This window comes from Lissotriton helveticus, chromosome 5_1, assembly GCF_964261635.1.
Source record: "Lissotriton helveticus chromosome 5_1, aLisHel1.1, whole genome shotgun sequence".
Classification (NCBI taxonomy): Eukaryota; Metazoa; Chordata; class Amphibia; order Caudata; family Salamandridae; genus Lissotriton; species Lissotriton helveticus.
Window position 1 is genome coordinate 1,921,735,322 of NC_136065.1, and position 115,708 is coordinate 1,921,851,029.

Consider the following 115,708-nt stretch of genomic DNA (forward strand, 5'->3'; position numbering starts at 1 on the left):
ATGTTGTGGTGTCTTGGCTTTCCTTTACATGAGTCATGTTGTGTTTTCTTGATCTTCCTTTTACACAATTCATGTTGTGGTGTCTTGGCTTTCGTTTAAACAATTCATGTTGTGGTGTCTTGGCTTTCTTTTACACAATTCATGTTGTGGTGCCTTGGGCTTTCCTTTACACAAGTCATGTTGCGATGTCTTGGCTTTCCTTTACTCAAGTCATGTTGTGGTGTTTTGGCTTTCCTTTACACAAGTCATGTAGTGGTGTCTTGGCTTTCCTTTGCTCAAGTCATATTGTAGTGTTTTGGCTTTCCTTTACACAAGTCATGTAGTGGTGTCTTGGCTTTCCTTTGCTCAAGTCATATTGTAGTGTTTTGGCTTTCCTTTACACAAGTCATGTTGTGGTGTCTTGGCTTTCCTTTACTCAAGTCATGTTGTGGTGTTTTGGCTTTCCTTTACACAAGTCATGTTGCGATGTCTTGGCTTTCCTTTACTCAAGTCATGTTGTGGGGTTTTGGCTTTCCTTTACACAATCATGTTGTGGTGTCTTGCTCTTTCCGTTCAAGGAGTCAGAGAGAGTGAGAGAACAGAGTAAGGCTTTAAGAATGTCTGTTTATTCTGTGTTCTGTAAACTCAAATCAGCACGGCCTTTCCTCTTCTATTGTGGTTAACGCTGACATTACCAATGATTTATCTGAACTTTGTCCATATTATAAGAAAGTCTCGTTTACCCAGAAAGCCTGTCTCTGTTTTGCATACAATCAAAGGTTCATATTCTGAACTTTTGACTAAAACAGTGCATGAAAATAAAGACAAATCAAAAAAAGAGCTGAGCCCAGAACTTCAATAAATAGTGAACATTGATAGCTAAGCGGATTACAAATTTTGGCTCACACCCTACCTGTAAAAGAGTATGTATTCTTGTGATTTATATACCTGTTTTGCTACACTGTTTCTTTGCCCGGATGAACCTCAGTGGTCTGGGGTGCAGGCTTCAAACCTGTAGCTGTCTAGCGACAGAGTGGTTCAATTCCACCTTCTGGGCGAGGCAGCTTTTGTGATGGGCTGCCCATTGTCAGGGTAACTAATACATGTATTTTTGTCAATTCTGTTCATGTTCACAACTTGTAGCAGACAATATTTGGTAACTACATTTTCAGCAGCCCTGCCGACACGTGTTTTCTTCTGTGTTTTCAAGGCCACGTCACCATTTAAGATCAAAGAGTAACCGAGAGAATTACTTGTTAAATAGTAGCCAGCGCTCTGAGGGGCGATTCATCTGGGCACCCCAGCAAGTCATGAAAGGAAGGGTATGCATTAAACACAGTGTAGATTGGAGAATCTGACATTAATAATCTGAGAGATTGGGAAGAGATAGTGTCCGATACTAATGAAATGAAGGCAGTGATGTTCTTCAATGGAATGAGGGTATCACATTTGACAATATCAAAGTAAATGGTCATCTATCTGCTCCCGTAGATGCCCCCGGTACTGAGGAAGGACCACTGAACCCCATCCTCGGTCCACGGAGTAGGCTTTTTGTGGGTACTTTACTTCTTTGTTGCAGACTTTGCTCACAGATCTTGGAGTCTAACAGTCTTTCTGTGCACCCAATATAAACAAATGAATAAATAAATACATGAATGCATATGTATAATGAAGCATGCAAAATGAGTTTGCCTCTAGGCTATCCATTTTTGGGGCCAGATAATGGACCCTGAGGCACAACGACATAAAGCGATATCCTCAGGGTTATACCATTCCATCACATTTGGAAACTAGGATTAAAAAGTCCTTTTGTACAACAAAAAATCGAACATCCTTACCTCGTCCTCTCATCTGGAGTGATCCAGCAGAGCAAAAAATATGTTGCAGCATAACCTGATTAATAGAGTGTTTTAAATCTTCTGACCGCCTCTGCCCTCCTCCACTGCTGGGGTGCCACCCTTTTCCCCTTTCCCCCCGAGTTCAATCAGAGGTCACAGAGCCCGGCTGTCACTGCATAGAGGCGCTCTGCTCAGCATCCTCAACCTTGTTCCCACATCAGCACGTGGCCTGTTCCTAGTCCGTTGCACCTGCACCCCCCAGTTCACACCACTGCCGAGTGACTGACAGTTTTATCAGAGTAATCCAAGTCACCAAGAATGCAGTGTTTAAGTCCCACACTTTTCATTTACAAAGCACTAGTGTTCGCAGGTGTCTTACTACAATTGAAGTGACTCGGAACTACAATTCCCAGAATGTATTAGGTTATTCAAATAAAATACAGGACAAGAGTGTTGCATGTTTGATACCATGAAATCACCAGGTAACTCTTCCTTACATAGCTGACCATTTACATAAAGGTCAGCCTATGGTCTCTGCAAGTAATTCTGCCTAGGACGAGAAGGCTTCGAGAGGCACAGCCAAGAGGAACGGTTACCAGGAGGAACTACTACAAATCCTGCAAGAAAAGGCAAATACAGCAAACCTAAAACTGATGACTGATGTAGAAACGGGTATATCAAGAAACGTTTAGATTTATTAATAAATACACCTACACCTCAGCTTCACTTGTCCTTACAATTAGCACATGTCGAGGTTGTGGTGTCTTGGACTTTCCTTTACACAAGTCATGTTGTGGTGTCTTGCGCTTTTCTTTCCACAAGTCTTTTTGAGGTGTCTTGGAATTTCCTTTCCATGAGTCATGTTGTGGTGTCTTGGACTTTCCTTTCCATGAGTCATGTTGTGGTGTCATGGCTTTCCTTTACACAAGTCATGTTGTGGTGTCTTCTACTTTCCTTTACACAAGACATTTTGTGGTTTCTTGGCTTTCCTTTACACGAGTCATGTTGTGGTGCCATGGCTTTCCTTTACACAAGTCATGTTGTGGTGCCTTGGCTTTCCTTTTTATGAGTCACGTTGTGGTGTCTTGTCTTGGCTTTCCTTTACACTAGTCATATTGTGGTGTCTTGACTTTCCTTTACACAAGTCATGTTGTGGTGTCTTGGCTTTCCTTTATACAAGTCATGTTGTGGTGTCTTGGGCTTTTCTTTCCACAAGTCGTTTTGAGGTGTCTTGAAATTTCCTTTCCATGAGTCATGTTGTGGTGTCTTGGACTTTCCTTTCCATGAGTCATGTTGTGGTGTCTTGGCTTTCCTTTACACAAGTCATGTTGTGGTGTCTTCTATTTTCCTTTACACAAGACATTTTGTGGTTTCTTGGCTTTCCTTTACACGAGTCATGTTGTGGTGCCATGGCTTTCCTTTACAAAAGTCATGTTGTGGTGCCTTGGCTTGCCTTTTCATGAGTCACGTTGTGGTGTCTTGGCTTTCCTTTACACTAGTCATGTTGTGGTGTCTTGACTTTCCTTTACACAAGTCATGTTGTGGTGTCTTGGCTTTCCTTTACACAAGTCATGTTGTCTTGTCTTGAAATATCCTTTACACAAGTCATGTTATGGGGTCTTGATCTTTCCTTTACAGCATTCATGTTGTGTTGTCTTGGACTTTCCTTACCACATGTCATGGTGTGGTGTCTTGGCCTTTCCTTTACACGAGTCATGTTTTGTTGTCTTGGACTTTTCATTTACTCGAGCCATGTTGTGGTCTCTTCAGCTTTCCATGAGTTATGTTGTGGTATCTTGGACTTTCCATTTACACAATTCATGTTGTGGTGTCTTGGCTTTCCTTTACGTGAGTCATGTTGTGTTTTCTTGATCTTCCTTTTACACAATTCATGTTGTGGTGCCTTGGCTTCCTTTTACACAATTCATGTTGTGGTGTCTTGGCTTTCTTTTACACAATTCATGTTGTGGTGCCTTGGGCTTTCCTTTACACAAGTCATGTTGCGATGTCTTGGCTTTCCTTTACTCAAGTCATGTTGTGGTGTTTTGGCTTTCCTTTACACAAGTCATGTAGTGGTGTCTTGGCTTTCCTTTACTCAAGTCATATTGTAGTGTTTTGGCTTTCCTTTACACAAGTCATGTAGTGGTGTCTTGGCTTTCCTTTACTCAAGTCATATTGTAGTGTTTTGGCTTTCCTTTACACAAGTCATGTTGTGATGTCTTGGCTTTCCTTTACTCAAGTCATGTTGTGGTGTTTTGGCTTTCCTTTACACAAGTCATGTTGTGGTGTCTTGGCTTTCCTTTACTCAAGTCATATTGTGGTGTTTTGGCTTTCCTTTACACAATCATGTTGTGGTGTCTTGCTCTTTCCGTTCAAGGAGTCAGAGAGAGTGAGAGAACATAGTAAGGCTTTAAGAATGTCTGTTTATTCTGTGTTCTGTAAACTCAAATCAGCACGGCCTTTCCTCTTCTATTGTGGTTAACGCTGACATTACCAATGATTTATCTGAACTTTGTCCATATTATAAGAAAGTCTCGTTTACCCAGAAAGCCTGTCTCTGTTTTGCATACTATCAAAGGTTCATATTCTGAACTTTTGACTAAAACAGTGCATGAAAATAAAGACAAATCAAAAAAAGAACTGAGCCCAGAACTTCAATAAATAGTGAACATTGATAGCTAAGCGGATTACAAATTTTGGCTCACACCCTACCTGTAAAAGAGTATGTATTCTTGTGATTTATATACCTGTTTTGCTACACTGTTTCTTTACCCGGAGGAACCTCAGTTGTCTGGGGTGCAGGCTTCAAACCTGTAGCTGTCTAGCGACAGAGTGGTTCAATTCCACCTTCTGGGCGAGGCAGCTTTTGTGATGGGCTTCCCATTGTCAGGGTAACTAATACATGTATTTTTGTCAATTCTGTTCATGTTCACAACTTGTAGCAGACAATATTTGGTAACTACATTTTCAGCAGCCCTGCCGACACGTGTTTTCTTCTGTGTTTTCAAGGCCACGTCACCATTTAAGATCAAAGAGTAACTGAGAGAATTACTTGTTAAATAGTAGCCAGCGCTCTGAGGGGCGATTCATCTGGGCACCCCAGCAAGTCATGAAAGGAAGGGTATGCATTAAACACAGTGTAGATTGGAGAATCTGACATTAATAATCTGAGAGATTGGTAAGAGATAGTGTCCGATACTAATGAAATGAAGGCAGTGATGTTCATCAATGGAATGAGGGTATCACATTTGACAATATCAAAGTAAATGGTCATCTATCTGCTCCCGTAGATGCCCCCGATACTGAGGAAGGACCACTGAACCCCATCCTCGGTCCACGGAGTAGGCTTTTTGTGGGTACTTTACTTCTTTGTTGCAGACTTTGCTCACAGATCTTGCAGTCTAACAGTCTTTCTGTGCACCAAATATAAACAAATGAATAAATAAATACATGAATGCATATGTATAATGAAGCATGCAAAATGAGTTTGCCTCTAGGCTATCCATTTTTGGGGCCAGATAATGGACCCTGAGGCACAACGACATAAAGCGATATCCTCAGGATTATACCATTCCATCACATTTGGAAACTAGGATTTAAAAGTCCTTTTGTACAACAAAAAATCTAACATCCTTACCTCGTCCTCTCATCTGGAGTGATCCAGCAGAGCAAAAAATATGTTGCAGCATAACCTGATTAATAGAGTGTTTTAAATCTTCTGACCGCCTCTGCCCTCCTCCACTGCTGGGGTGCCACCCTTTTCCCCTTTCCCCCCGAGTTCAATCAGAGGTCACAGAGCCCGGCTGTCACTGCATAGAGGCGCTCTGCTCAGCATCCTCAACCTTGTTCCCACATCAGCACGTGGCCTGCCTAGTCCGTTGCACCTGCACCCCCCCAGTTCACACCACTGCGGAGTGACTGACAGTTTTATCAGAGTAATCCAAGTCACCAAGAATGCAATGTTTAAGTCCCACACTTTTCATTTACAAAGCACTAGTGTTCGCAGGTGTCTTACTACAATTGAAGTGACTCGGAACTACAATTCCCAGAATATATTAGGTTATTCAAATAAAATACAGGACAAGAGTGTTGCATGTTTGATACCATGAAATCACCAGGTAACTCTTCCTTACATAGCTGACCATTTACATAAAGGTCAGCCTATGGTCTCTGCAAGTAATTCTGCCTAGGGCGAGAAGGCTTCGAGAGGCACAGCCAAGAGGAACAGTTACCAGGAGGAACTACTACAAATCCTGCAAGAAAAGGCAAATACAGCAAACCTAAAACTGATGACTGATGTAGAAACGGGTATGTCAAGGAATGTTTAGATTTATTAATAAATACACCTACACCTCAGCTTCACTTGTCTTTACAATTAGCACATGTCGAGGTTGTGGTGTCTTGGACTTTCCTTTACACAAGTCATGTTGTGGTGTCTTGCGCTTTTCTTTCCACAAGTCTTTTTGAGGTGTCTTGGAATTTCCTTTCCATGAGTCATGTTGTGGTGTCTTGGACTTTCCTTTCCATGAGTCATGTTGTGGTGTCTTGGCTTTCCTTTACACAAGTCATGTTGTGGTGTCTTCTACTTTCCTTTACACAAGACATTTTGCGGTTTCTTGGCTTTCCTTTACACAAGTCATGTTGTGGTGCCATGGCTTTCCTTTACACAAGTCATGTTGTGGTGCCTTGGCTTGCCTTTTCATGAGTCACGTTGTGGTGTCTTGGCTTTCCATTACACTAGTCATGTTGTGGTGTCTTGACTTTCCTTTACACAAGTCATGTTGTGGTGTCTTGGCTTTCCTTTATACAAGTCATGTTGTGGTGTCTTGGGCTTTTCTTTCCACAAGTCGTTTTGAGGTGTCTTGAAATTTCCTTTCCATGAGTCATGTTGTGGTGTCTTGGACTTTCCTTTCCATGAGTCATGTTGTGGTGTCTTGGCTTTCCTTTACACAAGTCATGTTGTGGTGTCTTCTATTTTCCTTTACACAAGACATTTTGTGGTTTCTTGGCTTTCCTTTACACGAGTCATGTTGTGGTGCCATGGCTTTCCTTTACAAAAGTCATGTTGTGGTGCCTTGGCTTGCCTTTTCATGAGTCACGTTGTGGTGTCTTGTCTTTCCTTTACACTAGTCATGTTGTGGTGTCTTGACTTTCCTTTACACAAGTCATGTTGTGGTGTCTTGGCTTTCCTTTATACAAGTGATGTTGTCTTGTCTTGAAATATCCTTTACACAAGTCATGTTATGGGGTCTTGATCTTTCCTTTACAGCATTCATGTTGTGTTGTCTTGGACTTTCCTTACCACAAGTCATGGTGTGGTGTCTTGGCCTTTCCTTTACACGAGTCATGTTTTGTTGTCTTGGACTTTTAATTTACACGAGCCATGTTGTGGTGTCTTCAGCTTTCCATGAGTTATGTTGTGGTATCTTGGACTTTCCATTTACACAATTCATGTTGTGGTGTCTTGGCTTTCCTTTACATGAGTCATGTTGTGTTTTATTGATCTTCCTTTTACACAATTCATGTTGTGGTGTCTTGGCTTTCGTCTACACAATTCATGTTGTGGTGTCTTGGCTTTCGTCTACACAATTCATGTTGTGGTGCCTTGGGCTTTCCTTTACACAAGTCATGTTGCGATGTCTTGGCTTTCCTTTACTCAAGTCATGTTGTGGTGTTTTGGCTTTCCTTTACACAAGTCATGTAGTGGTGTCTTGGCTTTCCTTTACTCAAGTCATATTGTAGTGTTTTGGCTTTCCTTTACACAAGTCATGTTGTGGTGTCTTGGCTTTCCTTTACTCAAGTCATGTTGTGGTGTTTTGGCTTTCCTTTACACAAGTCATGTTGTGGTGTCTTGGCTTTCCTTTACTCAAGTCATATTGTGGTGTTTTGGCTTTCCTTTACACAATCATGTTGTGGTGTCTTGCTCTTTCCGTTCAAGGAGTCAGAGAGAATGAGAGAACAGAGTAAGGCTTTAAGAATGTCTGTTTATTCTGTGTTCTGTAAACTCAAATCAGCACGGCCTTTCCTCTTCTATTGTGGTTAACGCTGACATTACCAATGATTTATCTGAACTTTGTCCATATTATAAGAAAGTCTCCTTTACCCAGAAAGCCTGTCTGTGTTTTGCATACAATCAAAGGTTCATATTCTGAACTTTTGACTAAAACAGTGCGTGAAAATAAAGACAAATCAAAAAAAGAGCTGAGCCCAGAACTTCAATAAATAGTGAACATTGATAGCTAAGCGGATTACAAATTTTGGCTCACACCCTACCTGTAAAAGAGTATGTATTCTTGTGATATATATACCTGTTTTGCTACACTGTTTCTTTGCTCGGATGAACCTCAGTGGTCTGGGGTGCAGGCTTCAAACCTGTAGCTGTCTAGCGACAGAGTGGTTCAATTCCACCTTCTGGGCGAGGCAGCTTTTGTGATGGGCTGCCCATTGTCGGGGTAACTAATACATGTTTTTTTGTCAATTCTGTTCATGTTCACAACTGGTAGCACACAATATTTGGTAACTACATTTTCAGCAGCCCTGCCAACACGTGTTTTCTTCTGTGTTTTCAAGGCCACGTCACCATTTAAGATCAAAGAGTAACCGAGAGAATTACTTGTTAAATAGTAGCCAGCGCTCTGAGGGGCGATTCATCTGGGCACCCCAGCAAGTCATGAAAGGAAGGGTATGCATTAAAAACAGTGTAGATTGGAGAATCTGACATTAATAATCTGAGAGATTGGAAAGAGATAGTGTCCGATACTAATGAAATGAAGGAAGTGATGTTCATCAATGGAATGAGGGTATCACATTTGACAATATCAAAGTAAATGGTCATCTATCTGCTCCCGTAGATGCCCCCGGTACTGAGGAAGGACCGCTGAACCTCATCCTCGGTCCACGGAGTAGGCTTTTTGTGGGCACTTTACTTCTTTGTTGCAGACTTTGCTCACAGATCTTGTAGTCTCACAGTCTTTCTGTGCACCCAATATAAACAAATGAATAAATAAATACATGAATGCATATGTATAATGAAGCATGCAAAATGAGTTTGCCTCTAGGCTATCCATTTTTGGGGCCAGATAATGGACCCTGAGGCACAACGACATAAAGCGATATCCTCAGGGTTATACCATTCCATCACATTTGGAAACTAGGATTAAAAAGTCCTTTTGTACAACAAAAAATCTAACATCCTTACCTCGTCCTCTCATCTGGAGTGATCCTGCAGTGCAAAAAATATGTTGCAGCATAACATGATTAATAGAGTGTTTTAAATCTTTTGACCGCCTCTGCCCTCCTCCACTGCTGGGGTGCCACCCGTTTCCCCTTTCCCCCCGAGTTCAATCAGAGGTCACAGAGCCCGGCTGTCACTGCATAGAGGCGCTCTGCTCAGCATCCTCAACCTTGTTCCCACATCAGCACGTGGCCTGTTCCTAGTCCGTTGCACCTGCACCCCCCAGTTCACACCACTGCCGAGTGACTGACAGTTTTATCAGAGTAATCCAGGTCACCAAGAATGCAATGTTTAAGTCCCACACTTTTCATTTACAAAGCACTAGTGTTCGCATGTGTCTTACTACAATTGAAGTGACTCGGAACTACAATTCCCAGAATGTATTAGGTTATTCAAATAAAATACAGGACAAGAGTGTTGCATGTTTGATACCATGAAATCACCAGGTAACTCTTCGTTACATAGCTGACCATTTACATAAAGGTCAGCCTATGGTCTCTGCAAGTAATTCTGCCTAGGGCGAGAAGGCTTCGAGAGGCACAGCCAAGAGGAACGGTTACCAGGAGGAACTACTACAAATCCTCCAAGAAAAGGCAAATACAGCAAACCTAAAACTCATGACTGATGTAGAAACGGGTATGTCAAGAAACATTTAGATGTATTAATAAATACACCTACACCTCAGCTTCACTTGTCTTTACAATTAGCACATGTCGGGGTTGTGGTGTCTTGGACTTTCCTTTACACAAGTCATGTTGTGGTGTCTTGGGCTTTTCTTTCCACAAGTCGTTTTGAGGTGTCTTGGAATTTCCTTTCCATGAGTCATGTTGTGGTGTCTTGGACTTTCCTTTCCATGAGTCATGTTGTGGTGTCTTGGCTTTCCTTTACACAAGTCATGTTGTGGTGTCTTCTACTTTCCTTTACACAAGACATTTTGTGGTTTCTTGGCTTTCCTTTACATGAGTCATATTGTGGTGCCATGGCTTTCCTTTACACAAGTCATGTTGTGGTGCCTTGGCTTTCATTTTCATGAGTCACGTTGTGGTGTCTTGGCTTTCCTTTACACTAGTCATGTTGTGGTGTCTTGACTTTCCTTTACACAAGTCATGTTGTGGTGCCTTGGCTTTCCTTTTTATGAGTCACGTTGTGGTGTCTTGGCTTTCCTTTACACTAGTCATATTGTGGTGTCTTGACTTTCCTTTACACAAGTCATGTTGTGGTGTCTTGGCTTTCCTTTATACAAGTCATGTTGTGGTGTCTTGGGCTTTTCTTTCCACAAGTCGTTTTGAGGTGTCTTGAAATTTCCTTTCCATGAGTCATGTTGTGGTGTCTTGGACTTTCCTTTCCATGAGTCATGTTGTGGTGTCTTGGCTTTCCTTTACACAAGTCATGTTGTGGTGTCTTCTATTTTCCTTTACACAAGACATTTTGTGGTTTCTTGGCTTTCCTTTACACGAGTCATGTTGTGGTGCCATGGCTTTCCTTTACAAAAGTCATGTTGTGGTGCCTTGGCTTGCCTTTTCATGAGTCACGTTGTGGTGTCTTGGCTTTCCTTTACACTAGTCATGTTGTGGTGTCTTGACTTTCCTTTACACAAGTCATGTTGTGGTGTCTTGGCTTTCCTTTACACAAGTCATGTTGTCTTGTCTTGAAATATCCTTTACACAAGTCATGTTATGGGGTCTTGATCTTTCCTTTACAGCATTCATGTTGTGTTGTCTTGGACTTTCCTTACCACATGTCATGGTGTGGTGTCTTGGCCTTTCCTTTACACGAGTCATGTTTTGTTGTCTTGGACTTTTCATTTACTCGAGCCATGTTGTGGTCTCTTCAGCTTTCCATGAGTTATGTTGTGGTATCTTGGACTTTCCATTTACACAATTCATGTTGTGGTGTCTTGGCTTTCCTTTACGTGAGTCATGTTGTGTTTTCTTGATCTTCCTTTTACACAATTCATGTTGTGGTGCCTTGGCTTCCTTTTACACAATTCATGTTGTGGTGTCTTGGCTTTCTTTTACACAATTCATGTTGTGGTGCCTTGGGCTTTCCTTTACACAAGTCATGTTGCGATGTCTTGGCTTTCCTTTACTCAAGTCATGTTGTGGTGTTTTGGCTTTCCTTTACACAAGTCATGTAGTGGTGTCTTGGCTTTCCTTTACTCAAGTCATATTGTAGTGTTTTGGCTTTCCTTTACACAAGTCATGTAGTGGTGTCTTGGCTTTCCTTTACTCAAGTCATATTGTAGTGTTTTGGCTTTCCTTTACACAAGTCATGTTGTGATGTCTTGGCTTTCCTTTACTCAAGTCATGTTGTGGTGTTTTGGCTTTCCTTTACACAAGTCATGTTGTGGTGTCTTGGCTTTCCTTTACTCAAGTCATATTGTGGTGTTTTGGCTTTCCTTTACACAATCATGTTGTGGTGTCTTGCTCTTTCCGTTCAAGGAGTCAGAGAGAGTGAGAGAACATAGTAAGGCTTTAAGAATGTCTGTTTATTCTGTGTTCTGTAAACTCAAATCAGCACGGCCTTTCCTCTTCTATTGTGGTTAACGCTGACATTACCAATGATTTATCTGAACTTTGTCCATATTATAAGAAAGTCTCGTTTACCCAGAAAGCCTGTCTCTGTTTTGCATACTATCAAAGGTTCATATTCTGAACTTTTGACTAAAACAGTGCATGAAAATAAAGACAAATCAAAAAAAGAACTGAGCCCAGAACTTCAATAAATAGTGAACATTGATAGCTAAGCGGATTACAAATTTTGGCTCACACCCTACCTGTAAAAGAGTATGTATTCTTGTGATTTATATACCTGTTTTGCTACACTGTTTCTTTACCCGGAGGAACCTCAGTTGTCTGGGGTGCAGGCTTCAAACCTGTAGCTGTCTAGCGACAGAGTGGTTCAATTCCACCTTCTGGGCGAGGCAGCTTTTGTGATGGGCTTCCCATTGTCAGGGTAACTAATACATGTATTTTTGTCAATTCTGTTCATGTTCACAACTTGTAGCAGACAATATTTGGTAACTACATTTTCAGCAGCCCTGCCGACACGTGTTTTCTTCTGTGTTTTCAAGGCCACGTCACCATTTAAGATCAAAGAGTAACTGAGAGAATTACTTGTTAAATAGTAGCCAGCGCTCTGAGGGGCGATTCATCTGGGCACCCCAGCAAGTCATGAAAGGAAGGGTATGCATTAAACACAGTGTAGATTGGAGAATCTGACATTAATAATCTGAGAGATTGGTAAGAGATAGTGTCCGATACTAATGAAATGAAGGCAGTGATGTTCATCAATGGAATGAGGGTATCACATTTGACAATATCAAAGTAAATGGTCATCTATCTGCTCCCGTAGATGCCCCCGATACTGAGGAAGGACCACTGAACCCCATCCTCGGTCCACGGAGTAGGCTTTTTGTGGGTACTTTACTTCTTTGTTGCAGACTTTGCTCACAGATCTTGCAGTCTAACAGTCTTTCTGTGCACCAAATATAAACAAATGAATAAATAAATACATGAATGCATATGTATAATGAAGCATGCAAAATGAGTTTGCCTCTAGGCTATCCATTTTTGGGGCCAGATAATGGACCCTGAGGCACAACGACATAAAGCGATATCCTCAGGATTATACCATTCCATCACATTTGGAAACTAGGATTTAAAAGTCCTTTTGTACAACAAAAAATCTAACATCCTTACCTCGTCCTCTCATCTGGAGTGATCCAGCAGAGCAAAAAATATGTTGCAGCATAACCTGATTAATAGAGTGTTTTAAATCTTCTGACCGCCTCTGCCCTCCTCCACTGCTGGGGTGCCACCCTTTTCCCCTTTCCCCCCGAGTTCAATCAGAGGTCACAGAGCCCGGCTGTCACTGCATAGAGGCGCTCTGCTCAGCATCCTCAACCTTGTTCCCACATCAGCACGTGGCCTGCCTAGTCCGTTGCACCTGCACCCCCCCAGTTCACACCACTGCGGAGTGACTGACAGTTTTATCAGAGTAATCCAAGTCACCAAGAATGCAATGTTTAAGTCCCACACTTTTCATTTACAAAGCACTAGTGTTCGCAGGTGTCTTACTACAATTGAAGTGACTCGGAACTACAATTCCCAGAATATATTAGGTTATTCAAATAAAATACAGGACAAGAGTGTTGCATGTTTGATACCATGAAATCACCAGGTAACTCTTCCTTACATAGCTGACCATTTACATAAAGGTCAGCCTATGGTCTCTGCAAGTAATTCTGCCTAGGGCGAGAAGGCTTCGAGAGGCACAGCCAAGAGGAACAGTTACCAGGAGGAACTACTACAAATCCTGCAAGAAAAGGCAAATACAGCAAACCTAAAACTGATGACTGATGTAGAAACGGGTATGTCAAGGAATGTTTAGATTTATTAATAAATACACCTACACCTCAGCTTCACTTGTCTTTACAATTAGCACATGTCGAGGTTGTGGTGTCTTGGACTTTCCTTTACACAAGTCATGTTGTGGTGTCTTGCGCTTTTCTTTCCACAAGTCTTTTTGAGGTGTCTTGGAATTTCCTTTCCATGAGTCATGTTGTGGTGTCTTGGACTTTCCTTTCCATGAGTCATGTTGTGGTGTCTTGGCTTTCCTTTACACAAGTCATGTTGTGGTGTCTTCTACTTTCCTTTACACAAGACATTTTGCGGTTTCTTGGCTTTCCTTTACACAAGTCATGTTGTGGTGCCATGGCTTTCCTTTACACAAGTCATGTTGTGGTGCCTTGGCTTGCCTTTTCATGAGTCACGTTGTGGTGTCTTGGCTTTCCATTACACTAGTCATGTTGTGGTGTCTTGACTTTCCTTTACACAAGTCATGTTGTGGTGTCTTGGCTTTCCTTTATACAAGTCATGTTGTGGTGTCTTGGGCTTTTCTTTCCACAAGTCGTTTTGAGGTGTCTTGAAATTTCCTTTCCATGAGTCATGTTGTGGTGTCTTGGACTTTCCTTTCCATGAGTCATGTTGTGGTGTCTTGGCTTTCCTTTACACAAGTCATGTTGTGGTGTCTTCTATTTTCCTTTACACAAGACATTTTGTGGTTTCTTGGCTTTCCTTTACACGAGTCATGTTGTGGTGCCATGGCTTTCCTTTACAAAAGTCATGTTGTGGTGCCTTGGCTTGCCTTTTCATGAGTCACGTTGTGGTGTCTTGTCTTTCCTTTACACTAGTCATGTTGTGGTGTCTTGACTTTCCTTTACACAAGTCATGTTGTGGTGTCTTGGCTTTCCTTTACACAAGTGATGTTGTCTTGTCTTGAAATATCCTTTACACAAGTCATGTTATGGGGTCTTGATCTTTCCTTTACAGCATTCATGTTGTGTTGTCTTGGACTTTCCTTACCACAAGTCATGGTGTGGTGTCTTGGCCTTTCCTTTACACGAGTCATGTTTTGTTGTCTTGGACTTTTAATTTACACGAGCCATGTTGTGGTGTCTTCAGCTTTCCATGAGTTATGTTGTGGTATCTTGGACTTTCCATTTACACAATTCATGTTGTGGTGTCTTGGCTTTCCTTTACATGAGTCATGTTGTGTTTTATTGATCTTCCTTTTACACAATTCATGTTGTGGTGTCTTGGCTTTCGTCTACACAATTCATGTTGTGGTGTCTTGGCTTTCGTCTACACAATTCATGTTGTGGTGCCTTGGGCTTTCCTTTACACAAGTCATGTTGCGATGTCTTGGCTTTCCTTTACTCAAGTCATGTTGTGGTGTTTTGGCTTTCCTTTACACAAGTCATGTAGTGGTGTCTTGGCTTTCCTTTACTCAAGTCATATTGTAGTGTTTTGGCTTTCCTTTACACAAGTCATGTTGTGGTGTCTTGGCTTTCCTTTACTCAAGTCATGTTGTGGTGTTTTGGCTTTCCTTTACACAAGTCATGTTGTGGTGTCTTGGCTTTCCTTTACTCAAGTCATATTGTGGTGTTTTGGCTTTCCTTTACACAATCATGTTGTGGTGTCTTGCTCTTTCCGTTCAAGGAGTCAGAGAGAATGAGAGAACAGAGTAAGGCTTTAAGAATGTCTGTTTATTCTGTGTTCTGTAAACTCAAATCAGCACGGCCTTTCCTCTTCTATTGTGGTTAACGCTGACATTACCAATGATTTATCTGAACTTTGTCCATATTATAAGAAAGTCTCCTTTACCCAGAAAGCCTGTCTGTGTTTTGCATACAATCAAAGGTTCATATTCTGAACTTTTGACTAAAACAGTGCGTGAAAATAAAGACAAATCAAAAAAAGAGCTGAGCCCAGAACTTCAATAAATAGTGAACATTGATAGCTAAGCGGATTACAAATTTTGGCTCACACCCTACCTGTAAAAGAGTATGTATTCTTGTGATTTATATACCTGTTTTGCTACACTGTTTCTTTGCTCGGATGAACCTCAGTGGTCTGGGGTGCAGGCTTCAAACCTGTAGCTGTCTAGCGACAGAGTGGTTCAATTCCACCTTCTGGGCGAGGCAGCTTTTGTGATGGGCTGCCCATTGTCGGGGTAACTAATACATGTTTTTTTGTCAATTCTGTTCATGTTCACAACTGGTAGCACACAATATTTGGTAACTACATTTTCAGCAGCCCTGCCAACACGTGTTTTCTTCTGTGTTTTCAAGGCCACGTCACCATTTAAGATCAAAGAGTAACCGAGAGAATTACTTGTTAAATAGTAGCCAGCGCTCTGAGGGGCGATTCATCTGGGCACCCCAGCAAGTCATGAAAGGAAGGGTATGCATTAAAAACAGTGTAGATTGGAGAATCTGACATTAATAATCTGAGAGATTGGAAAGAGATAGTGTCCGATACTAATGAAATGAAGGAAGTGATGTTCATCAATGGAATGAGGGTATCACATTTGACAATATCAAAGTAAATGGTCATCTATCTGCTCCCGTAGATGCCCCCGGTACTGAGGAAGGACCGCTGAACCTCATCCTCGGTCCACGGAGTAGGCTTTTTGTGGGCACTTTACTTCTTTGTTGCAGACTTTGCTCACAGATCTTGTAGTCTCACAGTCTTTCTGTGCACCCAATATAAACAAATGAATAAATAAATACATGAATGCATATGTATAATGAAGCATGCAAAATGAGTTTGCCTCTAGGCTATCCATTTTTGGGGCCAGATAATGGACCCTGAGGCACAACGACATAAAGCGATATCCTCAGGGTTATACCATTCCATCACATTTGGAAACTAGGATTAAAAAGTCCTTTTGTACAACAAAAAATCTAACATCCTTACCTCGTCCTCTCATCTGGAGTGATCCTGCAGTGCAAAAAATATGTTGCAGCATAACATGATTAATAGAGTGTTTTAAATCTTTTGACCGCCTCTGCCCTCCTCCACTGCTGGGGTGCCACCCGTTTCCCCTTTCCCCCCGAGTTCAATCAGAGGTCACAGAGCCCGGCTGTCACTGCATAGAGGCGCTCTGCTCAGCATCCTCAACCTTGTTCCCACATCAGCACGTGGCCTGTTCCTAGTCCGTTGCACCTGCACCCCCCAGTTCACACCACTGCCGAGTGACTGACAGTTTTATCAGAGTAATCCAGGTCACCAAGAATGCAATGTTTAAGTCCCACACTTTTCATTTACAAAGCACTAGTGTTCGCATGTGTCTTACTACAATTGAAGTGACTCGGAACTACAATTCCCAGAATGTATTAGGTTATTCAAATAAAATACAGGACAAGAGTGTTGCATGTTTGATACCATGAAATCACCAGGTAACTCTTCGTTACATAGCTGACCATTTACATAAAGGTCAGCCTATGGTCTCTGCAAGTAATTCTGCCTAGGGCGAGAAGGCTTCGAGAGGCACAGCCAAGAGGAACGGTTACCAGGAGGAACTACTACAAATCCTCCAAGAAAAGGCAAATACAGCAAACCTAAAACTCATGACTGATGTAGAAACGGGTATGTCAAGAAACATTTAGATGTATTAATAAATACACCTACACCTCAGCTTCACTTGTCTTTACAATTAGCACATGTCGGGGTTGTGGTGTCTTGGACTTTCCTTTACACAAGTCATGTTGTGGTGTCTTGGGCTTTTCTTTCCACAAGTCGTTTTGAGGTGTCTTGGAATTTCCTTTCCATGAGTCATGTTGTGGTGTCTTGGACTTTCCTTTCCATGAGTCATGTTGTGGTGTCTTGGCTTTCCTTTACACAAGTCATGTTGTGGTGTCTTCTACTTTCCTTTACACAAGACATTTTGTGGTTTCTTGGCTTTCCTTTACATGAGTCATATTGTGGTGCCATGGCTTTCCTTTACACAAGTCATGTTGTGGTGCCTTGGCTTTCATTTTCATGAGTCACGTTGTGGTGTCTTGGCTTTCCTTTACACTAGTCATGTTGTGGTGTCTTGACTTTCCTTTACACAAGTCATGTTGTGGTGTCTTGGCTTTCCTTTATACAAGTCATGTTGTCTTGTCTTGAAATATCCTTTACACAAGTCATGTTATGGGGTCTTGATCTTTCCTTTACAGCATTCATGTTGTGTTGTCTTGGACTTTCCTTACCACAAGTCATGGTGTGGTGTCTTGGCCTTTCCTTTACACGAGTCATGTTTTGTTGTCTTGGACTTTTCATTTACACGAGCCATGTTGTGGTGTCTTCAGCTTTCCATGAGTTATGTTGTGGTATCTTGGACTTTCCATTTACACATGACTGTTTGAACTAAATCATTATTTGCTGACTTAAGTGCTGTCAGAGAGCGAGAGCAGCGAGTCGGACCAGAGAGTCAGAGAGCCACGAAGCGGACGTCTGCGGCTGCGGTGGCATGGTGTGGGGCTGCGCTGTTCTGATCCACAAACCAAAGCCGTGCAGGACCAGATCTGACCCCGAAAAACCACAGAGACCCGCAGACCTGCAGATCCGCAGACCCGCAGTAATTCCGCAGAGAGCCGGCTTTCGTGCGGCTCTCGTGTTACAGGACCCGCGGGAGTCTGCGGAAAACCCAGGCTTTGCAGCGCCTAGTGACACTGCTGCGGCGGTTCTGCACCCGAGTCGCCCTCTGCCCACAGGCATCCACCTGGCGTCTAGGCGCCCAGGCGTCTGGGCGTCCATTCCTTTGCAGGGCACTAGGGCAGGCTTGGTGCCTAGGAACCAGGCGGCGTCGTGGGTGCGCCCGTGTTTATCTGACCCCCCTAATCGCCCAACTCACGGCAGCTGTATCAGTTCCCCGCTGGGGACGAGTTAGCCGGCAGCACCCCACTCCAATAAGCATTGCTGGGTGGTCGGGAACTACGACCAGCTGACTTCCTGACTTCTTGACTCAGCAGGGGCTTGTGCTGCCTGCCTTGCTGCAGCTTGCTGTGCTGTGCTGTGGACTTGTGTACTGAGAGGAGGTCTATTGTACCAAGGCTGCTGTTACTGCTGTTACAAGGCGAATACTGATCCAAGGCGATTGAATCATCTGAATCCTTTGATAGTACTGTGGACCTACTGTGGACCTACAGAGTAATTAAAGAGGTGTGTTGGTGCAGGTGAATGCTAGTGAATAAGTCTAATAGCACACGAGGACACTGGGCACTAGGTAAGGACCCTTGCTTTGCTGCCTTATTGTTTTAACTGCTGCTGCTTAGCCATCCTCCCTGCCCTGGACCCTGTTCCTTCCTCACGGCAGCTGTCCCTTATCGATAGGGCAGACGGGCTTGGGAGGGCGCTCCCACAAGGTGTGGGGGGGAAGGCATAGAAGTGCAGCAATGCAAAGCAGTCATTAGGAGGAGGTATCCTTACAACCCGGCCCCATTCAAACTCATACAAACTCACTTCCTTGCGATAATCTCTAATACCGGGGGCAAGCCCACCCAGAGAGAGGACGAAAAGATCAAGAAATTGTGAGTTTGAGGGCTAGTGTATTTAATTGTTGTATTTGGACGTGAGTGTGCGAGAGTGGAGACACGCAGAGATCCACGCCGGGAAAACAACTCCACTGCAAAAAAAGATATAACTCCCCGGAACTCTATACCATCCAAGTGGGAATCTTGCTGGAAGTGGGTCTAATGCAAGCGTGAGAAGCACTGTGTCAATAAACGCTGTGGGTGCAGTGCACAGGCTGCACGTTTGCAATAACGAAAAAAAATAATAATAATTGGAAGTGTGTTATCCCTGAGTTTGAGGACCCGAAAAAAGGAAATAAATAGTGCGCAGTAAGGATTACACAGGATAAAACACAAGGTAAGAATGCGCTCCGGCAAAGTGAGAACAGTGGGGACAACTGCCAGACGTACAAGGAAACTACAGCAGCCAAATGTGAAAGCCAGTACTCTAAGACAAAATCAAACCTTAATCTCACCAATAGCTAGAATGTTTGCAAAATCAGGAAAAATACCGGATGAGTTTGAGTTCCTGAAAGATCCGGCTGGTGCTCTTATTATTATGCATAAGGATATGGAAAAGGACAATCTACAAACGCCAATAAACCCAATAAACCCAATGTCAACTGAAAAACACAAGAGGCTAATCAGTGAAAGCACCCCCCTCAAAGGAGATTGTGTTTTACAAATGAAGGACTATGAGTTCCAAATTAATGATCACGATATCCTAAATGTAACCATCACTCCGGACTCAAATAATGTCGACCTAGCTAACCTAAAGGATCCAGAAATGCAAGGGAAACAAAATCTACTAGCTGCCAGCAGCAAGATGGAATCAAAACTGACAGCAATACTATTGGAAGTAAATGTAGAAATTAGGAAGAAACCTCAGTTATACAATGATGATACTCATACCGGACCAATTAATACACTGGTTAATACACTGGTTCACAATAATGATTATAGAAACCAAGAAAAACTGAAAATATGGAAAAATAACACCACAAGAGAGAATGTGCCCTCAAAGGCAAATTTCATCCATAAGACAGACTTTGCGTCTCTATCAGATCCTACAAATGAAGCTCCTCTCGAAAACAACCCAATTGGAACAGACATGCCAACTGTTGGAATAAAATGGGACCTATTCTATCAAACATCAACGCTAACCCTAGAGGCATTAAATTATCAATCGAACAAGATGGACATTCAGATTGATCTCCTCACAATGATGGCAACAGCAGTTGCGGGGATAGATAACAAACTCGCGCAGCTTAACAATCTGATAACCAGAGTCCAAAAGGATAAACAAAAAACAAACATGAAATGTATCTGCTCCCCCCTATTGGAGAAACTTGCAGCAATACCGGAGGTCTTGCATACTATAATAGAGGACACAAAAAATGCTCTAAAGAAAGAAACTGGACAGGAAGTGGGTACAAGGAAATATAAAGATAGGGATATAGTCAATATGGAGGATGATACAACCACCTCTAAAACGAACAAAGAATAAAAAGTAATAGTGAGGTTATCAGAGGACAATGAAGAAACACAAGATGTAAGTGACCTTTTTTCTGAAATCAACCAAAGGAATGCAATGCACGAAGAAGATATAAATACAGTAGGAATAGGAGAAAATGATTGTAAGACACAAGATTCATACGGTTATACTATGTCAAAAAGGCAAAAGAAAAAACTACGCAAAGCAAGGAAAAATCAAAAATCTAGCCAACAGAAAAACAAGGAAACAATAAAGTCTAGTCAGCAGGAACATGAGGAAACAATAAAATCTAATGGTATAACAAAAAATAAAGTATGGCAACAAGAAGAACCAAGTAAGGAAAGAAAAAGTTCTCCTCTGTCCATCAAGGAGCCTAAGAAATTATTCTCAATTTTCACACAAAAACCATTGCAGGAACAACTGTTACATAATGTGGATAAAAATGGACAAAATGAAATAAAATTAAATGAGATGGCTAGAACGAACCCTCCAGTTAAAAAACAAAATAGAATGGAGAAAGTTGAAGCCCAGGTGAACTATTCTAAACAGGGTCATAGGAATGGAATGCCTCAGTCACTAAAAACAATGAGTAAATCCAGCGATCAACAAGACGGGCTTTTCAATGGAAACACAGAGCTATGTCCGAGGGAAATCAAGAACAAAGTACCTAGATGGAACTCAGAAGCTATAGTAGAGCATAAAATTAAATCTCCGCATTGGGATCAATTAGTAATTGAGAAACGAGAAGGAGAAAAAACAATTAGATATAAAAAAAATCAAATAACGGAAAAACCATGTAAAGAAAATCAAGTAGTTGCTGAGAATATTCAACTGATATTCAACCCTGAATATGAATCCAGAGGCAGATACGATATATTGAATAGAGGGAACATCCTCAGATTATTCAAATCAATCCCAGCATTAATCAATATCAAGAACGATGACATCAATTCCATCGAATTTATTGCTGATAAAAACAGCTCCCAAGAAATGACACTGGTCACGGTTAATTCAATGCCAATAGTGGAGCAAATCTTAAAAGAAATTCCGACATTTAAGGCCTGGGGGATAGTTATTACAAAGCAGGCCCCGAAAGTGTACCCAATTCCATTCATTAAATAGGCAAATCTGGTTCAAACAGAGCAAATTTCCAAACAAAAAGGAACTGTACTTAGGAATGCTCGGGGGAGATCCATTAGTTCATCAGGAGTGGCACCGCCACCTTCCACAAATGAAATTACATCAGGAATAAACGAAAAATGGATTGTGCAGGCTCTGCATAACAATAATGAACAATGAAGGATTAAAAATCCCATCTCCGAACCAAAAGCAAATGAGTTCAGAATGTGTTCATGGAACATAAATGGAGTAGGGCCCAAACTATCCAACGCACATATAAGGTGTATACCCATACCATATCAAATATTATTTCTACAAGAAACTTGGGAACCCCAACCGTTTGCACTGAATGGTTATGTAGGTTACTATGAAAATGCAAGCAAAAATCACAGATACGGTCGACCAAGAGGGGGGTTAGCAACTTTTGTCTCCTGCAGTCTGCAAGCAGAACATGAAAAAATTGCAACAAATAGTAAAAACATTCTCATAGTAAAATTGAAATACAAAAATACTGAGCAAAAGGATAGGACAATAATTCTGATCAATGTATACATCCAGCCAACAAAAGCAAGCAGAACTGATATATGTGCTTCCATTAATACTATACTGTTGGAACGAATGCTAAATAATCCTTTAGTTGACTACGTGATGACTGGGGATTTTAATCTGAACCTATTAATACCATTTATAAGGGATGATGTATCACAATCCCAGGACCAACAATGGTCTATACCGCAGCAAGAGCTTCAAGGAGTTACAAGCAACAAGGGGCGAAACCAAATAGGTACGACATTCATCAAGGATATGGAAGTGCTCGGTTTGCGAGTCCTTAATGGACGATTTAAAGATGATAGACCGCCTGTATACACATATATAGCCCATAATGCAAGCTCCAGGATTGATTATACAATGGTCTCATTGAATATATTTCAAAACATAATCACTTATAAGTTGGTTAAAGTCGAAGACAGTGACCATTGTCAGCAGATAATAACCACCAATATTCCAAACAATATTAATCAACAATATTATACTGTGCCAGGATACACTGGAACGATAAACTACAAAAAATTAATTTGGACTAATTTCAATAAGGACAGCATGAACGAAACGGTCAAAAATATTATAAGGAGCTGCTTCATTGAAAATAGGAAGGAGTCAGTAGTTGACCAGTGGGTGGAATTTACTAAAAAACTAGTGAAACCCCAATCCTCGAGTAACCCAAGCAATATGAGGTTGAAGCGTGAAGCAGAGGAAAAAGACTCATATATGAATCTTCCATATACAATAACAAAGCTAAAAAGAGCAAGGAATAGGATAAGAAGACAACTAAATTCCACAACGACAAGTGAAGAGACCCTGACTAACTTAAAAACATTGAACCAGCACCTAAAAAAACTTATACGGAATGAGAAATATCATGCAAAACAGGAATTATGGTCCAAACTATTGCATGCAAGTAAGCAGGCTAATGCGAGAGAATTCTGGAAAATTATAAACAAACTAGTACGGGCAAACAAATTGGTTGTTTCAACAACATTAACAGAACAAGAATGGGTAATGTTCCTAGAAAAACATCTAAACAACAACGGTGCAGCAAAAATCACTGTGAGCATGCAAAACAGTTGTACAGCTAGCGACGAGATGCAAGAACAATTTGTAATTTCTAAAGTGCACTTAATAAAATTAATTAAGAAGCAGAAAGATGGGGCGCCAGGCCCTAATGGGATACCATTTGCCCTATACAAAGAAAATCCTGACTTTTGGTCGATGTACTTGGTAAAAGTGTTCAAAGAAGTGATAGAGACGGGAAAAATCCCTGATTCCTGGCGAGGATCTCTAATCTCACCTATATATATAAAAGGTAATTGGTCTCTTGCTGAGAACTATAGACTTATTACCTTACAAGACAAAGATGCCAAACTGTTTGCTGGAGTACTCTTAAACAAACTAAATGAATGGGTAACAGAAAATAATATTTTGCCAATGAATCAAACTGGCTTCATTAAAGGGCTTGGAACAACGACAAACATCATGGCATTAGCACTAACGATTGAAAAATCACTGAGGATAAAACTGCCATTATATTTATGTTTCGTTGATTTTAAGTCTGCTTTTGACTATGTGCAAAGAAACTTATTGTGGAAAAAACTTCTGGAAAAAGGCATCCCAGCTGTGCTATTAAATCTTATACAATTGCTCCACAACAAAACCTGGGTAAGAGTAAGGATGGGGGATGGTCAATCATTAACAAAGGAAATTCCTGCTCTTGAAGGGCTGAAACAGGGATGTGTACTGGCCCCCCTCCTTTTTAATCTATTTTTAGGAGACTTATCAGTCAACCTGGATGACCTCAATGCACATCCTCCTAAGCTGGGGGATAAGCTGATATCCAACTTGATGTATGCGGACGATGTGATCTTACTAAGTCACACTAAAATAGGTCTCCAGCGCTTAATCAACAGAACACTTTTGTATGCAAATGAAAATGGAATGGTTATTAATGAAACGAAAACAAAAATCATGGTGGTGTCCAGGAACAAAAATGTGAGACAAAAAAATAAATGGTTCATGGGAAACAATCAACTTGAACAAATAGAGGTGTACAAGTACCTGGGAGTACTGTTTGACCAGAAGGGAACTTATCTCCTTCAGAAACAGGACATCCAAAGGAAAGCCAACCAACTAACAGCAGCATTTAAGATAGCACAAAAATCCCTTGGGAATTTAACTTATGGGCCACTGTTGAAAATCATAGGAGCTAAATTGCTCCCAACTATTAAGGTACTTTCTAGAGTATATAGATCTCTCTTCCACCTCCCAAACAATGCTTCGCCAGCACAAACGAGACTGGAATTTGGTTTGAACAATCAAGAGTTAGCAAGAAAAGGTCAGTTTATTAAAATGTGGACAGGTTTTAGAATGACCATGACAATCAAATTTCACAAATACTCTGGCAAGAAGTAAAAAACAACAAAAAATCACTTGCTTGGGGATATCTTCACGAGGCATTAGAAGAGTTCTCGCTGATGCCTATATGGAACAATACGATAAACAATGGATCATTTAAAAAAATAGTGAATCGAACAACCAACTACCTATCACTTTTACATGACAAAAACGTGCTAGCAAAAAGAAAACACTTGTGGACAGTAATAAATGGATATGAAAAAATAAAGTACAAGAATACCTGGAGATACCATGGACCGAAAGAAGTAAACAATGGTTTATGAACGCAAGATTTGGAATTCTGCCAGGCCTTAGTCATGCTCTGCCATGGAAAAAAACGAACTCCAGTCTATTGTGCAGACTTTGCAAAGGTGGAGAAGAAAATATTGTCCACCTCCTATGTATCTGTCCTGGACTACGTAGGGAAAGATGTGCATTACTCAAACCTCACCGCAATCTCCGGGGTATAAGAACATGCAGGCAGGCACTGAAAATTTGTCTTCATCCAAATGATATAGTCATGAACGTTGCCTTTGTAAAAATTTTAAAGATAATAACTACTGAACTAGAAAAATAGATGAGGAAATTTTTTTTAAATATAAAATAAATACATAAATAAACAAATAAATAATTTTTACATTTTAATAATGTTTTTAAGATCTAAGCATCTCTACTTTAAGGACAAAATCGTCTATTTTTTTGTTTGTTTTTTGTTTTTACTGTATTGTACTATTTAAATTGAAAATGATTGTGTATTGGAAATATTGTAAGATTTTAAATAATCAAACAATAAAGAATTTACTTACAATTCATGTTGTGGTGTCTTGGCTTTCCTTTACATGAGTCATGTTGTGTTTTCTTGATCTTCCTTTTACACAATTCATGTTGTGGTGTCTTGGCTTTCCTTTACACAATTCATGTTGTGGTGTCTTGGCTTTCTTTTACACAATTCATGTTGTGGTGCCTTGGGCTTTCCTTTACACAAGTCATGTTGCGATGTCTTGGCTTTCCTTTACTCAAGTCATGTTGTGGTGTTTTGGCTTTCCTTTACACAAGTCATGTAGTGGTGTCTTGGCTTTCCTTTACTCAAGTCATATTGTAGTTTTTTGGCTTTCCTTTACACAAGTCATGTTGTGGTGTCTTGGCTTTCCTTTACTCAAGTCATGTTGTGGTGTTTTGGCTTTCCTTTACAGAAGTCATGTTGCGATGTCTTGGCTTTCCTTTACTCAAGTCATGTTGTGGTGTTTTGGCTTTCCTTTACACAAGTCATGTTGTGGTGTCTTGGCTTTCCTTTACTCAAGTCATATTGTGGTGTTTTGGCTTTCCTTTACACAATCATGTTGTGGTGTCTTGATCTTTCCGTTCAAGGAGTCAAAGAGAGTGAGAGAACAGAGTAAGGCTTTAAGAATGTCTGTTTATTCTGTGTTCTGTAAACTCAAATCAGCACGGCCTTTCCTCTTCTATTGTAGTTAACGCTGACATTACCAATGATTTATCTGAACTTTGTCCATATTATAAGAAAGTTGCGTTTACCCAGAAAGCCTGTCTCTGTTTTGCATACAATCAAAGGTTCATATTCTGAACTTTTGACTAAAACCGTGCATGAAAATAAAGACAAATCAAAAATAGAGCTGAGCCCAGAACTTCAATAAATAGTGGACATTGATAGCTAAGCGGATTACACATTTTGGCTCACACCCTACCTGTAAAAGAGTATGTATTCTTGTGATATATATACCTGTTTTGCTACACTGTTTCTTTGCCCGGGTGAACCTCAGTGGTCCGGGGTGCAGGCTTCAAACCTGTAGCTGTCTAGCGACAGAGTGGTTAAATTCCACCTTCTGGGCGAGGCAGCTTTTGTGATGGGCTGCCCATTGTCAGGGTAACTAATACATGTTTTTTGTCAATTCTGTTCATGTTCACAACTTGTAGCAGACAATATTTGGTAACTACATTTTCAGCAGCCCTGCCGACACGTGTTTTCTTCTGTGTTTTCAAGGCCACGTCACCATTTAAGATCAAAGAATAACCGAGAGAATTACTTGTTAAATAGTAGCCAGCGCTCTGAGGGGCGATTCATCTGGGCACCCCAGCAAGTCATAAAAGGAAGAGTATGCATTAAACACAGTGTAGATTGGAGAATCTGACATTAAAAATCTGAGAGATTGGGAAGAGATAGTGTCCGATACTAATGAAATGAAGGCAGTGATGTTCATCAATGGAATGAGGGTATCACATTTGACAATATCAAAGTAAATGGTCATCTATCTGCTCCCGTAGATTCCCCCGGTACTGAGGAAGGACCACTGAACCCCATCCTCGGTCCACGGAGTAGGCTTTTTGTGGGCACTTTACTTCTTTGTTGCAGACTTTGCTCACAGATCTTGGAGTCTCACAGTCTTTCTGTGCACCCAATATAAACAAATGAATAAATAAATACATGAATGCATATGTATAATGAAGCATGCAAAATGAGTTTGCCTCTAGGCTATCCATTTTTGAGGCCAGATAATGGACCCTGAGTCACAACGACATAAAGCGATATCCTCATGGTTATACCATTCCATCACATTTGGAAACTAGGATTAAAAATTCCTTTTGTACAACAAAAAATCTAACATCCTTACCTCGTCCTCTCATCTGGAGTGATCCAGCAGAGCAAAAAATATGTTGCAGCATAACCTGATTAATAGAGTGTTTTAAATCTTCTGACCGCCTCTGCCCTCCTCCACGGCTGGGGTGCCACCCTTTTCCCCTTTCCCCCAAGTTCAATCAGAGGTCACAGAGCCCGGCTGTCACTGCATAGAGGCGCTCTGCTCAGCATCCTCAACCTTGTTCCCACATCAGCACGTGGCCTGTTCCTAGGCCGTTGCACCTGCACCCCCCAGTTCACACCACTGCCGAGTGACTGACAGTTTTATCAGAGTAATCCAGGTCACCAAGAATGCAATGTTTAAGTCCCACACTTTTCATTTACAAAGCACTAGTGTTCGCAGGTGTCTTACTACAATTGAAGTGACTCGGAACTACAATTCCCAGAATGTATTAGGTTATTCAAATAAAATACAAAATAAGAGTGTTGCATGTTTGATACCATGAAATCACCAGTTAACTCTTCCTTACATAGCTGACCATTTACATAAAGGTCAGCCTATGGTCTCTGCAAGTAATTCTGCCTAGAGCGAGAAGGCTTCGAGAGGCACAGCCAAGAGGAACGGTTACCAGGAGGAACTACTACAAATCCTCCAAGAAAAGGCAAATACAGCAAACATAAAACTGATGACTGATGTAGAAACGGGTATGTCAAGAAACGTTTAGATTTATTAATAAATACACCTACACCTCAGCTTCACTTGTCTTTACAATTAGCACATGTCGGGGTTGTGGTGTCTTGGACTTTCCTTTACACAAGTCATGTTGTGGTGTCTTGGGCTTTTCTTTCCACAAGTCGTTTTGAGGTGTCTTGAAATTTCCTTTCCATGAGTCATGTTGTGGTGTCTTGGACTTTCCTGTCCATGAGTCATGTTGTGGTGTCTTGGCTTTCCTTTACACAAGTCATGTTGTGGTGTCTTCTACTTTCCTTTACACAAGACATTTTGTGGTTTCTTGGCTTTCCTTTACACGAGTCATGTTGTGGTGCCATGGCTTTCCTTTACACAAGTCATGTTGTGGTGCCTTGGCTTGCCTTTTCATGAGTCACGTTGTGGTGTCTTGGCTTTCCTTTACACTAGTCATGTTGTGGTGTCTTGACTTTCCTTTACACAAGTCATGTTGTGGTGTCTTGGCTTTCCTTTATACAAGTCATGTTGTGGTGTCTTGGGCTTTTCTTTCCACAAGTCGTTTTGAGGTGTCTTGAAATTTCCTTTCCATGAGTCATGTTGTGGTGTCTTGGACTTTCCTTTCCATGAGTCATGTTGTGGTGTCTTGGCTTTCCTTTACACAAGTGATGTTGTGGTGTCTTCTACTTTCCTTTACACAAGACATTTTGTGGTGTCTTGGCTTTCCTTTACACTAGTCATGTTGTGGTGTCTTGACTTTCCTTTACACAAGACATGTTGTGGTGTCTTGACTTTCCTTTACACAAGTCATGTTGTCTTGTCTTGAAATATCCTTTATACAAGTCATGTTATGGGGTCTTGATCTTTCCTTTACAGCATTCATGTTGTGTTGTCTTGGACTTTCCTTACCACAAGTCATGGTGTGGTGTCTTGGCCTTTCCTTTACACGAGTCATGTTTTGTTGTCTTGGACTTTTTATTTACACGAGCCATGTTGTGGTGTCTTCAGCTTTCCATGAGTTATGTTGTGGTATCTTGGACTTTCCATTTACACAATTCAAGTTGTGGTGTCTTGGCTTTTGTTTACACAATTCATGTTGTGGTGTCTTGGCTTTCTTTTACACAATTCATGTTGTGGTGCCTTGGGCTTTCCTTTACACAAGTCATGTTGCGATGTCTTGGCTTTCCTTTACTCAAGTAATGTTGTGGTGTTTTGGCTTTCCTTTACAGAAGTCATGTTGTGATGTCTTGGATTTCCTTTACTCAAGTCATGTTGTGGTGTTTTGGCTTTCCTTTACACAATTCATGTTGTGGTGTCTTGGCTTTCCTTTACTCAAGTCATATTGTGGTGTTTTGGCTTTCCTTTACACAATCATGTTGTGGTGTCTTGATCTTTCTGTTCAAGGAGTCAGAGAGAGTGAGAGAACAGAGTAAGGCTTTAAGAATGTCTGTTTATTCTGTGTTTTGTAAACTCAAATCAGCACGGCCTTTCCTCTTCTATTGTAGTTAACGCTGACATTACCAATGATTTATCTGAACTTTGTCCATATTATAAGAAAGTTACGTTTACCCAGAAAGCCTGTCTCTGTTTTGCATACAATCAAAGGTTAATATTCTGAACTTTTGACTAAAACAGTGCATGAAAATTAAGACAAATCAAAAATAGAGCAGAGCCCAGAACTTCAATAAATAGTGGACATTGATAGCTAAGCAGATTACACATTTTGGCTCACACCCTACCTGTAAAAGAGTATGTATTCTTGTGATATATATACCTGTTTTGCTACACTGTTTCTTTGCCCGGATGAACCTCAGTGGTCTGGGGTGCAGGCTTCAAACCTGTAGCTGTCTAGCGACAGAGTGGTTCAATTCCACCTTCTGGGCGAGGCAGCTTTTGTGATGGGCTGCCCATTGTCAGGGTAACTAATACATGTTTTTTTGTCAATTCTGTTCATGTTCACAACTTGTAGCAGACAATATTTGGTAACTACATTTTCAGCAGCCCTGCCGACACGTGTTTTCTTCTGTGTTTTCAAGGCCACGTCACCATTTAAGATCAAAGAGTAACCGAGAGAATTACTAGTTAAATAGTAGCCAGCGCTCTGAGGGACGATTCATCTGGGCACCCCAGCAAGTCATGAAAGGAAGGGTATGCATTAAACACAGTGTAGATTGGAGAATCTGACATTAATAATCTGAGAGATTGGGAAGAGATAGTGTCCGATACTAATGAAATGAAGGCAGTGATGTTCATCAATGGAATGAGGGTATCACATTTGACAATATCAAAGTAAATGGTCATCTATCTGCTCCCGTAGATGCCCCCGGTACTGAGGAAGGACCACTGAACCCCCATCCTCGGTCCACGGAGTAGGCTTTTTGTGGGCACTTTACTTCTTTTTTGCAGACTTTGCTCACAGATCTTGGAGTCCCACAGTCTTTCTGTGCACCCAATATAAACAAATGAATAAATAAATACATGAATGCATATGTAAAATGAAGCATGCAAAATGAGTTTTCCTCTAGGCTATCCATTTTTGGGGCCAGATAATGGACCCTGAGGCACAACGACATAAAGCGATATCCTCAGTGTTATACTATTCCATCACATTTGGAAACTAGGATTAAAAAGTCCTTTTGTACAACAAAAAATCTAACATCCTTACCTCGTCCTCTCATCTTGAGTGATCCAGCAGAGCAAAAAATATGTTGCAGCATAACCTGATTAATAGAGTGTTTTAAATCTCCTGACCGCCTCTGCCCTCCTCCACTGCTGGGGTGCCACCCTTTTCCCCTTTCCCCCCCGAGTTCAATCAGAGGTCACAGAGCCCGGCTGTCACTGCATAGAGGCGCTCTGCTCAGCATCCTCAACCTTGTTCCCACATCAGCACGTGGCCTGTTCCTAGTCCGTTGCACCTGCACCCCCCAGTTCACACCACTGCCGAGTGACTGACAGTTTTATCAGAGTAATCCAGGTCACCAAGAATGCAATGTTTAAGTCCCACACTTTTCATTTACAAAGCACTAGTGTTCGCAGGTGTCTTACTACAATTGAAGTGACTCGGAACTACAATTCCCAGAATGTATTAGGTTATTCAAATAAAATACAGGACAAGAGTGTTGCATGTTTGATACCATGAAATCACCAGGTAACTCTTCCTTACATAGCTGACCATTTACATAAAGGTCAGCCTATGGTCTCTGCAAGTAATTCTGCCTAGGGCGAGAAGGCTTCGAGAGGCACAGCCAAGAGGAACGGTTACCAGGAGGAACTACTACAAATCCTCCAAGAAAAGGCAAATACAGCAAACCTAAAACTGATGACTGATGTAGAAACGGGTATGTCAAGAAACGTTTAGATTTATTAATAAATACACCTACACCTCAGCTTCACTTGTCTTTACAATTAGCACATGTCGGGGTTGTGGTGTCTTGGACTTTCCTTTACACAAGTCATGTTGTGGTGTCTTGGGCTTTTCTTTCCACAAGTCGTTTTGAGGTGTCTTGGAATTTCCTTTCCATGAGTCATGTTGTGGTGTCTTGGACTTTCCTTTCCATGAGTCATGTTGTGGTGTCTTGGCTTTCCTTTACACAAGTCATGTTGTGGTGTCTTCTACTTTCCTTTACACAAGACATTTTGTGGTTTCTTGGCTTTCCTTTACACGAGTCATGTTGGGGTGCCATGGCTTTCCTTTACACAAGTCATGTTGTGGTGCCTTGGCTTGCCTTTTCATGAGTCACGTTATGGTGTCTTGGCTTTCCTTTACACTAGTCATACTGTGGTGTCTTGACTTTCCTTTACACAAGTCATGTTGTGGTGTCTTGGCTTTCCTTTATACAAGTCATGTTGTGGTGTCTTGGGCTTTTCTTTCCACAAGTCGTTTTGAGGTGTCTTGGAATTTCCTTTCCATGAGTCATGTTGTGGTGTCTTGGACTTTCCTTTCCATGAGTCATGTTGTGGTGTCTTGGCTTTCCTTTACACAAGTCATGTTGTGGTGTCTTCTACTTTCCTTTACATAAGACATTTTGTGGTTTCTTGGCTTTCCTTTACACGAGTCATGTTGTGGTGCCATGGCTTTCCTTTACACAAGTCATGTTGTGGTGCCTTGGCTTGCCTTTTCATGAGTCACGTTGTGGTGTCTTGGCTTTCCTTTACACTAGTGATGTTGTGGTGTCTTGACTTTCCTTTACACAAGTCATGTTGTGGTGTCTTGGCTTTCCTTTACAGCATTCATGTTGTGTTGTCTTGGACTTTCCTTACCACAAGTCATGGTATGGTGTCTTGGCCTTTCCTTTACATGAGTAATGTTTTGTTGTCTTGGACTTTTCATTTACACGAGCCATGTTGTGGTGTCTTCCGCTTTCCAGGAGTTATGTTGTGGTATCTTGGACTTTCCATTTACACAATTCATGTTGTGGTGTCTTGGCTTTCCTTTACATGAGTCATGTTGTGTTTTCTTGATCTTCCTTTTACACAATTCATGTTGTGGTGTCTTGGCTTTCGTTTACACCATTCGTGTTGTGGTGTCTTGGCTTTCTTTTACACAATTCATGTTGTGGTGCCTTGGGCTTTCCTTTACACAAGTCATGTTGCGATGTCTTGGCTTTCCTTTACACAAGTCATGTAGTGGTGTCTTGGCTTTCCTTTACTCAAGTCATATTGTAGTGTTTTGGCTTTCCTTTGCACAAGTCATGTTGTGGTGTCTTGGTTTTCCTTTACTCAAGTCATGTTGTGGTGATTTGGCTTTCCTTTACACAAGTCATGCTGCGATGTCTTGGCTTTCCTTTACTCAAGTCATGTTGTGGTGTCTTGGCTTTCCTTTACTCAATTCATATTGTGGTGTTTTGGCTTTCCTTTACACAATCATGTTGTGGTGTCTTGCTTTTTCCGTTCAAGGAGTCAGAGAGAGTGAGAGAACAGAGTAAGGCTTTAAGAATGTCTGTTTATTCTGTGTTCTGTAAACTCAAATCAGCACGGCCTTTCCTCTTCTATTGTGGTTAACGCTGACATTACCAATGATTTATCTGAACTTTGTCCATATTATAAGAAAGTCTTGTTTACCCAGAAAGCCTGTCTCTGTTTTGCATACAATCAAAGGTTCATATTCTGAACTTTTGACTAAAACAGTGCATGAAAATAAAGACAAATCAAAAAAAGAGCTGAGCCCAGAACTTCAATAAATGGTGAACATTGATAGCTAAGCGGATTACACATTTTGGCTCACACCCTACCTGTAAAAGAGTATGTATTCTTGTGATATATATACCTGTTTTGCTACACTGTTTCTTTGCCCGGATGAACCTCAGTGGTCTGGGGTGCAGGCTTCAAACCTCTAGCTGTTTAGCGACAGAGTGGTTCAATTCCACCTTCCCGACGAGGCAGCTTTTCTGATGGGCTGCCCATTGTCAGGGTAACTAATACATGTTTTTTTGTCAATTCTGTTCATGTTCACAACTTGTAGCAGACAATATTTGGTAACTACATTTTCAGCAGCCCTGCCGACACGTGTTTTCTTCTGTGTTTTCAAGGCCACGTCACCATTTAAGATCAAAGAGTAACCGAGAGAATTACTTGTTAAATAGTAGCCAGCGCTCTGAGGGGCGATTCATCTGGGCACCCCAGCAAGTCATGAAAGGAAGGGTATGCATTAAACACAGTGTAGATTGGAGAATCTGACATTAATAATCTGAGAGATTGGGAAGAGATAGTGTCCGATACTAATGAAATGAAGGCAGTGATGTTCATCAATGGAATGAGGGTATCACATTTGACAATATCAAAGTAAATGGTCATCTATCTGCTCCCGTAGATGCCCCCGGTACTGACGAAGGACCACTGAACCCCATCCTCAGTCCACGGAGTAGGCTCTTTGTGGGCACTTTACTTCTTTGTTGCAGACTTTGCTCACAGATCTTGGAGTCTCACAGTCTTTCTGTGCACCCAATATAAACAAATGAATAAATAAATACATGAATGCATATGTATAATGAAGCATGCAAAATGAGTTTGCCTCTAGGCTATCCCATTTTTGGGGCCAGATAATGGACCCTGAGGCACAACGACATAAAGCGATATCCTCAGGGTTATACCATTCCATCACATTTGGAAACTAGGATTAAAAAGTCCTTTTGTACAACAAAAAATCTAACATCCTTACCTCGTCCTCTCATCTGGAGTGATCCAGCAGAGCAAAAAATATGTTGCAGCATAACCTGATTAATAGAGTGTTTTAAATCTTCTGACCGCCTCTGCCCTCCTCCACTGCTGGGGTGCCACCCGTTTCCCCTTTCCCCCCGAGTTCAATCAGAGGTCACAGAGCCCGGCTGTCACTGCATAGAGGCGCTCTGCTCAGCATCCTCAACCTTGTTCCCACATCAGCACGTGGCCTGTTCCTAGTCCGTTGCACCTGCACCCCCCAGTTCACACCACTGCCGAGTGACTGACAGTTTTATCAGAGTAATCCAGGTCACCAAGAATGCAATGTTTAAGTCCCACACTTTTCATTTACAAAGCACTAGTGTTCGCAGGTGTCTTACTACAATTGAAGTGACTCGGAACTACAATTCCCAGAATGTATTAGGTTATTCAAATAAAATACAGGACAAGAGTGTTGCATGTTTGATACCATGAAATCACCAGGTAACTCTTCCTTACATAGCTGACCATTTACATAAAGGTCAGCCTATGGTCTCTGCAAGTAATTCTGCCTAGGGCGAGAAGGCTTCGAGAGGCACAGCCAAGAGGAATGGTTACCAGGAGGAACTACTACAAATCCTCCAAGAAAAGGCAAATACAGTAAACCTAAAACTGATGACTGATGTAGAAACGGGTATGTCAAGAAACGTTTAGATGTATTAATAAATACACCTACACCTCAGCTTCACTTGTCTTTACAATTAGCACATGTCGGGGTTGTGGTGTCTTGGACTTTCCTTTACACAAGTCATGTTGTGGTGTCTTGGGCTTTTCTTTCCACAAGTCATTTTTTTTTTTTTTTTGTGAGACGTTTATTAGTGCTTTAAAGAGCAGTACATATAGCAGAACCTACAACCCATCGGGCCGGCTGCATCAATACGGTGCATCATGAGGGTAAGGGAGCATGGGGATAAGTGCACCGTTCTCACGATTGTGCCCCCAGTGAGTGGGGTTAAAGTTCCCTTTTCATATCAAACTTGCTCATTAGACAGTGACATCCGTAAGTGACGTCTCATTTTTCCATTTTTTCTTCAACTTTTAGAAATAAACAATGTAACTCTGCAAAACATAACAGTTCAGTTCTCATTGGTGTGTCCCTAACTTCGGCTGCGTTGTCTCGCATCTGACCAGTGTCCACAACACTGAACCCCATAGAGTGAAGCGTCAGGCCTTGGGGGCGCGGCATTGGAATGGGGCTATCAGTGCGTGTGCGCGGCTTATCGTGGTCGTAGCACATAACAGCCATCGAGAGCAGTGAGGCCCCACAGGCTGTCGAAAGAGTACGTGACGCGCCTGACTGGGAAGTGGTGTAGCCATGTTGTGAGTTCGGGAGATGGCGCCCCAGTCCAGACCTATGGGCGGTCATGGGGCCTGTTGCATCTTCCAAGTGCGGTTTGTAATGGAGTCATAGCTGCATTCGGGAAACATGAGTCCAAAAACAGTGACCATGGGGATGTATGTGGGGTGGGGGCAGGAAGGGAGAGTGTGCCTGCGGGAGCGATGCCTAGGAGAGGGGCCAGGAGTATGTTCCAGTCCATCACGGATGCGTCCGAGGGGGGAGGGGGGCTGCTACTTACGGGCCGTGTGCGCTTCGCCTCCAATGCACTCGGTGGGCGGGGGTCGTGTGAGAGAAGGGGGGGGAGACGGCCTGCGTGTCTCCGCCACTGCTACCCTAGCATCGCTATCTCATTCGTGGCGGCCCCTATGCGAGCCCTCTGGCCGTGCCCTCCCCCTGGAGGGACCTCAGGATGTCATCCCAGAGTTGTGCTATTGGGAACTGCCGTAAGCCCGCTATCTCCTCCCGGTGTAGTGCTGTGCTTTCTGCTCGAGCCCAGTTGGTGAAGGATGCATACCAGTGTTTGGGGTGCGGCGGCTCACTCCGTTTCCAATGTTTGGTGAGCAGCCGTTTTGCTGTGATGAGGCCTAGATCCCAGAACCTAGCCTGTGTCCTGTTGAGTTTGTTTCTCTTGTATAGCTCAAGTATACAAGCCTCCCACGTGTTTGGTAGCCCCGGGCCCGTGCTGTGTGTCAGGAGAGATGTCACCTCCCCCCAGTAAATGGCAAGTGAGGGACACTGCCAGAGCATGTGCAAGATGTCTGCGTCCAGCAGGTCACATCTAGGACAGGCGGCAGTGGTAAGCGCGAAGTACCGGTTGATTCTATCTGGCGATAGATATGCCTGGTGCAGGATGTACAGCTGAATGGTGCGGAAGCGGGAGTTACGAGGGATGTTCACGGGGCTGGCCAGAACCAGTGTCCATTCCTTGTCCGTCTAGTCCCTCCCTCGGTGGGTCGCCCATTTGTCTCTAAGTGATTGTGTGGGTTTTTGTGTGTGCATGAGGAGGGCCTGTGCCAGCCAGCGAATTATGTGGGAGCCGTTGCCCATGACGTGTAGGTATTGCATGAGATGGTGAATCGGTGGCTCCTCCTGGATGTCTCCCCAGTACTCCGTGTATTCCCGCAGTATGGACGCGTGGAGCAGGAATTGCCCCGCCGGCAGGCCCGAGCTCTCCGACAGCTCAGCAAATGTGAGCATGGCCCCGTCTGCATAGAGGTCACCCATGGTTTCCACCCCAGCCGCGGTCCAGCTCTCCAGAACCCGGGATGTCACTGTCCCACCCCTCCGGGGGGTGCCCATCAGGGGGAGTGCGGGGGCGTATGGCCTGACCGCCTGGGTCAGTTTTAGGCTGCGGATGAAGCACTTACGGCTCACGGCCATATGCAGGGGCAGAGGGCGGGGCCCCTTGGTCAAAGGATGAAACAGGGCGCAGACCTGCGCGTGGGTCCATTGGTAGTCGGCAGTAGCCGTGTCGTCAAGATGTGACCCACTGAGCCAGTGTGTCACCCACTGCAGCTGCGCAGCCAGGTAATACAGCTCCATATTAGGGACGGCCAGCCCCCCCTCCACAGTCGGCGAGTACAGCTTTGCCAGGGCCACACGGGGGCGCCCAGTGTTCCAGATCAGGCTGCGGAGCATTGATTCTAGGTCGCGGAATATCTTGACGGGAACATACAGTGGGAGGTTTGCGAAGTGATACAGGAGCCTGGGCAGAGCTATCATTTTGGATAAAGCGACCCTGCTGGGTACGTTCAGTGGCAGAGTTTTCCAGAAGGTCATCTGAGCCCGGAGTGAGGAGACAGCACGCACAAGATTGCCCTCCAGTATGTTTTGTGGGTCCCTATATATATATACATCCCGAGGTACTTGAAGGCAGTGGGGTACCATGTGAGTCGAGCGCCTCCGAGGTGCACACTACACTCCCGCAGGTCCGGACTAAACGAGTATACCCTGGACTTGGTCCAATTGACCCTAAGACCCGATGCTTCTTCAAATGTCCGGAAGATGTCTGACAGTGTGTCCGGTACCGCGGTAAGATCCCGGACATACAGCAGCAGGTCGTCTGCGTAGAGTGAAACTGTGTGGACCCCGTCAGCCAGTGGAATCCCCCATCCTACTCCCCTGTCCCGCAACAATGCCGCCAGGGGCTCTATGGCCAGGGAGAAAAGAAGGGGTGACAGGGGGCAGCCCTGCCGGGTGCCTCTGCGCACCCTCACCGCCTCCGATAACAGCCCGCCCGTCCTCACTCGGACACTGGGCCTCCGGTAGAGTAATCCGACCATGTCCGCGAAGGCATCGCCCACGCCAAATCTGTCCAGCACCGCCCCCAGATAGGGCCACTCCACAGAGTCGAAGGCCTTCTCTAGGTCCAAAACTAGGCACCCCGATCTCGGCCAGTGCAACGTGGCAGCTTCCTGAACTCGGAAGAGACGGCGTATGTTACGGGAGGTGCTTCTCGCTGGCATGAATCCATTCTGGTCTTCATGCACCAGATTCGGGACCTCCAGGGCTAGGCGTCGGGCCAGCAGGGAGGTGAAAATTTTGTAGTCGGTGTTCAACATGGCTAATGGCCTGTATGACCCCATGTATGTGCCATCTCTGCCCGGCTTCAGCAGTGAGACAAGATTGGCTTCATTAAGCGTGTCCGGGAGCGCCGATTCCTCAATAGCAACGTTATAAACCTTAAGCAGTTCCGGGATCAGTGTGTCCGAGCATGCCTTGAAAAATTGGGCGGGCAAGCCATCTGGGCCAGGGGATTTGCCATTGGATAAGGCGAAAATGGCCTCTCGCATCTCCTCCTGTGTGAACGGCGCTCCCAGGTCCCCCTGTTGTGCGTCCGTGAGGGAAGGCAGTTGTATCTCCGCAAGGTAATCTGCAATGTGCGCCGAGGGGACCCTCAACTGGGACTTATAAAGGGCTTGGTAGTGTTTCACAAAGGCTTGGTGTATCTTATTCTGTGTGTATACTGTCTCTCCCTCGGTGTTTCGGATGGCTGACACCGGATCCGTGCGGCTCTCTTGCCTGACTAGCCAGGCCAGCAGCCTTCCGGGCTTGTCACTGTGTTGGTGTACGCGCGCCGAGTGTGCCGCATAGTTGATATGTTTCAGTCGTTCTAGTAATGTCGCGTGTTCCGATCGGGCCTCGTTTAATCTGTCACCTGGCCCGGCCACCGCTTCCTGTTCCCAGCGGAGCAGATCTGCCTCCACCCTGTGTAAGTCAGCTTCTAGCTTTTTCTGCATGCTCCCCTGTGTGCCCAGACAGTGTCCCCGTATCACCGCCTTAAAGGCGTCCCATTCAACCCGTGGGGAGGACGCTGTGCCCGAGTTGTCTATGAAGTATTGTGTTACGCAGGCCTGCAGGGAGTCTCGGAATGGGGCGTCCAGTAGTAGGGCAGGTTGCAAGCGCCATGTGGGGATGGGCGGGTGTGGGCGTTCCCATGCTATGCTCAGCGTATGTGGGTTATGATCCGAGTGTGTTCGGCCAAGGTAGTGAGAATCTGTAATGTGTGGAAGCAGTTCTGATGACACCATTTACCGGTCTTAGCGGACGTGTAGCGTGTGGGCCCCTGAGTAATAAGAATATATTCTGGAGTTAGGGTTGTGCGCGCGCCATGCATCTTTCAAGTCCCACTGCGCCGCCCATTGTGTGAGTGCTCTCGTGGCCCCCAGAGACGCTGCGTCCGGCCTGGGTGGGGCCGAGCTGTCCAACGTGGGATCCAGTACTGTGTTGTAATCCCCCCCCCAGTATCCAGGGGACACCGTGCCAGGGCGCCAACTTCTCCGAAATACGCGCCAGAAAGCCCCCTTGGTCTGTGTTTGGTGAGTAAACGGACGCCAGAACTACTGGTTGTCCATCCAGGCGGCCTCTCACCAGCACGTATCTCCCCTCCGGGTCTGTGAGGACATCTGTCATTGTGAAGGGAGTGCCCGGTTTCACCCACAGTAGCGCCCCACGGGCAAACGAGGAGTATTCTGTGGCATATAGCTGACCCCTCCATCTACGGCGCAGCGCTGTCACCTCCGCCCCGCTCAAATGCGTTTCCTGCAGGAGTGCAATGTGCACCCGTTGCCTTTTCAAGTAGGAATGTATCTGGTAACGGTGTGAGGGTGTGTGCATGCCTCTGATGTTCCAGGTGCATATCGTTATCGCAGCCATTTGAGCAATGTAAACTCCCCCCCATCACATTCACGAACAGCAACCCCCCGAGGGCCCAATGCATCCTCTGTCCCAGCTCTCCCGCAACCACCCCCCTCAGCACACTCTGCAATGTTCAGGAAGACATTAGGGAAGGGGAAAACAAATAACAACAAAAACCAGCTGTGGGTAGGTCCCACTTAAATACCAAAAGGGCAGTGGCGAAACGGGCCACCGTCCATACTCTCGAGCGAGAGGGACAACTCTTCTAATCTATGGGGTAACGTGTACTAAGCACAGTCTCGGCAGTTCAAATGTGCGGTCAAGGAGAGAGATCAAGTTTCTTCCCTGAGCCATATGAGACAGGCGACTGGCAGCCAATGTCAAAGTTCCGGAGCGTGGCACAATCCGTTCCATGAGGGGCCTCACTCATGCCGGTCCCGGCAAGGGGGGAGTACGAGGCGGCCCAACGCGCCTCCCGGGCCCCCAGCAGGAATGTTTCCCCATTGACCGTGGCCAGCGGCCAGCGGCGGCACGTGTTGTGTACAGGTCATGAGACAGCCCCACCGCCCCCACACCCCCGGTCATCAGCGCCATTGGGAGCAGTACTCACTGTTCTGGCTATCCTCAGCCCAGGCGACAGGCAGGGGGGGGCGCAGGCGTCTCCAGCGGTGTCTGGCAGCAGCCTCGCCTCAGTGTCCTGGCAGTTCCTGCCACCACCTCTGCCGCCACAGCAAGCATTGCACAGATGACTCCCACCGGGTCAATGAAACAGGTCAGCAGTTTGCGGTGTAACGTTCGGTAGGACCACTGATATCTGTGAGTTCGGAATCCCATATACGGCTTCATCCTCATCACTAGGAATTGTCTGTTGACCGTCTTCCAGGGCCGCTTCCTGGGATGGCGAGGCACTCAGCTGGGTGACCCTCAGGAGCGCGTCCCGTTGTTCCTGGAGCATTTGGTCCATTGGAGGAGAATGTCGTGACCCCTCTTCATGGCGCTGAGGTTGCTGCGCCCTATTCCTGCGGAGGCGCCGCGGCCCGCGCGGCCTCCGCCTTTCCTCTCCCCCCCGTGCCTGTCTGGGTGTCGTGTCCGTGCCCCCATCCAGCCATTCGCCGACCTCCTCGGGGGTGCTGAAGAAGTGAGTCTTGTCCCCCCTCACCACTCTCAGTTTTGCCAGGAATAGGAAGGAGTATTTGAGGCCCGCGGTGCGGAGTCGCCGCTTCACCTCCATAAAGTTGTGTCTTTGGCGCTGCACTTGGATGGTGTAGTCAGGGAAGAACATTGTTGTGGCATTGTCTATCCGGATTTCACCCAGGCGTCTAGCTTCCCTCAGCACCGTGTCCCGGTCCCTGTAATTCAGTATCCGGAAGAGCAGCGGTTGTGGATTGAGCCGGTGGTGTGGGGTCTCGTTGGCACTCGGTGCGCCCGCTCCACCACGAAGTGGGGCGAGAGCGTGTCCTCGGGCAGCAGGGCCCTGAGCCAGTCCTCGACATGCTGGGCAGGGTGGTTTCCTTCCCAATTTTCCGGGACCCCTACGAGCCTAATGTTGTTGCGTCTCGCCCTCCCTTCCGCGTCCTCGGCCCGATCCTCCAGGAACTCCACTCTGTTTAGGAGGTCCTGCACTTGCCTGTCCGTCTGGGTGACTTTGGGTTCAATGTCCTTCACCGCGCCCTCCAGAGTTCTGGTCCGATCGGACAGCTTTCTGTGATCATCTCTGAGGTGGGTGAGGTCCACGGCCACGCCGTCGATCTTGGACTCCAAGGAAGTTCTAGTCAGTTGGAGCGACTGTTCCATGCGCTCCATGGCCGCCAGCACGCTGTCCAGCCTCGCGGTAAGTTGGTCGGTGGCCATTTTGTTTGGCAGCTTGTCCGTTTTTCCCTTCGGTGGGGCACCTCCGGTCCCAGTGCGGGTTCGCACCCCTCCGGACATGGGCAGGGTCACCCGATCTGCAGCACCTCTGCCCGGGCTGCCCCGGTAGTGCCCCGGGGATCACTCCGCCGTCAGGTGTGGGGTCCGTTAACAAGTGGCCCCCTCTCCGGTCGGAACCCTCCTCGTCTTGCCAGGGGGGAGGGTCCGCCAAGCGGGTCCCCGTTCTCATCCGGCGTGGGTTCGCCGCCCCAATCCAGTTATTGTTGGGGAGAAGGCCGCCAAGGCAGTTAGGGCGGCCCGCTGGTCCACAGTGTGCGGGTGCGGCAGGCAGAACCGGCCTCCAGGTCTGGGCCTAGGACGTGGCCCTTCACGTGCCTCCCCGTCCCCCAGGCAGCCGCTGTCCCCATGCGGGGTCCTCAGGGGAGTCCGCTGCGGAGTGTGCTGATAAGGGCCTCCTGCACGGGGGGGCCGGGCGGCTTCTGGACTGGCAGCGGGTGCGCAACGCAAGTCCCAGGCGGTTGCTCCGCACAGTTTCCGTCACCCCTGCAGCCGCGGGAGGGACTCACCGGGTGGCTCCGGTTCTCTGATCTGTGTCCCGAAGTGGAGCCCTCGTCAGCTGGATCCGCCTCCCCACCGGTGTCTCGCCGGTGGTGGCCCCCGTATCGCGCCTGTCCCGGGCGCAACTCCAGGAAGTCAGGCAAGGCAGCGCCTCTCACGGGGCCTCTGGTGCACGATGGCCGCGGCGCGAGGGCCGGGCGGCCGCTCCTCTCGCTGTTCAGTCCCCCCACAGGCGTCCAACATCAAGGGGGGGTAGTCTCAGGGCTGCCGGAGGGTGAGTGCAGCCTGGCGGCAGTGGGCTAGGGGGCCGCAGTCCGCGTAGCAGGGATCGCTGGCCGGGGCCTGTGTGCTGGGCCCGGGCCGCGACCTGACGTGAATGTCCTGCCGGCCAGGAGGCAGCAGGTCCCGCAGGAGGGCCGTGGGAAAGGACGGGGTCGGCCTCGTCGGAGCCCCAAGATGAAAATCGGCCAGGATGCCGAGAAGTGACCCGGGAGGGTCCGCCCGCAGTTTCGGGCGGCTGCAATGCAATTTGGCGGAGAATCGGCTCAGGGAAGGGGAGCTTCGCACGGAGCTCTACCCTAGTGTGACTTTCGCCATTGCGTGCTTAGCCACGCCCCCCTTTCCACAAGTCATTTTGAGGTGTCTTGGAATTTCCTTTCCATGAGTCATGTTGTGGTGTCTTGGACTTTACTTTCCATGAGTCATGTTGTGGTGTCTTGGCTTTCCTTTACACAAGTCATGTTGTGGTGTCTTCTACTTTCCTTTACAGAACACATTTTGTGGTTTCTTGGCTTTCCTTTACACGAGTCATGTTGTGGTGCCATGGCTTTCCTTTACACAAGTCATGTTGTGGTGCCTTGGCTTGCCTTTTCATGAGTCACGTTGTGGTGTCTTGGCTTTCCTTTACACTAGTCATGTTGTGGTGCCTTGACTTTCCTTTACACAAGTCATGTTGTGGTGTCTTGGCTTTCCTTTATACAAGTCATGTTGTCTTGTCTTGAAATATCCTTTACACAAGTCATGTTATGGGGTCTTGATCTTTCCTTTACAGCATTCATGTTGTGTTGTCTTGGACTTTCCTTACCACAAGTCATGGTGTGGTGTCTTGGCCTTTCCTTTACACGAGTCATGTTTTGTTGTCTTGGACTTTTCATTTACACGAGCCATGTTGTGGTGTCTTCAGATTTCCATGAGTTATGTTGTGGTATCTTGGACTTTCCATTTACACAATTCATGTTGTGGTGTCTTGGCTTTCCTTTACATGAGTCATGTTGTGTTTTCTTGATCTTCCTTTTACACAATTCATGTTGTGGTGTCTTGGCTTTCGTTTACACAATTCATGTTGTGGTGTCTTGGCTTTCTTTTACACAATTCATGTTGTGGTGCCTTGGGCTTTCCTTTACACAAGTCATGTTGCGATGTCTTGGCTTTCCTTTACTCAAGTCATGTTGTGGTGTTTTGGCTTTCCTTTACACAAGTCATGTAGTGGTGTCTTGGCTTTCCTTTACTCAAGTCATATTGTAGTGTTTTGGCTTTCCTTTACACAAGTCATGTTGTGGTGTCTTGGCTTTCCTTTACTCAAGTCATGGTGTGGTGTTTTGGCTTTCCTTTACAGAAGTCATGTTGCGATGTCTTGGCTTTCCTTTACTCAAGGCATGTTGTGGTGTTTTGGCTTTCCTTTACACAAGTCATGTTGTGGTGTCTTGGCTTTCCTTTACTCAAGTCATATTGTGGTGTTTTGGCTTTCCTTTACACAATCATGTTGTGGTGTCTTGATCTTTCCGTTCAAGGAGTCAGAGAGAGTGAGAGAACAGAGTAAGGCTTTAAGAATGTCTGTTTATTCTGTGTTCTGTAAACTCAAATAAGCAAGGCCTTTCCTCTTCTATTGTATTTAACGCTGACATTACCAAAGATTTATCTGAACTTTGTCCATATTATAAGAAAGTTACGTTTACCCAGAAAGCCTGTCTCTGTTTTGCATACAATCAAAGGTTCATATTCTGAACTTTTGACTAAAACAGTGCATGAAAATAAAGACAAATCAAAAATAGAGCTGAGCCCAGAACTTCAATAAATAGTGGACATTGATAGCTAAGCAGATTACACATTTTGGCTCACACCCTACCTGTAAAAAAGTATTTATTCATGTGATATATATACCTGTTTTGCTACACTGTTTCTTTGCCCGGATGAACCTCAGTGGTCTGGGGTGTAGGCTTCAAACCTCTAGCTGTTTAGCGACAGAGTGGTTCAATTACACCTTCCTGACGAGGCAGCTTTTGTGATGGGCTGCCCATTGTCAGGGTAACTAATACATGTGTTTTTGTCAATTCTGTTCATGTTCACAACTTGTAGCAGACAATATTTGGTAATTACATTTTCAGCACCCCTGCCGACACGTGTTTTCTTCTGTGTTTTCAAGGCCACGTCACCATTTAAGATTAAAGAGTAACCGAGAGAATTACTTGTTAAATAGTAGCCAGCGCTCTGAGGGGCTATTCATCTGGGCACCCCAGCAAGTCATGAAAGGAAGGGTATGCATTAAACACAGTGTAGATTGGAGAATCTGACATTAATAATCTGAGAGATTGGGAAGAGATAGTGTCCGATACTAATGAAATAAAGGCAGTGATGTTCATCAATGGAATGAGGGTATCACATTTGACAATATCAAAGTAAATGGTCATCTATCTGCTCCCGTAGATGCCCCCGGTACTGAGGAAGGACCACTGAACCCCATCCTCAGTCCACGGAGTAGGCTTTTTGTGGGCACTTTACTTCTTTGTTGCAGACTTTGCTCACAGATCTTGGAGTCTCAAAGTCTTTCTGTGCACCCAATATAAACAAATGAATAAATAAATACATGAATGCATATGTATAATGAAGCATGCAAAATGAGTTTGCCTCTAGGCTATCCCATTTTTGGGGCCAGTTAATGCACCCTGAGGCACAACGACATAAAGCGATATCCTCAGGGTTATACCATTCCATCACATTTGGAAACTAGGATTAAAAAGTCCTTTTGTACAACAAAAAATCTAACATCCTTACCTCGTCCTCTCATCTGGAGTGATCTAGCAGAGCAAAAAATATGTTGCAGCATAACCTGATTAATAGAGTGTTTTAAATCTTCTGACCGCCTCTGCCCTCCTCCACTGCTGGGGCTCCACCCGTTTCCCCTTTCCCCCCGAGTTCAATCAGAGGTCACAGAGCCCGGCTGTCACTGCATAGAGGCGCTTTGCTCAGCATCCTCAACCTTGTTCCCACATCAGCACGTGGCCTGTTCCTAGTCCGTTGCACCTGCACCCCCCAGTTCACACCACTGCCGAGTGACTGACAGTTTTATCAGAGTAATCCAGGTCACCAAGAATGCAATGTTTAAGTCCCACACTTTTCATTTACAAAGCACTAGTGTTCGCAGGTGTCTTACTACAATTGAAGTGACTCGGAACTACAATTCCCAGAATGTATTAGGTTATTCAAATAAAATACAGGACAAGAGTGTTGCATGTTTGATACCATGAAATCACCAGGTAACTCTTCCTTACATAGCTGACCATTTACATAAAGGTCAGCCTATGGTCTCTGCAAGTAATTCTGCCTAGGGCGAGAAGGCTTCGAGAGGCACAGCCAAGAGGAACGGTTACCAGGAGGAACTACTAAAAATCCTCCAAGAAAAGGCAAATACAGCAAACCTAAAACTGATGACTGATGTAGAAACGGGTATGTCAAGAAACGTTTAGATGTATTAATAAATACACCTACACCTCAGCTTCACTTGTCTTTACAATTAGCACATGTCGGGGTTGTGGTGTCTTGGACTTTCCTTTACACAAGTCATGTTGTGGTGTCTTGGGCTTTTCTTTCCACAAGTCATTTTGAGGTGTCTTGGAATTTCCTTTCCATGACTCATGTTGTGGTTCTTGGACTTTCCTTTCCATGAGTCATGTTGTGGTGTCTTGGCTTTCCTTTACACAAGTCATGTTGTGGTGTCTTCTACTTTCTTTACACAAGACATTTTATGGTTTCTTGGCTTTCCTTTACACGAGTCATGTTGTGGTGCCATGGCTTTCCTTTACACAAGTCATGTTGTGGTGCCTTGGCTTGCCTTTTCATGAGTCACGTTGTGGTGTCTTGGCTTTCCTTTACACTAGTCATGTTGTGGTGTCTTAACTTTCCTTTACACAAGTCATGTTGTGGTGTCTTGGCTTTCCTTTATACAAGTCATGTTGTCTTGTCTTGAAATATCCTTTACACCAGTCATGTTATGGGGTCTTGATCTTTCCTTTACAGCATTCATGTTGTGTTGTCTTGGACTTTCCTTACCACAAGTCATGGTGTGGTGTCTTGGCCTTTCCTTTACACGAGTCATGTTTTGTTGTCTTGGACTTTTCATTTACACGAGCCATGTTGTGGTGTCTTCAGCTTTTCATGAGTTATGTTGTGGTATCTTGGACGTTCCATTTACACAATTCATGTTGTGGTGTGTTGGCTTTCCTTTACATGAGTCATGTTGTGTTTTCTTGATCTTCCTTTTACACAATTCATGTTGTGGTGTCTTGGCTTTCGTTTACACAATTCATGTTGTGGTGTCTTGGCTTTCTTTTACACAATTCATGTTGTAGTGCCTTGGGCTTTCCTTTACACAAGTCATGTTGCGATGTCTTGGCTTTCCTTTACTCAAGTCATGTTGTGGTGTTTTGGCTTTCCTTTACACAAGTCATGTAGTGTTGTCTTGGCTTTCCTTTACTCAAGTCATATTGTAGTGTTTTGGCTTTCCTTTACACAAGTCATGTTGTGGTGTCTTGGCTTTCCTTTACTCAAGTCATGTTGTGGTGTTTTGGCTTTCCTTTAGAGAAGTCATGTTGCGATGTCTTGCCTTTCCTTTACTCAAGGCATGTTGTGGTGTTTTGGCTTTCCTTTACACAAGTCATGTTGTGGTGTCTTGGCTTTCCTTTACTCAAGTCATATTGTGGTGTTTTGGCTTTCCTTTACACAATCATGTTGTGGTGTCTTGATCTTTCCGTTCAAGGAGTCAGAGAGAGTGAGAGAACAGAGTAAGGCTTTAAGAATGTCTGTTTATTCTGTGTTCTGTAAACTCAAATAAGCACTGCCTTTCCTCTTCTATTGTAGTTAACGCTGACATTACCAAAGATTTATCTGAACTTTGTCCATATTATAAGAAAGTTACGTTTACCCAGAAAGCCTGTCTCTGTTTTGCATACAATCAAAGGTTCATATTCTGAACTTTTGACTAAAACAGTGCATGAAAATAAAGACAAATCAAAAATAGAGCTGAGCCCAGAACTTCAATAAATAGTGGACATTGATAGCTAAGCAGATTACACATTTTGGCTCACACCCTACCTGTAAAAAAGTATTTATTCATGTGATATATATACCTGTTTTGCTACACTGTTTCTTTGCCCGGATGAACCTCAGTGGTCTGGGGTGTAGGCTTCAAACCTCTAGCTGTTTAGCGACAGAGTGGTTCAATTACACCTTCCTGACGAGGCAGCTTTTGTGATGGGCTGCCCATTGTCAGGGTAACTAATACATGTGTTTTTGTCAATTCTGTTCATGTTCACAACTTGTAGCAGACAATATTTGGTAATTACATTTTCAGCACCCCTGCCGACACGTGTTTTCTTCTGTGTTTTCAAGGCCACGTCACCATTTAAGATTAAAGAGTAACCGAGAGAATTACTTGTTAAATAGTAGCCAGCGCTCTGAGGGGCTATTCATCTGGGCACCCCAGCAAGTCATGAAAGGAAGGGTATGCATTAAACACAGTGTAGATTGGAGAATCTGACATTAATAATCTGAGAGATTGGGAAGAGATAGTGTCCGATACTAATGAAATAAAGGCAGTGATGTTCATCAATGGAATGAGGGTATCACATTTGACAATATCAAAGTAAATGGTCATCTATCTGCTCCCGTAGATGCCCCCGGTACTGAGGAAGGACCACTGAACCCCATCCTCAGTCCACGGAGTAGGCTTTTTGTGGGCACTTTACTTCTTTGTTGCAGACTTTGCTCACAGATCTTGGAGTCTCAAAGTCTTTCTGTGCACCCAATATAAACAAATGAATAAATAAATACATGAATGCATATGTATAATGAAGCATGCAAAATGAGTTTGCCTCTAGGCTATCCCATTTTTGGGGCCAGTTAATGCACCCTGAGGCACAACGACATAAAGCGATATCCTCAGGGTTATACCATTCCATCACATTTGGAAACTAGGATTAAAAAGTCCTTTTGTACAACAAAAAATCTAACATCCTTACCTCGTCCTCTCATCTGGAGTGATCTAGCAGAGCAAAAAATATGTTGCAGCATAACCTGATTAATAGAGTGTTTTAAATCTTCTGACCGCCTCTGCCCTCCTCCACTGCTGGGGCTCCACCCGTTTCCCCTTTCCCCCCGAGTTCAATCAGAGGTCACAGAGCCCGGCTGTCACTGCATAGAGGCGCTTTGCTCAGCATCCTCAACCTTGTTCCCACATCAGCACGTGGCCTGTTCCTAGTCCGTTGCACCTGCACCCCCCAGTTCACACCACTGCCGAGTGACTGACAGTTTTATCAGAGTAATCCAGGTCACCAAGAATGCAATGTTTAAGTCCCACACTTTTCATTTACAAAGCACTAGTGTTCGCAGGTGTCTTACTACAATTGAAGTGACTCGGAACTACAATTCCCAGAATGTATTAGGTTATTCAAATAAAATACAGGACAAGAGTGTTGCATGTTTGATACCATGAAATCACCAGGTAACTCTTCCTTACATAGCTGACCATTTACATAAAGGTCAGCCTATGGTCTCTGCAAGTAATTCTGCCTAGGGCGAGAAGGCTTCGAGAGGCACAGCCAAGAGGAACGGTTACCAGGAGGAACTACTAAAAATCCTCCAAGAAAAGGCAAATACAGCAAACCTAAAACTGATGACTGATGTAGAAACGGGTATGTCAAGAAACGTTTAGATGTATTAATAAATACACCTACACCTCAGCTTCACTTGTCTTTACAATTAGCACATGTCGGGGTTGTGGTGTCTTGGACTTTCCTTTACACAAGTCATGTTGTGGTGTCTTGGGCTTTTCTTTCCACAAGTCATTTTGAGGTGTCTTGGAATTTCCTTTCCATGACTCATGTTGTGGTTCTTGGACTTTCCTTTCCATGAGTCATGTTGTGGTGTCTTGGCTTTCCTTTACACAAGTCATGTTGTGGTGTCTTCTACTTTCTTTACACAAGACATTTTATGGTTTCTTGGCTTTCCTTTACACGAGTCATGTTGTGGTGCCATGGCTTTCCTTTACACAAGTCATGTTGTGGTGCCTTGGCTTGCCTTTTCATGAGTCACGTTGTGGTGTCTTGGCTTTCCTTTACACTAGTCATGTTGTGGTGTCTTAACTTTCCTTTACACAAGTCATGTTGTGGTGTCTTGGCTTTCCTTTATACAAGTCATGTTGTCTTGTCTTGAAATATCCTTTACACCAGTCATGTTATGGGGTCTTGATCTTTCCTTTACAGCATTCATGTTGTGTTGTCTTGGACTTTCCTTACCACAAGTCATGGTGTGGTGTCTTGGCCTTTCCTTTACACGAGTCATGTTTTGTTGTCTTGGACTTTTCATTTACACGAGCCATGTTGTGGTGTCTTCAGCTTTTCATGAGTTATGTTGTGGTATCTTGGACGTTCCATTTACACAATTCATGTTGTGGTGTGTTGGCTTTCCTTTACATGAGTCATGTTGTGTTTTCTTGATCTTCCTTTTACACAATTCATGTTGTGGTGTCTTGGCTTTCGTTTACACAATTCATGTTGTGGTGTCTTGGCTTTCTTTTACACAATTCATGTTGTAGTGCCTTGGGCTTTCCTTTACACAAGTCATGTTGCGATGTCTTGGCTTTCCTTTACTCAAGTCATGTTGTGGTGTTTTGGCTTTCCTTTACACAAGTCATGTAGTGTTGTCTTGGCTTTCCTTTACTCAAGTCATATTGTAGTGTTTTGGCTTTCCTTTACACAAGTCATGTTGTGGTGTCTTGGCTTTCCTTTACTCAAGTCATGTTGTGGTGTTTTGGCTTTCCTTTAGAGAAGTCATGTTGCGATGTCTTGCCTTTCCTTTACTCAAGGCATGTTGTGGTGTTTTGGCTTTCCTTTACACAAGTCATGTTGTGGTGTCTTGGCTTTCCTTTACTCAAGTCATATTGTGGTGTTTTGGCTTTCCTTTACACAATCATGTTGTGGTGTCTTGATCTTTCCGTTCAAGGAGTCAGAGAGAGTGAGAGAACAGAGTAAGGCTTTAAGAATGTCTGTTTATTCTGTGTTCTGTAAACTCAAATAAGCACTGCCTTTCCTCTTCTATTGTAGTTAACGCTGACATTACCAATGATTTATCTGAACTTTGTCCATATTATAAGAAAGTCTCGTTTACCCAGAAAGCCTGTCTCTGTTTTGCATACAATCAAAGGTTCATATTCTGAACTTTTGACTAAAACAGTGCATGAAAATAAAGACAAATCAAAAATAGAGCTGAGCCCAGAACTTCAATAAATAGTGGACATTGATAGCTAAGCGGATTACACATTTTGGCTCACACCCTACCTGTAAAAAAGTATTTATTCATGTGATATATATACCTGTTTTGCTACACTGTTTCTTTTCCCGGATGAACCTCAGTGGTCTGGGGTGCAGGCTTCAAACCTGTAGCTGTCTAGCGACAGAGTGGTTCAATTCCACCTTCTGGGCGAGGCAGCTTTTGTGATGGGCTGCCCATTGTCAGGGTAACTAATACATGTTTTTTTGTCAATTCTGTTCATGTTCACAACTTGTAGCAGACAATATTTGGTAACTACATTTTCAGCAGCCCTGCCGACGCGTGTTTTCTTCTGTGTTTTCAAGGCCACGTCACCATTTAAGATCAAAGAGTAACCGAGAGAATTACTTGTTAAATAGTAGCCAGCGCTCTGAGGGGCGATTCATCTCGGCACCCCAGCAAGTCATGAAAGGAAGGGTATGCATTAATCACAGTGTAGATTGGAGAATCTGACATTAATAATCTGAGAGATTGGGAAGAGATAGTGTCCGATACTAATGAAATGAAGGCAGTGATGTTCATCAATGGAATGAGGGTATCACATTTGACAATATCAAAGTAAATGGTCATCTATCTGCTCCCGTAGATGCCCCCGGTACTGAGGAAGGACCACTGAACCCCATCCTCAGTCCACGGAGTAGGCTTTTTGTGGGCACTTTACTTCTTTGTTGCAGACTTTGCTCACAGATCTTGGAGTCTCACAGTCTTTCTGTGCACCCAATATAAACAAATGAATAAATAAATACATGAATGCATATGTATAATGAAGCATGCAAAATGAGTTTGCCTCTAGGCTATCCCACTTTTGGGGCCAGATAATGGACCCTGAGGCACAACGACATAAAGCGATATCCTCAGGGTTATACCATTCCATCACATTTGGAAACTAGGATTAAAAAGTCCTTTTGTACAACAAAAAATCTAACATCCTTACCTCGTCCTCTCATCTGGAGTGATCCAGCAGAGCAAAAAATATGTTGCAGCATAACCTGTTTAATAGAGTGTTTTAAATCTTCTGACCCCCTCTGCCCTCCTCCACTGCTGGGGTGCCACCCTTTTCCCCTTTCCCCCCGAGTTCAATCAGAGGTCACAGAGCCCGGCTGTCACTGCATAGAGGCGCTCTGCTCAGCATCCTCAACCTTGTTCCCACATCAGCACGTGGCCTGTTCCTAGTCCGTTGCACCTGCACCCCCCAGTTCACACCACTGCCGAGTGACTGACAGTTTTATCAGAGTAATCCAGGTCACCAAGAATGCAATGTTTAAGTCCCACACTTTTCATTTACAAAGCACTAGTGTTCGCAGGTGTCTTACTACAATTGAAGTGACTCGGAACTACGATTCCCAGAATGTATTAGGTTATTCAAATAAAATACAGGACAAGAGTGTTGCATGTTTGATACCATGAAATCACCAGGTAACTCTTCCTTACATAGCTGACCATTTACATAAAGGTCAGCCTATGGTCTCTGCAAGAAATTCTGCCTAGGGCGAGAAGGCTTCGAGAGGCACAGCCAAGAGGAACGGTTACCAGGAGGAACTACTACAAATCCTCCAAGAAAAGGCAAATACAGCAAACCTAAAACTGATGACTGATGTAGAAACGGGTATGTCAAGAAACGTTTAGATGTATTAATAAATACACCTACACCTCAGCTTCACTTGTCTTTACAATTAGCACATGTCGAGGTTGTGGTGTCTTGGACTTTCATTTACACAAGTCATGTTGTGGTGTCTTGCGCTTTTCTTTCCACAAGTCTTTTTGAGGTGTCTTGGAATTTCCTTTCCATGAGTCATGTTGTGGTGTCTTGGACTTTCCTTTCCATGAGTCATGTTGTGGTGTCTTGGCTTTCCTTTACACAAGTCATGTTGTGGTGTCTTCTACTTTCCTTTACACAAGACATTTTGTGGTTTCTTGGCTTTCCTTTACATGAGTCATGTTGTGGTGCCATGGCTTTCCTTTACACAAGTCATGTTGTGGTGCCTTGGCTTGCCTTTTCATGAGTTACGTTGTGGTGTCTTGGCTTTCTTTTACACTAGTCATGTTGTGGTGTCTTGACTTTCCTTTACACAAGTCATGTTGTGGTGTCTTGGCTTTCCTTTATACAAGTCATGTTGTCTTGTCTTGAAATATCCTTTACACAAGTCATGTTATGTGGTCTTGATCTTTCCTTTACAAAATTCATGTTGTGTTGTCTTGGACTTTCCTTACCACAAGTCATGGTGTGGTGTCTTGGCCTTTCCTTTACACGAGTCATGTTTTGTTGTCTTGGACTTTTCATTTACACGAGCCATGTTGTGGTGTCTTCAGCTTTCCATGAGTTATGTTGTGGTATCTTGGACTTTCCATTTACACAATTCATGTTGTGGTGTCTTGGCTTTCCTTTACATGAGTCATGTTGTGTTTTCTTGATCTTCCTTTTACACAATTCATGTTGTGGTGTCTTGGCCTTCGTTTACAAAATTCATGTTGTGGTGTCTTGGCTTTCTTTTACACAATTCATGTTGTGGTGCCTTGGGCTTTCCTTTACACAAGTCATGTTGCGATGTCTTGGCTTTCCTTTACTCAAGTCTTGTTGTGGTGTTTTGGCTTTCCTTTACACAAGTCATGTAGTGTTGTCTTGGCTTTCCTTTACTCAAGTCATATTGTAGTGTTTTGGCTTTCCTTTACACAAGTCATGTTGTGGTGTCTTGGCTTTCCTTTACTCAAGTCATGTTGTGGTGTTTTGGCTTTCCTTTACAGAAGTCATGTTGCGATGTCTTGGCTTTCCTTTACTCAAGGCATGTTGTGGTGTTTTGGCTTTCCTTTACACAAGTCATGTTGTGGTGTCTTGGCTTTCCTTTACTCAAGTCATATTGTGGTGTTTTGGCTTTCCTTTACACAATCATGTTGTGGTGTCTTGATCTTTCCGTTCAAGGAGTCAGAGAGAGTGAGAGAACAGAGTAAGGCTTTAAGAATGTCTGTTGATTCTGTGTGCTGTAAACTCAAATAAGCACGGCCTTTCCTCTTCTATTGTAGTTAACGGTGACATTACCAATGATTTATCTGAATTTTGTCCATTTTATAAGAAAGTTACATTTACCCAGAAAGCCTGTCTCTGTTTTGCATACAATCAAAGGTTCATATTCTGAACTTTTGACTAAAACAGTGCATAAAAATAAAGACAAATCAAAAATAGAGCTGAGCCCAGAACTTCAATAAATAGTGGACATTGATAGCTAAGCAGATTACACATTTTGGCTCACACCCTACCTGTAAAAAAGTATTTATTCATGTGATATATATGCCTGTTTTGCTACACTGTTTCTTTGCCCGGATGAACCTCAGTGGTCTGGGGTGCAGGCTTCAAACCTGTAGCTGTCTAGCGACAGAGTGGTTGAATTCCACCTTCTGGGCGAGGCAGCTTTTGTGATGGGCTGCCCATTGTCAGGGTAACTAATACATGTTTTTTTGTCAATTCTGTTCATGTTCACAACTTGTAGCAGACAATATTTGGTAACTGCATTTTCAGCAGCCCTGCCAATGTGTGTTTTCTTCTGTGTTTTCAAGGCCACGTCACCATTTAAGATCAAAGAGTAACCGAGAGAATTACTTGTTAAATAGTAGCCAGCGCTCTGAGGGGCGATTCATCTGGGCACCCCAGCAAGTCATGAAAGGAAGGGTATGCATTAAACACAGTGTAGATTGGAGAATCTGACATTAATAATCTGAGAGATTGGGAAGAGATAGTGTCCGATACTAATGAAATGAAGGCAGTGATGTTCATCAATGGAATGAGGGTATCACATTTGACAATATCAAAGTAAATGGTCATCTATCTGCTCCCGTAGATGCCCCCGGTACTGAGGAAGGACCACTGATCCCCATACTCGGTCCACGTAGTAGGCTTTTTGTGGGCACTCTACTTCTTTGTTGCAGACTTTGCTCACAGATCTTGGAGTCTCACAGTCTTTCTGTGCACCCAATATAAACAAATGACTAAATAAATACATGAATGCATATGTATAATGAAGCATGCAAAATGAGTTTGCCTCTAGGCTATCCATTTTTGGGGCCAGATAATGGACCCTGAGGCACAACGACATAAAGCGATATCCTCAGGGTTATACCATTCCATCACATTTGGAAACTAGGATTAAAAAGTCCTTTTGTACAACAAAAAATCTAACATCCTTACCTCGTCCTCTCATCTGGAGTGATCCAGCAGAGCAAAAAATATGTTGCAGCATAACCTGATTAATAGAGTGTTTTAAATCTTCTGACCGCCTCTGCCCTCCTCTACTGCTGGGGTGGCACCCTTTTCCCCTTTCCCCCCGAGTTCAATCAGAGGTCACAGAGCCCGGCTGTCACTGCATAGAGGCGCTCTGCTCAGCATCCTCAACCTTGTTCCCACATCAGCACGTGGCCTGTTCCTAGTCCGTTGCACCTGCACCCCCAGTTCACACCACTGCCGAGTGACTGACAGTTTTATCAGAGTAATCCAGGTCACCAAGAATGCAATGTTTAAGTCCCACACTTTTCATTTACAAAGCACTAGTGTTCGCAGGTGTCTTACTACAATTAAAGTGACTCGGAACTACAATTGCCAGAATGTATTAGGTTATTCAAATTAAATACAGGACAAGAGTGTTGCATGTTTGATACCATGAAATCACCAGGTAACTCTTCCTTACATAGCTGACCATTTACATAAAGGTCAGCCTATGGTCTCTGCAAGTAATTCTGCCTAGGGCGAGAAGGCTTCGAGAGGCACAGCCAAGAGGAACGGTTAACAGGAGGATCTCCTACAAATCCTCCAAGAAAAGGCAAATACAGCAAACCTAAAACTGATGACTGATGTAGAAACGGGTATGTCAAGAAACGTTTAGATTTATTGATAAATACACCTACACCTCAGCTTCACTTGTCTTTACAATTAGCACATGTCGGGGTTGTGGTGTCTTGGACTTTCCTTGCCACAAGTCATGTTGTGGTGTCTTGGGCTTTCCTTTCCACAAGTCGTATTGAGGTGTCTTGGAATTTCCTTTCCATGAGTCATGTTGTGGTGTCTTGGACTTTCCTTTCCATGAGTCATGTTGTGGTGTCTTGGCTTTCCTTTACACAAGTTATGTTGTGGTGTCTTCTACTTTCCTTTACACAAGACATTTTGTGGTTTCTTGGCTTTCCTTTACACGAGTCATGTTGTGGTGTCTTGACTTTCCTTTACACAAGTCATGTTGTGGTGTCTTGGCTTTCCTTTACACAAGTCATGTTGTCTTGTCTTGAAATATCCTTTACACAAGTCATGTTATGGGGTCTTGATCTTTCCTTTACAGCATTCATGTTGTGTTGTCTTGAACTTTCCTTACCACAAGTCATGGTGTGGTGTCTTGGCCTTTCCTTTACACGAGTCATGTTTTGTTGTCTTGGACTTTTCATTTACACGAGCCATGTTGTGGTGTCTTCAGCTTTCCATGAGTTATGTTGTGGTATCTTGGACTTTCCATTTACACAATTCATGTTGTGGTGTCTTGGCTTTCCTTTACATGAGTCATGTTGTGTTTTCTTGATCTTCCTTTTACACAATTCATGTTGTGGTGTCTTGGCTTTCGTTTACACAATTCATGTTGTGGTGTCTTGGCTTTCTTTTACACAATTCATGTTGTGGTGCCTTGGGCTTTCCTTTGCACAAGTCATGTTGCGATGTCATGGCTTTCCTTACTCAAGTCATGTTTTGGTGTTTTGGCTTTCCTTTACACAAGTCATGTAGTGGTGTCTTGGCTTTCCTTTACTCAATTCATATTTTAGTGTTTTGGCTTTCCTTTACACAAGTCATGTTGTGGTGTCTTGGCTTTCCTTTACTCAAGTCATGTTGTGGTGTTTCTGCTTTCCTTTACACAAGTCATGTTGCGATGTCTTGGCTTTCCTTTGCTCAAGTCATGTTGTGGTGTTTTGGCTTTCCTTTTCACAAGTCATGTTGTGGTGTCTTGGCTTTCCTTTACTCAAGTCATGTTGTGGTGTTTTGGCTTTCCTTTACACAATCATGTTGTGGTGTCTTGCTCTTTCCGTTCAAGGAGTCAGAGAGAGTGAGAGAACAGAGTAAGGCTTTAAGAATGTCTGTTTATTCTGTGTTCTGTAAACTCAAATCAGCACGGCCTTTCCTCTTCTATTGTGGTTAACCCTGACATTACCAATGATTTATCTGAACTTTGTCCATATTATAAGAAAGTCTTGTTTACCCAGAAAGCCTGTCTCTGTTTTGCATACAATCAAAGGTTCATATTCTGAACTTTTGACTAAAACAGTGCATGAAAATAAAGACAAATCAAAAAAAGAGCTGAGCCCAGAACTTCAATAAATAGTGAACATTGATAGCTAAGCGGATTACACATTTTGGCTTACACCCTACCTGTAAAAGAGTATGTATTCTTGTGATATATATACCTGTTTTGCTACACTGTTTCTTTTCCCGGATGAACCTCAGTGGTCTGGGGTGCAGGCTTCAAACCTGTAGCAGTCTAGCGACAGAGTGGTTCAATTCCACCTTCTGGGCGAGGCAGCTTTTGTGATGGGCTGCCCATTGTCAGGGTAACTAATACATGTTTTTTTGTCAATTCTGTTCATGTTCACAACTTGTAGCAGACAATATTTGGTAACTACATTTTCGGCAGCCCTGCCGACACGTGTTTTCTTCTGTGTTTTCAAGGCCACGTCACCATTTAAGATCAAAGAGTAACCGAGAGAATTACTTGTTAAATAGTAGCCAGCGCTCTGAGGGGCGATTCATCTGGGCACCCCAGCAAGTCATGAAAGGAAGGGTATGCATTAAACACAGTGTAGATTGGAGAATCTGACATTAATAATCTGAGAGATTGGGAAGAGATAGTGTCCGATACTAATGAAATGAAGGCAGTGATGTTCATCAATGGAATGAGGGTATCACATTTGACAATATCAAAGTAAATGGTCATCTATCTGCTCCCGTAGATGCCCCCGGTACTGAGGAAGGACCACTGAACCCCATCCTCGGTCCACGGAGTAGGCTTTTTGTGGGCACTTTACTTCTTTGTTGCAGACTTTGCTCACAGATCTTGGAGTCTCACAGTCTTTCTGTGCACCCAATATAAACAAATGAATAAATAAATACATGAATGCATATGTATAATGAAGCATGCAAAATGAGTTTGCCTCTAGGCTATCCATTTTTGGGGCCAGATAATGGACCCTGAGGCACAACGACATAAAGCGATATCCTCAGAGTTATACCATTCCATCACATTTAGAAACTAGGATTAAAAAGTCCTTTTGTACAACAAAAAATCTAACATCCTTACCTCGTCCTCTCATCTGGAGTGATCCAGCAGAGCAAAAAATATGTTGCAGCATAACCTGATTAATAGAGTGTTTTAAATCTTCTGACCGCCTCTGCCCTCCTCCACTGCTGGGGTGCCACCCTTTTCCCCTTTCCCCCCCGAGTTCAATCAGAGGTCACAGAGCCCGGCTGTCACTGCATAGAGGCGCTCTGCTCAGCATCCTCAACCTTGTTCCCACATCAGCACGTGGCCTGTTCCTAGTCCGTTGCACCTGCACCCCCCAGTTCACACCACTGCCGAGTAACTGACAGTTTTATCAGAGTAATCCAAGTCACCAAGAATGCAATGTTTAAGTCCTACACTTTTCATTTACAAAGCACTAGTGTTCGCAGGTGTCTTACTACAATTGAAGTGACTCGGAACTACAATTCCCAGAATGTATTAGGTTATTCAAATAAAATACAGGACAAGAGTGTTGCATGTTTGATACCATGAAATCACCAGGTAACTCTTCCTTACATAGCTGACCATTTACATAAAGGTCAGCCTATGGTCTCTGCAAGTAATTCTGCCTAGGGCGAGAAGGCTTCGAGAGGCACAGCCAAGAGGAACGGTTACCAGGAGGAACTACTACAAATCCTGCAAGAAAAGGCAAATACAGCAAACCTAAAACTGATGACTGATGTAGAAACGGGTATGTCAAGAAACATTTAGATTTATTAATAAATACACCTACACCTCAGCTTCACTTGTCTTTACAATTAGCACATGTCGAGGTTGTGGTGTCTTGGACTTTCCTTTACACAAGTCATGTTGTGGTGTCTTGCGCTTTTCTTTCCACAAGTCTTTTTGAGGTGTCTTGGAATTTCCTTTCCATGAGTCATGCTGTGGTGTCTTGGACTTTCCTTTCCATGAGTCATGTTGTGGTGCCATGGCTTTCCTTTACACAAGTCATGTTGTGGTGCCTTGGCTTGACTTTTCATGAGTCACGTTTTGGTGTCTTGGCTTTCCTTTACACTAGTCATGTTGTGGTGTCATGACTTTCCTTTATACAAGTCATGTTGTGGTGTCTTGGCTTTCCTTTATACAAGTCATGTTGTGGTTTCTTTCCACAAGTCGTTTTGAGGTGTCTTGAAATTTCCTTTCCATGAGTCATGTTGTGGTGTCTTGGACTTTCCTTTTCATGAGTCATGTTGTGGTGTCTTGGCTTTCCTTTACACAAGTCATGTTGTGGTGTCTTCTATTTTCCTTTACACAAGACATTTTGTGGTTTCTTGGCTTTTCTTTACACGAGTCATGTTGTGGTGCCATGGCTTTCCTTTACAAAAGTCATGTTGTGGTGCCTTGGCTTGCCTTTTCATGAGTCACGTTGTGGTGTCTTGGCTTTCCTTTACACTAGTCATGTTGTGGTGTCTTGACTTTCCTTTACACAAGTCATGTTGTGGTGCCTTGGGCTTTCCTTTACACAAGTCATGTTGCGATGTCTTGGCTTTCCTTTACTCAAGTCATGTTGTGGTGTTTTGGCTTTCCTTTACACAAGTCATCTAGTGTTGTCTTGGCTTTCCTTTACTCAAGTCATATTGTAGTGTTTTGGCTTTCCGTTACACAAGTCATGTTGTGGTGTCTTGGCTTTCCTTTACTCAAGTCATGTTGTGGTGTTTTGGCTTTCCTTTACAGAAGTCATGTTGCGATGTCTTGGCTTTCCTTTACTCAAGGCATGTTGTGGTGTTTTGGCTTTCCTTTACACAAGTCATGTTGTGGTGTCTTGGCTTTCCTTTACTCAAGTCATATTGTGGTGTTTTGGCTTTCCTTTACACAATCATGTTGTGGTGTCTTGATCTTTCGGTTCAAGGAGTCAGAGAGAGTGAGAGAACAGAGTAAGGCTTTAAGAATGTCTGTTTATTCTGTGTTCTGTAAACTCAAATAAGCACGGCCTTTACTCTTCTATTGTAGTTAACGCTGACATTACCAATGATTTATCTGAACTTTGTCCATATTATAAGAAAGTTACGTTTACCCAGAAAGCCTGTCTCTGTTTTGCATACAATCAAAGGTTCATATTCTGAACTTTTGACTAAAACAGTGCATGAAAATAAAGACAAATCAAAAAGAGAGCTGAGCCCAGAACTTCAATAAATAGTGGACATTGATAGCTAAGCGGATTACACATTTTTTGCTCACACCCTACCTGTAAAAGAGTATGTATTCTTGTGATATATATACCTGTTTTGCTACACTCTTTCTTTGTCCGGATGAACCTCAGTGGTCTGGGGTGCAGGCTTCAAACCTGTAGCTGTCTAGCGACAGAGTGGTTCAATTCCACCTTCTGGGCGAGGCAGCTTTTTGTGATGGGCTGCCCATTGTCAGGGTAACTAATACATGTTTTTTTGTCAATTCTGTTCATGTTCACAACTTGTAGCAGACAATATTTGGTAACTACATTTTCAGCAGCCCTGCCGACGCATGTTTTCTTCTGTGTTTTCAAGGCCACGTCACCATTTAAGATCAAAGAGTAACCAAGAGAATTACTTGTTAAATAGTAGCCAGGGCTCTGAGGGGCGATTCATCTGGGCACCCCAGCAAGTCATGAAAGGAAGGGTATGCATTAAACACAGTGTAGATTGGAGAATCTGACATTAATAATCTGAGAGATTGGGAAGAGATAGTGTCCGATACTAATGAAATGAAGGCAGTGATGTTCATCAATGGAATGAGGGTATCACATTTGACAATATCAAAGTAAATGGTCATCTATCTGCTCCCATAGATGCCCCCGGTACTGAGGAAGGACCACTGAACCCCATCCTCAGTCCACGGAGTAGGCTTTTTGTGGGCACTTTACTTCTTTGTTGCAGACTTTGCTCACAGATCTTGGAGTCTCACAGTCTTTCTGTGCACCCAATATAAACAAATGAATAAATAAATACATGAATGCATGTGTATAATGAAGCATGCAAAATGAGTTTGCCTCTAGGCTATCCCATTTTTGGGGCCAGATAATGGACCCTGAGGCACAACGACATAAAGCGATATCCTCAGGGTTATACCATTCCATCACATTTGGAAACTAGGATTAAAAAGTCCTTTTGTACAACAAAAAATCTAACATCCTTACCTCGTCCTCTCATCTGGAGTGATCCAGCAGAGCAAAAAATATGTTGCAGCATAACCTGATTAATAGAGTGTTTTAAATCTTCTGACCGCCTCTGCCCTCCTCCACTGCTGGGGTGCCACCCGTTTCCCCTTTCCCCCCGAGTTCAATCAGAGGTCACAGAGCCCGGCTGTCACTGCATAGAGGCGCTCTGCTCAGCATCCTCAACCTTGTTCCCACATCAGCACGTGGCCTGTTCCTAGTCCCTTGCACCTGCACCCCCCAGTTCACACCACTGCCGAGTGACTGACAGTTTTATCAGAGTAATCCAGGTCACCAAGAATGCAATGTTTAAGTCCCACACTTTTCATTTACAAAGCACTAGTGTTCGCAGGTGTCTTACTACAATTGAAGTGACTCGGAACTACAATTCCCAGAATGTATTAGGTTATTCAAATAAAATACAGGACAAGAGTGTTGCATGTTTGATACCATGAAATCACCAGGTAACTCTTCCTTACATAGCTGACCATTTACATAAAGGTCAGCCTATGGTCTCTGCAAGTAATTCTGCCTAGGGCGAGAAGGCTTCGAGAGGCACAGCCAAGAGGAACGGTTACCAGGAGGAACTACTACAAATCCTCCAAGAAAAGGCAAATACAGCAAACCTAAAACTGATGACTGATGTAGAAACGGGTATGTCAAGAAACGTTTAGATGTATTAATAAATACACCTACACCTCAGCTTCACTTGTCTTTACAATTAGCACATGTCGGGGTTGTGGTGTCTTGGACTTTCCTTTACACAAGTCATGTTGTGGTGTCTTGGGCTTTTCTTTCCACAAGTCATTTTGAGGTGTCTTGGAATTTCCTTTCCATGAGTCATGTTGTGGTGTCTTGGACTTTCCTTTCCATGAGTCATGTTGTGGTGTCTTGGCTTTCCTTTACACAAGTCATGTTGTGGTGTCTTCTACTTTCCTTTACACAAGACATTTTGTGGTTTCTTGGCTTTCCTTTACACGAGTCATGTTGTGGTGCCATGGCTTTCCTTTACACAAGTCATGTTGTGGTGCCTTGGCTTGCCTTTTCATGAGTCACGTTGTGGTGTCTTGGCTTTCCTTTACACTAGTCATGTTGTGGTGTCTTGACTTTCCTTTACACAAGTCATGTTGTGGTGTCTTGGCTTTCCTTCATACAAGTCATGTTGTCTTGTCTTGAAATATCCTTTACACAAGTCATGTTATGGGGTCTTGATCTTTCCTTTACAGCATTCATGTTGTGTTGTCTTGGACTTTCCTTACCACAAGTCATGGTGTGGTGTCTTGGCCTTTCCTTTACACGAGTCATGTTTTGTTGTCTTGGACTTTTCATTTACACGAGCCATGTTGTGGTGTCTTCAGCTTTCCATGAGTTATGTTGTGGTATCTTGGACTTTCCATTTACACAATTCATGTTGTGGTGTCTTGGCTTTCCTTTACATGAGTCATGTTGTGTTTTCTTGATCTTCCTTTCACACAATTCATGTTGTGGTGTCTTGGCTTTCGTTTACACAATTCATGTTGTGGTGTCTTGGCTTTCTTTTACACAATTCATGTTGTGGTGCCTTGGGCTTTCCTTTACTCAAGTCATTTTGCGATGTCTTGGCTTTCCTTTACTCAAGTCATGTTGTGGTGTTTTGGCTTTCCTTTACACAAGTCATGTAGTGTTGTCTTGGCTTTCCTTTACTCAAGTCATATTGTAATGTTTTGGCTTTCCTTTACACAAGTCATGTTGTGGTGTCTTGGCTTTCCTTTACTCAAGTAATGTTGTGGTGTTTTGGCTTTCCTTTACAGAAGTCATGTTGCGATGTCTTGGCTTTCCTTTACTCAAGGCATGTTGTGGTGTTTTGGCTTTCCTTTACACAAGTCATGTTGTGGTGTCTTGGCTTTCCTTTACTCAAGTCATATTGTGGTGTTTTGGCTTTCCTTTACACAATCATGTTGTGGTGTCTTGATCTTTCCATTCAAGGAGTCAGAGAGAGTGAGAGAACAGAGTAAGGCTTTAAGAATGTCTGTTTATTCTGTGTTCTGTAAACTCAAATAAGCACGGCCTTTCCTCTTCTATTGTAGTTAACGCTGACATTACCAATGATTTATCTGAACTTTGTCCATATTATAAGAAAGTTACGTTTACCCAGAAAGCCTGTCTCTGTTTTGCATACAATCAAAGGTTCATATTCTGAACTTTTGACTAAAACAGTGCATGAAAATAAAGACAAATCAAAAATAGAGCTGAGCGGGGCGTGGCTACGCGAGCGGAGATGGCGGTCGCAGCTTGCTAGAGCTCCCGCCGGCCCGCCGATTATCCGACGAATTATCCTGTCCCCAAACCCACAAACCCACTACCGGATAGCGACGGATGTTCCTGCAGGCGCCGGGTGTCATCCGGTGGGCTCAGGGGTGATCTCGTGCCCCCGGACAGAACCGAGCAGAGAGGGGCGAGGTGCGGCCTGGTGGTCACGGAGCAGCCGGGGCCTCGATTTTGGCGACGCGACAGGGTGCGCTGTCTGGCCCGGGAGCGGCCGCGGTGTTGGCTGTCCCTGAGGCCGCGATACTACAGGCGATCCTTCACCTGGGGCCAGGCTGGGCCGGAGAGTGGCACAGGCGCCACGAGTGGACTGTGGCAGCGGTGGCGGCCTGGTGACCTGGCGCAGCCGGGACCTCAATTTTCGCGGCCTCGTGTCGGGCCGGGGCCAGCGGCCTAGAGGAGTGACTGGTATCCCCTGGAGACCCTGGCGGGAGGCGGCCAGACGTAGGGCGACCGGCCCGGCGAGCAGCAACTGTGAGTAGTGGCCCTCCCCGGCCCCCCCCCCCCCCCCCCACCCCCCGGGCCCACTGTTCCGTGACATTCTTGGCATAGCAGTGCAGGACGCTGGGAGTCCTCGCACCTCCTGACAGGCAACGTGGGCCACGGGGGGGCCCTGGTCAGCGGCGGCTGGGGGGGCTGTTCCTGGGGGAAGTGGCTGAAGCCTGCCTCCCCCCCCTAATTCTCAACTGCCACTAGACCTTGCCGGAGAGGCTTCTCTCGGGTCTCCCTGACTGTGGACCGGCGACCCTAGTGGCCCTCACCCACCCGGGCGAACATGACCAGGGGAGGTGGTGGATCCGCCAAGCAGGTGACCATCGACAAATTTACTGGCCCCGGTGGGGGCCCTGGATCTTCGGGGGGTGGTCCATCAGGAGGAGGACCGGACAATACAGCCCTTATGGCGGCTATAACTCAGTCGCGGGACATGCTGGACGCGAAGATAGGGGCAGTTGGCGCAGACGTAACCCTGTTGCGCCAGGATCTTAGGAACGCTGTGGCACGAATCACGGAGGCCGAGTCCAGGGTGTCAGTGGTGGAAGAGGATGTGGGTGCCCTGAAGAAGAGAATGGCGGCGATGGAAGACGCGCAGCGGACCACAGCGCTCCGGGTGGAGGATGCTGAAGGGCGGGCGCGGCGTAACAACCTCCGTTTTCTCGGCTTTCCAGAGAACTGTGCCAACGGCAATATGGAGCTGTTTCTCACACAGTGGCTGGAATCATGGATGCCCCCGGGGTCGCTGTCTGCCTGTTTTGTTATCGAAAGAGCACACCGCGCCCTGACACAAAGGCCGCCTGAGGGCGAGCGGCCTAGGGCAGTGATCGCTAGGCTGTTAAATTACCACGACAGGGACGCTATACTGAGGGAAGCCAGATCCAAGGAAACCCTCCTGTTTGAAAGTCAAAAGATCATGATTTTCCCTGATTACACTAGACTTGTGCAGCAACGGCGCCAGTCTTTTGTGGCGGCTAAGGCTAAGCTGAGAGGTCTTAAGCTACAATACTCCCTGCTGTACCCGGCGCGCCTGCGGGTGATATTCCAGTCACGGACATTGTTTTTTGATACCCCGGAAGACCTTTTCAAGTGGACGGATGAAACAGTGCGGGTCAGACCGAATCCTCAGCCAGGACTTCATCCAGGCACCCCTGAGGGTTCACCGCGGGCGCACAGAGACCGAACGACACAGAATGGGCGGTCCAAACGCTCTAAATCACGCAGGCGTGCGGCCTCGGTGGATGGCTCACTGGACGCTGGCAGACCAGAGGACTCGGAGCAGTCGGGAACAGATCACTGAAGTCTCCGGAGCCTCGGCTCCCATTTATTGCTAGACATGCTGAGACTCCGGGCTGGGTGCGCTGAGTCGCTTGTGCCTGTGCATTACTGATCACTGTGCAGCTCTGAGATAGTACTGTTTTGCTCTCCTGATTGGGGGGAGAGTTCTTGGGTGGGTTTGGGACTTGGGGACTGCGATATAAGGGCTACCACTCCCCTAGTTGTGAGTGGGATGTCAAGGGGAGGGGGGTGTGTTTATGGTTTTTCTGCTTGGGATGTTGGGATCCATTGGTATGGGTGGGCCCGGGCCCTCGGTTTTGGGCTCGAGACTACCCATGCCGCGACAGGTACTTCATGGTTCATTGAGGTATAGGGTGGGGGGAGGCGGGATGCAGGCGGTCGGAGTTGCGACTGCTGAGTTGGGGGAGGGAACTGTTGCAGATCATGGGACGAAGGGGTTGATAGTTTTTCTTGGGGTAGTTAGCGTAATGCATGTGTGTACCAAAATGATGCTTTGTGTGGTGTGTGGCGGGTGGTGCGGGCCTGAGGGGCTTTTATGGTGGACTCCGATTGACTATGGCTGAATCGATCGACCGACTCCCTGTAGACTTTATGCGGGTGGTTACGTGGAATGTCAGAGGATTGTTGGACAAGATTAAACGGGGGGCGGTGTTGCGATGGGGGAAAAGGGAAGCGGCAGATGTATTACTACTTCAAGAGACTCACATGATGGGCACTAAGGCACTGGGCCTACAGAGATTTGGATATCAGCAGGTCTTCCACGCGGGGTTCTCCAGAGGATCCAGGGGGGTGGCTATACTGATACACCGCAGGGTGGCGTATGTGCACGAGAAGCAGTGGGTGGATCCTCAGGGCCGCTACCTGTTTGTTAAGGGCATGGTGGGCACGGAGCCGGTGGTGTTTGGGAGTGTATACGCCCCCCCTCCCCTGCAGTGGGCCCTGGCAGAGCGGCTGTTTGCGGTATGGGAGGATATCTCTGGATCACTGGCAGTGGTTGGGGGTGATTGGAATGACGTGATGGACGTGAGTGTGGATCGCCGGAGACGTCAGGAGGTGACTGGCACCACCCCCCCCTCCCTTCCGCCCACCAGATTGCATGCCATGAGTGAGGGGCTAGGTTGGGTGGATGCTTGGCGACATATGCACCCTGTAACCGAAGACTATACGTATGTCTCGGCGGTGCATGGCTCGTTCTCACGGTTGGACTATATGTTTTTGCCTGGAGAATATTTGTGTAGGGTGAAGGGCGCTGACATCTTGCCAAGGGGCCTGTCCGACCACTCCCCGGTTTCGATTACAATAGATCTCCATCGGAAACGGCAGCCGTTTAGATGGAGGATGTCCTCGTGGCATCTCCTTCAACCGGCATACGCTAAGCACTTACGAGAGACTATTGACCATTATTGGCGGGAGAACCTAGTGGAGGGTGCCGATGTAGGTGTGGTGTGGGAAGCTATGAAACCTACTATACGGGGAGTCGATATTGCATGGTGCTCGGCGGCCCGTCGACAGCGACGGGAACAAACTGCGGAGGCCGCTGCCCGAGTAGCGACCCTCGAACATGAACACAGTACCGGTGGTGATGGGGTGGATCTGCGGCTGCTCCTGCAGGCACAGCAATCATATGCGTCCCTATTGCTAGACGAAGCCAAACAGGCGTGGCTCGCCACCAGAAGTAGGGTGTATCAATGGGGGGACAAGTCGTGTTCCATGCTCCATAGATTGTGCCAACACAATTTCCAGCCCCTCGCACTACCGGGTCTCACGAACGACAACGGAGACGTTCTAACCGACCCAAACGACTTGGCGGCAAGCTTCGCCACGTACTTTACAGACCAGTATGCCCCACGTGACCAATTGCCTGAGGGCGACTTAGCCCGCTTCTTCGAGGAGTTCCCACCGGTGCCGGTGTCGGATGAGACCAGGGAGGCCCTGGATGCACCCCTCACGGCGGAAGAACTGGGAGACGCGTTGGGGCAACTCAACGCCGGTAAGGCCCCTGGACCAAACGGCTACCCATGTGAGTTTTTTAAAAGATTCCATGTGCAACTGGGATCGCACTACCGCCGAGCGCTGGAAGCGGCCCGTACCCGGGGTCTACTGCCACCGGACTGGCGCCATGCAGAAATAGTAGTCTTTCAGAAGCCTGGCAGGCCCCCAGATAGCCATGACTCCTATAGGCCCATCTCCTTAATCAATACTGAGGCTAAGATACTGGCCAAGGCCCTAGCGAACCGTTTGGCTCCACACATTACTGCCTTAGTCCATTCTGACCGGGCAGGCTTTATGCCCCGCAGGGCGACACGACACAATATCAGGCGTGCGCAGGCGGCGATCGACGCTGTTGGAGCCCTGGGGGACCAGGCGGCGTTGTTGCTGGCCGATATCAACAAGGCCTTCGACTCGGTTGGCTGGTCATACCTATTTACTTTGCTATCTTGGCTCAACTTAGGCCCGGTCTTCCTCTCCTATATAAAGCTCCTCTACACTGATGTTACAGCCTCGGTGCGGGTCGCCGGGGCGGTGTCAGAGACATTCCGCATAGGCCGTGGGACCAGGCAGGGCTGCCCGCTCTCCCCCTATCTTTTTGCACTGGCCATGGAGCCCTTGGCGGCGAGAGTGCGCCGGGATGCGCAGATACGGGGCTTTGTATGGAACACTACCCTGTCGGACAAGATCGCGCTATATGCGGACGATGTCCTCTTTTTCCTCACTGATTTGCATCGCTCGGGCCCACGTGTCTTGGAGATCATGCACCAGTTTGGAGAGGCCTCGGGCTTGTATCTCAATCTCCACAAGTCCACCCTGTGGGTGCTATCAGGAGACCCGGTGACAGACCCTTGGGCCTCGGGATTGCGAATGGCCACGACTGGGCTGAAATACCTCGGAGTGTTTCTCTCGGACTCGGTTGACGCTGCCTGGGACCGTAACCTGCAGCCCGTCTGGGAACGAGTTCAGTCGGACGTCAAAACTTGGTCTCGAATGCCCCTGTCAATCTTTGGCCGATCTGCCATTTTCAAGATGGTTGCGCTCCCGCGCCTACTCTACCAGTTGCAAAACCATCCGTATCCTATTCCACCTCGGTGGTTCAAACAGGTTAATTCAGTGCTGGGCCGCTTTCTCTGGGCGGGAGGCCCTGCCCGGGTGGCATTGCGCACATGCTTTCTGTCCACCTACTGTGGAGGCCTGGCCACCTCGGATCTGCAGTCGTACTACCAGGCCGCTCACCTCCTTGTTCTGAACGAATGGTGGTACTGTGACGGTGGGGACCCGGCCTATGCCCTAGAGCGTGCTTTGATGGGCGATAACTCGCTCCATACCATCCTATACTCACCCCGACTGCGTGCCTCGCTGCCAAGGGTTACCAGACTCGTGTTTGCTATATGGCGACAGGCCTTGCGTCGCGTGGGCTGGTGGGGCCGACTGACCGCTGAAACACCTTTATGGCGGAACGGCATGCTACCTGAACTCTCTAAATTGCCAGGCTTCGATGGCTGGGATGCGATAGGTATCTCGCAGTTAGGTCAAGTGGTGTCTGGTACGTCGCTCAAATCCTTTCAGGCCCTCAGTGCCGAATTTGATATGCCCCAATCTCAATTTTTCCGGTACCTTCAGTTCCGACATGCACTGACGCCCAGCATTGCCAACCTTGACTCACTCCCTGACTTTAGCCCGATCGAGGCGAAGGTCTTCATGGGTGATCTTGGGGACAAAAAAGTATCGCGCATTTATCAAACCATGGTCACCCACTGCTCCCCTACTCTTCTCTCACTGAAGGCGACTTGGGAAGTTGACCTCGGCCCCTTGGACGAGGACGACTGGCGAGAGGCCTTGGAATCCCCGAGGGGGGCGGCTATCGCAATGCGATTCCGACTCATCCAATTCAAGATTCTCCATAGGGCATACTATACCCGAGAGCGTCTGTGGAAGGCGGGCCTGATTGGGTCCCCGGAATGTCTGCGGTGTGGGGCTGAGGTGGGTACGCTACTTCATACACTGTGGTCGTGCTCTAGGCTGGTTGGCTTCTGGAGGGGTGTTTGGGGCTGTCTGTCTGAAGTGTTGGGCTGGACCCTCCCCCGTACTCACCGTCTGGGACTGTTGCACGTCCTGGAAGGGGTTGGTGGCAATACTTATAAGCGGCACCTGCTCCTGCTGGGGCTGGTGGTGGCTAAGAGGGACCTGGCCCGAGCGTGGAAGAATGTGCGCCCCCCCCCCCTGACTGCATGGAAGGCTGGTATGGACTTCTGTATGGGCCTGGAGAGACCTATATTTGAGGCGCGAGGATGCCCCCGCAAACACTTTAAGATTTGGAAGAGGTGGGCAGACTATAGAGATCTGACACTGGACCCTCCGGTGGAGCCAGAGGAGGACCTCTAGCCCCGTACTGGCTGGCAGGGCCCATGTCCACGCACATTACCCACGTCATAATCTTACATCGTTACGGTTAGTACACACATGCATGGGGTTCGGGTGGGTTCCGGGTGGGATCGGGGAGTTGGGTGGGTAGGTAGCAGTATAAGGTGAGGTGGGGCAACTGTTTTCTGGTATCCTTAATTGCATCATCTTCTTGCTTGGACACTTGGTTAAGTGCTGTGATTGTATTGTAATGTTGGTGGTGTAGTCCTGACTGTGGGCTGCCACTATATTTCATATGCTCATCTTCACCAATAAACTAGTTGTGAAAAATAGAGCTGAGCCCAGAACTTCAATAAATAGTGGACATTGATAGCTAAGCGGATTACACATTTTGGCTCACACCCTACCTGTAAAAAAGTATTTATTTATGTGATATATATACCTGTTTTGCTACACTGTTTCTACGCCCGGATGAACCTCAGTGGTCTGGGGTGTAGGCTTCAAACCTCTAGCTGTTTAGCGACAGAGTGGTTCAATTACACCTTCCTGACGAGGCAGCTTTTGTGATGGGCTGCCCATTGTCAGGGTAACTAATACATGTGTTTTTGTCAATTCTGTTCATGTTCACAACTTGTAGCAGACAATATTTGGTAATTACATTTTCAGCACCCCTGCCGACACGTGTTTTCTTCTGTGTTTTCAAGGCCACGTCACCATTTAAGATTAAAGAGTAACCGAGAGAATTACTTGTTAAATAGTAGCCAGCGCTCTGAGGGGCTATTCATCTGGGCACCCCAGCAAGTCATGAAAGGAAGGGTATGCATTAAACACAGTGTAGATTGGAGAATCTGACATTAATAATCTGAGAGATTGGGAAGAGATAGTGTCCGATACTAATGAAATAAAGGCAGTGATGTTCATCAATGGAATGAGGGTATCACATTTGACAATATCAAAGTAAATGGTCATCTATCTGCTCCCGTAGATGCCCCCGGTACTGAGGAAGGACCACTGAACCCCATCCTCAGTCCACGGAGTAGGCTTTTTGTGGGCACTTTACTTCTTTGTTGCAGACTTTGCTCACAGATCTTGGAGTCTCACAGTCTTTCTGTGCACCCAATATAAACAAATGAATAAATAAATACATGAATGCATATGTATAATGAAGCATGCAAAATCAGTTTGCCTCTAGGCTATCCATTTTTGGGGCCAGATAATGGACCCTGAGGCACAACGACATAAAGCGATATCCTCAGGGTTATACCATTCCATCACATTTGGAAACTAGGACTAAAAAGTCCTTTTGTACAACAAAAAATCTAACATCCTTACCTCGTCCTCTCATCTGGAGTGATCCAGCAGAGCAAAAAATATTTTGCAGCATAACCTGATTAATAGAGTGTTTTAAATCTTCTGACCGCCTCTGCCCTCCTCTACTGCTGGGGTGCCACCCTTTTCCCCTTTCCCCCCGAGTTCAATCAGAGGTCACAGAGCCCGGCTGTCACTGCATAGAGGCGCTCTGCTCAGCATCCTCAACCTTGTTCCCACATCAGCACGTGGCCTGTTCCTAGTCCGTTGCACCTGCACCCCCAGTTCACACCACTGCCGAGTGACTGACAGTTTTATCAGAGTAATCCAGGTCACCAAGAATGCAATGTTTAAGTCCCACACTTTTAATTTACAAAGCACTAGTGTTCGCAGGTGTCTTACTACAATTAAAGTGACTCGGAACTACAATTCCCAGAATGTATTAGGTTATTCAAATAAAATACAGGACAAGAGTGTTGCATGTTTGATACCATGAAATCACCAGGTAACTCTTCCTTACATAGCTGACCATTTACGTAAAGGTCAGCCTATGGTCTCTGCAAGTAATTCTGCCTAGGGCGAGAAGGCTTCGAGAGGCACAGCCAAGAGGAACGGTTACCAGGAGGAACTACTACAAATCCTCCAAGAAAAGGCAAATACAGCAAACCTAAAACTGATGACTGATGTAGAAACGGGTATGTCAAGAAACGTTTAGATTTATTAATAAATACACCTACACCTCAGCTTCACTTGTCTTTACAATTAGCACATTTCGGGGTTGTGGTGTCTTGGACTTTCCTTTACACAAGTCATGTTGTGGTGTCTTGGGCTTTTCTTTCCACAAGTCGTATTGAGGTGTCTTGGAATTTCCTTTCCATGAGTCATGTTGTAGTGTCTTGGACTTTCCTTTCCATGAGTCATGTTGTGGTGTCTTGGCTTTCCTTTACACAAGTCATGTTGTGGTGTCTTCTACTTTCCTTTACACAAGACATTTTGTGGTTTCTTGGCTTTCCTTTACACGAGTCATGTTGTGGTGCCATGGCTTTCCTTTACACAAGTCATGTTGTGGTGCCTTGGCTTGCCTTTTCATGAGTCACGTTGTGGTGTCTTGGCTTTCCTTTACACTAGTCATGTTGTGGTGTCTTGACTTTCCTTTACACAAGACATGTTGTGGTGTCTTGGCTTTCCTTTACACAAGTCATGTTGTCTTGTCTTGAAATATCCTTTACACAAGTCATGTTATGGGGTCTTGATCTTTCCTTTACAGCATTCATGTTGTGTTGTCTTGGACTTTCCTTACCACAAGTCATGGTGTGGTGTCTTGGCCTTTCCTTTACACGAGTCATGTTTTGTTGTCTTGGACTTTTCATTTACACAAGCCATGTTGTGGTGTCTTGGCTTTCGTTTACACAATTCATGTTGTGGTGTCTTGGCTTTCTTTTACACAATTCATGTTGTGGTGCCTTGGGCTTTCCTTTACACAAGTGATGTTGCGATGTCTTGGCTTTCCTTTACTCAAGTCATGTTTTGGTGTTTTGGCTTTCCTTTACACAAGTCATGTAGTGGTGTCTTGGCTTTCCTTTACTCAAGTCATATTGTAGTGTTTTGGCTTTCCTTTACACAAGTCATGTTGTGGTGTCTTGGCTTTCCTTTACTCAAGTCATGTTGTGGTGTTTTGGCTTTCCTTTACACAAGTCATGTTGCGATGTCTTGGCTTTCCTTTGCTCAAGTCATGTTGTGGTGTTTTGGCTTTCCTTTACACAAGTCATGTTGTGGTGTCTTGGCTTTCCTTTACTCAAGTCATGTTGTGGTGTTTTGGCTTTCCTTTACACAATCATGTTGTGGTGTCTTGCTCTTTCCGTTCAAGGAGTCAGAGAGAGTGAGAGAACAGAGTAAGGCTTTAAGAATGTCTGTTTATTCTGTGTTCTGTAAACTCAAATCAGCACGGCCTTTCCTCTTCTATTGTGGTTAACGCTGACATTACCAATGATTTATCTGAACTTTGTCCATATTATAAGAAAGTCTCGTTTACCCAGAAAGCCTGTCTCTGTTTTGCATACAATCAAAGGTTCATATTCTGAACTTTTGACTAAAACAGTGCATGAAAATAAAGACAAATCAAAAAAAGAGCTGAGCCCAGAACTTCAATAAATAGTGAACATTGATAGCTAAGCGGATTACACATTTTTTGGTCACACCCTACCTGTAAAAGAGTATGTATTCTTGTGATATATATACCTGTTTTGCTACACTGTTTCTTTGTCCGGATGAACCTCAGTGGTCTGGGGTGCAGGCTTCAAACCTGTAGCTGTCTAGCGACAGAGTGGTTCAATTCCACCTTCTGGGCGAGGCAGCTTTTGTGATGGGCTGCCCATTGTCAGGGTAACTAATACATGTTTTTTTGTCAATTCTGTTCATGTTCACAACTTGTAGCAGACAATATTTGGTAACTACATTTTCAGCAGCCCTGCCGACACGTGTTTTCTTCTGTATTTTCAAGGCCACGTCACCATTAAAGATCAAAGAGTAACCGAGAGAATTACTTGTTAAATAGTAGCCAGCGCTCTGAGGGGCGATTCATCTGGGCACCCCAGCAAGTCATGAAAGGAAGGGTATGCATTAAACACAGTGTAGATTGGAGAATCTGACATTAATAATCTGAGAGATTGGGAAGAGATAGTGTCCGATACTAATGAAATGAAGGCAGTGATGTTCATCAATGGAATGAGGGTATCACATTTGACAATATCAAAGTAAATGGTCATCTATCTGCTCCCGTAGATGCCCCCGGTACTGAGGAAGGACCACTGAACCCCATCCTCAGTCCACGGAGTAGGCTTTTTGTGGGCACTTTACTTCTTTGTTGCCGACTTTGCTCACAGATCTTGGAGTCTCACAGTCTTTCTGTGCACCCAATATAAACAAATGAATAAATAAATACATGAATGCATATGTATAATCAAGCATGCAAAATGAGTTTGCCTCTAGGCTATCCATTTTTGGGGCCAGATAATGGACCCTGAGGCACAAAGACATAAAGCGATATACTCAGGGTTATACCATTCCATCACATTTAGAAACTAGGATTAAAAAGTCCTTTAGTACAACAAAAAATCTAACATCCTTACCTCGTCCTCTCATCTGGAGTGATCCAGCAGAGCAAAAAATATGTTGCAGCATAACCTGATTAATAGAGTGTTTTAAATCTTCTGACCGCCTCTGCCCTCCTCCACTGCTGGGGTGCCACCCTTTTTCCCTTTCCCCCCGTGTTCAATCAGAGGTCACAGAGCCCGGCTGTCACTGCATAGAGGCGCTCTGCTCAGCATCCTCAACCTTGTTCCCACATCAGCACGTGGCCTGTTCCTAGTCCGTTGCACCTGCACCCCCCAGTTCACACCACTGCCGAGTGACTGACAGTTTTATCAGAGTAATCCAAGTCACCAAGAATGCAATGTTTAAGTCCCACACTTTTCATTTACAAAGCACTAGTGTTCGCAGGTGTCTTACTACAATTGAAGTGACTCGGAACTACAATTCCCAGAATGTATTAGGTTATTCAAATAAAATACAGGACAAGAGTGTTGCATGTTTGATACCATGAAATCACCAGGTAACTCTTCCTTACATAGCTGACCATTTACATAAAGGTCAGCCTATGGTCTCTGCAAGTAATTCTGCCTAGGGCGAGAAGGCTTCGAGAGGCACAGCCAAGAGGAACGGTTACCAGGAGGAACTACTACAAATCCTCCAAGAAAAGTCAAATACAGCAAACCTAAAACTGATGACTGATGTAGAGACGGGTATGTCAAGAAACGTTTAGATTTATTAATAAATACACCTACACCTCAGCTTCACTTGTCTTTACAATTAGCACATGTCGAGGTTGTGGTGTCTTGGACTTTCCTTTACACAAGTCATGTTGTGGTGTCTTGCGCTTTTCTTTCCACAAGTCTTTTTGAGGTGTCTTGGAATTTCCTTTCCATGAGTCATGTTGTGGTGTCTTGGACTTTCCTTTCCATGAGTCATGTTGTGGTGTCTTGGCTTTCCTTTACACAAGTCATGTTGTGGTGTCTTCTACTTTCCTTTACACAAGACATTTTGTGGTTTCTTGGCTTTCCTTTACACGAGTCATGTTGTGGTGCCATGGCTTTCCTTTACACAAGTCATGTTATGGGGTCTTGATCTTTCCTTTACAGCATTCATGTTGTGTTGTCTTGGACTTTCCTTACCACAAGTCATGGTGTGGTGTCTTGGCCTTTCCTTTACACGAGTCATGTTTTCTTGTCTTGGACTTTTCATTTACACGAGCCATGTTGTGGTGTCTTCAGCTTTCCATGAGTTATGTTGTGGTATCTTGGACTTTCCATTTACACAATTCATAATGTGGTGTCTTGGCTTTCCTTTACATGAGTCATGTTGTGTTTTCTTGATCTTCCTTTTACACAATTCATGTTGTGGTGTCTTGGCTTTCGTTTACACAATTCATGTTGTGGTGTCTTGGCTTTCTTTTACACAATTCATGTTGTGGTGCCTTGGGCTTTCCTTTACACAAGTCATGTTGCGATGTCTTGGCTTTCCTTTACTCAAGTCATGTTGTGGTGTTTTGGCTTTCCTTTACACAAGTCATGTAGTGTTGTCTTGGCTTTCCTTTACTCAAGTCATATTGTAGTGTTTTGGCTTTCCTTTACACAAGTCATGTTGTGGTGTCTTGGCTTTCCTTTACTCAAGTCATGTTGTGGTGTTTTGGCTTTCCTTTACAGAAGTCATGTTGCGATGTCTTGGCTTTCCTTTACTCAAGGCATGTTGTGGTGTTTTGGCTTTCCTTTACACAAGTCATGTTGTGGTGTCTTGGCTTTCCTTTACTCAAGTCATATTGTGGTGTTTTGGCTTTCCTTTACACAATCATGTTGTGGTGTCTTGATCTTTCCGTTCAAGGAGTCAGAGAGAGTGAGAGAACAGAGTAAGGCTTTAAGAATGTCTGTTTCTTCTGTGTTCTGTAAACTCAAATAAGCACGGCCTTTCCTCTTCTATTGTAGTTAACGCTGACATTACCAATGATGTATCTGAACTTTGTCCATATTATAAGAAAGTTACGTTTACCCAGAAAGCCTGTCTCTGTTATGCATACAATCAAAAGTTCATATTCTGAACTTTTGACTAAAACAGTGCATGAAAATAAAGACAAATCAAAAATAGAGCTGAGCCCAGAACTTCAATAAATAGTGGACATTGATAGCTAAGCGGATTACGCATTTTGGCTCACACCCTACCTGTAAAAAAGTATTTATTCATGTGATATATATACCTGTTTTGCTACACTGTTTCTTTGCCCGGATGAACCTCAGTGGTCTGGGGTGCAGGCTTCAAACCTGTAGCTGTCTAGCGACAGAGTGGTTCAATTCCACCTTCTGGGCGAGGCAGCTTTTGTGATGGGCTGCCCATTGTCAGGGTAACTAATACATGTTTTTTTGTCAATTCTGTTCATGTTCACAACTTGTAGCAGACAATATTTGGTAACTACATTTTCAGCAGCCCTGCCGACGCGTGTTTTCTTCTGTGTTTTCAAGGCCACGTCACCATTTAAGATCAAAGAGTAACCGAGAGAATTACTTGTTAAATAGTAGCCAGCGCTCTGAGGGGCGATTCATCTGGGCACCCCAGCAAGTCATGAAAGGAAGGGTATGCATTAAACACAGTGTAGATTGGAGAATCTGACATTAATAATCTGAGAGATTGGGAAGAGATAGTGTCCGATACTAATGAAATGAAGGCAGTGATGTTCATCAATGGAATGAGGGTATCACATTTGACAATATCAAAGTAAATGGTCATCTATCTGCTCCCGTAGATGCCCCCGGTACTGAGGAAGGACCACTGATCCCCATCCTCGGTCCACGGAGTAGGCTTTTTGTGGGCACTCTACTTCTTTGTTGCAGACTTTGCTCACAGATCTTGGAGTGTCACAGTCTTTCTGTGCACCCAATATAAACAAATGAATAAATAAATACATGAATGCATATGTATAATGAAGCATGCAAAATGAGTTTGCCTCTAGGCTATCCATTTTTGGGGCCAGATAATGGACCCTGAGGCACAACGACATAAAGCAATATCCTCAGGGTTATACCATTCCATCACATTTGGAAACTAGGATTAAAAAGTCCTTTTGTACAACAAAAAATCTAACATCCTTACCTAGTCCTCTCATCTGGAGTGATCCAGCAGAGCAAAAAATATGTTGCAGCATAACCTGATTAATAGAGTGTTTTAAATCTTCTGACCGCCTCTGCCCTCCTCTACTGCTGGGGTGCCACCATTTTCCCCTTTCCCCCCGAGTTCAATCAGAGGTCACAGAGCCCGGCTGTCACTGCATAGAGGCGCTCTGCTCAGCATCCTCAACCTTGTTCCAACATCAGCACGTGGCCTGTTCCTAGTCCGTTGCACCTGCACCCCCAGTTCACACCACTGCCGAGTGACTGACAGTTTTATCAGAGTAATCCAGGTCACCAAGAATGCAATGTTTAAGTCCCACACTTTTCATTTACAAAGCACTAGTGTTCGCAGGTGTCTTACTACAATTAAAGTGACTCGGAACTACAATTCCCAGAATGTATTAGGTTATTCAAATAAAATACAGGACAAGAGTGTTGCATGTTTGATACCATGAAATCACCAGGTAACTCTTCCTTACATAGCTGACCATTTACATAAAGGTCAGCCTATGGTCTCTGCAAGTAATTCTGCCTAGGGCGAGAAGGCTTCGAGAGGCACAGCCAAGAGGAACGGTTACCAGGAGGAACTCCTACAAATCCTCCAAGAAAAGGCAAATACAGCAAACCTAAAACTGATGACTGGTGTAGAAACGGGTATGTCAAGAAACGTTTAGATTTATTAATAAATACACCTACACCTCAGCTTCACTTGTCTTTACAATTAGCACATGTTGGGGTTGTGGTGTCATGGACTTTCCTTGCCACAAGTCATGTTGTGGTGTCTTGGGCTTTTCTTTCCACAAGTCGTATTGAGGTGTCTTGGAATTTCCTTTCCATGAGTCATGTTGTGGTGTCTTGGACTTTCCTTTCCATGAGTCATGTTGTGGTGTCTTGGCTTTCCTTTACACAAGTTATGTTGTGGTGTCTTCTACTTTCCTTTACACAAGACATTTTGTGGTTTCTTGGCTTTCCTTTACACGAGTCATGTTGTGGTGTCTTGACTTTCCTTTACACAAGTCATGTTGTGGTGTCTTGGCTTTCCTTTACACAAGTCATGTTGTCTTGTCTTGAAATATCCTTTACACAAGTCATGTTATGGGGTCTTGATCTTTCCTTTACAGCATTCATGTTGTGTTGTCTTGAACTTTCCTTACCACAAGTCATGGTGTGGTGTCTTGGCCTTTCCTTTACACGAGTCATGTTTTGTTGTTTTGGACTTTTCATTTACACGAGCCATGTTGGGGTGTCTTCAGCTTTCCATGAGTTATGTTGTGGTATCTTGGACTTTCCATTTACACAATTAATGTTGTGGTGTCTTGGCTTTCCTTTACATGAGTCATGTTGTGTTTTCTTGATCTTCCTTTTACACAATTCATGTTGTGGTGTCTTGGCTTTCGTTTACACAATTCATGTTGTGGTGTCTTGGCTTTCTTTTACACAATTCATGTTGTGGTGCCTTGGGCTTTCCTTTACACAAGTCATGTTGCGATGTCTTGGCTTTCCTTTACTCAAGTCATGTTTTGGTGTTTTGGCTTTCCTTTACACAAGTCATGTAGTGGTGTCTTGGCTTTCCTTTACTCAAGTCATATTGTAGTGTTTTGGCTTTCCTTTACACAAGTCATGTTGTGGTGTCTTGGCTTTCCTTTACTCAAGTCCTGTTGTGGTGTTTTGGCTTTCCTTTACACAAGTCATGTTGTGGTGTCTTGGGCTTTTCTTTCCACAAGTCGTTTTGAGGTATCTTGGAATTTCCTTTTCATGAGTCATGTTGTGGTGTCTTGGACTTTCCTTTCCATGAGTCATGTTGTGGTGTCTTGGCTTTCCTTTACACAAGTCATGTTGTGGTGTCTTCTACTTTCCTTTACACAAGACATTTTGTGGTTTCTTGGCTTTCCTTTACACGAGTCATGTTGTGGTGCCATGGCTTTCCTTTACACAAGTCATGTTGTGGTGCCTTGGCTTGCCTTTTCATGAGTCACGTTGTGGTGTCTTGGCTTTCCTTTACACTAGTCATGTTGTGGTGTCATGACTTTCCTTTACACAATTCATGTTGTAGTGTCTTGGCTTTCTTTTCCACAATTCATGTTGTGGTGCCTTGGGCTTTCCTTTACACAAGTCATGTTGCGATGTCTTGGCTTTCCTTTACTCAAGTCATGTTTTGGTGTTTGGCTTTCCTTTACACAAGTCATGTAGTGGTGTCTTGGCTTTCCTTTACTCAAGTCATATTGTAGTGTTTTGGCTTTCCTTTACACAAGTCATGTTGTGGTGTCTTGGCTTTCCTTTACTCAAGTCATGTTGTGGTGTTTTGGCTTTCCTTTACACAAGTTATGTTGTGGTGTCTTGGGCTTTTCTTTCCCCAAGTCATGTTGCGATGTCTTGGCTTTCCTTTACTCAAGTCATGTTTTGGTGTTTTGGCTTTCCTTTACACAAGTCATGTAGTGGTGTCTTGGCTTTCCTTTACTCAAGTCATATTGTAGTGTTTTGGCTTTCCTTTACACAAGTCATGTTGTGGTGTCTTGGCTTTCCTTTACTCAAGTCATGTTGTGGTGTTTTGGCTTTCCTTTACACAAGTCATGTTGTGGTGTCTTGGGCTTTTCTTTCCACAAGTCGTTTTGAGGTGTCTTGGAATTTCCTTTCCATGAGTCATGTTGTGGTGTCTTGGACTTTCCTTTCCATGAGTCATGTTGTGGTGTCTTGGTTTTCCTTTACACAAGTCATGTTGTGGTGTCTTCTACTTTCCTTTACACAAGACATTTTGTGGTTTCTTGGCTTTCCTTTACACGAGTCATGTTGTGGTGCCATGGCTTTCCTTTACACAAGTCATGTTGTGGTGCCTTGGCTTGCCTTTTCATGAGTCACGTTGTGGTGTCTTGGCTTTCCTTTACACTAGTCATGTTGTGGTGTCTTGACTTTCCTTTACACAAGTCATGTTGTGGTGCCTTGGGCTTTCCTTTACACAAGTCATGTTGCGATGTCTTAGCTTTCCTTTACTCAAGTCATGTTGTGGTGTTTTGGCTTTCCTTTACACACGTCATGTAGTGTTGTCTTGGCTTTCCTTTACTCAAGTCATATTGTAGTGTTTTGGCTTTCCTTTACACAAGTCATGTTGTGGTGTCTTGGCTTTCCTTTACTCAAGTCATGTTGTGGTGTTTTGGCTTTCCTTTACAGAAGTCATGTTGCGATGTCTTGGCTTTCCTTTACTCAAGGCATGTTGTGGTGTTTTGGCTTTCCTTTACACAAGTCATGTTGTGGTGTCTTGGCTTTCCTTTACTCAAGTCATATTGTGGTGTTTTGGCTTTCCTTTACACAATCATGTTGTGGTGTCTTGATCTTTCCGTTCAAGGAGTCAGAGAGAGTGAGAGAACAGAGTAAGGCTTTAAGAATGTCTGTTTCTTCTGTGTTCTGTAAACTCAAATAAGCACGGCCTTTCCTCTTCTATTGTAGTTAACGCTGACATTACCAATGATGTATCTGAACTTTGTCCATATTATAAGAAAGTTACGTTTACCCAGAAAGCCTGTCTCTGTTATGCATACAATCAAAAGTTCATATTCTGAACTTTTGACTAAAACAGTGCATGAAAATAAAGACAAATCAAAAATAGAGCTGAGCCCAGAACTTCAATAAATAGTGGACATTGATAGCTAAGCGGATTACGCATTTTGGCTCACACCCTACCTGTAAAAAAGTATTTATTCATGTGATATATATACCTGTTTTGCTACACTGTTTCTTTGCCCGGATGAACCTCAGTGGTCTGGGGTGCAGGCTTCAAACCTGTAGCTGTCTAGCGACAGAGTGGTTCAATTCCACCTTCTGGGCGAGGCAGCTTTTGTGATGGGCTGCCCATTGTCAGGGTAACTAATACATGTTTTTTTGTCAATTCTGTTCATGTTCACAACTTGTAGCAGACAATATTTGGTAACTACATTTTCAGCAGCCCTGCCGACGCGTGTTTTCTTCTGTGTTTTCAAGGCCACGTCACCATTTAAGATCAAAGAGTAACCGAGAGAATTACTTGTTAAATAGTAGCCAGCGCTCTGAGGGGCGATTCATCTGGGCACCCCAGCAAGTCATGAAAGGAAGGGTATGCATTAAACACAGTGTAGATTGGAGAATCTGACATTAATAATCTGAGAGATTGGGAAGAGATAGTGTCCGATACTAATGAAATGAAGGCAGTGATGTTCATCAATGGAATGAGGGTATCACATTTGACAATATCAAAGTAAATGGTCATCTATCTGCTCCCGTAGATGCCCCCGGTACTGAGGAAGGACCACTGATCCCCATCCTCGGTCCACGGAGTAGGCTTTTTGTGGGCACTCTACTTCTTTGTTGCAGACTTTGCTCACAGATCTTGGAGTGTCACAGTCTTTCTGTGCACCCAATATAAACAAATGAATAAATAAATACATGAATGCATATGTATAATGAAGCATGCAAAATGAGTTTGCCTCTAGGCTATCCATTTTTGGGGCCAGATAATGGACCCTGAGGCACAACGACATAAAGCAATATCCTCAGGGTTATACCATTCCATCACATTTGGAAACTAGGATTAAAAAGTCCTTTTGTACAACAAAAAATCTAACATCCTTACCTAGTCCTCTCATCTGGAGTGATCCAGCAGAGCAAAAAATATGTTGCAGCATAACCTGATTAATAGAGTGTTTTAAATCTTCTGACCGCCTCTGCCCTCCTCTACTGCTGGGGTGCCACCATTTTCCCCTTTCCCCCCGAGTTCAATCAGAGGTCACAGAGCCCGGCTGTCACTGCATAGAGGCGCTCTGCTCAGCATCCTCAACCTTGTTCCAACATCAGCACGTGGCCTGTTCCTAGTCCGTTGCACCTGCACCCCCAGTTCACACCACTGCCGAGTGACTGACAGTTTTATCAGAGTAATCCAGGTCACCAAGAATGCAATGTTTAAGTCCCACACTTTTCATTTACAAAGCACTAGTGTTCGCAGGTGTCTTACTACAATTAAAGTGACTCGGAACTACAATTCCCAGAATGTATTAGGTTATTCAAATAAAATACAGGACAAGAGTGTTGCATGTTTGATACCATGAAATCACCAGGTAACTCTTCCTTACATAGCTGACCATTTACATAAAGGTCAGCCTATGGTCTCTGCAAGTAATTCTGCCTAGGGCGAGAAGGCTTCGAGAGGCACAGCCAAGAGGAACGGTTACCAGGAGGAACTCCTACAAATCCTCCAAGAAAAGGCAAATACAGCAAACCTAAAACTGATGACTGGTGTAGAAACGGGTATGTCAAGAAACGTTTAGATTTATTAATAAATACACCTACACCTCAGCTTCACTTGTCTTTACAATTAGCACATGTTGGGGTTGTGGTGTCATGGACTTTCCTTGCCACAAGTCATGTTGTGGTGTCTTGGGCTTTTCTTTCCACAAGTCGTATTGAGGTGTCTTGGAATTTCCTTTCCATGAGTCATGTTGTGGTGTCTTGGACTTTCCTTTCCATGAGTCATGTTGTGGTGTCTTGGCTTTCCTTTACACAAGTTATGTTGTGGTGTCTTCTACTTTCCTTTACACAAGACATTTTGTGGTTTCTTGGCTTTCCTTTACACGAGTCATGTTGTGGTGTCTTGACTTTCCTTTACACAAGTCATGTTGTGGTGTCTTGGCTTTCCTTTACACAAGTCATGTTGTCTTGTCTTGAAATATCCTTTACACAAGTCATGTTATGGGGTCTTGATCTTTCCTTTACAGCATTCATGTTGTGTTGTCTTGAACTTTCCTTACCACAAGTCATGGTGTGGTGTCTTGGCCTTTCCTTTACACGAGTCATGTTTTGTTGTTTTGGACTTTTCATTTACACGAGCCATGTTGGGGTGTCTTCAGCTTTCCATGAGTTATGTTGTGGTATCTTGGACTTTCCATTTACACAATTAATGTTGTGGTGTCTTGGCTTTCCTTTACATGAGTCATGTTGTGTTTTCTTGATCTTCCTTTTACACAATTCATGTTGTGGTGTCTTGGCTTTCGTTTACACAATTCATGTTGTGGTGTCTTGGCTTTCTTTTACACAATTCATGTTGTGGTGCCTTGGGCTTTCCTTTACACAAGTCATGTTGCGATGTCTTGGCTTTCCTTTACTCAAGTCATGTTTTGGTGTTTTGGCTTTCCTTTACACAAGTCATGTAGTGGTGTCTTGGCTTTCCTTTACTCAAGTCATATTGTAGTGTTTTGGCTTTCCTTTACACAAGTCATGTTGTGGTGTCTTGGCTTTCCTTTACTCAAGTCCTGTTGTGGTGTTTTGGCTTTCCTTTACACAAGTCATGTTGTGGTGTCTTGGGCTTTTCTTTCCACAAGTCGTTTTGAGGTATCTTGGAATTTCCTTTTCATGAGTCATGTTGTGGTGTCTTGGACTTTCCTTTCCATGAGTCATGTTGTGGTGTCTTGGCTTTCCTTTACACAAGTCATGTTGTGGTGTCTTCTACTTTCCTTTACACAAGACATTTTGTGGTTTCTTGGCTTTCCTTTACACGAGTCATGTTGTGGTGCCATGGCTTTCCTTTACACAAGTCATGTTGTGGTGCCTTGGCTTGCCTTTTCATGAGTCACGTTGTGGTGTCTTGGCTTTCCTTTACACTAGTCATGTTGTGGTGTCATGACTTTCCTTTACACAATTCATGTTGTAGTGTCTTGGCTTTCTTTTCCACAATTCATGTTGTGGTGCCTTGGGCTTTCCTTTACACAAGTCATGTTGCGATGTCTTGGCTTTCCTTTACTCAAGTCATGTTTTGGTGTTTGGCTTTCCTTTACACAAGTCATGTAGTGGTGTCTTGGCTTTCCTTTACTCAAGTCATATTGTAGTGTTTTGGCTTTCCTTTACACAAGTCATGTTGTGGTGTCTTGGCTTTCCTTTACTCAAGTCATGTTGTGGTGTTTTGGCTTTCCTTTACACAAGTTATGTTGTGGTGTCTTGGGCTTTTCTTTCCCCAAGTCATGTTGCGATGTCTTGGCTTTCCTTTACTCAAGTCATGTTTTGGTGTTTTGGCTTTCCTTTACACAAGTCATGTAGTGGTGTCTTGGCTTTCCTTTACTCAAGTCATATTGTAGTGTTTTGGCTTTCCTTTACACAAGTCATGTTGTGGTGTCTTGGCTTTCCTTTACTCAAGTCATGTTGTGGTGTTTTGGCTTTCCTTTACACAAGTCATGTTGTGGTGTCTTGGGCTTTTCTTTCCACAAGTCGTTTTGAGGTGTCTTGGAATTTCCTTTCCATGAGTCATGTTGTGGTGTCTTGGACTTTCCTTTCCATGAGTCATGTTGTGGTGTCTTGGTTTTCCTTTACACAAGTCATGTTGTGGTGTCTTCTACTTTCCTTTACACAAGACATTTTGTGGTTTCTTGGCTTTCCTTTACACGAGTCATGTTGTGGTGCCATGGCTTTCCTTTACACAAGTCATGTTGTGGTGCCTTGGCTTGCCTTTTCATGAGTCACGTTGTGGTGTCTTGGCTTTCCTTTACACTAGTCATGTTGTGGTGTCTTGACTTTCCTTTACACAAGTCATGTTGTGGTGCCTTGGGCTTTCCTTTACACAAGTCATGTTGCGATGTCTTAGCTTTCCTTTACTCAAGTCATGTTGTGGTGTTTTGGCTTTCCTTTACACACGTCATGTAGTGTTGTCTTGGCTTTCCTTTACTCAAGTCATATTGTAGTGTTTTGGCTTTCCTTTACACAAGTCATGTTGTGGTGTCTTGGCTTTCCTTTACTCAAGTCATGTTGTGGTGTTTTGGCTTTCCTTTACAGAAGTCATGTTGCGATGTCTTGGCTTTCCTTTACTCAAGGCATGTTGTGGTGTTTTGGCTTTCCTTTACACAAGTCATGTTGTGGTGTCTTGGCTTTCCTTTACTCAAGTCATATTGTGGTGTTTTGGCTTTCCTTTACACAATCATGTTGTGGTGTCTTGATCTTTCGGTTCAAGGAGTCAGAGAGAGTGAGAGAACAGAGTAAGGCTTTAAGAATGTCTGTTTATTCTGTGTTCTGTAAACTCAAATAAGCACGGCCTTTCCTCTTCTATTGTAGTTAACGCTGACATTACCAATGATTTATCTGAACTTTGTCCATATTATAAGAAAGTTACGTTTACCCAGAAAGCCTGTCTCTGTTTTGCATACAATCAAAGGTTCATATTCTGAACTTTTGACTAAAACAGTGCATGAAAATAAAGACAAATCAAAAAGAGAGCTGAGCCCAGAACTTCAATAAATAGTGGACATTGATAGCTATGCGGATTACACATTTTGGCTCACACCCTACCTGTAAAAAAGTATTTATTCATGTGATATATATACCTGTTTTGCTACACTGTTTCTTTGCCCGGATGAACCTCAGTGGTCTGGGGTGCAGGCTTCAAACCTGTAGCTCTCTAGCGACAGAGTGGTTCAATTCCACCTTCTGGGCGAGGCAGCTTTTGTGATGGGCTGCCCATTGTCAGGGTAACTAATACATGTTTTTTGTCAATTCTGTTCATGTTCACAACTTGTAGCAGACAATATTTGGTAACTACATTTTCAGCAGCCCTGCCGACGCGTGTTTTCTTCTGTGTTTTCAAGGCCACGTCACCATTTAAGATCAAAGAGTAACCGAGAGAATTACTTGTTAAATAGTAGCCAGCGCTCTGAGGGGCGATTCATCTGGGCACCCCAGCAAGTCATGAAAGGAAGGGTATGCATTAAACACAGTGTAGATTGGAGAATCTGACATTAATAATCTGAGAGATTGGGAAGAGATATTGTCCGATACTAATGAAATGAAGGCAGTGATGTTCATCAATGGAATGAGGGTATCACATTTGACAATATCAAAGTAAATGGTCATCTATCTGCTCCCGTAGATGCCCCCGGTACTGAGGAAGGACCACTGAACCCCATCCTCAGTCCACGTAGTAGGCTTTTTGTGGGCACTTTACTTCTTTGTTGCAGACTTTGCTCACAGATCTTGGAGTCTCACAGTCTTTCTGTGCACCCAATATAAACAAATGAATAAATAAATACATGAATGCATATGTATAATGAAGCATGCAAAATGAGTTTGCCTCTAGGCTATCCCATTTTTGGGGCCAGATAATGTACCCTGAGGCACAACGACATAAAGCGATATCCTCAGGGTTATACCATTCCATCACATTTGGAAACTAGGATTAAAAAGTCCTTTTGTACAACAAAAAATCTAACATCCTTACCTCGTCCTCTCATCTGGAGTGATCCAGCAGAGCAAAAAATATGTTGCAGCATAACCTGATTAATAGAGTGTTTTAAATCTTCTGACCGCCTCTGCCCTCCTCCACTGCTGGGGTGCCACCCGTTTCCCCTTTCCCCCCGAGTTCAATCAGAGGTCACAGAGCCCGGCTGTCACTGCATAGAGGCGCTCTGCTCAGCATCCTCAACCTTGTTCCCACATCAGCACGTGGCCTGTTCCTAGTCCGTTGCACCTGCACCCCCCAGTTCACACCACTGCCGAGTGACTGACAGTTTTATCAGAGTAATCCAGGTCACCAAGAATGCAATGTTTAAGTCCCACACTTTTCATTTACAAAGCACTAGTGTTCGCAGGTGTCTTACTACAATTGAAGTGACTCGGAACTACAATTCCCAGAATGTATTAGGTTATTCAAATAAAATACAGGACAAGAGTGTTGCATGTTTGATACCATGAAATCACCAGGTAACTCTTCCTTACATAGCTGACCATTTACATAAAGGTCAGCCTATGGTCTCTGCAAGTAATTCTGCCTAGGGCGAGAAGGCTTCGAGAGGCACAGCCAAGAGGAACGGTTACCAGGAGGAACTACTACAAATCCTGCAAGAAAAGGCAAATACAGCAAACTTAAAACTGATGACTGATGTAGAAACGGGTATGTCAAGAAACGTTTAGATGTATTAATAAATACACCTACACCTCAGCTTCACTTGTCTTTACAATTAGCACATGTCGGGGTTGTGGTGTCTTGGACTTTCCTTTACACAAGTCATGTTGTGGTGTCTTGGGCTTTTCTTTCCACAAGCCGTTTTGAGGTGTCTTGGAATTTCCTTTCCATGAGTCATGTTGTGGTGTCTTGGACTTTCCTTTCCATGAGTCATGTTGTGGTGTCTTGGCTTTCCTTTACACAAGTCATGTTGTGGGGTCTTCTACTTTCCTTTACACAAGACATTTTGTGGTTTCTTGGCTTTCCTTTACACGAGTCATGTTGTGGTGCCATGGCTTTCCTTTACACAAGTCATGTTGTGGTGCCTTGGCTTGCCTTTTCATGAGTCACGTTGTGGTGTCTTGGCTTTCCTTTACACTAGTCATGTTGTGGTGTCTTGACTTTCCTTTACACAAGTCATGTTGTGGTGTCTTGGCTTTCCTTTATACAAGTTATGTTGTCTTGTCTTGAAATATCCTTTACACAAGTCATGTTATGGGGTCTTGATCTTTCCTTTACAGCATTCATGTTGTGTTGTCTTGGACTTTCCTTACCACAAGTCATGGTGTGGTGTCTTGGCCTTTCCTTTACACGAGTCATGTTTTGTTGTCTTGGACTTTTCATTTACACGAGCCATGTTGTGGTGTCTTCAGCTTTCCATGAGTTATGTTGTGGTATCTTGGACTTTCCATTTACACAATTCATGTTGTGGTGTCTTGGCTTTCCTTTACATGAGTCATGTTGTGTTTTCTTGATCTTCCTTTTACACAATTCATGTTGTGGTGTCTTGGCTTTCGTTTACACAATTCATGTTGCGATGTCTTGGCTTTCCTTTACTCAAGTCATGTTGTGGTGTTTTGGCTTACCTTTACACAAGTCATGTAGTGTTGTCTTGGCTTTCCTTTACTCAAGTCATATTGTAATGTTTTGGCTTTCCTTTACACAAGTCATGTTGTGGTGTCTTGGCTTTCCTTTACTCAAGTAATGTTGTGGTGTTTTGGCTTTCCTTTACAGAAGTCATGTTGCGATTTCTTGGCTTTCCTTTACTCAAGGCATGTTGTGGTGTTTTGGCTTTCCTTTACACAAGTCATGTTGTGGTGTCTTGGCTTTCCTTTACTCAAGTCATATTGTGGTGTTTTGGCTTTCCTTTACACAATCATGTTGTGGTGTCTTGATCTTTCCGTTCAAGGAGTCAGAGAGAGTGAGAGAACAGAGTAAGGCTTTAAGAATGTATGTTTATTCTGTGTTCTGTAAACTCAAATAAGCACGGCCTTTTCTCTTCTATTGTAGTTAACGCTGACATTACCAATGATTCATCTGAACTTTGTCCATATTATAAGAAAGTTACGTTTACCCAGAAAGCATGTCTCTGTTTTGCATACAATCAAAGGTTCATATTCTGAACTTTTGACTAAAACAGTGCATGAAAATAAAGACAAATCAAAAATAGAGCTGAGCCCAGAACTTCAATAAATAGTGGACATTGATAGCTAAGCGGATTACACATTTTGGCTCACACCCTACCTGTAAAAAAGTATTTATTCATGTGATATATATACCTGTTTTGCTACACTGTTTCTTTGCCCGGATGAACCTCAGTGGACGGGGTGCAGGCTTCAAACCTGTAGCTGTCTAGCGACAGAGTGGTTCAATTCCACCTTCTGGGCGAGGCAGCTTTTGTGATGGGCTGCCCATTGTCAGGGTAACTAATACATGTTTTTTTGTCAATTCTGTTCATGTTCACAACTTGTAGCAGACAATATTTGGTAACTACATTTTCAGCAGCACTGCCGACGCGTGTTTTCTTCTGTGCTTTCAAGGCCACGTCACCAATTAAGATCAAAGAGTAACTGAGAGAATTACTTGTTAAATAGTAGCCAGCGCTCTGAGGGGCGATTCATCTGGGCACCCCAGCAAGTCATGAAAGGAAGGGTATGCATTAAACACAGTGTAGATTGGAGAATCTGACATTAATAATCTGAGAGATTGGGAAGAGATAGTGTCCGATACTAATGAAATGAAGGCAGTGATGTTCATCAATAGAACGAGGGTATCACATTTGACAATATCAAAGTAAATGGTCATCTATCTGCTCCCGTACATGCCCCCGGTACTGAGGAAGGACCACTGATCCCCATCCTCTGTCCACGGAGTAGGCTTTTTGTGGGCACTTTACTTCTTTGTTGCAGACTTTGCTCACAGATCTTGGAGTCTCACAGTCTTTCTGTGCACCCAATATAAACAAATGAATAAATAAATACATGAATGCATATGTATAATGAAGCATGCAAAATGAGTTTGCCTCTAGGCTATCCATTTTTGGGGCCAGATAATGGACCCTGAGGCACAAAGACATAAAGCGATATCCTCAGGGTTATACCATTCCATCACATTTGGAAACTAGGATTAAAAAGTCCTTTTGTACAACAAACAATCTAACATCCTTACCTCGTCCTCTCCTCTGGAGTGATCCAGCAGAGCAAAAAATATGTTGCAGCATAGCCTGATTAATAGAGTGTTTTAAATCTTCTGACCGCCTCTGCCCTCCTCTACTGCTGGGGTGCCACCCTTTTCCCCTTTCCCCCCGAGTTCAATCAGAGGTCACAGAGCCCGGCTGTCACTGCATAGAGGCGCTCTGCTCAGCATCCTCAACCTTGTTCCCACATCAGCACGTGGCCTGTTCCTACTCCGTTGCACCTGCACCCCCCAGTTCACACCACTGCCGAGTGACTGACAGTTTTATCAGAGTAATCCAAGTCACCAAGAATGCAATGTTTAAGTCCCACACTTTTCATTTACAAAGCACTAGTGTTCGCAGGTGTCTTACTACAATTGAAGTGACTCGGAACTACAATTCCCAGAATGTATTAGGTTATTCAAATAAAATACAGGACAAGAGTGTTGCATGTTTGATACCATGAAATCACCAGGTAACTCTTCCTTACATAGCTGACCATTTACATAAAGGTCAGCCTATGGTCTCTGCAAGTAATTCTGCCTAGGGCGAGAAGGCTTCGAGAGGCACAGCCAAGAGGAACGGTTACCAGGAGGAACTACTACAAATCCTCCAAGAAAAGTCAAATACAGCAAACCTAAAACTGATGACTGATGTAGAGACGGGTATGTCAAGAAACGGTTAGATTTATTAATAAATACACCTACACCTCAGCTTCACTTGTCTTTACAATTAGCACATGTCGAGGTTGTGGTGTCTTGGACTTTCCTTTACACAAGTCATGTTGTGGTGTCTTGCGCTTTTCTTTCCACAAGTCTTTTTGAGGTGTCTTGGAATTTCCTTTCCATGAGTCATGTTGTGGTGTCTTGGACTTTCCTTTCCATGAGTCATGTTGTGGTGTCTTGGCTTTCCTTTACACAAGTCATGTTGTGGTGTCTTCTACTTTCCTTTACACAAGACATTTTGTGGTTTCTTGGCTTTCCTTTACACGAGTCATGTTGTGGTGCCATGGCTTTCCTTTACACAAGTCATGTTGTGGTGCCTTGGCTTGCCTTTTCATGAGTCACGTTGTGGTGTCTTGGCTTTCCTTTACACTAGTCATGTTGTGGTGTCTTGACTTTCCTTTACACAAGTCATGTTGTGGTGTCTTGGCTTTCCTTTATACAAGTCATGTTGTCTTGTCTTGAAATATCCTTTACACAAGTCATGTTATGGGGTCTTGATCTTTCCTTTACAGCATTCATGTTGTGTTGTCTTGGACTTTCCTTACCACAAGTCATGGTGTGGTGTCTTGGCCTTTCCTTTACACGAGTCATGTTTTCTTGTCTTGGACTTTTCATTTACATGAGCCATGTTGTGGTGTCTTCAGCTTTCCATGAGTTATGTTGTGGTATCTTGGACTTTCCATTTACACAATTCATAATGTGGTGTCTTGGCTTTCCTTTACATGAGTCATGTTGTGTTTTCTTGATCTTCCTTTTACACAATTCATGTTGTGGTGTCTTGGCTTTCGTTTACACAATTCATGTTGTGGTGTCTTGGCTTTCTTTTACACAATTCATGTTGTGGTGCCTTGGGCTTTCCTTTACACAAGTCATGTTGCGATGTCTTGGCTTTCCTTTACTCAAGTCATGTTGTGGTGTTTTGGCTTTCCTTTAGACAAGTCATGTAGTGTTGTCTTGGCTTTCCTTTACTCAAGTCATATTGTAGTGTTTTGGCTTTCCTTTACACAAGTCATGTTGTGGTGTCTTGGCTTTCCTTTACTCAAGTCATGTTGTGGTGTTTTGGCTTTCCTTTACAGAAGTCATGTTGCGATGTCTTGGCTTTCCTTTACTCAAGGCATGTTGTGGTGTTTTGGCTTTCCTTTACACAATCATGTTGTGGTGTCTTGATCTTTCCGTTCAAGGAGTCAGAGAGAGTGAGAGAACAGAGTAAGGCTTTAAGAATGTCTGTTTCTTCTGTGTTCTGTAAACTCAAATAAGCACGGCCTTTCCTCTTCTATTGTAGTTAACGCTGACATTACCAATGATGTATCTGAACTTTGTCCATATTATAAGAAAGTTACGTTTACCCAGAAAGCCTGTCTCTGTTTTGCATACAATCAAAAGTTCATATTCTGAACTTTTGACTAAAACAGTGCATGAAAATAAAGACAAATCAAAAATAGAGCTGAGCCCAGAACTTCTATAAATAGTGGACATTGATAGCTAAGCGGATTACACATTTTGGCTCACACCCTACCTGTAAAAAAGTATTTATTCATGTGATATATATACCTGTTTTGCTACACTGTTTCTTTGCCCGGATGAACCTGAGTGGTCTGGGGTGCAGGCTTCAAACCTGTAGCTGTCTAGCGACAGAGTGGTTCAATTCCACCTTCTGGGCGAGGCAGCTTTTGTGATGGGCTGCCCATTGTCAGGGTAACTAATACATGTTTTTTTGTCAATTCTGTTCATGTTCACAACTTGTAGCAGACAATATTTGGTAACTACATTTTCAGCAGCCCTGCCAACGCGTGTTTTCTTCTGTGTTTTCAAGGCCACGTCACCATTTAAAATCAAAGAGTAACCGAGAGAATTACTTGTTAAATAGTAGCCAGCGCTCTGAGGGGCGATTCATCTGGGCACCCCAGCAAGTCATGAAAGGAAGGGTATGCATTAAACACAGTGTAGATTGGAGAATCTGACATTAATAATCTGAGAGATTGGGAAGAGATAGTGTCCGATACTAATGAAATGAAGGCAGTGATGTTCATCAATGGAATGAGGGTATCACATTTGACAATATCAAAGTAAATGGTCATCTATCTGCTCCCGTAGATGCCCCGGTACTGAGGAAGGACCACTGATCCCCATCCTCAGTCCACGGAGTAGGCTTTTTGTGGGCACTCTACTTCTTTGTTGCAGACTTTGCTCACAGATTTTGGAGTGTCACAGTCTTTCTGTGCACCCAATATAAACAAATGAATAAATAAATACATGAATGCATATGTATAATGAAGCATGCAAAATGAGTTTGCCTCTAGGCTATCCATTTTTGGGGCCAGATAATGGACCCTGAGGCACAACGACATAAAGCGATATCCTCAGGGTTATATCATTCCATCACATTTGGAAACTAGGATTAAAAAGTCCTTTTGTACAACAAAAAATCTAATATCCTTACCTCGTCCTCTCATCTGGAGTGATCCAGCAGAGCAAAAAATATGTTGCAGCATAACCTGATTAATAGAGTGTTTTAAATCTTCTGACCGCCTCTGCCCTCCTCTACTGCTGGGGTGCCACCCTTTTCCCCTTTCCCCCCGAGTTCAATCAGAGGTCACAGAGCCCGGCTGTCACTGCATAGAGGCGCTCTGCTCAGCATCCTCAACCTTGTTCCCACATCAGCACGTGGCCTGTTCCTAGTCCGTTGCACCTGCACCCCCAGTTCACACCACTGCCGAGTGACTGACAGTTTTATCAGAGTAATCCAGGTCACCAAGAATGCAATGTTTAAGTCCCACACTTTTAATTTACAAAGCACTAGTGTTCGCAGGTGTCTTACTACAATTAAAGTGACTCGGAACTACAATTCCCAGAATGTATTAGGTTATTCAAATGAAATACAGGACAAGAGTGTTGCATGTTTGATACCATGAAATCACCAGGTAACTCTTCCTTACATAGCTGACCATTTACATAAAGGTCAGCCTATGGTCTCTGCAAGTAATTCTGCCTAGGGTGAGAAGGCTTCGAGAGGCACAGCCAAGAGGAACGGTTACCAGGAGGAACTACTACAAATCCTCCAAGAAAAGGCAAATACAGCAAACCTAAAACCGATGACTGATGTAGAAACGGGTATGTCAAGAAACGTTTAGATTTATTAATAAATACACCTACACCTCAGCTTCACTTGTCTTTTCAATTAGCACATGTCGGGGTTGTGGTGTCTTGGACTTTCCTTTACACAAGTCATGTTGTGGTGTCTTGGGCTTTTCTTTCCACAAGTCGTATTGAGGTGTCTTGGAATTTCCTTTCCATGAGTCATGTTGTGGTGTCTTGGACTTTCCTTTCCATGAGTCATGTTGTGGTGTCTTGGCTTTCCTTTACACAAGTCATGTTGTTGTGTCTTCTACTTTCCTTTACACAAGACATTTTGTGGTTTCTTGGCTTTCCTTTACACGAGTCATGTTGTGGTGCCATGGCTTTCCTTTACACAAGTCATGTTGTGGTGCCTTGGCTTGCCTTTTCATGAGTCACGTTGTGGTGTCTTGGCTTTCCTGTACACTAGTCATGTTGTGGTGTCTTGGCTTTCCTTTACACAAGTCATGTTGTCTTGTCTTGAAATATCCTTTACACAAGTCATGTTATGGGGTCTTGATCTTTCCTTTACAGCATTCATGTTGTGTTGTCTTGGACTTTCCTTACCACAAGTCATGGTGTGGTGTCTTGGCCTTTCCTTTACACGAGTCATGTTTTGTTGTCTTGGACTTTTCATTTACACGAGCCATGTTGTGGTGTCTTCAGCTTTCCATGAGTTATGTTGTGGTATCTTGGACTTTCCATTTACACAATTCATGTTGTGGTGTCTTGGCTTTCCTTTACATGAGTCATGTTGTGTTTTCTTGATCTTCCTTTTACACAATTCATGTTGTGGTGTCTTGGCTTTCGTTTATACAATTCATGTTGTGGTGTCTTGGCTTTCTTTTACACAATTCATGTTGTGGTGCCTTGGGCTTTCCTTTACACAAGTCATGTTGCGATGTCTTGGCTTTCCTTTACTCAAGTCATGTTTTGGTGTTGTGGCTTTCCTTTACACAAGTCATGTAGTGGTGTCTTGGCTTTCCTTTACTCAAGCCATATTGTAGTGTTTTGGCTTTCCTTTACACAAGTCATGTTGTGGTGTCTTGGCTTTCCTTTACTCAAGTCATGTTGTGGTGTTTTGGCTTTCCTTTACACAAGTCATGTTGCGATGTCTTGGCTTTCCTTTGCTCAAGTCATGTTGTGGTGTTTTGGCTTTCCTTTACACAAGTCATGTTGTGGTGTCTTGGCTTTCCTTTACTCAAGTCATGTTGTGGTGTTTTGGCTTTCCTTTACACAATCATGTTGTGGTGTCTTGCTCTTTCCGTTCAAGGAGTCAGAGAGAGTGAGAGAACAGAGTAAGGCTTTAAGAATGTCTGTTTATTCTGTGTTCTGTAAACTCAAATCAGCACGGCCTTTCCTCTTCTATTGTGGTTAACGCTGACATTACCAATGATTTATCTGAACTTTGTCCATATTATAAGAAAGTCTTGTTTACCCAGAAAGCCTGTCTCTGTTTTGCATACAATCAAAGGATCATATTCTGAACTTTTGACTAAAACAGTGCATGAAAATAAAGACAAATCAAAAAAAGAGCTGAGCCCAGAACTTCAATAAATAGTGAACATTGATAGCTAAGCGGATTACACATTTTGGCTCACACCCTACCTGTAAAAGAATATGTATTCTTGTGATATATATACCTGTTTTGCTACACTGTTTCTTTGCCCGGATGAACCTCAGTGGTCTGGGGTGCAGGCTTCAAACCTGTAGCTGTCTAGCGACAGAGTGGTTCAATTCCACCTTCTGGGCGAGGCAGCTTTTGTGATGGGCTGCCCATTGTCAGGGTAACTAATACATGTTTTTTTGTCAATTCTGTTCATGTTCACAACTTGTAGCAGACAATATTTGGTAACTACATTTTCAGCAGCCCTGCCAACACGTGTTTTCTTCTGTGTTTTCAAGGCCACGTCACCATTTAAGATCAAAGAGTAACCGAGAGAATTACTTGTTAAATAGTAGCCAGCGCTCTGAGGGGCGATTCATCTGGGCACCCCGGCAAGTCATGAAAGGAAGGGTATGCATTAAACACAGTGTAGATTGGAGAATCTGACATTAATAATCTGAGAGATTGGGAAGAGATAGTGTCCGATACTAATGAAATGAAGGCAGTGATGTTCATCAATGGAATGAGGGTATCACATTTGACAATATCAAAGTAAATGGTCATCTATCTGCTCCCGTAGATGCCCCCGGTACTGAGGAAGGACCACTGAACCCCATCCTCAGTCCACGGAGTAGGCTTTTTGTGGGCACTTTACTTCTTTGTTGCAGATTTTGCTCACAGATCTTGGAGTCTCACAGTCTTTCTGTGCACCCAATATAAACAAATGAATAAATAAATACGTGAATGCATATGTATAATGAAGCATGCAAAATGAGTTTGCCTCTAGGCTATCCCATTTTTGGGGCCAGATAATGGACCCTGAGGCACAACGACATAAAGCGATATCCTCAGGGTTATACCATTCCATCACATTTGGAAACTAGGATTAAAAACAACTTTTGTACAACAAAAAATCGAAACATCCTTACCTCGTCCTCTCATCTGGAGTGATCCAGCAGAGCAAAAAATATGTTGCAGCATAACCTGATTAATAGAGTGTTTTAAATCTTCTGAGCGCCTCTGTCCTCCTTCACTGCTGGGGTGCCACCACTTTCCCCTTTCCCCCGAGTTCAATCAGAGGTCACAGAGCCCGGCTGTCACTGCATAGAGGCGCTCTGCTCAGCATCCTCAACCTTGTTCCCACATCAGCACCTGGCCTGTTCCTAGTCCGTTGCACCTGCACCCCCCAGTTCACACCACTGCCGAGTGACTTACAGTTTTATCAGAGTAATCCAAGTCACCAAGAATGCAATGTTTAAGTCCCACACTTTTCATTTACAAAGCACTAGTGTTCGCAGGTGTCTTACTACAATTGAAGTGACTCGGAACTACAATTCCCAGAATGTATTAGGTTATTCAAATAAAATACAGGACAAGAGTGTTGCATGTTTGATACCATGAAATCACCAGGTAACTCTTCCTTACATAGCTGACCATTTACATAAAGGTCAGCCTATGGTCTCTGCAAGTAATTCTGCCTAGGGCGAGAAGGCTTCGAGAGGCACAGCCAAGAGGAACGGTTACCAGGAGGAACTACTACAAATCCTCCAAGAAAAGTCAAATACAGCAAACCTAAAACTGATGACTGATGTAGAGACGGGTATGTCAAGAAACGTTTAGATTTAATAATAAATACACCTACACCTCAGCTTCACTTGTCTTTACAATTAGCACATGTCGAGGTTGTGGAGTCTTGGACTTTCCTTTACACAAGTCATGTTGTGGTGTCTTGCGCTTTTCTTTCCACAAGTCTTTTTGAGGTGTCTTGGAATTTCCTTTCCATGAGTCATGTTGTGGTGTCTTGGACTTTCCTTTCCATGAGTCATGTTGTGGTGTCTTGGTTTTCCTTTACACAAGTCATGTTGTGGTGTCTTCTACTTTCCTTTACACAAGACATTTTGTGGTTTATTGGCTTTCCTTTACACGAGTCATGTTGTGGTGCCATGGCTTTCCTTTACACAAGTCATGTTGTGGTGCCTTGGCTTGCCTTTTCATAAGTCACGTTGTGGTGTCTTGGCTTTCCTTTACACTAGTCATGTTGTGGTGTCTTGACTTTCCTTTACACAAGTCATGTTGTGGTGTCTTGGCTTTCCTTTATACAAGTCATGTTGTCTTGTCTTGAAATATCCTTTACACAAGTCATGTTATGGGGTCTTGATCTTTCCTTTACAGCATTCATGTTGTGTTGTCTTGGACTTTCCTTACCACAAGTCATGGTGTGGTGTCTTGGCCTTTCCTTTACACGAGTCATGCTTTGTTGTCTTGGACTTTTCATTTACACGAGCCATGTTGTGGTGTCTTCAGCTTTCCATGAGTTATGTTGTGGTATCTTGGACTTTCCATTTACACAATTCATAATGTGGTGTCTTGGCTTTCCTTTACATGAGTCATGTTGTGTTTTCTTGATCTTCCTTTTACACAATTCATGTTGTGGTGTCTTGGCTTTCGTTTACACAATTCATGTTGTGGTGTCTTGGCTTTCTTTTACACAATTCATGTTGTGGTGCCTTGGGCTTTCCTTTACACAAGTCATGTTGCGATGTCTTGGCTTTCCTTTACTCAAGTCATGTTTTGGTGTTTTGGCTTTCCTTTACACAAGTCATGTAGTGGTGTCTTGGCTTTCCTTTACTCAAGCCATATTGTAGTGTTTTGGCTTTCCTTTACACAAGTCATGTTGTGGTGTCTTGGCTTTCCTTTACTCAAGTCATGTTGTGGTGTTTTGGCTTTCCTTTACACAAGTCATGTTGCGATGTCTTGGCTTTCCTTTGCTCAAGTCATGTTGTGGTGTTTTGGCTTTCCTTTACACAAGTCATGTTGTGGTGTCTTGGCTTTCCTTTACTCAAGTCATGTTGGGGTGTTTTGGCTTTCCTTTACACAATCATGTTGTGGTGTCTTGCTCTTTCCGTTCAAGGAGTCAGAGAGAGTGAGAGAACAGAGTAAGGCTTTAAGAATGTCTGTTTATTCTGTGTTCTGTAAACTCAAATCAGCACGGCCTTTCCTCTTCTATTGTGGTTAACGCTGACATTACCAATGATTTATCTGAACTTTGTCCATATTATAAGAAAGTCTTGTTTACCCAGAAAGCCTGTCTCTGTTTTGCATACAATCAAAGGTTCATATTCTGAACTTTTGACTAAAACAGTGCATGAAAATAAAGACAAATCAAAAAAAGAGCTGAGCCCAGAACTTCAATAAATAGTGAACATTGATAGCTAAGTGGATTGCACATTTTGGCTCACACCCTACCTGTAAAAGAATATGTATTCTTGTGATATATATACCTGTTTTGCTACACTGTTTCTTTGCCCGGATGAACCTCAGTGGTCTGGGGTGCAGGCTTCAAACCTGTAGCTGTCTAGCGACAGAGTGGTTCAATTCCACCTTCTGGGCGAGGCAGCTTTTGTGATGGGCTGCCCATTGTCAGGGTAACTAATACATGTTTTTTTGTCAATTCTGTTCATGTTCACAACTTGTAGCAGACAATATTTGGTAACTACATTTTCAGCAGCCCTGCCGACGCGTGTTTTCTTCTGTGTTTTCAAGGCCACGTCACCATTTAAGATCAAAGAGTAACCAAGAGAATTACTTGTTAAATAGTAGCCAGCGCTCTGAGGGGCGATTCATCTGGGCACCCCAGCAAGTCATGAAAGGAAGGGTATGCATTAAACACAGTGTAGATTGGAGAATCTGACATTAATAATCTGAGAGATTGGGTAGAGATAGTGTCCGATACTAATGAAATGAAGGCAGTGATGTTCATCAATGGAATGAGGGTATCACATTTGACAATATCAAAGTAAATGGTCATCTATCTGCTCCCGTAGATGCCCCCGGTACTGAGGAAGGACCACTGATCCCCATCCTTGGTCCACGGAGTAGGCTTTTTGTGGGCACTCTACTTCTTTGTTGCAGACTTTGCTCACAGATCTTGGAGTGTCACAGTCTTTCTGTGCACCCAATATAAACAAATGAATAAATAAATACATGAATGCATATGTATAATGAAGCATGCAAAATGAGTTTGCCTCTAGGCTATCCATTTTTGGGGCCAGATAATGGACCCTGAGGCACAACGACATAAAGCGATATCCTCAGGGTTATACCATTCCATCACATTTGGAAACTAGGATTAAAAAGTCCTTTTGTACAACAAAAAATCTAACATCCTTACCTCGTCCTCTCATCTGGAGTTATCCAGCAGAGCAAAAAATATGTTGCAGCATAACCTGATTAATAGAGTGTTTTAAATCTTCTGACCGCCTCTGCCCTCCTCTACTGCTGGGGTGCCACCCTTTTCCCCTTTCCCCCCGAGTTCAATCAGAGGTCACAGAGCCCGGCTGTCACTGCATAGAGGCGCTCTTCTCAGCATCCTCAACCTTGTTCCCACATCAGCACGTGGCCTGTTCCTAGTCCGTTGCACCTGCACCCCCAGTTCACACCACTGCCGAGTGACTGACAGTTTTATCAGAGTAATCCAGGTCACCAAGAATGCAATGTTTAAGTCCCACACTTTTCATTTACAAAGCACTAGTGTTCGCAGGTGTCTTACTTACTACAATTAAAGTGACTCGGAACTACAATTCCCAGAATGTATTAGGTTATTCAAATAAAATACAGGACAAGAGTGTTGCATGTTTGATACCATGAAATCACCAGGTAACTCTTCCTTACATAGCTGACCATTTACATAAAGGTCAGCCTATGGTCTCTGCAAGTAATTCTGCCTAGGGCGAGAAGGCTTCGAGAGGCACAGCCAAGAGGAACGGTTACCAGGAGGAACTCCTACAAATCCTCCAAGAAAAGGCAAATACAGCAAACCTAAAACTGATGACTGATGTAGAAACGGGTATGTCAAGAAACGTTTAGATTTATTAATAAATACACCTACACCTCAGCTTCACTTGTCTTTACAATTAGCACATGTAGGGGTTGTGGTGTCTTGGACTTTCCTTTACACAAGTCATTTTGTGGTGTCTTGGGCTTTTCTTTCCACAAGTCGTATTGAGGTGTCTTGGAATTTCCTTTCCATGAGTCATGTTGTGGTGTCTTGGACTTTCCTTTCCATGAGTCATGTTGTGGTGTCTTGGCTTTCCTTTACACAAGTTATGTTGTGGTGTCTTCTACTTTCCTTTACACAAGACATTTTGTGGTTTCTTGGCTTTCCTTTACACGAGTCATGTTGTGGTGCCATGGCTTTCCTTTACAAAAGTCATGTTGTGGTGCCTTGGCTTGCCTTTTCATGAGTCACGTTGTGGTGTCTTGGCTTTCCTGTACACTAGTCATGTTGTGGTGTCTTGACTTTCCTTTACACAAGTCATGTTGTGGTGTCTTGGCTTTCCTTTACACAAGTCATGTTGTCTTGTCTTGAAATATCCTTTACACAAGTCATGTTATGGGGTCTTGATCTTTCCTTTACAGCATTCATGTTGTGTTGTCTTGGACTTTCCTTACCACAAGTCATGGTGTGGTGTCTTGGCCTTTCCTTTACACGAGTCATGTTTTGTTGTCTTGGACTTTTCATTTACACGAGCCATGTTGTGGTGTCTTCAGCTTTCCATGAGTTATGTTGTGGTATCTTGGACTTTCCATTTACACAATTCATGTTGTGGTGTCTTGGCTTTCCTTTACATGAGTCATGTTGTGTTTTCTTGATCTTCCTTTTACACAATTCATGTTGTGGTGTCTTGGCTTTCGTTTACACAATTCATGTTGTGGTGTCTTGGCTTTCTTTTACACAATTCATGTTGTGGTGCCTTGGGCTTTCCTTTACACAAGTCATGTTGCGATGTCTTGGCTTTCCTTTACTCAAGTCATGTTTTGGTGTTTTGGCTTTCCTTTACACAAGTCATGTAGTGGTGTCTTGGCTTTCCTTTACTCAGGCCATATTGTAGTGTTTTGGCTTTCCTTTACACAAGTCATGTTGTGGTGTCTTGACTTTCCTTTACTCAAGTCATGTTGTGGTGTTTTGGCTTTCCTTTACACAAGTCATGTTGCAATGTCTGGGCTTTCCTTTGCTCAAGTCATGTTGTGGTGTTTTGGCTTTCCTTTACACAAGTCATGTTGTGGTGTCTTGGCTTTCCTTTACTCAAGTCATGTTGTGGTGTTTTGGCTTTCCTTTACACAATCATGTTGTGGTGTCTTGCTCTTTCCGTTCAAGGAGTCAGAGAGAGTGAGAGAACAGAGTAAGGCTTTAAGAATGTCTGTTTATTCTGTGTTCTGTAAACTCAAATCAGCACGGCCTTTCCTCTTCTATTGTGGTTAACGCTGACATTACCAATGATTTATCTGAACTTTGTCCATATTATAAGAAAGTCTTGTTTACCCAGAAAGCCTGTCTCTGTTTTGCATACAATCAAAGGTTCATATTCTGAACTTTTGACTAAAACAGTGCATGAAAATAAAGACAAATCAAAAAAAGAGCTGAGCCCAGAACTTCAATAAATAGTGAACATTGATAGCTAAGCGGATTACACATTTTGGCTTACACCCTACCTGTAAAAGAGTATGTATTCTTGTGATATATATACCTGTTTTGCTACACTGTTTCTTTGCCTGGATGAACCTCAGTGGTCTGGGGTGCAGGCTTCAAACCTGTAGCTGTCTAGTGACAGAGTGGTTCAATTCCACCTTCTGGGCAAGGCAGCTTTTGTGATGGGCTTCCCATTGTCAGGGTAACTAATACATGTTTTTTTGTATATTCTGTTCATGTTCACAACTTGTAGCAGACAATATTTGGTAACTACATTTTCAGCAGCCCTGCCGACACGTGTTTTCTTCTGTATTTTCAAGGCCACGTCACCATTTAAGATCAAAGAGTAACCGAGAGAATTACTTGTTAAATAGTAGCCAGCGCTCTGAGGGGCGATTCATCTGGGCACCCCAGCAAGTCATGAAAGGAAGGGTATGCATTAAACACAGTGTAGATTGGAGAATCTGACATTAATAATCTGAGAGATTGGGAAGAGATAGTGTCCAATACTAATGAAATGAAGGCAGTGATGTTCATCAATGGAATGAGGGTATCACATTTGACAATATCAAAGTAAATGGTCATCTATCTGCTCCCGTAGATGCCCCCGGTACTGAGGAAGGACCACTGAACCCCATCCTCAGTCCACGGAGTAGGCTTTTTGTGGGCACTTTACTTCTTTGTTGCAGACTTTGCTCACAGATCTTGGAGTCTCACAGTCTTTCTGTGCACCCAATATAAACAAATGAATAAATAAATACATGAATGCATATGTATAATGAAGCATGCAAAATGAGTTTGCCTCTAGGCTATCCCATTTTTGGGGCCAGATAATGAACCCTGAGGCACAACGACATAAAGCGATATCCTCAGGGTTATACCATTCCATCACATTTGGAAACTAGGATTAAAAAGTCCTTTTGTACAACAAAAAATCTAACATCCTTACCTCGTCCTCTCATCTGGAGTGATCCAGCAGAGCAAAAAATATGTTGCAGCATAACCTGATTAATAGAGTGTTTTAAATCTTCTGACCGCCTCTGTCCTCCTCCACTGTTGGGGTTCCACCCGGATCCCCTTTCCCCCCGAGTTCAATCAGAGGTCACAGAGCCCGGCTGTCACTGCATAGAGGCGCTCTGCTCAACATCCTCAACCTTGTTCCCACATCAGCACGTGGCCTGTTCCTAGTCCGTTGCACCTGTACCCCCCAGTTCACACCACTGCCGAGTGACTGACAGTTTTATCAGAGTAATCCAAGTCACCAAGAATGCAATGTTTAAGTCCCACACTTTTCCTTTACAAAGCACTAGTGTTCGCAGGTGTCTTACTACAATTGAAGTGACTCGGAACTACAATTCCCAGAATGTATTAGGTTATTCAAATAAAATAGAGGACAAAAGTGTTGCATGTTTGATACCATGAAATCACCAGGTAACTCTTCCTTACATAGCTGACCATTTACATAAAGGTCAGCCTATGGTCTCTGCAAGTAATTCTGCCTAGGGCGAGAAGGCTTCGAGAGGCACAGCCAAGAGGAACGGTTAGCAGGAGGAACTACTACAAATCCGCCAAGAAAAGGCAAATACAGCAAACCTAAAACTGATGACTGATGTAGAAACGGGTATGTCAAGAAACGTTTAGATTTATTAATAAATACACCTACACCTCAGCTTCACTTGTCTTTACAATTAGCACATGTCGAGGTTGTGGTGTCTTGGACTTTCCTTTACACAAGTCATGTTGTGGTGTCTTGCGCTTTTCTTTCCACAAGTCTTTTTGAGGTGTCTTGGAATTTCCTTTCCATGAGTCATGTTGTGGTGTCTTGGACTTTCCTTTCCATGAGTCATGTTGTGGTGTCTTGGCTTTCCTTTACACAAGTCATGTTGTGGTGTCTTCTACTTTCCTTTACACAAGACATTTTGTGGTTTCTTGGCTTTCCTTTACACAAGTCATGTTGTGGTGCCATGGCTTTCCTTTACACAAGTAATGTTGTGGTGCCTTGGCTTGCCTTTTCATGAGTCACGTTGTGGTGTCTTGGATTTCCTTTACACTAGTCATGTTGTGGTGTCATGACTTTCCTTTACACAAGTCATGTTGTGGTGTCTTGGCTTTCCTTTATACAAGTCATGTTGTGGTGTCTTGGGCTTTTCTTTCCACAAGTCGTTTTGAGGTGTCTTGACATTTCCTTTCCATGAGTCATGTTGTGGTGTCTTGGACTTTCCTTTCCATGAGTCATGTTGTGGTGTCTTGGCTTTCCTTTACACAAGTCATGTTGTGGTGTCTTCTATTTTCCTTTACACAAGACATTTTGTGGTTTCTTGGCTTTCCTTTACACGAGTCATGTTGTGGTGCCATGGCTTTCCTTTACAAAAGTCATGTTGTGGTGCCTTGGCTTGCCTTTTCATGAGTCACGTTGTGGTGTCTTGGCTTTCCTTTACACTAGTCATGTTGTGGTGTCTTGACTTTCCTTTACACAAGTTATGTTGTGGTGCCTTGGGCTTTCCTTTACACAAGTCATGTTGTCTTGTCTTGAAATATCCTTTACACAAGTCATGTTATGGGGTCTTGATCTTTCCTTTACAGCATTCATGTTGTGTTGTCTTGGACTTTCCTTACCACAAGTCATGGTGTGGTGTCTTGGCCTTTCCTTTACACGAGTCATGTTTTGTTGTCTTGGACTTTTCATTTACACGAGCCATGTTGTGGTGTCTTCAGCTATCCATGAGTTATGTTGTGGTATCTTGGACTTTCCATTTACACAATTCATGTTGTGGTGTGTTGGCTTTCCTTTACATGAGTCATGTTGTGTTTTCTTGATCTTCCTTTTACACAATTCATGTTGTGGTGTCTTGGACTTTCCTTTCCATGAGTCATGTTGTGGTGTCTTGGCTTTCCTTTAAACAAGTCATGTTGTGGTGTCTTCTATTTTCCTTTACACAAGACATTTTGTGGTTTCTTGGCTTTCCTTTACACGAGTCATGTTGTGGTGCCATGGCTTTCCTTTACAAAAGTCATGTTGTGGTGCCTTGGCTTGCCTTTTCATGAGTCACGTTGTGGTGTCTTGGCTTTCCTTTACACTAGTCATGTTGTGGTGTCTTGACTTTCCTTTACACAAGTCATGTTGTGGTGCCTTGGGCTTTCCTTTACACAAGTCATGTTGTCTTGTCTTGAAATATCCTTTACACAAGTCATGTTATGGGGTCTTGATCTTTCCTTTACAGCATTCATGTTGTGTTGTCTTGGACTTTCCTTACCACAAGTCATGGTGTGGTGTCTTGGCCTTTCCTTTACACGAGTCATGTTTTGTTGTCTTGGACTTTTCATTTACACGAGCCATGTTGTGGTGTCTTCAGCTATCCATGAGTTATGTTGTGGTATCTTGGACTTTCCATTTACACAATTCATGTTGTGGTGTCTTGGCTTTCCTTTACATGAGTCATTTTGTGTTTTCTTGATCTTCCTTTTACATAATTCATGTTGTGGTGTCTTGGCTTTCATTTACACAATTCATGTTGTGGTGTCTTGGCTTTCTTTTACACAATTCATGTTGTGGTGCCTTGGCCTTTCCTTTACACAAGTCATGTTGCGATGTCTTGGCTTTCCTTTACTCAAGTCATGTTGTGGTGTTTTGGCTTTCCTTTACACAAGTCATGTAGTGGTGTTTTGGCTTTCCTTTACTCAAGTCATATTGTAGTGTTTTGGCTTTCCTTTACACAAGTCATGTTGTGGTGTCTTGGCTTTCCTTTACTCAAGTCATGTTGTGGTGTTTTGGCTTTCCTTTACACAAGTCATGTTGCGATGTCTTGGCTTTCCTTTACTCAAGTCATGTTGTAGTGTTTTGGCTTTCCTTTACACAAGTCATGTTGTGGTGTCTTGGCTTTCCTTTACTCAAGTCATATTGTGGTGTTTTGGCTTTCATTTACACAATCATGTTGTGGTGCTTGCTCTTTCCGTTCAAGGAGTCAGAGAGAGTGAGAGAACAGAGTAAGGCTTTAAGAATGTCTGTTTATTCTGTGTTCTGTAAACTCAAATCAGCACGGCCTTTCCTCTTCTATTGTGGTTAACGCTGACATTACCAATGATTTATCTGAACTTTGTCCATATTATAAGAAAGTCTCGTTTACCCAGAAAGCCTGTCTCTGTTTTGCATACAATCAAAGGTTCATATTCTGAACTTTTGACTAAAACAGTGCATGAAAATAAAGACAAATCAAAAAAAGAGCTGAGCCCAGAACTTCAATAAATAGTGAACATTGATAGCTAAGCGGATTACAAATTTTGGCTCACACCCTACCTGTAAAAGAGTATGTATTCTTGTGATATATATACCTGTTTTGCTACACTGTTTCTTTGACTGGATGAACCTCAGTGGTCTGGGGTGCAGGCTTCAAACCTGTAGCTGTCTAGCAACAGAGTGGTTCAATTCCACCTTCTGGGCGAGGCAGCTTTTGTGATGGGCTGCCCATTGTCAGGGTAACTAATACATGTTTTTTTGTCAATTCTGTTCATGTTCACAACTTGTAGCAGACAATATTTGGTAACTAAATTTTCAGCAGCCCTGCCGACACGTGTTTTCTTCTGTGTTTTCAAGGCCACGTCACCATTTAAGATCAAAGAGTAACCGATAGAATTACTTGTTAAATAGTAGCCAGCGCTCTGAGGGGCGATTCATCTGGGCACCCCAGCAAGTCATGAAAGGAAGGGTATGCATTAAACACAGTGTAGATTGGAGAATCTGACATTAATAATCTGAGAGATTGGGAAGAGATAGTGTCCGATACTAATGAAATGAAGGCAGTGATGTTCATCAATGGAATGAGGGTATCACATTTGACAATATCAAAGTAAATGGTCATCTATCTGCTCCCGTAGATGCCCCCGGTACTGAGGAAGGACCACTGAACCCGATCCTCGGTCCACGGAGTAGGCTTTTTGTGGGCACTTTACTTCTTTGTTGCAGACTTTGCTCACAGATCTTGGAGTCTCACAGTCTTTCTGTGCACCCAATATAAACAAATGAATAAATAAATACATGAATGCATATGTATAATGAAGCATGCAAAATGAGTTTGCCTCTAGGCTATCCATTTTTGGGGCCAGATAATGGACCCTGAGGCACAACGACATAAAGCGATATCCTCAGGGTTATACCATTCCATCACATTTGGAAACTAGGATTAAAAAATCCTTTTGTACAACAAAAAATCTAACATCCTTACCTCGTCCTCTCATCTGGAGTGATCCTGAAGAGCAAAAAATATGTTGCAGCATAACATGATTAATAGAGTGTTTTAAATCTTTTGACCATCTCTGCCCTCCTCCACTGCTGGGGTGCCACCCGTTTCCCCTTTCCCCCCCGAGTTCAATCAGAGGTCACAGAGCCTGGCTGTCACTGCATAGATGCGCTCTGCTCAGCATCCTCAACCTTGTTCCCACATCAGCACGTGGCCTGTTCCTAGTCCGTTGCACCTGCACCCCCAGTTCACACCACTGCCGAGTGACTGACGGTTTTATCAGAGTAATCCAGGTCACCAAGAATGCAATGTTTAAGTCCCACACTTTTCATTTACAAAGCACTAGTGTTCGCAGGTGTCTTACTACAATTGAAGTGACTCGGAACTACAATTCCCAGAATGTATTAGGTCATTCAAATAAAATACAGGACAAGAGTGTTGCATGTTTGATACCATGAAATCTCCAGGTAACTCTTCCTTACATAGCTGACCATTTACATAAAGGTCAGCCTATGGTCTCTGCAAGTAATTCTGCCTAGGGCGAGAAGGCTTCGAGAGGCACAGCCAAGAGGAACGGTTACCAGGAGGAACTACTACAAATCCTCCAAGAAAAGGCAAATACAGCAAACCTAAAACTGATGACTGATGTAGAAACGTGTATGTCAAGAAACATTTAGATTTATTAATAAATACACCTACACCTCAGCTTCACTTGTCTTTACAATTAGCACATGTCGGGGTTGTGATGTCTTGGACTTTCCTTTACACAAGTCATGTTGTGGTGTCTTGGGCTTTTCTTTCCACAAGTCGTTTTGAGGTGTCTTGGAATTTCCTTTCCATGAGTCATGTTGTGGTGTCTTGGACTTTCCTTTCCATGAGTCACGTTGTGGTGTCTTGGCTTTCCTTTACACAAGTCATGTTGTGGTGTCTTCTACTTTCCTTTACACAAGACATTTTGTGGTTTCTTGGCTTTCCTTTACACGAGTCATGTTGTGGTGCCATGGCTTTCCTTTACACAAGTCATGTTGTGGTGTCTTGGCTTTCCTTTATACAAGTCATGTTGTCTTGTCTTGAAATATCCTTTACACAAGTCATGTTATGGGGTCTTGATCTTTCCTTTACAGCATTCATGTTGTGTTGTCTTGGACTTTCCTTACCACAAGTCATGGTGTGGTGTCTTGGCCTTTCCTTTACACGAGTCATGTTTTGTTGTCTTGGACTTTTCATTTACACGAGCCATGTTGTGGTGTCTTCAGCTTTCCATGAGTTATGTTGTGGTATCTTGGACTTTCCATTTACACATGACTGTTTGAACTAATTCATTATTTGCTGACTTAAGTGCTGTCAGAGAGCGAGAGCAGCGAGTCGGACCAGAGAGTCAGAGAGCCACGAAGCGGACGGCTGCGGTGGCGTGGTGTGGGGCTGCGCTGTTCTGATCCACAAACCAAAGCCGTGCAGGACCAGATCTGACCCCGAAAAACCACAGAGACCCGCAGACCTGCAGATCCGCAGACCCGCAGTAAGTCCGCAGAGAGCCGGCTTTTGTGCGGCTCGCGTGTTACAGGACCCGCGGGAGTCCGCGGAAAACCCAGGCTTTGCAGCGCCTAGTGACACTGCTGCGGCGGTTCTGCACCCGAGTCTCCCTCTGCCCACAGGCATCCACCTGGCGTCTAGGCGCCCAGGCGTCTGGGCGTCCATTCCTTTGCAGGGCACTAGGGCAGGCTTGGTGCCTAGGAACCAGGCGGCGTCGTGGGCGCGCCGGTGTTGGTCTGACCCCCCCTAATCGCCCAACTCACGGCAGCTGTATCAGTTCCCCGCTGGGGACGAGTTAGCCGGCAGCACCCCACTCCAATAAGCATTGCTGGGTGGTCGGGAACTACGACCAGCTGACTTCCTGACTTCTTGACTCAGCAGGGGCTTGTGCTGCCTGCCTTGCTGCAGCTTGCTGTGCTGTGCTGTGGACTTGTGTACTGGGAGGAGGTCTATTGTACCAAGGCGACTGCTGTTACTGCTGTTACAAGGCGAATACTGATCCAAGGCGATTGAATCATCTGAATCATTTGATAGTACTGTGGACCTACTGTGGACCTACAGAGTAATTAAAGAGGTGTGTTGGTGCTGGTGAATGCTAGTGAATAAGTCTAATAGCACACGAGGACACTGGGCACTAGGTAAAGACCCTTGCTTTGCTGCCTTATTGTTTTAACTGCTCCTGCTTAGCCATCCTCCCTGCCCTGGACCCTGTTCTTTCCTCACGGCAGCTGTCCCTTATCGATAGGGCAGACGGGCTTGGGAGGGCGCGCCCACAAGGTGTGGGGGGAAGGCATAGAAGTGCAGCAATGCAAAGCAGTCATTAGGAGGAGGTATCCTTACAACCCGGCCCCATTCAAACTCATACAAACTCACTTCCTTGCGATAATCTCTAATACCGGGGGCAAGCCCACCCAGAGAGAGGACGAAAAGATCAAGAAATTGTGAGTTTGAGGGCTAGTGTATTTAATTGTTGTATTTGGATGTGAGTGTGCAAGAGTGGAGACACACAGAGATCCACGCCGGGAAAATAACTCCACTGCAAAAAAAAATATAACTCCCCGGAACTCTATACCATCCAAGTGGGAATCTTGCTGCAAGTGGGTCTAATGCAAGCGTGAGAAGCACTGTGTCAATAAACGCTGTGGCTGCAGTGCACAGGCTGCACGTTTGCAATAACGAAAAAAAATAATAATAATAATTGGAAGTGTGTTATCCCTGAGTTTGAGGACCCGGAAAAGGAAATAAATAGTGCGCAGTAAGGATTACACAGGATAAAACACAAGGTAAGAATGCGCTCCGGCAAAGTGAGAACAGTGGGGACAACTGCCAGACGTACAAGGAAACTACAGCAGCCAAATGTGAAAGCCAGTACTCTAAGACAAAATCAAACCTTAATCTCACCAATAGCTAGAATGTTTGCAAAATCAGGAAAAATACCGGATAAGTTTGAGTTCCTGAAAGATCCGGCTGGCGCTCTTATTATTATGCATAAGGATATGGAAAAGGACAATCTACAAACGCCAATAAACCCAATAAACCCAATGTCAACTGAAAAACACAAGAGGCTAATCAGTGAAAGCACCCCCCTCAAAGGAGATTGTGTTTTACAAATGAAGGACTATGAGTTCCAAATTAATGATCACGATATCCTAAATGTAACCATCACTCCGGACTCAAATAATGTCGACCTAGCTAACCTAAAGGATCCAGAAATGCAAGGAAAACAAAATCTACTAACTGCCAGCAGCAAGATGGAATCAAAACTGACAGTAATACCATAGGAAGTAAATGTAGAAATTAGGAAGAAACCTCAGTTATACAATGATGATACTCATACCAGACCAATTAATACACTGGTTAATACACTGGTTCACAATAATGATTATGGAAACCAAGAAAAACTGAAAATATGGAAAAATAACACCACAAGAGAGAATGTGCCCTCAAAGGCAAATTTCATCCATAAGACAGACTTTGCGTCTCTATCAGATCCTACAAATGAAGCTCCTCTTGAAAACAACCCAATTGGAACAGACATGCCAACTGTTGGAATGAAATGGGACCTATTCTATCAAACATCAACGCTAACCCTAGAGGCATTAAATTATCAATCGAACAAGATGGACATTCAGATTGATCTCCTCACAATGATGGCAACAGCAGTTGCAGGGATAGATAACAAACTCGCGCAGCTTAACAATCTGATAACCAGAGTCCAAAAGGATAAACAAAAAACAAACATGGAATGTATCTGCTCCCCCCTATTGGAGAAACTTGCAGCAATACCGGAGGTCTTGCATACTATAATAAAGGACACAAAAAATGCTCTAAAGAAAGAAACTGGACAGGAAGTGGGTACAAGGAAATATAAAGATAGGGATATAGTCAATATGGAGGATGATAAAACCACCTCTAAAACGAACAAAGAAGAAAAAGTAATAGTGAGGTTATCAGAGGACAATGAAGAAACACAAGATGTAAGTGACCTTTTTTCTGAAATCAACCAAAGGAATGCAATGCACGAAGAAGATATAAATACAGTAGGAATAGGAGAAAATGATTGTAAGACACAAGATTCATACGGTTATACTATGTCAAAAAGGCAAAAGAAAAAACTACGCAAAGCAAGGAAAAATCAAAAGTCTAGCCAACAGAAAAACGAGGAAACAATAAAGTCTAGTCAGCAGGAACATGAGGAAACAATAAAATCTAATGGTATAACAAAAAATAAAGTATGGCAACAAGAAGAACCAAGTAAGGAAAGAAAAAGTTCTCCTCTGTCCATCAAGGAGCCTAAGAAAATATTCTCAATTTTCACACAAAAACCATTGCAGGAACAACTGTTACATAATGTGGATAAAAATGGACAAAATGAAATAAAATTACATGAGATGGCTAGAACGAACCCTCCAGTTAAAAAACAAAATAGAATGGAGAAAGTTGAAGCCCAGGTGAACGATTCTAAACAGGGTCATAGGAATGGAATGCCTCAGTCACTAAAAACAATGAGTAAATTCAGCGATCAACAAGATGGGCTTTTCAATGGAAACACAGAGCTATGTCTGAGGGAAATCAAGAACAACGTACCTAGATGGAACTAAGAAGCTATAGCAGAGCATAAAATTAAATCTCCGCATTGGGATCAATTAGTAATTGAGAAACGAGAAGGAGAAAAAACAATTAGATATAAAAAAAAATCAAATAACGGAAAAACCATGTAAAGAAAATCAAGTAGTTGCTGAGAATATTCAACTGATATTCAACCCTGAATATGAATCCAGAGGCAGATACGATATATTGAATAGAGGGAACATCCTCAGATTATTCAAATCAATCCCAGCATTAATCAATATCAAGAATGATGACATCAATTCCATCGAATTTATTGCTGATAAAAACAGCTCCCAAGAAATGACACTGGTCACGGTTAATTCAATGCCAATAGTGGAGCAAATCTTAAAAGAAATTCCGACATTTAAGGCCTGGGGGATAGTTATTACAAAGCAGGCCCCGAAAGTGTACCCAATTCCATTCATTAAAGAGGCAAATCTGGTTCAAACGGAGCAAATTGCCAAACAAAAAGGAACTGTAATTAGGAATGCTCGGGGGAGATCCATTAGTTCATCAGGAGTGGCACCGCCACCTTCCACAAATGAAATTACATCAGGAATAAACGAAAAATGGATTGTGCAGGCTCTGCATAACAATAATGAACAATGAAGGATTAAAAATCCCATCTCCGAACCAAAAGCAAATGAGTTCAGAATGTGTTCATGGAACATAAATGGAGTAGGGCCCAAACTATCCAATGCACATATAAGGTGTATACCCATACCATGTCAAATATTATTTCTACAAGAAACTTGGGAACCCCAACCGTTTGCACTGAATGGTTATGTAGGTTACTATGAAAATGCAAGCAAAAATCACAGATACGGTCGACCAAGTGGGGGGTTAGCAACTTTTGTCTCCTGCAGTCTGCAAGCAGAACATGAAAAAATCGCAACAAATAGTAAAAACATTCTCATAGTAAAATTGAAATACAAAAATACTGAGCAAAAGGATAGGACAATAATTCTGATCAATGTATACATCCAGCCAACAAAAGCAAGCAGAACTGATATATGTGCTTCCATTAATACTATACTGTTGGAACAAATGCTAAATAATCCTTTAGTAGACTACGTGATGACTGGGGATTTTAATCTGAACCTATTAATACCATTTATAAGGGATGATGTATCACAATCCCAGGACCAACAATGGTCAATACCGCAGCAAGAGCTTCAAGGAGTTACAAGCAACAAGGGGCGAAACCAAATAGGTACGACATTCATCAAGGATATGGAAGCGCTCGGTTTGCGAGTCCTTAATGGTCGATTTAAAGATGATAGACCGCCTGCATACACATATATAGCCCATAATGCAAGCTCCAGGATTGATTATACAATGGTCTCATTGAATATATTTCAAAACATAATCACTTATAGGTTGGTTAAAGTCGAAGACAGTGACCATTGTCAGCAGATAATAACCACCAATATTCCAAACAATATTAATCAACAATATTATACTGTGCCAGGATACACTGGAACGATAAACTACAAAAAATTAATTTGGACTAATTTCAATAAGGACAGCATGAACGAAACGGTCAAAAATATTATAAGGAGCTGCTTCATTGAAAATAGGAAGGAGTCAGTAGTTGACCAGTGGGTGGAATTTACTAAAAAACTAGTGAAACCCCAATCCTCGAGTAACCCAAGCAATATGAGGTTGAAGCGTGAAGCAGAGGAAAAAGACTCATATATGAATCTTCCATATACAATAACAAAACTAAAAAGAGCAAGGAATAGGATAAAAAGACAACTAAATTCCACAACGACAAGTGAAGAGACCCTGACTAACTTAAAAACATTGAACCAGCACCTAAAAAAACTTATACGGAATGAGAAATATCAAGCAAAACAGGAATTATGGTCCAAACTATTGCATGCAAGAAAGCAGGCTAATGGGAGAGAATTCTGGAAAATTATAAACAAACTAGTACGGCCAAACAAATTGGTAGTTTCATCAACATTAACAGAACAAGAATGGGTAATGTTCCTAGAAAAACATCTAAACAACAACGGTGCAGCAAAAATCACTGTGAGCATGCAAAACAGTTGTACAGCTAGCGACGAGATGCAAGAACAATTTGTAATTTCTAAAGTGCACTTAATAAAATTAATTAAGAAGCAGAAAGATGGGGCGCCAGGCCCTAATGGGATACCATTTGCCCTATACAAAGAAAATCCTGACTTTTGGTCGACGTACTTGGTAAAAGTGTTCAAAGAAGTGATAGAGACGGGAAAAATCCCTGATTCCTGGCGAGGATCTCTAATCTCACCTATATATAAGAAAGGTAATTGGTCTCTTGCTGAGAACTATAGACTTATTACCTTACAAGACACAGATGCCAAACTGTTTGCTGGAGTACTCTTAAACAAACTAAATGAATGGGTAACAGAAAATAATATTTTGCCAATTAATCAAACTGGCTTCATTAAAGGGCTTGGAACAACGACAAACATCATGGCATTAGCACTAACGATTGAAAAATCACTGAGGATAAAACTGCCATTATATTTATGTTTTGTTGATTTTAAGTCTGCTTTTGACTATGTGCAAAGAAACTTATTGTGGAAAAAACTTCTGGAAAAAGGCACCCCAGCTGTGCTATTAAATCTTATACAATTGCTCCACAACAAAACCTGGGTAAGAGTAAGGATGGGGGATGGTCAATCATTAACAAAGGAAATTCCTGCTCTTGAAGGGCTGAAACAGGGATGTGTACTAGCCCCCCTCCTTTTTAATCTATTTTTAGGAGACTTATCAGTCAACCTGGATGACCTCAATGCACATCCTCCTAAGCTGGGGGATAAGCTGATATCCAACTTGATGTATGCGGACGATGCGACCTTACTAAGTCACACTAAAATAGGTCTCCAGCGCTTAATCAACAGAACACTTATGTATGCAAATGAAAATGGAATGGTTATTAATGAAACGAAAACAAAAATCATGGTGGTGTCCAGGAACAAAAATGTGAGACAAAAAATAAATGGTTCATGGGAAACAATCAACTTGAACAAATAGAGGTGTACAAGTACCTGGGAGTACTGTTTGACAAGAAGGGAACTTATCTCCTTCAGAAACAGGACATCCAAAGGAAAGCCAACCAACTAACAGCAGCATTTAAGATAGCACAAAAATCCCTTGGGAATTTAACTTATGGGCCACTGTTGAAAATCATAGGAGCTAAATGGCTCCCAACTATTACATAGGGAAGTGAGGCACTAATGGGTACGGATGCGGAACTAATTAATAAGGTACTTTCTAGAGTATATAGATCTCTCTTCCACCTCCCAAACAATGCTTCGCCAGCACAAACGAGACTGGAATTTGGTTTGAACAATCAAGAGTTAGCAAGAAAAGGTCAGTTTATTAAAATGTGGTACAGGTTTAAGAATGACCATGACAATCAAATTTCACAAATACTCTGGCAAGAAGTAAAAAACAACAAAAAATCACTTGCTTGGAGATATCTTCACGAGGCATTAGAAGAGTTCTCGCTGATGCCTATATGGAACAATACGATAAACAATGGATCATTTAAAAAAAATAGTGAATCGAACAACCAACTACCTATCACTTTTACATGACAAAAACATGCTGGCAAAAAGAAAACACTTGTGGACAGTAATAAATGGATATGAAAAAATGAAAGTACAAGAATACCTGGAGATACCATGGACCGAAAGAAGTAAACAATGGTTTATGAACGCAAGATTTGGAATTCTGCCAGGCCTTAGTCATGCTCTGCCATGGAAAAAAACTAACTCCAGTCTATTGTGCAGACTTTGCAAAGGTGGAGAAGAAAATATTGTTCACCTCCTATGTATCTGTCCTGGACTACGTAGGGAAAGATGTGCATTACTCAAACCTCACCTCAATCTCCAGGGTATAAGAACATGCAGGCAGGCACTGAAAATTTGTCTGCATCCAAATGATATAGTCATGAACGTTGCCTTTGTAAAATTTTTAAAGATAATAACTAATGAACTAGAAAAATAGATGAGGAAACAAATTTGTTTTAATGAAAAATAAATAAACAAATAAATAATTTTTACATTTTAATAATGTTTTTAAGATCTAAGCATCTCTACTTTAAGGACAAAATTGTCTATTTTTTTTGTTTGTTTTGTGTTTTTACTGTATTGTACTATATAAATTGAAAATGATTGTGTATTGGAAATATTGTAAGATTTTAAATAATCAAACAATAAAGAATTTACTTACAATTCATGTTGTGGTGTCTTGGCTTTCCTTTACATGAGTCATGTTGTGTTTTCTTGATCTTCCTTTTACACAATTCATGTTGTGGTGTCTTGGCTTTCGTTTACACACTTCATGTTGTGGTGTCTTGGCTTTCTTTTACACAATTCATGTTGTGGTGCCTTGGGCTTTCCTTTACACAAGTCATATTGTAGTGTTTTGGCTTTCCTTTACACAAGTCATGTTGTGGTGTCTTGGCTTTCCTTTACTCAAGTCATGTTGTGGTGTTTTGGCTTTCCTTTACAGAAGTTATGTTGCGATGTCTTGGCTTTCCTTTACTCAAGTCATGTTGTGGTGTTTTGGCTTTCCTTTACACAAGTCATGTTGTGGTGTCTTGGCTTTCCTTTACTCAAGTCATATTGTGGTGTTTTGGCTTTCCTTTACACAATCATGTTGTGGTGTCTTGATCTTTCCTTTGAAGGAGTCA

The 115,708-nt window shown here is 43.6% G+C and overlaps 25 non-coding genes across 25 annotated transcripts; all 25 read left to right on the plus strand.

Annotated features, from left to right (window-relative positions):
• Nucleotides 1-950: 950 nt before the first annotated feature.
• TRNASTOP-UCA (transfer RNA opal suppressor (anticodon UCA)) lies at nucleotides 951-1,037 on the plus strand. The gene has a single exon. It is a non-coding gene; the product is annotated as a tRNA-Sec (tRNA).
• A 3,550-nt stretch (nucleotides 1,038-4,587) lies between these two features.
• Nucleotides 4,588-4,674, plus strand: TRNASTOP-UCA (transfer RNA opal suppressor (anticodon UCA)). The gene has a single exon. It is a non-coding gene; the product is annotated as a tRNA-Sec (tRNA).
• A 3,474-nt stretch (nucleotides 4,675-8,148) lies between these two features.
• TRNASTOP-UCA (transfer RNA opal suppressor (anticodon UCA)) lies at nucleotides 8,149-8,235 on the plus strand. The gene has a single exon. It is a non-coding gene; the product is annotated as a tRNA-Sec (tRNA).
• A 3,650-nt stretch (nucleotides 8,236-11,885) lies between these two features.
• Nucleotides 11,886-11,972, plus strand: TRNASTOP-UCA (transfer RNA opal suppressor (anticodon UCA)). Its single transcript has one exon. It is a non-coding gene; the product is annotated as a tRNA-Sec (tRNA).
• A 3,474-nt stretch (nucleotides 11,973-15,446) lies between these two features.
• Nucleotides 15,447-15,533, plus strand: TRNASTOP-UCA (transfer RNA opal suppressor (anticodon UCA)). Its single transcript has one exon. It is a non-coding gene; the product is annotated as a tRNA-Sec (tRNA).
• Nucleotides 15,534-26,216: 10,683 nt separating this feature from the next.
• Nucleotides 26,217-26,303, plus strand: TRNASTOP-UCA (transfer RNA opal suppressor (anticodon UCA)). Its single transcript has one exon. It is a non-coding gene; the product is annotated as a tRNA-Sec (tRNA).
• A 3,227-nt stretch (nucleotides 26,304-29,530) lies between these two features.
• On the plus strand, nucleotides 29,531-29,617 carry TRNASTOP-UCA (transfer RNA opal suppressor (anticodon UCA)). The gene has a single exon. It is a non-coding gene; the product is annotated as a tRNA-Sec (tRNA).
• Nucleotides 29,618-33,022: 3,405 nt separating this feature from the next.
• TRNASTOP-UCA (transfer RNA opal suppressor (anticodon UCA)) lies at nucleotides 33,023-33,109 on the plus strand. Its single transcript has one exon. It is a non-coding gene; the product is annotated as a tRNA-Sec (tRNA).
• Nucleotides 33,110-44,014: 10,905 nt separating this feature from the next.
• On the plus strand, nucleotides 44,015-44,101 carry TRNASTOP-UCA (transfer RNA opal suppressor (anticodon UCA)). The gene has a single exon. It is a non-coding gene; the product is annotated as a tRNA-Sec (tRNA).
• Nucleotides 44,102-47,256: 3,155 nt separating this feature from the next.
• TRNASTOP-UCA (transfer RNA opal suppressor (anticodon UCA)) lies at nucleotides 47,257-47,343 on the plus strand. The gene has a single exon. It is a non-coding gene; the product is annotated as a tRNA-Sec (tRNA).
• Nucleotides 47,344-50,498: 3,155 nt separating this feature from the next.
• TRNASTOP-UCA (transfer RNA opal suppressor (anticodon UCA)) lies at nucleotides 50,499-50,585 on the plus strand. The gene has a single exon. It is a non-coding gene; the product is annotated as a tRNA-Sec (tRNA).
• A 3,157-nt stretch (nucleotides 50,586-53,742) lies between these two features.
• TRNASTOP-UCA (transfer RNA opal suppressor (anticodon UCA)) lies at nucleotides 53,743-53,829 on the plus strand. Its single transcript has one exon. It is a non-coding gene; the product is annotated as a tRNA-Sec (tRNA).
• A 3,049-nt stretch (nucleotides 53,830-56,878) lies between these two features.
• TRNASTOP-UCA (transfer RNA opal suppressor (anticodon UCA)) lies at nucleotides 56,879-56,965 on the plus strand. Its single transcript has one exon. It is a non-coding gene; the product is annotated as a tRNA-Sec (tRNA).
• Nucleotides 56,966-59,970: 3,005 nt separating this feature from the next.
• TRNASTOP-UCA (transfer RNA opal suppressor (anticodon UCA)) lies at nucleotides 59,971-60,057 on the plus strand. Its single transcript has one exon. It is a non-coding gene; the product is annotated as a tRNA-Sec (tRNA).
• A 9,716-nt stretch (nucleotides 60,058-69,773) lies between these two features.
• TRNASTOP-UCA (transfer RNA opal suppressor (anticodon UCA)) lies at nucleotides 69,774-69,860 on the plus strand. The gene has a single exon. It is a non-coding gene; the product is annotated as a tRNA-Sec (tRNA).
• A 3,017-nt stretch (nucleotides 69,861-72,877) lies between these two features.
• On the plus strand, nucleotides 72,878-72,964 carry TRNASTOP-UCA (transfer RNA opal suppressor (anticodon UCA)). Its single transcript has one exon. It is a non-coding gene; the product is annotated as a tRNA-Sec (tRNA).
• Nucleotides 72,965-75,944: 2,980 nt separating this feature from the next.
• Nucleotides 75,945-76,031, plus strand: TRNASTOP-UCA (transfer RNA opal suppressor (anticodon UCA)). The gene has a single exon. It is a non-coding gene; the product is annotated as a tRNA-Sec (tRNA).
• A 4,530-nt stretch (nucleotides 76,032-80,561) lies between these two features.
• Nucleotides 80,562-80,648, plus strand: TRNASTOP-UCA (transfer RNA opal suppressor (anticodon UCA)). The gene has a single exon. It is a non-coding gene; the product is annotated as a tRNA-Sec (tRNA).
• Nucleotides 80,649-85,178: 4,530 nt separating this feature from the next.
• Nucleotides 85,179-85,265, plus strand: TRNASTOP-UCA (transfer RNA opal suppressor (anticodon UCA)). The gene has a single exon. It is a non-coding gene; the product is annotated as a tRNA-Sec (tRNA).
• A 3,085-nt stretch (nucleotides 85,266-88,350) lies between these two features.
• TRNASTOP-UCA (transfer RNA opal suppressor (anticodon UCA)) lies at nucleotides 88,351-88,436 on the plus strand. Its single transcript has one exon. It is a non-coding gene; the product is annotated as a tRNA-Sec (tRNA).
• A 3,086-nt stretch (nucleotides 88,437-91,522) lies between these two features.
• On the plus strand, nucleotides 91,523-91,609 carry TRNASTOP-UCA (transfer RNA opal suppressor (anticodon UCA)). Its single transcript has one exon. It is a non-coding gene; the product is annotated as a tRNA-Sec (tRNA).
• Nucleotides 91,610-94,728: 3,119 nt separating this feature from the next.
• On the plus strand, nucleotides 94,729-94,815 carry TRNASTOP-UCA (transfer RNA opal suppressor (anticodon UCA)). Its single transcript has one exon. It is a non-coding gene; the product is annotated as a tRNA-Sec (tRNA).
• A 3,157-nt stretch (nucleotides 94,816-97,972) lies between these two features.
• On the plus strand, nucleotides 97,973-98,059 carry TRNASTOP-UCA (transfer RNA opal suppressor (anticodon UCA)). The gene has a single exon. It is a non-coding gene; the product is annotated as a tRNA-Sec (tRNA).
• A 3,159-nt stretch (nucleotides 98,060-101,218) lies between these two features.
• On the plus strand, nucleotides 101,219-101,305 carry TRNASTOP-UCA (transfer RNA opal suppressor (anticodon UCA)). Its single transcript has one exon. It is a non-coding gene; the product is annotated as a tRNA-Sec (tRNA).
• Nucleotides 101,306-105,489: 4,184 nt separating this feature from the next.
• Nucleotides 105,490-105,576, plus strand: TRNASTOP-UCA (transfer RNA opal suppressor (anticodon UCA)). Its single transcript has one exon. It is a non-coding gene; the product is annotated as a tRNA-Sec (tRNA).
• The last annotated feature ends 10,132 nt before the right edge of the window (nucleotides 105,577-115,708 follow it).